We start from the raw sequence: 121,514 nt of genomic DNA on the forward strand, positions 1-121,514 counted from the left end.
GAGCAGAATATTCTACTTATTTGGAATTGTTCTTTGCTTCACAATTTTTCTAGTGTTCATAACTAGAAAGCATTATTCACTCACACTCACCACGGGCAAAGATAACTTGCTTGGTGTAGTTACACAGGCTTGGTCAAAATACTTTTTCTGAAAGTGCTATGAGGATAGCAAGACCACTGGTGGCATATGAAAAGTGAACTTTACTTTTTAGTCTAAATGCTTAATGGTAATTCCTTCATAGCAAAAATGTATTCACAAATCACTTGCAGAATCTATACACAGGAATATGTTTTTAAAGTTTCTCCTGTATTAGTTATTTATTTATTGGCTCTCATATTAATAAAACATTTGCCACATTTCTATAGTTTTTGTTCTCTCTTCAGTTTTCAATTGTCCAATTAGATAATCTCAATGGGAGATATACTAAATTAATTAAAATTAATAGTCTAAAAAATATCTTATTCCCCATGCTATGCCACACATTGTCCAGTTTCAGAATTCAACTGCTAGCTTCTGGTCTTCTTGGGATTGGGATAGGACTCTAATTACACCAAGAAACATGCATGTATATATCGCAGATAAATCTGCAGCCCTAGGAGTGTTTTTACATTTCTATCCAAAGACACTTCCTTCTTAAGTGGGAGTAAAAACTAATTTACATTTCATCACTTGTGTTGCAGTGTTGGTAAAAACTTGAGTTAAATAGCACTGAATCTCTGATTAATTCCAGTAATATTTTAGTGCCTCCATGAATTGAGGCCTGGGGGCAGCTGAGTCTGCCCTTAGTCTGGTCCTCACTTTGTAACCATGCTCATGTCACTGAAACTCTCTAAAACTCAGTTTTCGCATCTGTAAAATGTGGATATTAATATCTACAGAATCTACTTCATAGGGCCACTCAAAGCTCAAATGAAATAATGAATGTGAAAACATTTTTGCAAAGAGGACGATGTTGGACATGTGTAGGCTATTATTTCACTAGTGAAGGAGAATATGAGATTATTAAAGAAATATTGCAATGAGAATCCTGTCTTACAAGACTCCTTGACTTCTTGTCAAACAACTCTCTTAAATCCATGGTTCATAATATATGAGGGAGTGGGGTGTTATTGGAGAGAGCAATGGGTTGCCAATGTGTGACACTAGGTCAAGTCTCCAGCACTGTACTAAACTGAAATGCATGAACTTGGGTAAATCACTTAACCTCTTCAATTCCTTCATTTGTAAAATTAGATGTTTGGATTAAAACCCTTATGTATTCTAGAAGTATGGATAGCATGCTTTTCAGATTGAGATACTTAGGATTTCCTGAAATATGCATACTGCAAGCCCAAGCACCTGTCTTCTTCTTCTTCACTGATGTATCCTACAGTGTCATACACTAGGCCTGATATATAGCAGTGCTCAGTAAAAATATATGTTGAATATAAGAATGACGGTTCAATCACTGTATCAACTGATTTATTGGTAATTTTATATAATTTAATGTACTTTTATTTCTTTCAACAAAGGTGAATGGTTAAATATCAAACTCCATGGAATTAATAAGAGCTACTTTTCTGAGACTTATTACCTAAGTAAGTCCACAAGTCCAAAAAATGATTCTGATTTTGGTTTGAAGAAAAAGACCGGCATGCCTTAAAAGGGATGTAATATTTAAATTCAGGATTTTCTGGAACTTGGCTCTATTGCCTTGTCTATGCAATTTCTTCCAGCAGTAAAATGTTAAGATCTAAAACAGCCAACTTTATTTTTACTCCTTCCCACCCTCACCCTCACCACCTCATCCTGGACCCATTCTGGCCTTCCAAAATGCTCTGTAGCTCTTCTGAGTGACAAGTTGTTTCTAGGCTCAGGATCTTTACACTTCAGATTCCTTTGACCCCAAATCACTTCCCTCCTTCCTCTGTACCTGGCCAACTCCTCCCCATTCCAGGCTCAGCTATAAACTTTGTCACAAAATGTTTTCTCACCCGTAAGACTATATGGTAGGTGCCAGTAGCACTCTGGACATTTTTCTAAGGTAATGTGTCTATATCAGGTCATTTATCACATTAGATTGTCATTAAGCAATTAATGTGAAGAAGGTCAGAGCACAGACACTGGAACTACACTGTTTGGGTTCTGAGCCAACTAGAAGATGAAATGGGGAAGGAAGGTAAATTGGGTGAGGGTGATAACAATAGTACCTTCCTCATAAGGTTGTCAAGAGTGTTGAATGACTAAAGGGTTCATATACAAAGCATATTGAACAAGGTTTAGCACACAGTATCAGAATCAGCAAGTACTAGAATATCTGAGATTCTGATTCTTGCACTAAATAATATTATTACCTGTTCGGTCAACTCGAGTCTATAAGCTCTTCGAGAGTAGAAACCATATTTTATTCACTGTTGTATTCCTAGCACTGTAAATGCTCCATAAATATGTATTGAATAAATAGATTTATCTTTTCTCCTTCACTGAAGCCATATCCCCTTAGTTGATCAGAAACAATAAACCTGGTGATGAAGCCACAATGCTCCCAGAGAAAAAACTACTAGGTGGGGAGTACTAGTCAAGTCAGTTAGATGCCAAAGCAGTTTTATTCAGAATAGGAGAAAGTTTTGGTGACACCACTTAAAAAGCTGAGACTGGTGGTACGTTATAAGAAAATTAGCATGCCAATGGAAGTGAAACTGAGACTACTGAGTGTAGACACAGTAAAAGAAAACAAAGCAGTTTACTGCCTCATTCAGCCTACAGGGACGGAGTCATTTACTTTTAGTCTGTCTACTGGTATAGTGAGGCGTATGTCATTACTGTAATACTGTGTCCACTGTCCACACTCCTAAGCATGGCTCACAATGGCATTCTGGGTCCGTTCCTACTTCTCCAGTGTCAGGCAATGTCCTTCATTTCAGCTGCCCTGTCCCACCTTTCACAGCATTGCAGGTCTTTGCCCTTACCTGAAGCGCTTAGCTCCTCCCTCAGAAAACCTACCTCTATGCTTAAGACTTGGCTCAGGTGTCACCACTGGGGAAGCAATTTCTGACACCCCCAATTTCTTCAGCACCCATTATCTGCTATGCAAGCTCAGTGATAACAGCTCTGTCTCCTTCCGTGATTATCATTCTTTCACTGGATTGCACTCATGGCTTGAGTCTTCATTTTGGTGTCCCTCGCGCTGAGCACTGTGCAGGGAAGAGAGCAGGTGCAAATTAACACAGTACATTTTCTACTATTGAATGAATAAATGGATGGAACCATATTTTGTTCACTGTTGAAGGGATAGATGGATGGGGCTTCCTGGCTTTCCCTTTCACACTCTCACTCTGAATGTTCCCATTTTTTCTTCTTGTCACGTGGACTTAAATTCAGCCTCTGAATCCGACTGCCAAACGATCTTGGGTAAATACAGCCTCTCAGAGCCTTATTTTCCTTATTTGTGAAATACAGATTATGTAAATATTAAACAAATTAGATGGTTCCTGGTTTATAACAAATTTCATGTAAATGATCAGACCATCTGCAAATAACAGTTTTGTTTCTTCATTTCTAATCTTTATACATTTAACTGTCTTTTCTTGTTGGGTTGGAATAGATTTCCAGCACCAAGTGAAAGAGTAGCAGTGATATTGAGCATCCTTTTCCTGTATCTAATCTGAGAGACAGAGAGCATCAAAAACTTCTCCATTAAATCAGATACAGATTTGTTTTCAAAGCTTAGTAAACGAAATATCTTTCTAGTTTTTGGAGTATGGAGGTGAGTAAAATCTACACCTTGACCTATATTATCTGCTTTTCCTGCAACTCACAATTGATTTTCCTTCTCTTCCCAACCTTGATGGATTAGAGGTTCCAGGCTATATGAAGTCCAGCAAAGAAACAGTGTCCTGGCCTTTAGCTAGGAGAAACATTTGTAGAAGGCAGGCTGTTTTAGAGCCAGTCTTCAGCCCAGCTAATCCCAGTGATAACATCCCGTCCTCCCCTCCACTTCCTTTGGGAAATACTTTCACTTTCCCCTTCCCTAAATTCTCCTCTATGGAATAAGATATACTTCAAAATCTGAACATGTTAATGAAATATGCACTCTTATATATATATTGTGTTTCAATAAAAATTTACTTTGAAAAAGTATATCCGTGAGAAATTGTCCACAAATGAACAGTGATGTTCCTCACAGCTGCTTTAAAAACATTCATTAAGTGTATTCAGCAAATTTCTTATGAGTTCCTACTGTAAAAGCTGAGCACAGTGTTGGACTCTTGGGACAAAATTAGGAATGATACAGACATGGAGATCCCTACTCTTGTGGAGTTTCCAGCTAGTTTCAAGAGCGAAAACAAACAAACAAACAGGTAAACAGAATTTAAAGTGTTTTGAATAGAAGAAAACAAAGGACTAGCAGAAAATAAAGGGGGCTACTTTGGATAGAGTGGCCAGAGAAAATTGCTATAAAGAGGTGACGTTTAGGTTTAAGATGAGAAGGAGCTACCCACAGAAAGGCTGGTGCTGGAGGTGGAGTGTTGACTCCAGGCATAAATGGGGGAAAGGCCCTGATCTGGGTGGGAGTACAATGCAAGTCTTAGGACTTAAGATGAAGCAGCTAAATGCCACCAGGACACAAAGCAAAACATAAGATTAGAAAACCAAGCTGTATGTTACCTACTAATAAACCAACCTGGCTAAACAATCACTTTAAGGATTGAATTTGTTTGTTTGTTTGTTTTTGCTAGAGACCAAGTCTCACTTTGTCATCCAGGCTATAGTGCAGTGGCATGATTAGAGCTCACTGTAGCCTTGACCTCCGGGGCTAAAGCAATCCTTCTGCCCCAGCCTCCCAAGTAGCTGGGACTACAAGAATGCACTACCATGTCCAGCTAAATTTTTTATTATTATTTTTTTTGCAGAGATGGGGTCTCATTATGTTGCCTAGGCTGGTCTCAAACTCCTGGGCTCAGGGGATCCTCCTACCTTGGTGCCCCAAAGTGCTGGGATTATAGGTATGAGCCACCATGCCCAGCCTTTTTTTTTTTTTTTTTTTTTTTCCCGAAAGAACCAATACAAGAATGAAAACATTGCTGAGTTCTCCCAATAGGCACTGACTGATCCATATGTCCCCACCATTTATGTGCTAGAAAGTGGTCAGTTTACCACACATAGTCCTAATTCTCCAGCCTGGATTATGGAGTTAGAGAGCTAGCAGTGGGAACCACAGTGTCTCTAATAAGGAAAAGAACATTTCATTGGAAGCTATTTTTCATGTGAACCTACCCCTTTTCCTCTGTCTTCTTCTCACATCCCTCTTTCCTGAGTAACTTCACCATGAAAAATTCCAAAAAACATTAAAATTCTGAGTTTGCTCAGAACTATTTCTGTTGAACTAGGCAAAAATCCAATTCAAATCAGATAAATAAAATGGTGGGGGAGGAGAATTTAGTGGTTCCCAGAACTAAAAAGTGCAAGGATAGATTTCGAAATGCTTGGAATGAAGAGCTCAAGTCAATTTCTCTTTTTCTGTGTCTCCCTGTCTCAGCTCCTCCACTCTCTGTATTGACTCCACATTCAGGCTATACATTCCAGCACATTCAGCTTAAAGTTATTTTTTCAACTAGCAATTCCAACAGAGAAAGAAGCCTTCTTTGATTTTATCTTCTGGGTCATATGCCCGTCTCTGACACAATTACTGGTCTGTGAACTATGGGAGGCACTGATTGGCCAGGCCTGGGTTATAGATCCAGCCTCAGAACTGGGCAATGAAGTGGTAGAGGTAGGGAAAGATAGACCCTCTTCCAGACAAGACTAAAGTTGAAGGAGGGGTGGTTCCTCAGAAGGAAAATTAGAGTGCTGTTACAAGAAAGTGGGAATGAATGCTGAGCCATCAAAAAAACAGTAGCCACACTCTACAGTCCATCTCTTGGCTTCCCTTTTTCCATACAGTTTTTAAAATGCCCCCACTTAATAGCACGCAATTATTCTACATATGCATGAAAATGCATTCGCCCACAGTCCAAAAGGTAAGTGCATTTTCACATGTCTAACTCGTTTCATTTGTCTTGTTTTTTCTTTGTGTCTAGCTCCTAGTCCATTACCGTTAAGTGATTTTCATTCTCTCTTTCTGACAACATATGATGAAACTACAAATCTGATACTCCCTACATAGTCAGTATAAAACAGTAGAGGGTAAAATTGAGTAACTCCTACAGGAAAGCAAGGAAAGGGTAAATAATCAGTACGGAGACTGTACCATAGGATGTATTACATTCTGCTGATTCGAAATAGCAAGAATTATCTGCCTCACAGGAACTGAGTTCTTTGGCCAATTTAGCTACCTTCAGCTTTACTCTCAGAAACGATTCCTGTTGACTATTTTCCTCCATGATCACAACTGTAAAGGGAATTGAGGAGGATTCCCGTTCTTGGGACTGAATTGTTTTAGCCACCCCCCACCTTCTCTTGTATTTCAGAGGTATGGAGTCTATCTATGCTCTAGACCCTGTCCTGGGAAGTTTCTGTCTTTTAAGGAAAAGCCTTAGAGATGACTCATTTTAACAGTCTTCAGTTTAACAGCCACCATCTTGGCCTCTGCGTAGGGCAACTTGAAATAACTATCTTCAGGTGAGGAGGACTAATGGAGTGGCCTTTTGATGCAAGGTGGTGTCCTGGTGGATAGCTCTTTAATTAGGGTGACCTGCTTTAGAGCTGCCATCTAGGTGTAATTATTAATAGCACCCATACTCACACTCAGAATTGTCCCATTTTGATAAGAAATTATATGGTCACCCAATTAAAATGGGGTTAATTCTTCCCTTCCTCTGGCAGGAACAGCACAGCAGGAGGAGTTTGATGTAGACTCAGGAGACAGTCTTTCTATTATCGGTTTTTTACCGTATGCCTTTGCTGTCACTGTGCAAGAGGCAGAGGATTTTAGTTTTCCAACGTGGCGTGGCTCAATATATCTGACTCCGGACCATTTGGGTTTGCTGGCTACTGGTAGAAAGAGAATCTTTTAATCACACTGTAATTTTTTCCTCTCTGCTACTACATAGGCCAGTTTCAACATTAGCATGGCTTTTTCTTTGGAACATTTATAAAAACTATAAGTAGACCAAACTCTCTAAAACCCTGACATTTGTCAGTCAAGACCTCTCAAACTCCACCCTGGAAATGCTGGGGTCTGAGACCTCTCACTCAGTTTCCTGGCTACCATATCACAAGAATTTCCAGTTCTCTAGCGTGGCACAGAGGGATACTTCCTACTTTCACCATTCCTCAACTCAGCCAGTTTTACATTTAAGGATCTGCACTACAGCATCCCACTTCCAGCTATATAGAACTCTTTTGGCTGCAAGAGATAGAACTTAACTCAAAATAGCTTAAGCCCAAAAGGGAATGTTTTGGCTCATGTAACTAAAAAGTCTAAGGGTAACTTGGCTTCAGGCATGATCAAACAAGTCATAAAAATTTGCTTATGCATACATCCCTTCCCACACCCCTTTTCTCAACTTTGCTTCCTTTAATAGCTTATCCCTCATACAACACTGAATTGGCTAATTGGCAGGTCTTGATCACTACCTGCCAATGAAGTGGAGGTGAAGATGGGCTCTGCCCTTCTCTAAACCACAAGACCTAAGGGTGGAAATGTGTCTTTTTCCCAAAGGTGCTGTTACCAAAAAAAGGGAAAGGGATGCTTGCTAGGTTAAGAAAAACAGCAGAGGTCCATCCATTTTATACTTGAAAGCTTAAAAAAATGTAAGCAAATCTGTCCAGGCTCAACTCTCTGTTTGAAAGATGAGGATGAGAATCATTATTTACTTTGCCTCAAAGTGGAGAAAGAAGAAGAAGAAGAAGAAGAAGAAGAAAGAAGAAGAAGAAGAAGAGGAAGAGGAAGAGGAAGAGGAAGACGAAGAGGAAGAGGAAGACGAAGAGGAAGAGGAAGAGGAAGAGGAAGAAGAAGAAGAAGAAAAGGGCAAGGGCAAATTTTTTTTTAGTTTAAAAATGAAATGAAAATCCACAGGCTTGAAAGTTTAGACTTTCTTGAAGTTGCGGTGTGCCTTTCCAACCTATTGTCAACTTGGAAAAGACTTAATCTTCAACAGTGGAGGAAGCCTCCATTCTCTCCTTTCATTCACTTGTCTGTCACCTTCCCCTGAGGGCCTCAAGGGCAGGAGAGAGCATATGACAAGCAGGAAAGAAATGCCATTTCCTTCTGGTTTCAGACTCTGCGTATCTTAGCTGGGAATGTGCAGTTTGTTCATTTCAATCTCAACATTTTCAACACTAAGTTGCAGGAATTAGTTAATTCAACAAGTATTTGTTGAATAAGAATCCTTTATCCTCTTTCTTTCCTCATTGTTACCCTTTGCTTCTCTCCAAGACTTTTCTCATCAGCATTTAAACATCCTCAAGGCTCTCTCATCTTAAAAACCAAACAAATAAAACCCCCACAAACAGAAGAATGTCCTTTGATCCCACTTCCTTCTCAGCTACCACCCTGTTCACAACCAAATTTCACACACTACGTGTCTTCTTTACCGTCTGTATTTCCTCCCTCCCAAGCCTTCCTCCGACCACTCCTGTCCACTCCTGCCACTCACTGGAACAGAAGACTTACGGAAAGAGCCCCACTTTTACAGAACATGAACCCCAGTATAAGGCAGCATTATAGCCCTTAAACACTGTGAAGTAATTGTGTGACATCTGTCTTTTCAACTGGAGTGTGGGCTTCTTGGGGGTAAAGACACAGCTGGTAGTTCCTCAGTAAAATATCTTACTGTTGAATGTTACATGTCTACTCCAAACATGGAGACTAGCATGAATAAGTGTTAAACAAAACTTTGTTGAAGTAATGAAATAACTGGGATTGGAGACAAAAGGAAGGGACAGGTTTGGAATGGCGTGAAATAATGAGTTAAAGTTCAATTATTCTGAGCTTAATTTAGAAGTGTAGGAGAAGGAGGAGAGTGTGTTGTATTAAAAGCAAGGCAAAAAATAGCTTCGATGGGCAATGTTACATGTTAAATGCTACAAGCAAGTATATCATGTTTTTCAGATTGAACGCTATTAGAGGCTACTTGATTTGCAAAACAATAATCAATTCTTTGGGGTGGAGATGGGGAGATTAGTTTCACTGGAACGTTACCAGGTTGAGAATGTGAAGGAGCAGTAATTTGTAGGGTCCAGAAAATGCAATGATCACAGCACAATTAATTTAGGTGGACAGTCAACAGAGTGGGCATACAACAGGACCTTTAGGGTGGGCATACAACAGGAACTTTTGGGAGGTGGACAGTCCTATCTGCAAGCTTCTCATCAATTCTACATTTTAATCCAGCCCATCTTATCCCTGTGGTTAAGGATCTCTAGAAAAAGAGAACTCTAGCATAAACTTTACTTAAATGTAAGCTAAACCCTTCACCCAAATGTTTTAATCATATGGATTTAAAATGTGAAATGACAAGTGGAGGTGACACGTAATTATAACCTTATTTTTTGAAACAGTCTCAATCTGTCACCCAGGCTGGAGTGCAATCACAGTTCACTGCAGCCTCAAACTCCCAGTCTCAAACGACCCTTCCACTTAAACGACCGAGTAGCTGGGACTACAGGTACGCGCCACCACACCCGCTATTTATTTTATTTTACTTTTCGTAGAAACAGGGTCTCACTATGTTGCCCAGGCTGGTCTTGAACTCCTGGGCTCAAGTGACCCTCCCACCTCGGCCTCCCAAAGTGCTGTGATTACAGGCATGAGCCACCAAGCCCAGAGACTTTTCTTTCTTTTTTTTTTTGAGACGGAGTCTCACTTTGTCGCCCAGGCTGGAGTGCAGTGACATGATCTCAGCTCACTGCAAGGTCTGCCTCCCAGGTTCACGCCATTCTCCTGCCTCAGCCTCCCGAGTAGCTGGGACTACAGGTGCCCGCCACCACGCCCGGCTAATTTTTGGTGTTTTTTTTTTTTTTTTTTAGTAGAGACGGGGTTTCACCTTGTTAGCCAGGATGGTCTCCATCTCCTGACCTCGTGATCCGCCTGCCTCGGCGTCCCAAAGTGCTGGGATTACAGGCGTAAGCCACCGCGCCCGGCCTCCCACAGACTTTTCTATCTGATTACTTTTCAAACACATTCTAGAGCATCCTAGAACTTGTCCTTTCCTAATTCAGTTTATTACATTCTGCTCATGCTCCTGGAGAGAATACGGCTTTTAGTCATTTAGTCTCTATGTGGTCCTTCCTTGATTTTCTAAGGGTCCTGAGTCTGTGGTCCCAGAAATAGACAAAAACCTGTGCAGGGCATCATAGACTCTTGCTAGGCTGGAAGTAGAGTTCCTCTCTTGTAGCCAATGTCCTCTTCTCCTCAACCTTCCACTTCCCGAAATACACACACTCAATATACAGTAGCCAGCACATCTGTTTTATAGGACCAAGAAGCTGAATCCTAAAGGTTAATGAAGGAAAGATACGCAGAAAGTCCAGCACTTTCCTAATTCAGCAGCACACAGGTTTTCACGTCTAATATTTAATTTACATAATTTATTTTCAATCCCAATTTAATTGCTTTTCTTGAAAAGATGTTTGGGACAAGGCCAACAATGGAGGGAGGAATGTCACCGGGTCGGGATCTGGAATCAATCAGCTCTGTATGGTTTTAAAGATGAAGCGCCAAGATCTTAAGGAACCTGAATTCCTGGTGAGCAATCAAGTTCTTTAATCGGCCCCCAGCAGTATGTCAACGGCGTAAAAGTCAAAAAGAAAATCTATTTTAAAAGATAGATTTCGTGTTTTTAGATTAATTTTTAAAAAGCGAACCCATCGCAAACTTCCTGGTTTTTAAAGAAAAGGCCTCTCCCACCGCAGAGCCCTCCCGCACCATGGGACAGCTCAGCGGCAGCGTCCCACCGGCTGCCCGCAACCGGTGCCGCGAGCTCAGAGTGCGGCGCTGGGATCTCGCGTCCTCCCGGGCAGCAGGCTCCTCGAGCGCCGCGGGGCGGGGCGTGGGGCAAGACCCGCCGGCTGCTCCCTTCCCCACAGCGCTTAGGGAAGCAGCGAGCGCCTTTCCTCCTGTCCCAGTGTCCTAGCCTGGCCGGAGATACCTCCAGGGCGCCCGCTGCTGCGGTGGCAGGAAGTCCCCGGGAACTACAAATCGAGGCATGCTGGGAACATTCTCCCGCTCCTCCCAGGAAATGTCCTTTGTCCAGCCCTACAGGAAGCCCCAGTGAGGAGTCAGCCTGGCAGCCAGCCAGCGAGCCAGCCAGCCAGCCAGCCAGCCAACCAGCCAGCCAGCGGGCCACCCAGCGGCCGCTGCAGCCGCCGCCGCACAAGGGCAGACGCGCTGCGGTGCGGGGCTCGGGCCGGGGCGCTCGGTGCCCTAGCTCCTCGCCGCGCCAGCCGCCGCGCAGGTAGGAGCGTGGCTGTGGCTGGGCTCAACCGCCTCCCGGGGATGGGGCTGATCGGGACCAGACCCGACCGCTGCGGGGATGGGGTGTGTGTTCGAGTGCGGTGGCGGAACGGCTGGGCGAAGTTGTGCCTCTTAAAGTGGACCGTTGTCCGCTCCCCTGGGGCGCAGGGCCCCGGGCTTATGGGGTGCTCTCGAGCCCCCAAAGCCGGGACTGAGCTCCCTCAGGGGTATGTGGCGAGGGGCGGGGAGGAGGAGGCTGAGACATGAGGGAGGAGACAGCGATGCAAGAAGGAATAGGACCGTCCCGCCGACCACCGAAGGGGGCATCAGAGACCCTCGGAGAAACCAAGCCCAGGGAGGAGCTTGGAAGGCAAGGAGAAGGTGAAGGGCTTTGTGTGCAGCTGTGGACCTTGACGGACTGCGCTCTCCTTGCCTTGTCTGTCCGTGCCCCCAGCCCCGCTAGGGCTAAGGGAGGGTGGGGGGCTCCGAGAAGGGCAGGAGAGAGGCGGCAGGTCATCTTGGGTCCTAGTGAATGAAATGTGTGCCTCCCTTTTCCTCTCTTCTCCATTCTAGCCCACTCAGATGAGCGGCTTTGGGGCTGCCATCAGATCGAGCAAATGACACAATAAGGACGGGTGGGTGGAGAGATGGGCAGCAGCTCGCAGCCCAAGAGGGGTGGCCGTCTAGCCCCGGGAGGCATTCCAACCACACATGTCCATGTAGGTAGGTGGTGGGGTGGTGGGCAAAGCTGGAACCTGCACCTCGTGGGGATGCCGAGGCTCAGGATTGTGCATGGAGGCACGCGTGAGGCGCGTGTTGGGAGGAGTGGGTGAGTAAAAGGTTGAGGGGGAGCAGCGACACAGAGGCGCTGAGTGTACCTTACGGCCAATGTACATTATGGCCGTGCATCGGGAACCGACTACCACTTCCTCTGGGACTTTCCACGATTTTCCTTTTTCTTAACCGCCCCCTCCCCCCCGCCACTGCCCTGCCTCCCCCACAGGAGTGAATCACCCACCCCTTGCTACATGAACCCTGGGCTGAATTGAAGTTGGTGATGTATCCCTGTCCTTGTAGCGGGCATGTTTGTCCTTAACCTGTAGGATGACACCGATACTCCGCATCCCCTACTGCGTTACCCTCCTCCCTCAAGACTGAGCGTCTGGTAAATGCGGTTGGATAATGGCTAGCGAGTTAAATATCTTTGAGTAGCTGTGGTGGATGAGTGGGCAACTTTGAACACAGTCGAAGTGTGACTGTTGTAACTGAACTCAGCATGCCTAAGGGGCCACACTCACTATCTCTCCTTTCTCCCCTCACCTGATTTTTTGTTGATGCCCCCAACTGTTTACCTTCTTCTCTCAACAAGCCAACATGTGGATATTATTTAATGTGGAATACGTTTGAGGAACCAAATGAACCTTTAAGAATGTCACTTATATGGCCAGGCAGGAGTATGCAAGACTCATGGTCGAAAGCATGATGCTGTAGGGCATGGAGAGAGCCCTGAGCCTGATATAAATGGCTTTCGAGGTGAAACAAAACATTTCTTCCCTAGCTTCTTTGGGAGAGATGAGGCATTTGAACTGAGATAAAGAATGGAATCGAGAAAAAAAAAACCCAGTTGTTTAGGATGAGGGCATGAGGATAATGAAGTGGAGGGAGGAGACTCTGTGAATTTAGATGATTTCTAGTTAGACCATATTGGCCGTGTGTGTGTGTGTGTGTGTGCGTGTGTGTGTGTGTGTGTGTGCGCGTTGGAAGTGGGGGTTGTTGTTAAGGGAAAGTTGATGCCAAAAGTTCAGCCATGCCCAACAGAGAATAAGATGGCATCCTATTGAACAAGATCATAAATATGAAGTCAGGCTGCCCTTTACATTACACAAAGGAACACATAGATGGCTTTTCAGAACTACTGGGATAGAGGGGTAAATGGATGCTAGTCAGACAGAAGAACCGGCTGGATTGATGCGGCTGGATTGAAGTGGTAAATAGTGACCTCACATCAGCAGCATGACTGAGGCTCATGGAGTTGCATCACATTTCCTCTCCCTCCCCCACCAAAACTCTGAATTTCCTCAGAATCTACATTTTTTGCCTAATTACTAGTGTCCTGTGAAGGGAAGGAGAAAGGGTAAAGGTTGGTTGCAAGGATGATAAACTAAGGCAAGAAGGAGCTTGTCTGCTTATGTAGAAAGAAAAAAATAGCTGCAGTGTCAGTAAGAGGCCTGGAGCTTGAACCTATGTCAGTACCATATGGGCTTTTCTTTGTATCTAAGATCCTACTTCTTTTTTCTTTTCTTTCACCTGCCCCTTAACAGGTTTCTCAGTACTACACACTATGTAGAGTTAATATAATCAACAAAAGTAACTCCTTACTTTGGGATTTAAAATTCTTCACAATTCAGTGCCTACCTACCTCTCTCCTTTACTGGACCTGTGCCACCCCAATTTACCTACCCATCCTTGGAGCAAATAGCTCCCCAGTCCTTGAAGATGCAACAGACATTCTTGTACCTCTGTGACTGTCAGGTTGAACCCCATGCTTGCTGGACATCCCTGTACCTGTCCCTAATTATTTTTGTACATATCCTGGCCCAGCTGATTAGCTCCCTTACAGAACTCTTCCCAAACTTTGCAGTCAAAATTCATCTTACCCCTTGGTAATTTGTATTATTTCAATGACACCTGCTTTAGGTGTTAATACCTAACAAGTGCCCAAAGGATATTTGATTTGAAAACATGAATAAATCAAAGAACGAGTGAAAGGATAAAAAAAATCTTAATTATCTTGCCTTTTCTTTAGAAAATGGGATGGAGCCTTTCTCATAGACCTGTGATGATTCATTGCAATTGTGAAAATAAAGCACCTAGGACATGCCAGACTGAGGCTTTTCCTTTTGCTCCTGGGTTAAGAGACCCTAAAAGTACCCATCATAGTGTCTAGTACAAGGACATTCACAAAAAGTTTGTTGAATAAGTTCTTTGCCAGCCTACATTTTAAACTCTCAGGCAGAATATGGAGTGGATTAATCCCAAGCAAATAATCAACAATTTTTGTCATTGTCCTAGACTGAAGTAGGTAACTGTTTCCATTCAATTATGAAGGTGCAAAGTGCTCATTAGAAAAGCAGCACTACGAAGACTGTCCTGCTATTTGCAAGTAAGCCAGACATTTGCCATGCCATTTTTATTTTTATAGCCCAAGCAATCTATGAGGATTAAAATGTAGCATATAGAAATAGAAAACAAATCAGACTTTCAAATTTTCCCCAAAGACACTACAATTTAGTAGTCCCTCACTTATCTCGAACTGGGCAATTTTTCATGCTTCTTTTTATGTGATTACAATAATAGTCTCCACTTACTGAACATCTGTATATCAGCTACTAAACTAGGTGATTTACATGTTTAATCTGGTGACTTATTTAATCTGATGATTTACATATTGTTATCTCCATTCTAAAAATGAGGAAACTAGGGCTTGGAGAGAAGGTAAGAAACTTGCCTGGAGTTCCAGATTCTGAACTGAATGTAGATTGGAATTTAGGTCTGCTGACTGCCAAGCCTGTTCAGAATTTGCTTTCCATGGGAGAAAACTGACAGTTCTTTATTCCTTCTTCTCCTGAAGTCCTCCACTTCCCAGATTTCCTACCAGTAACATTGTTGTGCTTCTAAAATCATCCTAATGGATCTTATTCTGAGAAGTACTGTTTTTTTCATAGATCTGTTATTTTTATGTCCTTAAACTCTCATGACCATCAGTTGGAAAGGCCAGGTTCAGAACCCCTAATAAGACCTTTGGGTAAAGAACTGTGTGTGTTTGGAATTCTTTTCTTTTTTCTCGCAGTCTGTCTGAATTCCTCTTGCCAGGCCAAGTCTCACTTCTTTTGGGTAGCCTTTTTCGACTACACCAGGCCACCCTCAGCCTCTCCCCTAATCTCTTGCATTGTTTGAAATTCTGCAGTTCAATGTTTTCTTAATGAAAGTAGACTTGAGTGGCTTCCCACATGTGACAGGGACTTTATGTCCAGAACACAACCTGGCATATGGTAGACTTTCAGAAACTGAGTTAATGATGAATTGGTAATGACTAAAATGCAGAAATGGAGGCACGAAATATTATTTGCATGTTGATAGTTTGCTTATATTGTAGAAGAGGGATAGAAAGAGAGGATAATTATTTTCTTAGTTAATTTTCACCCTTTTCATGTAACTTCCAAAAGAGGAAAGTACCTTCTGGAAATATGCCAGAGCAGACCACTGTAAGCTGAGTTTTCTGAGCTTGACTAACACTGGCACTGAATGAATATAGTGTTTAATGATTTTGGGTAGCGGGGTGGAGCATTGTTTAGTACCTTTCCCTTTGCTGTCATGCCAAATCTCTCAGATGTCATGCACATCTGAGAAAATCAGAGGGGTTTCACTGGCTGCACTTACTGGGGGAAAAGAAGGCTGGGGAGAGGAAGGAAGATAATTCATTCTGTTTTCATCAGAGCAGCAAGATTTGTGTGGGGTATAGATTTGGCATTCATTACATCATGTATTGATAAGGGATGGTTAAAAGATCAGTAGCTTCTCGTCTTTGGGTGGAGGAGAGTTTCATCTATCACTAGATTGAACCCATTTCCTTAGGTTGACTAAACCTTCTTTTTCTCTGACCTCAAGGGTGCAGAGAACTTTGAAAGCCCTGGTATAAACACAGCGTGCTATGGGTTGTTATAAGCACATTAGTCATGTTAAAGGAGAATAGGAGAGTTCTTGGGATCACTGAATCTATTCAGCAAGTCATGTTCTGTGCATCCATAGGCCAGCAACAGTGTTCTAGCAGGTGTGTGAGAGGGTCACATGTGATACTTCAGATTTCTTCTTTCTGTGGAGGCTAAATTTGCTATGGGTAGTTAAAGGGAAAGGGCCTACTTTTTATTCAGAGAGTTACTTCAGATATACATGGTCTTCTGAGAAGTTTATCAGGATCTTTCCATAATTATAAAACAGGAATAAACTTTCTGGGTTTTATTTGCTAAGAAATGTTTTGCTTTGGCTCATCATCTCAGAGCTATTTCATGTGCTTAGCACATCTTTGATGCTTGAAGTTTGCAGGGCACTATAGGAAGACTTTTCCAGTTGTTAAAATTTTTTGTCCCCCATAGCTGGAAGCCTTTGTGAATTTCAAAGAATCACTTTATTTTTGTTTTGCTAGTTTTGAAAATAATCCTTCAGGCAGGTATTGACAATGATTTTTGATAATAGAAGGTGGTTTAGAAAGTAGAGGTGGTTTAGAAATGGAAGGTAGAATAGAAATTTCATTAGAATGTAATTTTTACAACAGAGAATCTAGAATAATGGGTAGTGCATGGTAACGGTTTGATAAATATTTGTTGAATGAATGTGTTTTTTTTTAAATTTCATTTTAATTTGTTCCTAAAATGATGGCACAGGCAATTTTTTACAATGAGGTGTAGGTAAGGTTGTATACTTATAAATTATATAAGCTGTGGAAGATAGCTTACATATATGTAGATTATGTACATATATATATAATTTCAAAAATATTTTAGAGCAGTTTTAGGTTCACAGCAAAATTGAGAAAGTAGAGTTCCTGTCTGCCTCCGGCCCTCACACATGTACAGCCTCCCCCACTCTCAGCATCCTGCTCCAGAGTGATACATTTGGTACAACTTATGAACCTATATTGATACATCATTATCACCCAAAATCCATAATTTACTTTAGGGTTCACTCTTGGTGTACATTCTATGGTTTTGACAAATGTATAATGACAGTTATCTACCATTATAGTATAATGCAGAATAGTTTCACTCTCCTAGACATCTTCTGTACTCCACTTATTTATCTTTCCCTTCCCCTAACTTCTGGCGACCACTGATCTTTTTACTGTCTCCATAGTTTGCCTTTCACAGAATGTCATATGGTTGGAATCATACAGTATATGACCTTTTCATATTGGCTTCTATCATTTAGTAGTATACGTTTTAAGGTTTCTCCATGTTTTTTCACGCCTTGATAGCTCATTTGGTGTTGTCGTGTTTTGAATTTTGGCCATTCTAATGAGCGAGTAGTGGCATCTTGTTTTAACCTGAAATTCTCAAATGACATTGATGTTTGTATTAGTTCATTCTCATGCTGCTATGAAGAAATACCCAAAACAGGGTAATTTATAAGGAAAAGAAGTTTAATTGACTCACAGTTCTGCATGGCTGGGGAGGCCTTGGGAAACTTACAATCATGGCAGAAGGTGAAGCAAACATGTCCTTCTTCACATGGCAGCAAAAGAGAGAAGTGCCGAGCAAAGGGGGAAAAGCTCCTTATAAAACCATCAGATCTTCTGAGAACTCTCACTATCATGAGAACAGCCTGAGGGTAACTGCCCCCATGATTCAATTACCTCCCACCTGGTCCCTTCCATGACACGAGGGGATTATGGGAACTACAATTCAAGATGAGATTTGGGTGGGGACTCAGCCAAACCATATCAATGTTAAAAATCTTTTCATGTGCCTATTTGCCATCTGCATATTTTATTTGGTGAGGTGTCTGTTCAGATCTTTTGCCCATTTTTAATTGGGTTTTAAGAGTTCTTTCTATATCTTGGTTAACAGCCTTTTATCATATATATTTTTTTGCAAACATTTTCTCCCTACCTGTGACTCTTTTTCTTGTTTTTTTTTAGTATATGAGCTTTCCCCATCTTTTCCTTTTTTGGGGGGGAATGTGTGCCAGATTTAATTTAATATAAAACTAGTTTACTCCAGAACTGAGAAACCAAAATGTGAAATTAACTTGAAGACACACTCCCCTTTTACCACCCCCCTTATAACAATAAGCATCAGTTGAATTTAACCAGACTGCAGCCACAGCCTACACTAGTCTGGGGGGCAGCTGTCACAGGACATCCTTTGTTTCTGTTTCTCTACTTCCTAATATGTGCTTGTGTTTATTGATTGAATTGGTGGTGTGGTAAGTATTCCTGGTCAACACTTCCTGTATGGCATGTAATCTTTACTAACTTTCTTAAGAGCCTTCATTTGTTTCCCAGCCTAATTCTGGACCTTTAGGGAAAGGGTTTTCTAGGCTGATGATTCTATGTAGGTGAGAAGAGAAATCAAGAAATCCATGCCTTTCTTGTTGTAGTAAGAAAAACAAAACAAAACATGAAACTCTTGAAAACTGCCAGAGAATAAAACTTCAGTCTGAATAGCCTCTCTTAATGTTAAATGCAAATCTCCCTGGTATTTGAATGCACTCCCTGCCCTGCCTCACCCAGCAACTTCTTTAGTCTCATAATTACTTTGAAGGTTAAATGTTGGTCTTTCTTCATTCGTCATTTAATTTCTGTGACTGCTAGTCCCAATTTTCCTTGGGTGGGAGAGAAGTAGTTGTCCTGTCATAGTGGGACAGTCTGGTAGCATTCCCCACAATGAACATAAACAGCACTGTGCCACCTCTGTTTGCACAGCTGAATCAAGGGTTAAACCCTTGGAGTGGAGGGAGGACCCACACAGGGGCATTTGATACAAACAAAGCGTGCTGGCATTTGGGCCAAGAGATGTACAATTCTTTTTTGAGAATGGTCTGCTTAACTTTAGAGGCTAATTGCCATTTCCTGTCATGGCTACCTATTTAGCAGGGTAATTAAGCATGTTTGGCTCCTGGTGCTAACAGGTTATTGGATTCAGTTAGGAGAGTTAGGTTGTCTCTATGACTACCTTACCTGATGTGATTTTGCCAAATCACTAGATTTCCTAGTCTTTTTAGGTCTTCCTTTTGAGACTGAGGGGAAGAAATAATTACTCCTGATTTTATCCATTTCAAGAACTATTTGAAGGTCCATTGTGTGAGGGAATTATCAAAGTGAATAAAATGTTTGTTCCCATAAGGAACTTATAGTTGGGAGGTGGTAGGAGAAAAAGGAGAGCCAAAAATAAGATATGAATTATTGTAAGTATGAGTCTATTTAAAAAACTAATATTAGACAGAATAAGAAAAAGTTTCTTACGTCATACAAAGTGAAAAAATAATAATAATTCTTTCTGAGCACTTACTATCCCTATAAGGTAGGTTCAGTTGTTCTCCCCATTTTATAGATAAAGAAAACTAAGGCTAAAAGAGGTTGAACAATTTGCTTAAGGCTAACAGCTAGACTGGATTCACACAGGTCGTATGGCTCCAGAATCTTGTTTGGTTTTTGTTTTTTTTGAGACAGGATCTCGCTCTGTCACCCAGGCTGAAGTCCAGTGGTGTGAATACCTTCTGGGCACAAGCAATCGTCCCACCTCAGCCCTCCAAGTGGCTGGGATTACATGTGTATGCTACCACTTCTGGCTTTTTTTTTTTTTTTTTTTTGGAGAGACAGGGTTTTGCCCTGTTGCCCAGGCTGATCTTGAACTCCCGAGCTCAAGCGATCCACTGGCTTCGGCCCCCAAAAGTGCTGGGATTACAGGCGTGAGCCACTATGCCTGGCCAGAATCTGAGCTTTTAACCATTACAGGTGCTGCTGCCTCTGGAAAAGGACAGACTGTAACCCATGCTTTGAGGAGGAAAAGCATCTGAGGAAGGGAAAACAGGGTGCCTTCTGGGGGATTTAAAGCAACCCTTTTGGGCTGGGGTTAGGGGACAGAGGTTAAGATGAGGTAAGAGAGCCTTGGGCTACATTGTTAATGACTTGGAGTCTGTGCTTATATGACAAAGTCACTTAGGGGTTTCTGAGCAGAATAATAAAGTGACAACGTTTTAAGATTGATGCAGTAGTGACTTGTAGGTGCATGTAACTAGTAAGAGTGTGTACTGCAGAGATAGTGGCAACTGAAAAAAAGAGAAAAGTGAAAAGAATATGGCAACTGATTTTATCGAAAGGGGTGAGGGACGGGTCAAAGTTGAGTCCATGGTTTTGAGCTTCTGAGTTAAGAACAAAGACGGCTTTAACAGAAATGGACACTGCCAGGAGGAGCTGATTTGTAGCAAAGATTCAAGAAAGGAACTAATACTTGTTTTTAAATCTGACATGGGCCAGATACAATACAAATGGAAATTCATTGAGTCTTTATAGCATCCTTTCAAGGTAGCTTGTTTTCCCCTATTGTGTAGATGATTAAACTAAGACTCAAAGAGGTGAAATAGCTGTCCCGGGGCACACCATGTGTCAGTGGCAGACTTCTACTTGAACCCGTGCTGTTGACTCCTTCGCATGTGCTTTTCCTGTTTCTGCTGCCTCCTGTCCCTTGTCACATGGGACATGCGGGACAGCACCTCAGGACTGGAAGGGACATTCAGGCTCCTCAGTTGTAACGCTTGGGGTATCATGAGAAAAGTGGATCTGGAGTACAGGTCAGTGGATTTGGGTGAGAGGTTCAAATTTGTGAGGTCTTTGGATAGAAGAGCTGTATAAAGCTACAGGAAGAGGCAAAACAGTTGAGGGAGAGGGAGAAGAAATGTAAAAAAGACCCTTGAAGGCTGACCTATTTTAGGAGTTAAGAAGAGGAGACAGGGTGGTCAGTGAAGTATGAGGAGGACTAGGATAGTGCAATATTGTGGGTGCTAAGCAAAGAGAATTTCCAAGGAGAGTGTCTCAACAAGATTTCAGGGCCATTTACTGAACTCTTATTAAATGCCAAGCACTTTACAGTGTTGGTGGTGAGATCGAAGCAGAAGAGGAGACCACTGAATGTGGAAGGTAGAAATACATAGGTGATAATTGATGTGGGTCTGGATCACTAACTAAATGTTAGCAATTAACACTGTCTGCTGAGGTTGTCCCATCTGGAAGCCCGAGTTCACTGAGAAACTGTGAGAGTGTGGTGGTGCTGTTAAGTTTTAACTGGGGCTCACTAGCACTTATTCCTCCTTTTCCCAATAGCCTGCAAGGCCAAAAAATGGCATTGCAGGAGAAAATATAATATAGTTTGATAATTGGTTTTAGTAATTTAAAAATGATACTGCAGAATGAGGCAGTCTCCCCTTTTAATGAGTTTCATAGTTCGAATAGAAAAATGTCTTTAAAGATTTTTTTAAATGGCATAACCAGTACTATTGAGGCTTCATGGTCTTCCCCTCTCCTTTCTCTCTCTCTTTCCTCTCTCTCTCTCTGTCTCTTTCTCTCTCTCTCTCACACATACACACACACAGACGATGACTTTTTTCAAATACTATACAAAGGACTCAGTATTATTCAGTGTCTACTCTAACACTCCATTAAGTCAATGCTAATTCAAACAACTGCTTTTTTTTTCTAGCCAACAAGATGTTCTGTTTTTCTCTAGTAAAAACAGCAGAGAATCCAAAACCTGTTAAGTCAGAGATCACTTCTGAGGATCACATGAAGTTAAGTTTGAAGAACATTTTCTGTGTTTTTTCTAGAGGAAAAATAACTGAAACTACAATAGGAAAAAAATTATCAGGAGTCCGGAAGAAAACAAGAAAAATGAAGTCAGTGAAATGCTGTCACTAAAGCCAGAGCACTAAACTCATGAATATGACAGAGCGGGTTGGGAGAATCTGGTGCAAGGGAGATTGTACCTAAAAGGAATCCAGTAATCTGAAGGGTGGCCCCATCCTCTACCAACTTGACACCTTTGTGAATTCAAGTTGTGAGATTTGCTCATTATCTGTGGATACATTCTCTACAGCAAAATGTACTTGGAGTGGTGCTGTCCTTGCCACCGGGCACACATCTATATACATCTTCCCATATGGGGATTGCAAAGCTGTTAAAGCACAGGGTGGAGCTGAGAAACTGTATTTGTAGTAATGGGTCACGTTGGATGAACTGAGTCCTTGATCCCATGGTGCAGTTAAATGTGAACTAGGCCTCCCTATGTTGCAGTTTTGTGTAACTCCCAGAATGCCCTTCGTTATCTGGGTATTTGCATGTTATTGTTTGCAGGCAAGATGACTTTGCTAACACTTTGAAGATTTGTTAGGAAAGAGTTGGTGACTTTGTCTAGATTTTAATTCTTTTTCCTTTGAGAGGAGAAGGATTAACTAACAAAGCATTTTGTGTACTGGGTAGGTTATGGCTTGATTAATGTGATTTTACTCACTGCCCAAGTAAGCAGCTGATAGGAGCCATAAACCTGAGGTCAAGCTTATAAATTAGATATGTCCAAGAGAGGCAGGGTGTTACAGTCTTGAGGAACAACTTCCCTCCCTCTTAGTGCACCTGTCACATAATGTGAGTGACTAGGAAGTGAAGAGCAGGTGAACTAATGATGCTGGGAGACCCAAATCACAAGTGTGAATTAGCCAAGCATCATAGGTTATGTTGGATTGAGTAGCAAGGGGAGATTGAAACAAAGGTTAATATGCCAGTGATTTAGGCTCGTGTCTGCCCGTAACTGGTGTGTTCATGGGCAATTTGCCTAACCTTTCTTGGTCTTCATTGCCTGACTCATCTGTAAAATAGGGTGTTAGGTGAGATCACCAAACTGGATAAGGCAGGTTCCATTTGCTAGGTACCTCGCTCTCCATAGGTGTTTGAAATTTACTGATATTTTTGTCTGTGCTACTGCCTGCTTTTGGACTTCCTGCCATTATCTTCTCTTTTCCACCAGCACACCAAAAGATCTTGTGGCATATAGTGGTGAAATTGCTCTTATCCCCCTTACCCAAAACCACTCTGTATCATTTTTGAATTGTTACGATAAGGAAATGTATCATGAGTCCTTTGTAATAGTGGTTTATAACAGGGTTTTTGTTTTTGTTCCATGGATCCTTTCAGAGTCCAAGAAAAAGCTATGGGCCTTCTCATCAGGAGAAAGTGTCTACAGACACATTTCCATAAGGTTGCAGGGAGTGAACGGATTCTGAAGGCCCTCAGGCTAAGAACTCATGCTCAAGAAAAATACCGTTATTCTATTTGCAAGTTTGTATAGTACTGTTGCTCTCTTTGGGAAATGCTAGGAACTAAAGGTAAGGAACCCAGACTGAACCTGATGAATGACTTAGTTACGTGATGTTCAAGTTATGAATGAGTCCCAGACACGCAAGCCTCCTTCTTGAGACAGATGCATCACTTCCTGGAGGAAAGCTGTGTCCTGTGACTGGGTGTGTGCATCCTAGATTTACTGTGCACCATTGGCTGAAACAGAAAATATCTGTGAGCTTTCAGTTCTCATGTAAAGTAGGAGCATAATATCTTCTAGTTGCTCTCTTTGTAGTGCGGTATGAAGCAATTTGACTGGCATCCTCAGAGTTTCTCTGAGCACTGTCTGATGACACTATCTAAATTTAAAAGTTCTCAGTTTGGGCTAGTAAAGTAGTTCTGTTCCTGTCAGAGTTCATCTCGTGGAGATCACATTTTCAAAAATCACTACTGTGTTATCTTCCTTTTCATCTGTACATTATCTTCCATTTTTCATCCCCTTAGAAGGTGATTCTAGGGAGGACCAATAATTGATGTACTTAATCTACTGGACACTCACATCCTTTCATTAGTTTGTCTGTCCTGGGGATAAAGCATTCCCCTCATAGAATTGTCACAACTAGGACCCCTAATCCAGTTTATTCCTTCTTGGTTTGGAGTGTAGCGTTGCTGCATTAATGGTGGAAATAAACAAGTTCTGGTGGGCAGGATCCTTTTTTTAGTTGTTTGGAAATATAAAAGTAGATGAAAATGGAAATAGAATCTGATTCTATTTTGAACATAACAGCTATTCCTTTATCTCATTTTTAAAAACAGCAAAAAGCATCAAACTTAAGTTTCTATTAGTATCTTTGCTCCACTGCCCCTTCTCCCAGTTCCCATGAGCTCTATTCAGTATCAAGCCTTGTAACCACTCTTGTTTTGGCATGATTTATAAAAGCAGGCTATTCCTTTTATGGAAATCACTGATATTTTATTATGTTCTGGCCAGAACTTAAATGAACATAAATAACCCAAAATTTCAGAAAAAAAATAATTATCCATTTCAAAACTTTTTATAAGCTTTCTAGTAAATATATAAAAGTAGATAGAGTAGTGTAATAAGCCTACATATACCACCATCCAGTTTCAACAGTGGTCAATATATGACCAATATTGTTTCATCTGTACCCCAGCCCATTCCCCTTTGCCCAGGAATAATGTTGAAGCAAATTCTAGACATATCATTTCACTTGTAAATATTTCATTATATATCTCTTAAAGATATAAGAACTCTTTGTACACTTAATCTCAGTACCAACACCTGACAAAATGAAGTTCCTTGATATCAAATATCTAATTAGTATTCACAGTTCCTCAGTTGTCTTAGAATTTGTTTCTGTAATTTGTAAGTTTGAGTTGGCATTCAAATAAGGTCAGTATATTGGGGTTGGTTGATATTGTTTATGTTTTTTGACCTACAGGTCTCTCTACTTTCCCCTTTCTTTGCCATTTTTGTCACTGTTGCATTGTTATTGAAGAAAGTGGATCATGTGTGTTACATACTTTCCTACAATCTGGTTTTTGCTGATAATCTGTTATTTTTAAGGCAATAAGAGTAACAAGTATGTAATTATTTAAAACCTGTTTTTAAGTGTATGCAAATGTTTTACTTCATGCTGAAAACTAGCTGTGGAGGTTAACACCTAATTAGGCAGGAAAATTCAGGCATCAGGTGACTTCTTTACATTTTTATTCCTGTTTTTTCTTTTTGGAAGATATCTTGGCAGATTATAGGGAGAGGTGTCACTTACCCACTGCTGAAATGCGCTGGGCTGGAACACGCCAGCCATTCTTCATCAACAACACCAAACAGTTATTTTGGGCAAAGAATTAGAAGAGCAGTTTTTTTGTTGTTGTTGAATCTACAGTGGGAAGCTGGGGTGATTGAATGTGTGCCTCAAGTCCTTTGGCCCCAACACCCCTCTCTCCTTATTTGCTATGATAAGCATTCTCTTGAGGGCTATTCATTACAGTGGAAATATGATCACAGAATCATCTGGGTTGGAAAAGACTTCCTGAGGTCACCTGGCCCCATCTGGCAACATTAATATGGGATTCCAGCATCAGCTTTCCCAGAACAAGGCTGTTTGTTAACAACTCACATAGCTCACATAAACCCCTGGTGCAGTCTTAGCCCGTTTTCTCTTTTGTCCTTCAGTGAAATAGATGATTAAATTGCATGTCTTTCTGCTGTAGGAGTGTTACACAACTAGGACCCCAATCCAGACAACAGACACATGTTGCTGTGTAGCTCTTTAAGATTAATCTTGATTTTTCCCTGCTGTCCTCTATAGCACATATACCCTGAGAATCTATTCAACTATCTGTATGTAGTAATGGTTTTCATGAAAAATGTTTAAATGGGTAAATATGATGCAATTACTGAAGACCACACCTTTAAGCTACAGTATGTATGATGGTTAATTTTATGTGTCAATTTGGCTGGGCCACAGAATGCCAAGATTTGTGGTCAAACATTATTCTGGGTGTTTTGTGAAGATGTTTTTTAGATGAGGATAACATATAAATCAGTGGACTCTGAGTAGATTGCCTACCATGATGTGGGTGGGCCTCATCCAATCAATTGAAACCTGAATAGAACAAACAGACTGATCTTCAGAGGAATCTTCTGCATCTGCTCTCCTGGGTCTCCAGCCTGTCAGTCGACCCTACAGATTTTGGACTTGCCAGATCCGATAATGGCATGAGCCAGTTCTTTATGATAAATCAATCTCTCTCTCTCTCTCTCTCTATATATATATATGCACACACACACACACACATCCTATTGGTTCTCTTTCTCAGGAGGACCCTCATTAATCAGTGTGCAAAAAAAAAAAAAAAAAAAAAAAAAAAAAAAAAAAGACAAGTGTATGTCCTCAATTTATCTGGCTATTTTTTGAAGATGTGTTTTATATTAAAGAGATGCAAAGATCACTGGAGACACCATCAGCAAAATTGAGAGTCTGGCCACAACTCTTCTAGTAAAACCTGACTTTCAGTCACTTTCCCTTTCTAGCCTTAGTTTCATCTCTGTAAAAGAAGGTTGAACGAAGGGATTTCCAAGGTCTGTGATTTCCTGAAATGCAAACATGGAACATTTGAGCCAGCTGCTGAGAAAGTGTCTAGAGATAATAATTCTGAGGGCTGCCCAAAGTTTCTCTTAGTAAATAAAACAACTGAGGGTGTAAAACAGTAGTGGTGGTGGAGCACAGGGAATAAAAAACCATCAACAGAAGGATTTCCTGTATATAAGGAAAATATACAGGAAAATGGATCACCCTGATTTATGTCACAGAAGATTCTAATCAGTTAAATGTAAAATATGGATAGTAAATGCCAACAGGAAAACCTTTAGCTTTTGTGACTTCTCAGCTGAGGGCAGATAGTCTAACTTTGAGGGCACTTAGGATCTGTGTCTGCATTGCATTAATTCTTATTTTGTTCAGGAGGAATAGGGTGGTGGTGGAGGATCGGCATTTGTGATAAGCTGAGGCCGTCAAGCCAAACTGAGGGGCCCTAGCCCAACCGATGGACAGGAAATGTCTGACCCCAAGGGCATTTGTGCTATTCCTGATCACAGAGATTGGAAGGAGCCTCAGACTGGTGCTGACCCATGGGGATGTAGGTTGATTTCTCTGCTGCCTTGGTTTTGAGCCTTCTTCTTTTTCCACCTTGGGCTTCCGTCTCCAGGTTAAAAAAGCAGTAACCACAAGGCAGAAACCGTATTATTTTAGCTCCTCTTGTCTGGAGAGTGGGCAACACTTAGGTGCAGTAATCTTTTGGCTGTCCCTGTCTGGAATTAATGTTCACTCTCACGCAGCAGTCTGCCACTTGGGTGGCTGGCATTTTGGGTTGGGCAGTCTGGGTTTGTGCCTGGCAAAGCCAGCTGAGGGGAAGTTCGCCTGCCACGTTTGGTTGTGGACACATTCTGTGTAAGGTGCTTACCCCTTGCTCAGTAGAGGCATCCCCTGCAAATATGGCGAGGTGGCTTTCTTTGCCCTTTGGGTTCCTTTTGACCATAAACTTACCAGTGAGGAGGCAGGACCTTGATGGTCATATCCCCTGAGAGGCTAGCTGACTTTTTACCCAGTTGATGCTGAAGATGGACAAATGATTAACCCCCTGGAATCTCTGGTTAGACCCCAGTTGTGGTCATGAGTTCAGCCTTTTGAACCGCAGGCTGAAATTGTTTTTCCAGCGCTCTACCCAATCGGGTGTCCCCGCCTGGACTCTGCTATGGAAGCTCTCCCTTGGGAAATAGTGGTGTGCAGGGGGGCGTGGGAAGAGGAGGGAGGAAGCCTCCAGCTGCTGCTGGCCGGCCCTGCGTCCCTCCGAGGAGGTAGGGAAGGGACCCTCGAGATGAGTGGGAGACAGGAAAGGAGCTGCAGTCTGGAGGCCCGAGTGGGAGCCGCTCCTGGCCCGCCGCCCGCCCGGCCGCTTCCTTCCCCTGACATGACAGCCCTGCCGGCCTGGCTCCCCGCCACCTGGCAGCGGCCGCCGCGGCACATGACTCCTCCGCCCTCTGCCCTGGGGGCTGGCGGGGCCCAGGCGGGGCCCAAGCGGGGGCTGGGAGTGATCTGCTCTGGAACTGGCCGTCCCTGCTGGTCGGGGCTGCCAGGTGCGGCCTGCGCTGCTTCGCTGGGAACTGGCCTTCCTCTTCCAGTCCTAACGCGCTGGCCATTTGTCCCTTCTAGGAGCCAGCGGAGGGGAACACCCGCTGCCTCTACCTGAGAGAGACACCGCCTGGGGTTCAGCTTCCCTGGCCTCAGTGTTCTTTACACGTCAAACGGGACACCTTGATTTACCTCTCAGTTACTGGAGTCAAAAGGAGATGGACCCGCTGCAGTGCATAGGAAGGTGCTTAGGTCCGCTCCAAGGCGACACCGCCTCCGCGGCACCATCCAGGCCAGGGGCCGCGTGACAGCTTGGGGTCCGCGCAGAAGGCTGCCTCAGCGAGGCGGCAGCTGCGCCCCTGCTTTATCTTTTAGAGGCTGGGAGACTTGGTGCTATTTCTGGCCTTGGTTTTATGTAAAATCCAGGATGGTGGGGGAGATGTGTACACTCCTCTGCCCTAACCTCTTCATTGGAAGTTAGGTTAAATCCACAGTGGTGGGGATCTTGTTCAATAGGGATAGATTTCACAGGTAGCCCCAAAGTTGGGGATTTGGAGAATGTGCCAATAAACTTGCTTTAAATTCTAATTCTGGCTCTGCTACTGGCTTCAGTTACCCTCCCCACCTCATTCCCTCCCTTCCTCTTTTTTATTGAGATGGGGTCTTGCTCTGTTTCTCAGGCTGGAGTGTGGGGGAAGGTGGGGGCAGTCTTGGCTCACTGCGGCCTGGAACTCCTGGGCTCAAGTTATCCTCCTGCCTCAGCCTCCCAAGTAGCTGGGACTAAAGATATGTGCCACCACACCCAGCTATTTTGTAAAAAGTTTTTGTAGAGAAGGGATCTTGCTCTGTTGCCCAGGCTGGAGTCTTTTTCTCTTTTTAGAGACACTTTATCACATTCACCTCTGCTCTGTAGCAGTGTCTTCAAAGTGATCTTTCTTTCAAGTGGGGTTGAGTTCATCTAGAAGGCTCTTGAGCATTTTCCTAGTGATAGGGTGATAGGCCTTACTTTTTTGAAATTGGGGTAGGGGAAAGAGACATGAAAATATCATAAGTTCTAGAAACCAGGATTTGAGCAGTCTTGTTGAAGTTGCTGAATCCCACCTTGAAGTGATCTGCAACCAAGAAAAAGGTTTTGTGATGGTGGTGGTGGAATGTTTGGGGATTAAGAGTTCGCTGTGTGGATTAACAAGCTGGAGCTGGAAATGTCTAATGAAACTGACAATGATGCCTCCCTGGATCAACTCAACTGTGTGTCATATGACAAGCTTGAAGAGGACTCAGGAACATTCAAACCCAACCTTCTCATGGAACGGAAGCCCGAAGGGGGCAAATGCTTAAAGTCACACAGCACAATGGTTGTGTTGGCCAAAAACCAGAATTGTCTCCCTCAGTGATTACAACTAGATGTAGAATTAGTTTTGTATGCCCACCACTCTATTGCTTTTCCCCCTTAAACTTCTATTCCTTCTTACTGGGGGAAGGAGAGCTCCCTTACAGATGGTGTACATTAGGGTTTACTGAACCAGGTACCCACACCCTATTTAGCTTTAGACCTATACTGTGTTTACAGGATGGGCAATCAGCAGCTGAAAACTAACTGAATGTGGAATTAAACCTTTCTCCCTCTACCTAGCTCCCTTAAGCAACTTGTCACTCCCTGGTTCTTATATCCACATGGTGAGTTGTTCATTAATAGAACCTTCAGCAGCAAGGCTGGGGGAAGTTGTTTGTACTTGCCAAAGGCCATTCTCCATGAATGTAGCTGGGAATAGGTGACCCCCAATTTAGAATGGGGGTGTGTATAATTTTCTTAAGAAGTTGGCTGAAGTTTCATCATAGTTATAACTACCATTTATTGTGTCTCTAACATGCCAGCAGCTTTTACAAACATTAATTTTTGTAGCTCAAGAAACAACCCTGCAAGGTAGGAGGCAGCATCCTTGTTCTTATGGATGCAGAATCTGAGATTCAGAAAGGCTAAGAAACTTGTAGAAGGTAAAGTGGCTGGCAAAGAGCAGAGGATTCAAACCCAGGTCCATCTGGCCACAAAGTGATCACACTGCCCTGCTGTCCACTGGATATCCAGCTCCAGCCTTGCCTAAGAAAACATGTTGCTAGTTTTTGAGACTGAATGGGAAAGGAGCTGGAACAAAATATGCCCGAATATCTGACACTTTATACCATGGTGTCTAGTGTTTTTGAATATTAAGTTTTCTAGATTGAGGTTATCACAACTCTTGCCCTTGTCTTCCTTTTTATTACTTCTAGAGTAATTGTAGGTTTAACATCTTCTATCATGTTAAAAACAGTTATTTTTCTGATTAAAAAATACCTGTTTATGTAGAAAATACAGATGTACAAAGAGGACAAGTCTCAAACTATATACCAGCTTCTGGTTAAGAATGTGTGTACGGGAGCTAGACTTGCAAGGGTATGTATCCCTGCTCTGCAATTTATAATTTGTATGACTTTGGACTAGTCACTTCTGTGCCCGTTTCCTATCTGTGAAGTTGGAAATATCCTACTTTATTAGGTTAACATCAAATGAGTTAAGAGCTGCAAAGCCCCCAAAGTGACTGAGATGTTTAGTATTTTAATAAACTTCTGGTCTTCCTCTCTGATCTGTGTATACACGTGTAAATATACATGTTAGTATGCATATAAGCCAAAATGAAATATTTTTCAAACCAGCTGCTTTTCGTATAATTATATCGTGATCATCTTTCCTAACCTCTAAATAACCTTCTCCATTACCTGACAACTGCCTAAAACCCCATGATGTGCTGGCGTGAATGGAACTGAATCCGTGTTACTGGGCATGCAGATTTCCAGTTTTGCACTAACATAATGCATTTTAAAACAAATTTGAGTAGTTGTTGTGCCATGAATGGTATCTGGGTGACAGGAACTTCAAGCTCTTTTCAGAGCACACCTAATCCTCCCTCCCCTAGTCTAAATGAAAATAAGGATCAGGAAGTGCTCCCTTCGGAGCTCAGAACCTGCCTTAATTCTGAGGCAGCACTGTGAACTTTTCATGTCAGCCCTAAGTGGGGAACTCACTCTGGCTCTCCCCTCTCCCTGCTTTCAAATCTAGAAAAACCATGTTTCCACGTTTAATATCTGATGTCTCGGTTCCCAATAAATCACAAATCAGAAAGTTCTGTTGTTCCATTATTGCTATGTCTGAGGTGCCCCCTAAGAAGCCTGTCCCTAAAAGGGCTTAGAGGTGAAGCTCTGCTCCCCGTTTCCCAGATTGGACTCCTAAATCCTGTCCTTCAGGATGGAGTGCTGCAGTCGCTTTTAAGCCATGCTGGGCACTGTACCTTTGCTATTTTACTTTTATGAGATTCTGATGACATGCTTATTTGACTTTATTGACACAGAACCCTCCTGCTGGTCTCAGATTGGTAGAAACCATTGATTAGTCCCCTCTTAACTCCCCCCGCCCCGCCAATGCCTGCACTGTTTTCCACTACTAGCAAATCAATAGGTCATGTTTGATGACGCTACTCTTTCCTATCCACTTTCAGGTGTATTATATATGCAGACTCAAGGGATGTACTTGTCCATTGCGTCTGAGCTCCAAAGAGGCAAGAGTGATGGGCAGAAGTGATTTGGGGTCAGTAGTCATGGAGTATACCTCTTAAAAGGTTTACAGCTTTAATGAGATTTTTCTTCTACTGTCTTAGACAAGAAATCTCCAAATGTTGGAAACTTGGTGCTTTAAACAGTATACATTCTAAAGGAATTCAACTGCATTTCAGGACCTGTTGACTGACCAACCTCAGACACAGCCATATCCTAAGACATTAAAGGAAAGGGCTTGATGTTCCAATTTAGGGAGCGTATCATCATCTCTCAGAAAGAGTCTAATATGGTGATGAGTCTGCCAAAATTACAGAGGGGCTAGCATGTCTTTAGGATGTGCTGGAATGGCATCAGGACTTAAGAGGAAAAATGTGTGTACTACACGCTTGTAAAACTCAAAGCATCAGTTACTCTCTGCAGTATTTTCTAAAGTGCTTTTTCATTAGTCTCCTTGTAACACCCTCCCTGTGAGAAAGGTTAAGTAGCCTTACCCTTCTTCCACTCATGAGGACACTGGAACAATGAGAGGTTAACTGACTTGCTTTGGGCTCTCTACAGTGAGGCTGACCCAGCTGGAATTTCCAACTTCCGCTGCCTGGAACTCCAGCTTACCATTCCAAAGGCTCTGTAGAACCAGGGCCACCTCAGAGAAGGCCTCCACAGAGGCAGGAAGAGCTCCCAGCCAAGGAAGGGGCATCTTGCTCAGCCATGTTCTTGCTGTTTGGGGACTGCTGAGGCAGAGAGCTAGTCTCTTCAAAGTTACAGTCCAAGATCCTCGACCTAGAAACTGTTTGGCTGCCTGGAGCTAAGCTGTAGGAGTGATGGATGGCAGAAATAAATTATTTTTGGCTCAACTGCTCAGTCTTGGCAGGGGGCCCTTTAAATTTGAAATGTTATCCTGACATCTACAAAAGGTTTAGGAATCTGATGTCATTTTTTCCCTATGATTCATTCACATGTTGGCCTTTTCTGTAGAGGGGTTACCAATTATCTCTGGTGTATGTTCCTGTTAAGGGTTCTCTACAATTCGGATACTGTAAAATATGTAATTAGGATGATAGAGATGGCTTCTAATATAGAGGGTCCCCTGTACCTCTTCTTCTTGGCCCCACCAGGCCTACTTGAATCATCTTGGCTCCCTCCTCCCTGCAAAGCAGATCCTTACTACAAAAGCCAGGTTGGTGGTGCTGTTGGTGACATGGTCTTAGACAAGAAGTTACTATACTTGATGCTTCCATTATTCTTGTGTCTTGATGTACTTTTCCTCTGGCTCCTTAAATTAGCCAAAATACTTGCATGATAACCAAAATACTTACAAGGTTGCTGTGGGCTGGAGGAGAGCAAGCTTAATAAGAGTATGAAAAGCATGCAACTTTGAGGCACCACAATTGCTTAATCCCCACTCTACTGCTTATAAGTTATGTAGCCTTGGGCTAGTGGCCTCTTCTTTTTGAGTTTCGAGTTTTCTCAGCTGTAAAAATGGGAAACTATAAAAGTTTAGCAGTTCACTGTTAAACTATAAAACCACACTAATAGACATCCATATCATAGCCAGAAGATCAAGATTTGGTCCAGTGAGAGTTGGCATCCAACCTCATAGTGAGGTTGTCACTGTTCTTCTGCCACCCAGTCCACCCTTCTTTGCACTCACTTGTTTACTTTAAAATGTGGAGTGAAGTGGAGGTTTGCCATCTGGGGCTTGCAACTCCATACATTTTATTAGACTTGGAAATTAAGGCTAGACGTGGTGAGGGGATGAGACCAGACTGACGTGACCTTTCTTTGTGTTTTTCTGGAGCAGGGATTCCTGGTCACCTCCCTTGCTCTTTTCTTCCTGGATGAAACAAGAAGATAATCAGGGTGTCTGTGCACACCAGGACTCAGAAGACAAAGGGATGGGTTCTGATTTTGAGGACTCTGAGGACAGGGAAGGGGACCCAGAAGGAAGAGAAATGGGCTCTAATCCACAGGACACAAACAAGAGAGAAGGCCAACTGGAGCCGGAAATGGGCTCCAACCCACAGGACTCAAGGCACAGGGAGGCAGTGCCCGACATCTGCAGAGGTGAGGAGAAAGCTGGGATTTCTATGCAAGTTGCCAAATTTACACTTACTTCTAGCTCCTCTAGAATCATAACTAGGGACAGCATTCTCTGTGAGGGAGTTCCGTAGAGGGGACCATTAAGCAGGATTCTGTACTGACTTGCCTTTCTTGTGTTAGCCTGAAGAGCATCCTTTTCTTCAGCTCAGTCTGAGGTGAGCTGTGAAGAGGCTCACTCACTGGCACAGTACTTTACAGTGTAGAGAATGCTGCTATAAATTAACCCCTGGAACAACACTACAGTAGAATTACCCAGCTAGTATTAGAATCTACCTCACAGGGTTATCGGGAGAGTTAAATGAGTTGCTGCATATAGAGTTACTAAGCACAGTACTGTGCAGATAGGAAGTATCCAGATGTTTACAGTTACGTCCTCATCTCCCTTTGCAGATAAGTCATCTCATTGGTAAGTGACCTGCCTAGGTTCATGTGGCTAATTCCCAAAGTGCCCATGGCCTCTGCTAAATGCCTTACTCTTACTGACCTGAAAGAGTGAATGCTGGGCCTCCATCCACCTCCTTGTTTCTGTCTTTGGGCATTCATTACTTTATCCTGCTCGGTGCATGCTCTGGGGACAGAAATGAGCTAAAATACTTTACGGCCAGGACTGTGAGAGGTTACATTCCTTCCCCTGTGACACAGTCCCAGACTCCCTGCTGCCCTCCTCCGCAGTGCACACAAGCATGTGGAGGAGGGCACATGTGAGGCCTTTCACATCTCAGCAACTTCCCTCTGCTTGGGGATCCGCAGCCAGAGACCAACAGGTGTGTGTCCTGGACCAGCCTCTAACCTGGGCTCACCAGCTCTAGGCTCTGTAATCTGTTTCTCTATTCCCCACTACTATCCCCCTCCCCCCACCCATAGCAAAGTCCTGAAGGTGAGTTCAGTTTTTTGTTGCATCATAAGCTGTTTCAGACCGACCGAAAGCACTTTAAAAATTAGTCCTGGGGGCTGGGCGCGGTGGCTCATGCCTGTTATCCCAGCACTTTGGGAGCCGAGGTGGACAGAAAACGAGGTCAGGAGATCGAGACCAGCCTGACCAACATGGTGAAACCCCATGTCTACTAAAAATACAAAAGTTAGCTGGGCGTGGTGGCATGAGCCTGTAATCCCAGCTACTCAGGAGGCTGAGGCAGGAGAATCGCTTGAACCCAGGAGGCGGAGGTTGCAGTGAGCCAAGATTGCACCACTGCACTCCAGCCTGGACGACAGAGCAAGACTCCATCTCAAAAATAAAAAAAAAAAAAGAAAAAACGAAAAAATTAGTCCAGGGCCTGGTTAGGCCAAGTGGTCTTTCTCAGGTTGGCAGACTGTTGTTGTCTTTTGAGACTAGAACCTTAAAAGGCATCGGTAGCTCTTGGAGTGAGTAAACCTTTTCTCCTGAGATCTTAGGGAGCGTCCCACCTGGCACAGACTTGAATATCCTGAACACAGGCTGTCAGGCCTTCAGATGGCTCTGCTAGGCAGTGCCTCGGGTCCAGCTAGTGGGGCCTGGGCCCAAGGAGGCTGCCTGAAGAACTGGTGGGCAGAGGGGGCAATGACTGCACTGTCCTTTAGGCCTTTCCCTGGAGGATCCAGTTGAGAGAGGCTAGACTCTCAGAGGGGCCTTGGAGAGGCAGGGATCCAGAGTGCCTGAGGGAGGGAATCACAGTTTTATTACTGAGGTTTCCTCTGGCTTATCTTTTGAATGCCAAGTATAGTAATCCCCCACTGCCACCTTTTTCTGTTGCAGAGGGGCAGGTGAGTGAGGAAGAAGGCGTTTCTGTCCGTGGGGAAGAGGATGACCAATCTGGTGTAGCTGACATAGCGATGTTCCCAGGACTGTCTGAGTCTGACAGCATATCCCGGAGCCTCCGGGAGGACGACGACGAGAGTGCTGGGGAGAACCGGCTGGAGGAGGAAGAGGAGCAGCCGGCCCCTCCCGTACTTCCCTGGAGGCGACATCTCTCCCTGGGGAGTCGGCACCGAGGTGACAAGCCCGCCCACCGCCGCTTCCACCGGCTCCACCACCCCATGGCCGTGGACCTCGGGGAGCTGGATAGCCTGGTGGCTAGCATCATGGACGCGCCCACCATCTGCCCCGACTGCGGAGAGAGCTTCAGTCCCGGCGCCGCCTTCCTGCAGCACCAGCGCATTCACCGCCTGGCTGAGGCCGCTGCCGCCGCCAGCCTGGAGCCCTTCGGCCTGGCGGGCGAGTGCGACGCGATGGTGGGCATGATGGGGGTGGGTGTGGCGGGGGGCTTCGGGGCCGGGCCCCCGCTGGCCCGTCCCCCGCGCGAAAAGCCCTTCCGCTGCGGGGAGTGCGGCAAGGGCTTCAGCCGCAACACCTACCTGACCAACCACCTGCGCCTGCACACAGGCGAGCGGCCCAACCTGTGCGCCGACTGCGGCAAGAGCTTCAGCTGGCGCGCCGACCTGCTCAAGCACCGGCGCCTGCACACGGGCGAGAAGCCCTACCCGTGCCCCGAGTGCGGGGAGGCCTTCAGCCTCAGCTCGCATCTGCTGAGCCACCGGCGCGCGCACGCGGCGGCCAGCGGCGCGGGGGCGGCGGCGCTGCGGCCTTTCGCCTGCGGGGAGTGCGGCAAGGGCTTCGTGCGCCGTTCGCACCTGGCCAACCACCAGCGCATCCACACGGGCGAGAAGCCGCACGGCTGTGGCGAGTGCGGCAAGCGCTTCAGCTGGCGCTCGGACTTGGTGAAGCACCAGCGCGTGCACACGGGCGAGAAGCCCTACATGTGCTCCGAGTGCGGCGAGACCTTCAGCGTCAGCTCGCACCTCTTCACGCACAAGCGCACGCACTCGGGTGAGCGGCCCTACGTGTGCCGCGAGTGCGGGAAGGGCTTCGGGCGTAACTCGCACTTGGTGAACCACCTGCGCGTGCACACCGGCGAGAAGCCCTTCCGCTGTGGCCAGTGCGAGAAGCGCTTCAGCGACTTCTCCACGCTCACGCAGCACCAGCGCACGCACACGGGCGAGAAGCCCTACACGTGCATCGAGTGCGGCAAGAGCTTTATCCAGAGCTCCCACCTGATCCGCCACCGCCGCATCCACACGGGCAACAAGCCGCACAAGTGTGCGGGCTGCGGCAAAGGCTTCCGCTACAAAACGCACCTCGCGCAGCACCAGAAGCTGCACCTGTGCTAGGGGCTGGGTCCGAGGGAGGCTGCCCTCTGGGGAGCCTGTGGGGGGTAGATATCCTGGGACTGACCCAGGGGAAGGAAGTGGGGAAGGGGCGGGAGGGACAATCTGAGAGTGACTGGGGAGCCTTTGGTGTTTGGGGTTTCCTGAAGCGGGAGGAGTGTTAAGTTGTTCTTTCCCGGTGCTATACTTGCCTCCTCTCCATGGAAGAATTGTTCAGGAGATGCGCTTGGGGTGATGACTTCCTTAAATACACGCTGTAGGGGGTGAAGAGCTTGGAGGACCAGGCGCTTTGAGGACCTTGAGGAAGGGCAGTTCGTGGGCTGGGGTGGGAACAGAATGGCGGGCAATAGACTAGGGTAGGCCGCGATGGCCTGTAGAAGTCTGCGGGGAGAGAGTTTAAATGAGGGTTATGGGGCGAAATAAAACCAAGTATAAGTGATTCTGTCTTGGTCCCACCGAGTTTGCCCGATCTCCACACATCACCTGTTGTCTCACAAAAAGTAGGGGAACCTTGTCAGTCACATAGGAAAGGATATTTAATGTACTTTTCCTTTCTTTGAGCCACAGTTAGCTGCTATTTTGAGGCATCCAAGGGAAAGTGGGCTGAAAAACGCCACACTCTTCATTTCAAGGGGCAATGTCTGGGGGTTAGAAATTCATTTATAACGGGTTCTCTGATGTGGGAAATCCTGATTCCGTCCCGGGTTCTTTGCTACTTCTTTGAAAATACTCTAGCTTTATGCTGGGTTAAGGTGGTTTACCTGGATGACCCCCCTCCCCCGCCCTCGCCCCATCCCAGGTGTGTGCCACACCCAGTATTTCTTTCAGGTCTCAACTGTGGTGTTTTAAGTACAGGGAAAAGGAACAATCACAGCTATGTGTGACTTTCCTTTTCCCACCTCACCTTGATGTAGGTGTTTCAAGTGAACTTTAGACCAACAGTTGCCCAGTGACCTGCTAAAAAGTCAACTAGCTCAGAGTTTTGCTGGCCTTTATGTGAGAAATCCAGGAAAGTATTCACTTTGTTGGGATGCAAGACTCCTTGGTCTCATTTGCCTTCACTTTGCATTTGTTAGTGACCTCCACTAACCCCCACTTCCATGCATATTGACGAGGGATCTAGTCTCAGTAACAATGTCTTTTTGCTGCAAGTGGAGGCACGGTAGAAATCTCAAGGCTTTACCCAGGAGAGCCCAGTCAGGGAGAGGTGTAAATGCAAAATTGCCAAATAGCACAAACAATGAATGTTTTCTGGTTGTTATATAGATGCCAAAATAGCACTTTGATATTTGCAAAGTGCTTTATGCTTTTTAATAATTGTTAGTTGTTTCTCACATCATTGTGAGTTAGATCAGTATTATGACCCCTGTCTTAGGGAAGGCCTGGAAACAGGAGTGTGCAGGCTGTCCTGAAGAGAGGCTGAGGACAGTGTGAATAATTGTAGCCTGACCTCTTGCATTCTCCAGCTCAGCTGCTAGGAAGACTTACTTGTCATGATTTATATAACAAAATAAGGACACTGAAAATTCTTATGCTTGATGAAAAACTTAAGGCTAGCCTAGAAGGGCCAAACGTGTCCTTATTGACAAAGCTGGTCTTTGTCGCCTAATTAGGGTATCCTAGCTATGTTCCATTTCTAGTAAGGGGCTGTAGTTAGATGACTCTTGTATAGATTTCAGTTACTTATGCTGAAGATCCCTGTGCTAGGTTAGCCTTTAGAAGTTAGAGTTGTGGAAAGCAGTATTGTTTTCTTCACTGGTGATTGTTACCCTACCCATTTCATGGAAGCATCTTCACAAAATATTGGACACAGTGGAAGGGGGAAAAAAAAGCTACGAGATTGTTTTTACACTTTTAGCAAAGTTTCTGTGGATGCTAGTAATTTATAGTTGATCAGTTGTATTCTAGTAAAGAACCTCTTTGGGGACTATAGGAAAGCATGTTTTTGTGGTTATAAAAACACTTAAAAATCTTGATAATTCTGGGCTTGTATAATGCCTGTTGATCTTGCCCTCTTAATCAGTTTATTGTTATTCACAAATGCAAATAGGTTTTCAAACTATAGACAGTTTTGAAAGACATTAATTCTTGTTTTCTTCTAGTCAGGAGTAATACAAGCAAACAAGTGTCCGTTTTGAATTCCGACTTGTAATCTGAATACTAAGCATATTAGACCCACCTGAAAATAATATAGCCAATTTCTAGGTAATCTTACTGCTTTGTGGGTTTCTTTCCATGTACATCTACCTCTTCCAGCTGTTTTAAGTTTTCTCAAGTCTGTGCCTATGAAATCTCATCCAACTTTTGATTATTCATGGATTGATTATCCGCTTTATTGTTTTTTGCTGCCATTGCTCTGCCTGGTCTCATCTGCATCAAATATACTACATATCAGCAACTTTAGAGAATGGGTTCAACAGGGAGTGGAGAGTGAAGCTAATGTAAAATAGTTTAGTGGCAGTGGGAATCTTTGGACTTTGTTTACCTCTCTCATTATTTCTATTACCATGGATAAGAGAGTCAGCTGCTACGTTGATATCCCTTCTATGAGCACATTCTTAGCAGAAGAAAACAATCCAACTACCAACACCCGACTCTATTGGTGCATTTAAAATGTGATTCCATTTTTTCTTACAATTCTTCAGGGAACTTACCTGCATTAAGTGAGGTTAAATGCATTCAGGAGGTTGTTTCTTGTATCTAGTTTTAGAATAATATTTCTTCGGCAAACCCTGTTAACTGCGGTTCACCCTTGAAAACGTTAATCTGAGGACTTTTTCCACCAACTCATTAATGATGGTGGAAGCAAGTGTATTATTTGTTTCCTGGAGAATTTGGTGAAGAGCAGTCTTCCTCTGCTGCCCTTTGCTAAGCAAAACCTGGAGCAGTTTAAATAGGCTAAATGGTTTTGATTAAATCTTGAGCTTCGAGTTGGAAGGAGAAAATGAGAAGTTAACCCCTTGAGCCATGTGGTCTCTTTACAATCAAGAGACTGTACATATGTGAAAAAATACAAATTAAGGACCTGTGTTCATAGACAATCTAAAACTGTGTTTCTGAAGTTTGTGCACATTTTTCTTCACTGTAATGTTATTTTACAGCTGTTTGTTAAAATAGTGAATAATTTAATGATCCTAAAAGTAACAGGTTTCGTGTGGGTGTGCTTGTATACGTGAGAATTGCCTTATTTTCAGGTTGTTTTATTTAATGATGGTTCCTTGGACAGCATTCTGGTGTTCAGCAACCAGTATGGAATATTTGTCATTAAATCCATATCAGTCTTTTACCATGTCATTCTTCTTTGCCACACATTAAATGTCACTCAGCTCTGTCTATGGAAGCTATGTTCTTGTAGAACAAGGGTTGACAAACTACTAAATCTGCCCTGCATATTTTTGTATATAAAGTTGCATTAGAATACAGTCATACCCAAACAGGCACATTTGCATATTATCTGTGCTACTTCACCCTGAATTTGCTGTGAGTGGGCCTCTGCCCACATTCCAATTAGAAAAACTGTACCTGGTCAACCTGGAATTCTTGAGGTTTGATTAGTTTAAGCTACAGAGTTTTTTAACCTTGGAGAGCTTTTTGGATTGTTTGCCTTTTAAATGAAGAGAGCAATTAATTGGAGTGAGGCCTCAGTTCCTGTAGTTTTATAGAAACTCCCCAGGCGATTTTAATGAGCAAACAGGGTTGAGAACTCTGTAGGACCAATTAGAGACCCCCCATTCTTTCTTGGGAATTACAGTAAGTATAATAATACATAAGGCTCAAATCCTCTCCTCCCCTGGGGGGTGTGGAGGCAAAGGGCAGTGCAAGGTGCAAACAGGCTTTGTCTGCTCCTGGTAGGCCACCTTTCACACAACTGCTCCAAATAGTGAAGATAATATCATAAGTAAGAGCCAGGAAAATTGCCTGTCTTGGCTGTCCGTCAGATGACAATGGAATAGGTGTGGAAGGCTGCTGCTGGCCTTCACCGTCTTCACCACTCACAGTCAGCCTTCCTCTGCTTCTCTCAGATCTTTATTCCCCCAACTCGGCTCACAACAAAGCAAAACCCCAGGCATGACTCCTTTTCTCAGCTGCCCTTGGCGTTCACATCATTTCCGTTCTCTCTGCCCCTGATGGGAGGGGAGAAGCACACCTGGCCAGTCTCCAGCATGAATTGCCTAGTGCTTGCTCCTCTGTCTCCCTATCACAGCCGCAAGTACCCTGTAGATTGTAGTTTTCTGCAGCTAGACTGGTTTCAAGGTCATCTCTGCTAACCCAAAGCACATTCCAATGGGTTTCAATTTCTTGCTGCTCCTGTGGGATCCAGAGCACTGTTCACAATGCTGTCTGCATCCAGCTGGCGCCCTGTCTCATTCCAGCAGCTGGGAATGCTCAGCTTTGGAAGCCAATGAGGTGGGTGGCAAGGTGTTCCATATACCATGTTGTCCCATGTTTTTAAGAAGGTTGAAAAAGGTGTTAGTGTACGTGCAATGTTTAAGTTGGCATTCCCACACATATATTTGAAGGATTTCCAACCTGAGTAAAAGAATTGCCAGACGCCAGTTCCTGGAGACCAGGGATTCACTGGAAGCAGTTCCATGCATTCTTTTTGTTCACTGAAGACACTCCACTGAGATGCTTTTCTGAAAGCATTAAGGGCTGAGGTAGGGAGTGTTTCTGCCTGGGTGTTCTGATACCATCTGTGTATGACTGGCCTTCCCCAGGCCCCAAGGCTGTGACTCATTAAGAGCAGAGCCCCTGAGAAGTTCACCCCTCAGCTGAGTGGGCAAGTGCCAGGCATAGTGCTCAATGCTAGAGAGACAGATATGAGAGAGGTAGAGATGCTTACACATTCCAACACCATTTAAAGGTGAAGGTGAAGGCCTATTTTGTTTCCTGCCTGCCCAGCCTGCTTGGGTGAATTATTTTGCCAACTATAAGTATGACTTTAAGGATTTGGCCCCTGGGGCTGCAGGGTGTGGGAGGTGGACGGGGGGAACTTCATGTCAAGGCTTCACATGTTATGCTAGGGCAAGATGGTACATTCAGCAAAGGCTCAGCATTAAGCAGATTCTCTGCCAAGGACTCTGCAACTATAAGTCAGAGTCCCCACCACTGCTGCAAATCAGGCAATGCCCACTTTAGCTGGCTTTGTTGGGTGAGGGAAGAGACAGTGTGTAACCTTGGAAAAGCTAGTTCACTTTGTCAAGGGGCTGGAAAAGGATCTGGCTAGACATTTCTCTTGTCAAGTATAGCATTAGCGAATGTCTGAAATGAAGGTCACTTCAAGGTTTTAGCTGAAGTAGCTCTGCCGATTTCTGTGTTGAAGTTAATAGAGTTGGTAGAAATCACAGACATGACTTCACAGCCTGAGATTCACTGGACTGACACAGCCACCGTTGAGTGTTGCTGCAGCCTAGACCAAGCCCTGTAGGTATTCTTGATCTTGCTCTCATCTGTGCAGTGGAAAGATGCAGGTATGAGGTGTGGGGAAATCAAACCAAATGACAAACATGAAGGCTCTTGTAAGATTCAGGGCCTTGTGTGAACGTTAGGAAGCAAGGTGGTTACAAGGCGGTTGTGCCCAGTGCTGCAGAGAAGGGGCTGCTGAGGGGCATCCTAAAGTCTTGTATCATAGCTCCTGGGATCCCAGAAGGAGGAGAGAGGCATTTGCTGTGCATATGGACTGTGTCTTCTGGGATTTCCAGCTCCTGGGGCAGGGTGATGAGGGAGTGAGAAGGCACGGCCTCCCTTTCCTGAGAACAGGAAGAAAGAAGGAACTAGTTCTGCTTCTCCTTGGAGGGTGTGCTGTGCGTGGAGTGTGCAGGGCAGAGCTTTGGTATTAACTGGCAGTGGACTTGAGCAAGGCATGACTTTTCTGGGTTTCTGATTCCTTTTCAGTAGGCACTGTCTCTATTGGTCCTGCCCACTTCAATTTCTAGTGATTGTCAAAGAATTTTAAAACCTTCTTGGGAAACATCTATAGCTTAATGCCAAAACAAAAGGCCGTATTTAAGTCAGCATTAAGTTCTGCAGTTCAGTGGCCATCAGATATCAGGGAGGGAGGGAATCGGTTCCTACTTGGCCCCACTTCTTGACCCTTCACAACCCTATGAGAGGTACGATGCCCCTTTCCCATTGAGGTGCCAGGTGCCACTAGAGCCAGGGAAGGGCTAGGAAACCACTTTCTCAAATAGCTTTGGCTTCACACAAACAAATAAGCACATGGAGGCTTGTGTTATTATGAAGTTTAACTGCAGAAGCATGCAGGTGCCAGAGGATGCAAATCATCTTACACTTTTACAGCCCAATGTCACTGGCAACAGACCTTAGAAATGAGCCATAGCCTTCATTTTGCAGGAAAGGAAACAGATGCAAGAAGATAAAAAGATTTGCTTAACTTCAATGGCAAAATTGAAATGAGAACCCAGGATTTTCACTCTTCACTCTAATTTGCAAAAATATTCTTCTTCTAAAACAAAAGAATACTCGCTTGTTTTTTGCCCTTCTTGACCCCTTTGCTTAGTTTCTCTCACCCTCAACTACTTTTATTTCTATACCATGAAGCACCTGCCTATCTCCATTTATGCAGCACCCACGTCCACAAGCTGATGTTCAGATGGGAGGTTGGGCTGTATGGGCCAGACAAATGGATTAGATAGCTGACTTCTGGTTAAACCTGCCCTCTGCCCTCTTTCTAAATGTCTCTCCTCCCAGACATTAGAAATGTCCCAGACATTTAGAAATGCCCCCCACCCCACGCTTTATGAATATGTTGTTAGGGCAAACTCCTAGTTCTATGCCTTCACCCCCCTTTTCATCTTAAAAGTAGCAAATCCTAGGTCACCATTACAGACGGTGGTCTAGGTGAACATTGAGAAAGCCATCTCACTTCCCAGGCCTCAGTTTCTTCATCGGTAAAATGAAAGCAGGAAAGGAGCCCACAGTTAAAGCTGGAATAAAGGTCCCTAGATCCTTCTTTAACTTCCATTTAATAAAAATTTTAGAGATGAGGTCTTGTCTGACGTTGAATTCCTGGATTCAAGTGATCTTCCCCCTCAGTCTACCAGTAGCTGGGAATACAGGTGTGCCCCACCATACCTGATGAAGCTTTCTTTGCTCTAAAATCTGAACTCCACAAAGACATTGATCTGCCCTGTAGGAGCCAGGGAGGTTTTTTCATTTACCCACGATAGGTCAGCAATAGGTGTTTTTCCCTGCTGCTGAAAGAAGTTCCCATAATCAGAATTCACTGCATATTTTACAGGGATCAGTGCAAAATGAAATGTGGGGTCCCATGGCAGCCCCTTAAGCCAAGCACAGGCCCTGGGTGACCTCACTGGCCTTGTGCCTAGAGAGCTGCTTTGCTCAGAGCTACACCAGGGATTTGACAGACTCCAGCTGGTGCAGGAGGGAGTTAGTGCCAGGCTCATGAGAAGGGTATTCCTACTTCAGTGGCCAGCATTCATGCTAAGATGACAATAGGCCCAGAGTCCATCTCACGCCCACCTCTCTGTCCCAGTACCTGTTTTGGAAGAAGGGCTGACTGCATCAGTGCTGGTTCTTCCATTTCTTGAGGAAAGATTGCGCTGTTCAATAAGGAGCTTCAGGTTTCCAGAACAGATTACTGACTGTTTTGGAGTCTGCAACTGACCTCAGTGCTCCCTGCCTTTGGGGACAGAGTGGCTAAGCCACTTTCTTTTCATCCAGCCTTCCCTCTCCACTTCCTCATAATGAACCTCTTTCATGCCTCAGATCACCGACTCCATTCCCTGCTCATTACCATTGGGTGGGATCTTGAGCCAAGATAAAGAAAAAGAATGCCCCTCAAATTTCCACCAGAGTCCCCTGATGTCTTAAGAAGCACATGTAGACAGAGAGTTTGCATGGTCCTCACTTGAGTCAACTAAGAGTGGGCGATTCTCTTCTGAATTCAATTTTCAAAAGCAGATTTTCCTTTTTTTGTAGTATAAAAATGCTCTGGGCCTTGCACCATTATAGGTTTTGGATCTAATTCCCAGTCCCTTTATAACCTTGGCAGCTGGGCTTCGCCTTCATCAGCCTTTCCCTTTCCCTGCTCATGGGCCTCTCATAACCCCCCTCTCTCTTTATATCACACAAATGAGTTCATTCTCAGCACCATACCCACTGTGTGGCTTGTCTCTCTCCCAGCTCTCATCATGATGATCCAGCTTCTTCAGGTTCATCAACACCATGAAAATTCATCTTTGAATTCTTTCTTGCTTTGTCATTCAAAGCATTCTGCTCCCTGACTCTCCATCCCTCCTGTCTCCATCCTAGCAGTTGAGTTTGCTTGTGTTTCATCCTTCCATCCATGAGCCCATGTGTCTATTTTATGTCAGTCAGTGGGGACAGAGAGATGACATGGTGAGTTACTGTCCTCAGGACATGGCAGTGTAGGGGTGGGGAATAGGATATATAAATGAAAAATTAATAGCAGTGGTACTATGCACAAAGCATGGAGGCTGTAAAAAGAGATGCTTTGGATGGTGAATAAGGAGCTAGGAAGGATGCACTGGCAGGAGAGCTGGGCACCCTCTAAGCAGAAGGAACGCAGTGCACTGGCCTGGGTAGATGTAAAAGCATGCTGCATGCAGAAAGCGCTGAGTTTGGAAAGTTGTTGAGGCACAAAGTAGGAGAATCTGGGGATAGGGCAGGGATTGATGAGAATTAGTCTGGGGTGTTAGGCAGGGCCCAGGTCTTCAGAGGCCCTCTATGTTATGCTAAGGCTCTCAGGCTCACCCTGACAGTCCTGGGGCTCCCCCTCGTGGTTGGTTTTAAGAAAGGGCGTGACATGGTGAGACTAGTTTGGAGAGAACTCTGGCAACACTGCTGAGGATAGGTTTCATGGGTGACTCTCCAAGACAAGGAGGCCTGTTGGGGGTACGAGTAGGAATGATGTTACCAGGGAGGAAGACGACACATTCAAGAGGTGTTGTGGAGGTAAAGTTGGTAGTGCTGAATGATAGGTGGGTGGAGTGGGGGGCTGCCATCCAGGTTTCTGGCTTGAGAAAGTGTGTGCTTGGGAATTCTGTGCCAACACCCAGTCCAGTGTAAACTAGCGGCCATTCTGTCTCAGGCCTGCCACAGTTGCCCCTGTATTCTGTTTTGTTACCAACACATAAATCAGGCCTTCATTTCTTACCTAGATTCTTGAAGTATCCTCTTCATCTCTTTCAGTCCATCCTACAACATGCTGCCAAGGTAATCTTCCAGGGACAGCTGAACAATTCCCATTGCAGAGTGAATGATGTCCCAGCTTTTAGCATCACCATCAATATTCGTAGCTAGAGGAGACATTCTTTTCCCGTAGAGTCCAGTTTTTGAGAGAACATGAGGCATGTTGTATGTGTGAAGTAATTGAATGTCAAGTTGTCTTTTTTTTGAGACAGTCTCACTGTGTCACCCAGGCTAGAGTACAATAGCGCAATCTCGGCTCACTGAAACCTCAGTCTGCTGGATTCAAGCAATTCTCTTGCCTCGGCGTCCCAAGTAGCTGGGATTACAGGCGCCAACACCTTGGCCAGCTAATTTTTTGTATTTTTAGTAGAGACGGGCTTTCACCATGTTGGCCAGGCTGGTCTCGAACTCCTGACCTCAGGTGATCCATCTGCCTCAGCCTCCCAAGGTGCTGGGATTACAGGCGTGAACCACTGTGCCTGGCCCAAGTCATCTTTAATGGGGACACAGAACTCCTACTCTGAGGTCAATGAAGGAAGGAGGCAGGGTGTCTCCAGGGGTGGCCCCGGGTGATCCTGTGTGTGCCCATCATGTCTTTCGAGGCGTATCTTCCATTTCTCCCTTGGCGTGGTGCTCTCTGGTCTGGTCTCATTGTTCCCTAAAAGTGACCCCTTTCCCACTTGGGTCTTTGCAGACTCCATTGTCTCCACCTGGAATACTTTCCCTCACATTCCTGTCTGTTGAAATCCTACCCATCTTCTGATATTTAGCCCAAATGCAAGGACCTCATGAATCCCCCATAGGAATGGATCTCCCGGAAGCATTTTCGTTTCTTATGGCACTCTTCACATTTACTGTGCACTGCACCTAACATGTCTCCTATTTTATCTCCCGCACTGGACCACTAGACTGGGAGCAGAAGTGGAAAATTGGAGGCCTTAATCCTGGGGCCAGCCTGTGAATGTGTTTTCTTAGTTTGCATATTTGATCCCCACCAAATTTAATTTATTAAAAAATTATAACCTATGTTAAACATACAGGAAAGCTGAGAATATGATATAATAATGTATATTTGGGACTTATCGCCAAGAATGAACAGATTTGCTGCTGACACCTCGCCACCCACTTTTTAAGATATAAATTATTGCACATACAGTTGGAACACTAGCCCACATATCCCTCTCCTGGAGCAGATCTTCACACTGCTTTTTCAAATTTAGAGTTAGTCACTAATATTTAGAAATCATGGGATTTTACATCATAAGAGTTGGTCTCTGGTCACTTTCCTGCCAGTTCTCACCAGTCCATCACATGCTCTGGCCCACCCTGGCCCTTGGCACCTGCCTGTCTAGTCTGTGGCACCTGAGTTCTCTCATCTGCCCTCTGTACATGCTTTCCAGAAGGCGAGGGGCCTCCTCATGTCCCCCCGTCCTCCTCTGCACCACTGCTCGGGCTGTGCCCACTGCCTGGACCGAGGAATTCAAGGCCTCATTCAAGCCCCACTGGCTCCTGTGGCTTTTCCCAGTGACTTCGGCTCAGCTCCATTCTCAGTACTCATATACACCTAGCCCTTAAGCCGGTGGTTGAGCACTTGCCTGTGCTTTTATTCAATCCTTTGTCAGGTACCATGCAAAGCCACCCACCCAGGTGGAGAAAAAGGACTCAAAAATCTCGGCCAAGTCAGGCCTCCTTGTTCTTCCCTCTTAGCCTTTGCTGCCCCCGTGTGGTGCATCATGTGAGGTGCAGTGGGGCTTGGTGCAGGAGCTTTACCTGCCTGGCACCCTCAGGTGTAAGAAGGGATGGCAAATGTTGTTGGCCACAACACTGCGAGGCCTTTGTGCTTGTTCAGTTGAGACTGTTGACTCATCCGGCCCCCTCGTCTCTTTCTTTGAACTCCCCTCGCTGCCCGTTGGAGATCTGTCATTTTCCTTCATTTCCCTGTGAAAATTGCCCTGGTGGTTTCATAAGTGTAGGGTTTCACTAGGCTGAAAAACCAGGGGAAGGGCTCTTGTCCCTGATTCCACCACCCTCTGTTGATTCCCATGGTACTTGGCATTAACATATGGATCGTGCACACACCTTACAAGAGCTGGAGAGATGCTGGCTCTTGCATTTTGTGCGGCGGCTGGGGAAGGAGGGGTGTTGCATTTTTCACCTTACCCCACTGCTTGGGGCCACTCCCCCCTGATGCTAGTGCTGATCATCTGTTCCTTGGGGTTTTGAAGGTGGTGGAAACCTGTTCATCTGGGCCAGAATGTGGTTCCCTTTTCTCTTCAGAATGAACACTGAAACTAACTCCATTGTGGTAATCAAATTCAACTGATTAATGATCTGTAAGTTTCCTGTGTAAGAAAGAAGTCATTTTGATGTTGGGCATGACTCTCATCATGGCTGTGATACACAAAGGTCCAGAGGGAGACAGCTTCCATCCCCACACTCTGGACCCATAGCAACCTCTTCACCTGCTTCAGTTCAACTCTGTCCCTGATGCCCCTGACAGTATTTCTTTTGACTGTGTTTTCATTGATTGGTTAATGACTATGTCATCACTGAAGTCCCCAAACTTGTCTTGATTGGCCTCCTCTCTTCAGGGAAATTGAGAAGAATGAGAGAGCCAGTGATTAAAGAGGAGATGGAGGGAAGAAAGAGCCTAAGGATATGGAAGAATAAAGGAAGAAAGTATGTGATTTAAAGAAGAGGAGAAAGGAGAGAGAGAGGCAGTTAAATCTGGGGATGTGGGATAGTAGACTTGTAATTTTGGGCTGAGTAGAAGGTATATTTTGGGAGAAGTTCACACTTGTTTTCTTTACTTGCCCAGGAACCTATGGTGTGGCTCATTGTGTGATTTGAAAGGGTGAAATGCAGGGTTATGTATGATCAGAATGGCCAACACACATATAGCCAGGAGTGTTCTAGAGAACTTCTAGGAAATTGGCACCGAAGCTGGTAGAGGCTGAATGCATTTTTGTTTCTCTCAGCCCTGCTCAGGACCATTAGGAAAGGCATGCAAACTCTTTCAGATGCCCCTCAGGGATTCTCCTGGGTTCTAGAGAATCCCCTGCATGCGACTGGGCAAGAAAGAGGTAACCCCAAAAAGCTGGGGCTCTCCCAAGTATCAGCACCCCATGCTCCAGTGCTCTGCTGTACCACTGACAAGACCCGTTCAGGCTGTGTGATTCCGTGGAAAGATAAGGACTTTCAAGGCCAACTCCCTTTTAGAAGGCCTAGCCATTAATCAGTTAGTGTGACTGTGAACAAGTTTCCTCACTGGTAAAATGGGAATAGTCACCCCCACGTGATGGGTTTCTGATGAGTATTCAGTGAGGGAATATATGTCATATGTAGGTCATGTTGTACATGCCTGAAACATAGTAGAGCTTATTCAGTCTTCATCGCTCTTCCTGACCCTCCCACTACTCTGCCCACCCCCCATCTCCAGCTCCATGCTACTCTCCTAGGTTAAAGATGGTGATACCTGGAAATGAAAAGGAACGAGGAAAGTATGTATTAACAGAAACCACGCCTCCCTCCAGGTTAGGCATTAAAACATTTATTGCTCTTTACATTGAACTGCGTGAAGAAATAGGAGATTTAAAAGAAAAGAAATGAAATCCTTTCTCATTTAAGAGGAGAAATGGAGCTCTAGTAGTTAAAAGCGACCCTCAAGTTAAAAGAGACCACAGGCCAGGCACGGTGGCTCACACCTGTAATCCCAGCACTTTGGGAGGCCGAGGCAGGTGGATCACAAGGTTAGGAGATTGAGACCATCCTGGCTAACACGGTGAAACCCCGTCTCTACTAAAAATACAAAAAATTAGCTGGGCGTGGTGGCGGGCACCTGTAGTCCCAACTGCTCAGGGGGCTGAGGCAGGAGAATGGTGTGAACCTGGGAGGCGGAGCTTGCAGTGAGCCGAGATCTTGCCACTGCACTCCAGCCTGGGCAACAGAGCCAGACTCTGTCTCAAAAAAAAAAAAAAAAAAAAAGAGACCACAATTGTTCAGAATGAGCCACTGAGATTTGGAAAAAGAAAATCACATTGTATTTCCTCTGGTATATGATTAGGACAGAAAGCTCCTGGTTGGGACAGGGAATGGGCAGGTTTTGATGACATGAGGAAGACAATAAGTTGGGCATTGTGTGAAAGGGAGACAACAGGACCTGGGCTTGTGCCGTTGTCACCTTCTGTATGAAGCCAGGAGGATGGAGCTTGATGACATCACCTAACAATACCCACATGCACATCTCTGTCATCCTTCAATCGCTGAGTCTTGGACTTCACGGTCTCCTTGTGCCAGTCCACAAAGGGAGCCAACCCACTCCACGGTTTTAACAGACTCGGGTACATTCTCCGTGGCTTCCTCCCAGCTGTAAAGTGGCTTATATGCCAGATCTTGCTGAGAACTTCTTCTAAGAGAAGGTGAACACGCTATTTGACAATGTCACTCTGTGGTGGTTGAAGGGTGTCAATAGGTGTAAATTGGCCTCAGCAGGAAGCTCACTATTTCCAGCAGGAAGCCAATCCAGTACATCAGGGATAAAGGAAGGCTTCATCTAGAATCAAGGCGGAGGCCGAACTCCTTGCTCAGGATGTAATTACGGTTATCATAGCTTTGGTGAGGCGTGTCATCTGAGATGTAGTAGAACTGTCCTTGGACACTTGGGGCCTTCTTGGGCTCCCACAGGGCCCTCAAGGCCAGAATGTGGGCCCAGGCCACGTTGCCAACATAGACTGGGTTGACTCTGGAGAACCTGCTGAAACTTGACAGGATCCCATTGTTGTTTAGGGCCTCATTTATACCGGCAGAAAGAATTGGGCTTCCTTCCCCATAGATAAACATTGGTCTTAAGACACAAGCGTACAAGGTGCCACCATTTTTCAGAGTCCACCCATTAGCCACCAGCACAGCCTTCTCAGCAAGCTTTTTGCTGTATGGGTATGGAGCGGACCATGTGTTTTCCAGAGGCTCTTCTTCGTGACTGTTGGATGATTTCCTTGTAGGAGTTGGGCCCAGCTACCTCTAGGGTACTGGTGTAGATGAAGACTGGCACAGTAGCTTGGACACAGGCCTCCAACAGAAGCTGGGTACCTACCAATGAAAAGCATTCTGTCAGTGTCAGGAAATATCCCTAAGGGGCCCCAACCGCATGCACATATCTCCACTCCCAAGTGCAGTGGTTATAACAGACTCGGGTACATTCTTCTGTGGCGCTGACTGAGACTGGGCCATGCTACAGCCATAGGAAAAACACCAAAATGAAAAGAAACTGACATATGGGTTCTGAAGAGCAAGAATTTCTAGACTTTTGGGTGTTTGGATGTGTGTGTGTGTGTGTGTGTGTGTGTGTGTGTGTGTGGCAAAGGACCTAGGGTTATCACTTTATATTTTGCCAAGTAAGGATGTTGAAAATTATAATGTGACATCAATACCATTAAAGGCAGATTAATGAAAAACTAAAAAATCAGGAAGATATACTCTGAGAATATGGACAGTCCCAGTCCTTTGGCAAAAAAGGGCAGTAGAAGAATTAACATTACACACACACACCCATATACAGTTGTATATAAGCCATATACACTCTTAAATATACTGTTGAATATACATGCAATTGCTGGTATATTTTTCTCATTTTGAGTGGACTGATAAAACTTTGTCACAAGGACCATTCCTGGAGTCATTGAGCAAACAGTGGCTTGTGGGGAGATGCTGGAAACCCACACTCTTTTCCTGATTGTGCATTCCCTGGGAAAGCTGCTTCCAATTCTGGCTGTGACTCTGTTTACCTGGTTATGTAAAGTCGGGGTGATAAACCTTCCTTTAAACCCTGCCCTGGCATTTCCTGTGGAGCCTGGTGGAGGACTGGGGAGAGGAGTGTGCCCTCTGCTGGTAACACCTGCACTGGGAGGACCTTGCAGCCTCCCCTGAGCTGTGTGGAAGCGAAGCTCTTGGAGGTGTTCAGAGTGCCTTCCCTTGAAGAAGGAAGGAATTTCCTAGGCAAGGGATTATTTTTTCTTTTCTTTTTTTTTATTCTTGGCCCTGTTTAAAGTCTCTGTGGAATTTGAGTTTCTGGAGAGACAGCCTCATGTTTTCAACAATTAATCTGTTAGCAGAGAAAATGTGGAAGTAGTTTACCTTCAAGGGGGAAATGACCAACATTGTGAAATATTTTCTAAGCCTTGGAGTGATAATGGTTTAGGAAACAGATGCCTCTAACACTTCCCCTGTCATTTCACATTTCTTGTTGTTGGGAGCTGTGGAGAGTTAATAATTCAAATGAGAAACTGGTTACTCTTAATACTCTCCTCGCACTGTAGAGGTGCTTAAAGGTATGCGTAAGTAGAAACTGGATAGGTTTTTTCTTTGAGATGGTGCTGGAGACCCAAAAGCAATTAGTTGCTTTAGAAAAGGTGTCAGAGTAGACTGAACGTGGAGGGCTAGGCCAGCGGTGGGGTACTGTGGTGCTGAAGAGACTGGGCTCTGGGAATCAGAGGGTGAGTCTGCATGACAAGATTCCTTAAGGGAATGTGTCTGAATTTAAAGTAGTTTGGAAAGCTGCAATTTGGAAAGACCACCAAAACTTTAAGGGATGAGGATTGAATGAAGGTGCACTTTGGGCACCTGGCTGGGAATGGCTCTGTAATAGCAGGCCCCGTGGTGAGCTGAAGAGATTGTGTATTCTGGACACTGGGAAACCCTTTTTGTTAAGAAAATATTGTGAGAAAGCATGTGCTGGATAATTCAGTCCTGACAGACTTCTGTGGACCAGCTTTGCTAGTTCTCTCAAGAGAACTTCTTTGAGGTGGGCAGGAGGGCTCTGAATGTTCTTGATATGGGAGTGCTGGGAAGGGAAGACCATGGTCCCTTTAAATGATATGGGACGGGGGAAGGGAAGTGCTGGGTGAAGAAGGGTGTGGTCCCTGGCTAGGGCTGTACTCCCGGGGACCTAGATGAGGACAAACATTTTCTGCCCAAATGTTGCATTTCCCAAGACCACCCTGGCCTGCCATGCCCCCATTCTCTGCCTATAAAACCCCAAGACCCTAGCAGGACACACACAAACTGCCTGACAATAAGAGGTGCAGATTGGCAGAAGAAGACAGAAGGGGCTGGATGTCAGGAGGGGCACATCAACGGAGGAACACATCAGCAGAGGAACACACGGGCAGCTGGACATAGGGAGGAACACCCCACCCAGCAGAATGATGTGGAGTTTCCCTGGGATGGGAGAAGAGTCGGGCAGTTGAACGGCCAATTCCGTGGGAAAACCCTCCCCTTCTGGCATCCCCCAGCTGCTGAGAGCTACCTCCACTCAACAAAACCTGGCACTCATTCTCCAAGCCCAGGTGTGATCTAATTTCTCTGGTAACCAAAGCAAGAACCCAGGATACAGAAAGCCCTCTGACCTTCCGACAAGTAGAGGGTCTAATTTAGCTGGTTAAAACAAGCAGCCTATAGATGTCAGAACTAAAAGAGCAAGACTAAAAGAGCACCATGTAACACACACCCACTGGGGCTTCAGGAGCTGTAAACATTCACCCCAGACACTGCCATAGTGTTGGAGTCCCACAGCCTGCCTGTCTGTGTGCTCCCACAGCAGTTTGAGCAGTGAGGCATTGAAGAAGCAAGCCACACCCCCATTGCATGCCTGGTGAGGGGGACGAGGGAATTTTTCCCATTTCATTATCATAAGCCTACACACAAGGTTTAAAATGATGACTATGGTGGCACCTGGAAGGTTTGATTCTGTCCCAAAGAGGCAAAGAGTGGCTGGATATCAAGAGTCTGAAGTCGGAATTTAGTTGACTTTTCATTGAAGCCACAATAGAAAGAATATCCACAGCCTTTGGAGTCACACAGGGGTGAGTTTAAAGTCTAACTCTCCTATTTACTTACTTACCTGGGGGTTCTTGGACAAGTTACTTGCCATCTGTAGCACTGGTTTCCTCATGTAAAAAACTGAAGATAGCAGCTTTGAACTCCCCCAGTTGGTAGTGATCAGCAAGGACACTTGGTCCAGAGCATAGCAGGTGTTCAGTGGAGGGACTTCTTTTCCCTTCCTGTCGTTCTTTGTGATCCTTAATTCCCCACCTTGCTTCATCTCCTCCCCAGGCTACTGTACCTTTCACATTGACATTCATGATGGACTCTCTGTGAGTGACACCGATGACATCTATGATAGAGGTGGTGTGGATGATGACCGACATGTCCTGGCAGGTTCTCTTCGGGCATGACTCATCCAGAATGTCTCCTTCCAGCACCGTCAGCTTGGTCTTGTTCTGGAGCTCTGTGTGAACACGGGTCAGGTTATCAGAACGGTTTCTGAAACGGTTTCTGAAACTGATAAAGATGATGTTACATAGGTGTTCGACGATGGCTAGAGTCAGGGTGTTGGAGTGGAGGGTGTACATTCCATGGAAGGAACAAGTAAACAGAGACACAGAAGTCAGAATGTGTAGCAATTTATTGGGAAAGAGCAAACATCTGTTTCTACCCCATCTCATTTCAGAAAAGTAATCTGAGCAATGAGCTGTCAGGTGTGCCTGGAATATAAGCATTTCTAGAGTCATGGGAAACTCACTAAAATATTTAAAGAGAGTAGGGTGATTGTGGAGAGTTGGGCATAAGAGGGAAAATTTGAATTTAATTCTTATACCCATTTAATTCTGCAGGTGATACGGGATCGTGATTTTGGGTCTCCAGCACCATGTCAAAGAAAATCCCTTATTTATATTTGGAATAAGTAGAGAAACAGACAGGGTATGGTGGCTCACACCTGTAATTCCAGTACTTTGGGAGGCTAAGGTGGGCAAATTGCTTGCACCCAGGAGGTCAAGATCAGCCTGGACAGCTTCGTGAAACCCCGTCTCTACTAAAAATACAAAAATTAGCCAGGCGTAGTGGTGCTTGCCTATAGTCCCAGCTGTTTGGGAGGCTGAGGAAGGAGGATGAATGGAGCCCAGGAGGTGAAGGTGGAAGTGAGCAGAGATCATGCCTCTGCACTCCAGCCTTGGTGGCACAGCCAAACCCTGTTAACAAAAAGAGAGACAGAGAAACAGAAGCAGAATTGTAATGTAGGAAGTCAACATTGGCTTGAGGATATAAAATGGACTGGTATAGGGGATATGAGAAAGTAAGGTAACTAAGAGATTAATCAGAGTATCTGTGCCAAAGTTTCGATGAGGACTGGAAGCAGGGTCCAGCAGTGGAAGCAGAGGAGGGGAGAGATAAAACAGGTTTGAATTTCAGACCTTACCTTGAAGGTCCTGATGCCTACTGGATCTGGGCTGAGAGAAAAAGAAGACAAAATCACCCCTATGGTTTCCTCCTTGGGCAATTGGGAGGAGAGTGGAGCCATTACTAGGGTATTGCTGATGGGCTTAAATGAGGAATTTCCATGAAAAACTCATCAGATTTGAAAAGCAGATAGCAATGCTGAAAGTTAGCGACCAATGAACTAATATTCCAGCTGTCTAGCCGAGGGCAGTGGTTACAACTTTAATGTCTTCACGCTCCTCTGAAATCCACAAGAAGTGATGCTGCCAGTAAAGTTGTCACCTGGAATGAGCCCACGCAATGAACACTGTGGTACATGAAGCTTGGATAAATACACTACACTTGTTTGTGCTTTATAATCTGCATATGACTCACAGCTTGCTTATTTCCTTTTACAGCGATCTCATGAGATAGGTTTTCTGAGTCCCACTTTACTGGTGAGGAAACTGAGGATCAGAGAGGTTAAGGGACAGATCAAATGTCGCGTTTCTAGTAGAGGCTCAAACTTGCCCATTCCGCCTCCAAGCCTCGTACCCTGCACACCACGTACAGGACTGGCTGTTTAGAATAAACTTTTCTGAGAAAGAGTAAGAATAAGCCAGTTCAACTGAAATTGGTAACAAAGGCCAAAGAATAGTGAGAGTAAAATTCAGAGCGAAAAATTCAAGACCGGAGTAATTCCTTCCTGGGATACAGGCAGGACCATTTCCTCTCCTAATGCCTCTGCCATGTTTTGTCTACTCCCAGCCCCTTCCTATTGCCAGGCAACTCCAAGAAGGCCAGGCTATATTGCCAGGCAACTCCAAGAAGGCCAGGCTATGGGGGAGGCAGGGAAGAGGCTGTTGGGGAGGACATGGGTGACAGCCTGAGAGTGGAATTTTCTCTGGTTGTATTTCCACCTCTGTACTTCCTGCTCCCTTCCTCTGCTTCCCCTTTGCTGCCAACTTCAGACAGACTGGCTCAAAGGAATTGCCATTTCAAAGCTGAAGAAGTCTAAAGCCAAGAGAAAAGGCTCTTCCTCAATGAGTTCACAAGGATCTAGAGACCAGGAAAGGGGACTTTGTTGATGGAGCCATAGCTCCCTCGTTCCCCAAGCTGCTAGACGAACTACTGCTTAAGAGCACATATGCTGCACTAGACCTCAAGGGTTCAAATCCAGCTTTGCCATATTCTAACTCTGAGACTTTCAATGAGTTAATTAACCTCTCTGTGTCTGTCTCCTAATCTGTGAGAAAGGAGGATAATAATATTAACAATCTCATAGGGTTGCTATGAGTAACAAATGAGTCAGCACATGCAAAACACGTGGCACAGTGCCTGGCACAGAAAGAACACTGAAAGCATTCTCTGTTTTCATCTTCATACAGGCCACTGCCCATCCATTATATCCCCTACCTTTTCACCATAGGAGAACTATTCCTCCAGGCTGAGCATTGCTTTTTTTCTGGTATTAGGTGTTAGATTGCAAATATTGGTGACACATAAGGATTACAAATATTTAATCTTGGTCTTGTGTTAGTATTTGTTTATGAAAGACACCATTAAAACAGAGGGTGGGGGAAATTGGAAGAGGTCAGAGAAGAGCAAAAGAAGAGCAGAATTTTGGGTGTGGTGGTCCCTGAGTGCTGTCAAGTAGGCGCTTCTCTGAGGGCAGGGCATGACTCTTTGCACAGCCAGAGCCCAGGTGTAGACACACAGTTCACCCATCCCCTGGGTTGGGGAGGAGGACGGGGAATTGGGCACCCAGGGATGCAAAGGGAGAGACTGAAGACCCACTTTGCCAAGTATCAGCTCCAGGGTAAAGTGATGATGCTTCTGGATGAAGCTCTGGTCTGAGGTCTGCTACACATTAACCAGATGGTCTTGGCAAGTTGCTTTATGTTTCTGGATCTTGATAGTTCATTGTCCAGTTGGATATGACTCCTTTTCTACTTTTCTCATGGGGTTATTTGCACAAGGAGTTGCTACAGCAAATTCTGCAATTTCTTGGGGGTACTGAGCAACAGAAGCAAATGGTTAAAAAATAAAGCCATAAATGGAAAATCGAAAAGAGGGATATCCGGCCTTATACTGCCTCTTACTCTGTCTCTGCTCTGTGCTGTGCCCTTGTGCATGCTCTCTCTCTCACTGATGCTGTCTCTTTCTCCTGTCCTCTCCCTCTCTCTCTCACTCTTTCTCATGCATACTTTCTCTTTCTCATTCTCTCTCTCTGACTTTCTCTCCCCCTCATTTTCTCTCTCTCCTTTGCTCTCTCTCTCACACACACACACACTTACACACTCATCTATACCTTCACTTCCTTTTATTTTGCCTTCACCAAAGGTGCCAAGGTTGCTACAAAACAAAGCAAAGCTCAGGGCAGTCTAGAGAGGCAGGGACCCACTGGTGAGGTCTCCAGGTAAATGGTGTCCTTTGTGAATGTTGCAAAGCAATTGCCGAGACAAAAAGCTTCAGAACATAAAATAGTTGCAGACAAGAAAAATAACTGATGTGGGATTTTCTAGATGAGAATAAAAGGGGCCTGGTGTCCAAAGTGGTTGCCTCTCAAGTTCTGGGTCAGGGAGAGAATCCAGTCTCTGGACAGCCCATCCAGAATCTTTCACACTATGCCATTTTATACTATTTTCTTTTCTTTTCTTTTTTTTTTTTTTTAAGACTATGGATGTGAGATTGGCTTAGATTTGACTACTGCTCTCTATAACTTGCTAGAAAAGGTCCACCTTCCTGCACCCATGCAGTGTTTAAAATGGAGCCATACACCCATGAATCAAGTTTACTTACCAGAAAATTCCTTCCTCAATTCTGGTCTGAAGGCCTTGTCCAAGGCCCTGATCTCCTTCAGCTCCTTCTCCTCCACCAAGAGGCGGATGATCCTCTAACCAAGAAACCCTCCTGCTCCTGTCACAAGGCAGCTCCAGCCTGTCATGGCCAATCCAAAGTAGCAGGCAACACACTCCAGAAAACAGAAGATGCTGGGGAGCAGATCTGATTCTAGGGTCACCCTGGAGAGGGCTAAAAAAAGAGGTCAAATGGTTATATACTCACACAGATGTCTTATTTTCCTCCATCCCATTTTTTGCAAAAATTCCATGTCTCCACCATTGCCAGGAGTAGCTGAAAGAAAATGAAGAAGCTCTTACTGTTAGTTAGATTGTTAAAGCTGGACAAGAGAGACAGGGTGCTGGTCACTTCATCCTCTAAGGGAGTCCTGGAGCTTTATGCTCCGTGGCTTCTGGCTTGCCCCTTATCCCCTTGAACTCCTGCCACATACTCATTTCTCCCTCCTCCTCCAGCATCCCTTTTCTCAGAATAGTGACCTTTAGTCTATATATCTAATTCTTCCCAAGAACAGGAAGAGAAGTCCAATTCTGAGGCCACAATGCAGTAAAGAGTCTTAGGTTTAGCCTTAACAGGACACTGGTCAGTTGACACCAGATATCGGGGATCCGCAATCTATGATCTTAAACTAGGCTGAGAGAAATCTCCAAGGGTAATGTGAACTTTGCCTTTGTGCAGTAAATATGTTTGGAAGGAAATCCACATTAGCTCGTTATCTCCTCTCTCCAAGTGTCATTTGAAATGTTGCTGCTGTCTTGCAAAGTTTAGAAATTTGCAACGGTGACAGCTCCAATCACTAAGTTTTACAGAGGTGATTTACTTTCCTATTCAATATATACAAAACCTCAATTGCAATTTTCCCCCGGAGAGCTCTGGGTTCCTAGATGAAGAACACCATTGAAGGAAAGCTATCTAGTGTTAACCATTTAATGATATGGCCTGTACCACAAGAGTGGGGATTTGTGGTTGTATGCCCCAATGACTCTTATCATAGATGTTTGAACTTTTCCCATATTTTTGGGTACAAAACCATTCTCAGCAAATTTCTGAAGATGCTGTGAATGCTCCTTGAGTGTATGCCTGAGAACTACCCAAATTTCACCACCATAAGCTCTCCAAGACACTTTCTTCTACTTAAAAAAATCGAGGCCAGGTGCAGTAGCTCATGCCTGTAATCCCTGCACTTTGGGAGGCTGAGGCAGGCAGATCATGAGGTCAGGAGATCGACACCATCCTGGCTAACACGGTGAAACCCCGTCTCTACTAAAAATACAAAAACTTAGCTGGGCGTGGTGGCGGGCGCCCGTAGTCCCAGCTACTCAGGAGGCTGAGGCAGGAGAATGGCGTGAACCCAGGAGGCAGAGCTTGCAGCGAGTTGAGATCACGCCACTGCACTCCAGCCTGGGCGACAGAGCGAGACTCCATCTCAAAAAAAAAAAAAAAAAAAATCGAGGTGTAATTTATATTCACTAAAATGCCCAGATCTCGTGTTCAGTTTGATGAACCTTGACAGTTATGTATGCCCATGTAAGTAGCACCCCAAAAATGTATTGGTCATTTCCTTCACTGCAGAAAGTTCTTTTCTGCCTGTTCTTAGTTAATTCCCTCCCCTGCCCCCAATTTATCTGGTAGGCAACTACTTTCTGATTTTTATTCCCACAGAATTCTCATTTTATTCCTATATTTTCTTAATTTATTCTTCTAAGATCTCTGTGGTTCTGGATATATATTTAAATATAAAATCATTCTGAACTGAAGTTTTGTTCATGGAGTACAGAAAGATTGACCATTGATTGTCTCTATTGTTTGTTTATTTTTCTATTTCATGATTTTCTTTATTTTTATTATTGGCTTATATTTATTAACTTTGGGATTGTTTTACTCTTTTTTTCAGGGTTCTTATTATAAAAGCATATATAATTGACTTTAGTCCTTTGCTCATTTCTACTACAGGCATTTAAAGTTGTAAATTTCTCTCTAAGCACTATGTCAGCTGTATCCAACATTTTGATGCATTGGATTATCATCACTCAGTTAATGATGTTTTGAATTTTTTCTTGTGAGTTCGTCTTTGACCCAAGTGACCGATACCAACAGAGTATGTAGCTTGTTTTCTGAAATTGGGAATCTTCTAGATATCTTATTGTTTTGAATTTCTAATTAAATACTATTGTGGCCATAGCATATACTCTGTATGATTTTGATCCTTGCATATATATTGAGACTTGTTTTATGGTGCAGCATATGGTCTGTGTTGGTGAACATCCCATAAACACTCGAAAAGAATGCTTTCTGCAGTTGTTGGAAGTAATATTCTACAAATGATTTGCTTTGAAACCCCACTCTAGGCCTTGCCTTCCTCCCGTGTTGAAAACATTCAACAGCTACTTGGGACCTGACTACCAATGCTTCAAACCCACTTGCCTGGAAAAGGTTGGCCCTGTGCTGCAAGATGTAGCAGCTTGTTCTCTGATAGCTACAGGCCCTGGGTCTTGCTGAGACATGTGGAGCGCTATCTGAACCACCCAGGCGCATCACACACCTTTGCCTGCTGTAGCACATGCTAGAGCGCACCTTACAGATCCCCCATCACCTTTCGGATGGGGCCAGACATTCCCTATACTGTTGAGAGTTCTGGAGGCTGATAGATTTCAGCCAGTGTGTCTTGGAGTGTCTGAGTGGAACCAACAAATAAAAGCCCTAAAGAAAGTGAGAAATTAAACAAATGGCAAGACTGGTGGGAGCCACACTACTAAATTTCTTTTGTTTTTAAACAGCTTTACTGAGGTATAATTGACATAACATTCGCTTGTTTTAAGTGTGCAGTTAAATTATTTTCAGTAAAATTTTAGACTTGTGTGACCATCACTATGATCCTGTTTTGCAACATTTCTATCATTCCTAAGAAATCCCCTATGCTCATCAGTCACCACCACTTTTTCCCAGTCCCCAGCTCCAGGCAACTCCTAATTGACTTACTGACTCTACAGATTTGCCTTTTCTGGAGACCATATAAATGAAATCATGCAATATGTGGTCTTTTGTATCTGTCTTCTTTCATTTACTTTAATATACTTTTATGGTTCATGTATGTGGCAGCACATATCAATATTTTAATCCTTTTAGGTGCCAAATCCTATTAAATTGTATGGATAGCTCCCATTAGTTTATTTATTTATCAGTTGATAGATATTTGAGTGTTTCCACTTTATGGACTATTATGGATAAAGCTGCTATGAATATTCACATTCATGTGTTGTGTGGACACAGGTTTTCTTCTGGGTAGATAGCTAGGAGTGATAGTGCTGGGTCATATGGTAAATGTATCTTCAACATTTTAAGATACTGCTAAACTGGTTTCCAACATGGCTGCATGTCCCATCAACAATGTGTGAGTATTTTAGTTTTTCCACATCATTATTTCACTTCCTCCAGGTGTTACTGTCCTTTTTTATTGTAGCATTCTAGTGGGTAAGAAGTGGTGTCTCATTGTAGTTTTGATTTGCATGTCCCTGCTGACTGATGATGCTGACCATCTTTTCATGTACTTTATTGTCTATTCCTACACCTTTTTGATGAAATGGTTATTCAAGTATTTTGCCTATTTTAAAATTGGGTTATTTATCTTTTTGTTGCTTATTTGTAAGTGTATTTCATATTCTGGATATGAGTTCTGTATTAAATATATGATTTGAATTTTTTTTCTCAGTCTCTGGTTTATCTCTTCATTTTCTTATTGGTGGCTTTTAAATGCCAACATTTTTAGTTTTGATCCTTTTCATTTTTCAACTATTTTTTAACCAGGAAAAGTTGGGTTTTTTCCTAATTCAAGATCCTGAATATAATAATCTATGTTTTCTTCGACGAGGTGTATAGTTTAGCCCTTAAATTTAGGCCTTTATTTTATTTTAAGGGAATTTTTGCCTATGTGTGAGTTAATGGCCTAAATTCATATGGCCAATTGATTTTGACAATAGTAAATTCAATAGGGAAAAAGATTGTCTTTTAAACAGGTGACACTGAGACAACTGAATTGCCCACATGCTCAGGGAATGTCAGCCTGCTATGTCAAGTGATGCCCACCCGAGTCACCACCTATTGACATCAGAGTGTGTGAAGAATTCCTCAATATGATAACTATGGGTTAAATAATATGCTGTAGCTTTCTGCTTCTCCCATTTGACAGGCAGCCGCATCTTCTTGTGCAGTGCCAGCCACATCCCTGAGACACCATGGTAAAGGTGAAGGCCAGAGTCAATGGATTTGGCCCTATTGGGTGCCTGGTTACCAAGGCTACTTATAACACTGGTAAAGTGGATATTGTCACCATCGATGACCCCTTCATAGTCTACATATTCCATACTACATGGTCTACATATTCCAGTATGAGTCCACCTGTGGCAAATTCCATGACACTGTAAAGGGTGAGAACAGGAAGCTTGTCATCAATGGAAATCCCACCACCATCTTCCAAAAGCTAAATCCCACCAAAATCAAATAGGGCGATGCTGGCACTAAGTACATCATAGACTCCAGTGGTGTCTTCACTACCATGGAGAAGTGTGCAGCTCATTTACAGGGGCCAGTTAAATGGATCATCATCTCTAACCCCTCAGCTGACAGCCCCATGTTTGTGATGGGTATGAACCATGAGAAATATGACAACAGCCTCAAGATCATAAACAGTGTTTCTTGTACCACCAACTGCTTAGCATCTCTGGCCAAGATCATCCATGACAACTTTGATTTAGTGGAAGGACTCATGACCACAGTCAATGCTATGATTGCCACCCAGAAGACTGTGGACAGCCCCTCTGTGAAACTGTGGCGTGACAGCTGCAGGGCTCAAAGGAACATCATCCTTGCATCTACTGGCACTCTCAAGGCTGTGGGCAAATATATCAATGAGCTGCATGGGAAGATCACTAGCGTGGCATTCGAGGTCCCCACCATGAACGTGTTGGTCATGAACCTGACCTGCCTTCAGGAAAAGCATGCCAAATATGATAACATCAAGCAGGTGTTGAAGCAGCATCAGAAGGCCCCCATAAGGGCATTCTGTGCTACACCGAGAACCAGGTTGCCTCCTCCAGCTTAACCATTGACACCCCCTCTTCCACCTTCAATCCTGGGACTGGCATTGCCCTCAGTGACCACTTTGTTAAGCTCATTTTCTCATATGATAATGAATTTGGCTACAGCAACAAGATGGTGAACCTCATGGCTCACATAGCCTCCAAGGAGTAAGACCTCTGGACCACCAGCCCCAGCGAGAGAATGAGAGGAAAAGAGAGGCCCTCAGCTGCTGGGGAGTCCCTGCCACACTCAGTCCCCCACCACACTGAGAATCTCCCCTCCATGCAGTTTCCATGCAGACCCCCTGAAGAGGGAGGGGCCACCTTGTCGTGTACCACCAATAAAGTCCCCTGTCTGTGCTCAGAAAAAAAAAAAAAGCGGTATTAGGAAAGCTCACAAAGATTACTGATCAGCAAAAAAAATAGACAGCATGATTTCTCCATGCTCCTATTTAATACTGATGCATAAATGGTCGGGAAATGCTGGGCTCACAATGGGAGTCCGCATTCCAGTGTGGGAACAATACCGTCCCTTGTTATAATTTTTTATCGTGTGAGCACAAGGATGCAGCTTTATCAATGGAGGAACACACAGGCTGTTGGTGTGAAACAGTCTAGATTTAGGTGCCAGATGTTTGCAAGATTGTCTGGAAAAATCACCTGCCTAGCACCTAGAGTCTTTGGGGCTCATGCAAAGGGTTTCCCTTTTCTTAGGGGAGAAAGCCACCCATTTTGCAGGGAGCTGTACTAGGCACAGTCTCTCATGCTGGGAAAAGGAAAATCCCTCTTCTTGGCTAGCTTACTAAACTCCCAGCTTATTTTAGGATAATTACACCCCTTGTGCTTGAGTCCTAGAGAGGTCATGAGTAGCATAGAATAAGTTTTAAAGGCACAGGACTAGATGAAATAAGTTATAAGAATATTCATGGATAACAGGGAAAGTTTCTGGACTGAATCCTGGAATGCACATATCAATATTTACAAGTTGAACAGAGAAGGAGGGGCCAGCTAAATATGCTGAGTAGGAGTTGGTGGCAGGAGGGAGAAAAATTACAAGGAGATGGCCTTGTAAAAGTCAAGTTGAAGAAAGTGTTTCAAGAAGAGTTTGGTTCACTATGTTGGATGCTGCTGACACATCAAATGCAATAGGAAAGTAATTGATTATTGATTTTGGCAACATTGTAAGTAATTTGGTAAGAGCTATTTCCAAAAATAGTTGGGTTGAAAGTTCAACTGGAAAGTCCAACACACAATTCATTTGTGTGTTGAGGAATAGAAGAAAAATGTGAAGAGAGCGACTCTTAAAAACAACACCTGTTCAAGAAGTTGTACCATGAAGATCTCAGTAAAAAGGTGTTACAGCCAGTGGAGTGAAGAGTTTGTTTTTGTTGTGTTGTCTTAAACTGGACTACTCCTTTATTGATCCTTAGCACCTTATACAGAGCAAATGTTCAAACATTATTGAGTGTTTGACTAAATAAAATGTCTATGTCTCATACATCTTTTTATTACCATAAGAATTTGCACAACATCTGACACATCATAGGAACTTAATATATGCTTATTGAATAAAGAAATGGAAGGATGAGTGAACAATCAAGACTCCAGAATGTCTTAGTGCTTTTGAAAGTTAGTGCTTATGGGCTAATACAAAGAAGGAAATAGAAGAGAACAGTGACCACAAAAATGAAAATACTAGAAAGTTTCCCATCCTAATGAGAGGCTGGAATCATTGCCCAGGCCAAAGCTATTTGCCAAGGAGAAGCAATTTTCTTCTCATCTATAGCACAGATATGAGTAGGATCCTAGGTATTTGAAGTGTACTTGAAGGGCCAGTTTTCAGAAGTAAAGAACAGTGGGCCATCCCCTCCACCATACAGGGAGAACTAGGGCCAGAGCTTTTGGGTTATATGAGCTCAACTTGGCTGTCTTTCCAGGTAAGACCTTCAAAGTGAGAAAGGAGGAGGCTTTAGCAAAATGTCTTTTTTATTTCTTACTGAATTCCCTGTTTGTCAGTTATTTTTAGGGGAGATCACATAGATGTCACTCAACCATTTCCTCCGGAGTCTGACAATGATGGTATGGTAGCCAACCTCTAAGTTGAGTCCAGTGATCTTTGCTTGCTGGTATTCATTCCCTTGTGTGTGGGCTAAACCTAGTAACTTGCTTTTAATCAGTATAATCGGACAAAAATGATGGAATGTTACTTCCATGATTAGGTTAGAAAAGATCGTGACTTCCATCTTGTTTTACACTTCCTCTTTCTCATTGGGCTGGATGAAGCAAGCTGCCATGCTGTAGAGGACAATATAGTAATGAACTGAGGGCAGTCAACAGTCAAAGGGGAACTGAGGTTCCCAGTCCAATAAGCTTCGAGGAAGTGAATTTTCCAACAACTATGAAAGTGAGATTGAAAGTAGATATTTCCCCAGTTGAGTCTTCTGATGAAACTGGAACTTTGTGCCAGTCAAGTCAAGAGCTCTTGGAACTCCAACGTTTAAGAAGAAAATAGGTAGACTGACATATTTTTAACAAGCTGCTTTCTTTTCTTGGGGATTTATCTTGCATTACAAAGAACATTAGCCCTGCATTAAACTCAGTTTGAAAACCACAAGTGGTTTAGCAAATATTAGATTCACTGAAGTTACTAAGTGTTGGTGAAGATGTGGGGAGACAGGTGTGTTATCCATGGAAGTGTAAGTTTATGCAAATTTCTGGTGAGTATCTGACAAAATATTTTAAATTTTCACACACTTGACCCATCCATATGAGTCCACTCCAGATATTTATTTTAAGGAATAATCAGTTGAAATCAGACCAAGATGTCATATGGGACATCTCCTTGCACACAGAAAGCTCTACATATGAGCTCTAACATATTAATTGAGCCCTTTACTATGTATCAGGTGCTTTACGTATATTATCTCATTTAGTTTTTAAAATGGACTTTATTTTCTATGATAGTTTTAGCTTCACAACAAAATTGAGGGCAAGTGCAGAGAGTTCTCATATACTCCCACTCCCACACATACACAGACTCCCCAACTATCACCATCCTGCACCACATGGTACATTTATTACAATCATTGATCTGCACTGACACATCTTTATCACTCAAAGTTCACAGTTTACTCTTGGTCTTGCACATTCTTAGTTTTGACCAATGTATTCTGATATATAACCACCATTTTAGTGTCATCTGCCCTAAAAATCTGCTTCTGTCTATCAATCCCTCTGTGCACCCTGACTCTGACAGCTATTAATCTTTTTACTGTCTTCAAGGTTTTGCCTTTTCCAGAATATCATATAGTTGGAATCACACTGTATGTAGCCTGTTCATTTCGACTTCTTGCATTTAGTAATATACATTTAAGCTTCCTCCATGTCTTTTCATGGCTTGATAGCACTTTTTTTTTCTTTTAGCACTGAATAATATTTCATTATCCATTGAACTATTGAAGGACAAATTGGCTGCTTCCAGGTTTTGATAATCATGAATAAAACTGCTATAAAGATCTAACCTAGAAGTAGGTTTTTGTGTGGATTTAAGTTTCCAATTTATTTGTGTAAATACAGTGAAGCATAATTGCTGGATTATATGGTAAGAATATGTTTAGTTTTATAAGAAACTGTCAAACTGCCTTACAAAGTGTCTGTACCATTTTGCATCCCCACCAGCAATGGATGAGCATTCCTGATGCTCCACATTCTTGCTAGCATTAGTTGTTGTCAGTGTTAAGGATTTTCACCATTCTAATGGGTGTACAGTGGTATCTCATTTTTGTTTTAGGTTGCAATTCTCTAATGACATATGATGTTGAGTATCTTTTCATATGCTTTCTTGTAATTTATATACCTTCTTTGGTGGGTGTGTGTTCATGTCTGTTGCCTATATTTGTATCAGATTGCATTCCACATGTAAGACATTTTTAGGAGTTAAGAGATACCTTCTGAGATTTCGTATGCATCTCTTCAGTTTACTGTGGACTTCCTTTTCCCATATTTCTAAGCAATGGAGAACAGCCTTTTGATATTATCTTGATAAGATTCTTGCTCATTTCCCTTGGAATTTTTGATGTAGCCCTCTGAGCCAGATGCAACTTAAAAAATTACACACATTTATGTCCAGGAGCACAGTTATCACCAGGTAGATGCATACAAAGAGAGCTTCTATTACATTTTCTTGTAAAGTAAGCTAATGTTATTGTCTGTATACCACATTGCTTTAATACCATATGCTCATGTGATTTGTTTTACTGTTACCCCAAACCAATCTCTATTGACTCCCACAAGTCTTCAGCTGGTGATTTCAGGGTTGAAGAGATGACCTTAAGCTGGCCACTATGCTTGCATTGAAGTGCCTGTAATAAAGGCCACTTTGGGAAATTTTGCAACTTGATCACTAGCCAGCATAAAAGCATGAAAAAAAATTGATTTACAAGACTGTGATTGGGTGTTTGGATCTTATGTTTTCTCTGATTTCAAGTCTTATCTTCAAGGATTTATTTATTTATTTGTTTACTTATCCACAAGGAACAATTTAGCACTAAAATGTTCTTATCTTTTTCTGATGTGAGGAGAATCATGAGACTACAATTATAAACTTAACACAAATAGAAGGGGGCTGAGAAAGGTGGTATCTACAAAACAGTTCTATGATCTAGAAGTGAAATTTCAGAGAGTATACTTCAAGAAAGCATACCAAGCCCCACTGTCCATGAGGCTGACTCTTGATGGATGACAGGGCTATTAGGGTTGGGGAACAGGCCAGAGGAGAGAAAAGTCTGCTTAGGTTTGGTCATTTGCTGTGAGACATGCCTCGTGGGACAGCTGTCTCATGAGTCTGCCCACTGTCTGAGGCCGTGTTCTTGAAGACTCCTGAGTAAGAGACGATTTCTTAGACATTAATCACTGTCATTCATTTAGCTCTGTAGTACTTTATTGAGAAAGTCTCCAAGTATCTACTAAAACTATCCAATATGACCAAAATAAAGATGTCTCCTTTCTCATTTACTGGTGAAGAACTGGGCTAGTTAATATTAACTTGTTTCCAGGGTCCCTGAAACTCTTATCTGAAAACTCTCTTTCTGCTACTTTACTTGGAGGTCAGTGAATTGCACAGAATAGACATCAGTCTGTGTGCCATAAAATCTTGTGACATCCTAGGTCATGACAATGAATACTTTAGGCTTTCCTTTGCTCCTCTGTTCTTTCTTGTGTCTGGTTTTTGCCCTCTGACTCAAAGTAAAAAATATTCCCAAAGTCCCTTGCAGCAGTGCATGAGTTAGGCTATACCAAATTCACCTTTGTCCCATATTCCTTCTTGATCTTGTGAAATTGTATGTTCTCAATGTGTTCCTTCCAGATTCATATGTTGAAACTTAGTTGCCAATGTGATAGTGTTTAGAGTTGGGGCCTTTAGGAAGTGATTGGTATATGAGGACAGAGCCCTTGTGAATGGGATTAGTGACCTCATAAAAGGGCTTGAGGAAACTAGCTGACCCTTTCCATTCTTGTGCCACATGAGGACACAGGAAATGCAGCAACGAGATGCTGTCTTGGAAGGAGACACTGAGCTCCCACCAGACATGGAACCTGCAGACACATTGATCATGCACTTCCTGGCATCTGGAACATGAGAAATAAGTTTCTGTTATTTGTACATTTTCTAATCTGATATATTTTGTTGTACTAGCACAAATAGACTAAAGCATGACACTTCCATTTTTTACAAGTCACTCAAATCAGGGTGTTGAAAGTAATCTTCAAGGCCTGTGGTCATCTAGGCATCCTGTTCCACAATGCAACTGTGACTGCTGTGTCAGCCAGACAGTCACCCCTAGACATGTGCTTTCTTAGTATTTCCCTAAACTTTCAGCACAAGCACTCCATCCTTGCTGCTGGATTAAAGACCCCTCCTTGGCTTCAAATTATCAGCCCACCAGTGCAGCAGCCAATTTGACACCTAAATAAAAAGTTAAGGCCTCACTCTGGGAGCATGGTCAATTTCCCTTTTCTTTTTACCAACCCAATAAAAATTTCATCCAATTTAACCTTCTGTGCTTCTTTTCAATGACCACGATTCTCCAAAGTATCCACTACTCTTCCAAGTATTCTAATGACAAGTGGTTTTTTTCCTTTCAACTGATTTAACTTTGCTGCACTGTTTCATAGATAGAGAGTATGATTTCTGTTGGGAAATTTTTATAGGTATAGCTCTTCTGTCCAGAGTGCAAAGTTCCATAGTTTTGGTCAGTATGTGCAAAAAATTATAATCCACTGGCTGTTTCAGTCGTTACTGATCTGCCCTATTAAGATCTTTTGCTCTGAGAAGAATCAGTGGGAATTCTTGGAGTCATACAATTAACGAACAATTTTTATTTTATTTTATTTTATTATTATTTTTTTTGAGACTGAGTCTCGCTCTGTCACCTGGGCTGGAGTGCAGTGGCGCAATCTCAGCTCACTGCAAGCTCCGCCTCCTGGGTTCACGCCATTCTCCCACCTTAGTCTCCCGAGTAGCTGGGACTACAGGCGCCCGCCACCACGCCTGACTAATTTTTTGTATTTTTAGTAGAGACGGGGTTTCACCATTCACAGGATGGTCTCGATCTCCTGACCTTGTGATCCGCCCGCCTCGGCCTCCCAAAGTGCTGGGATTACAGGAGTGAGCCACCGTGCCCGGCCTGAACTATTTTTTTTAAAGGGACTGCTGTTTTGAAAGTTTGGGTGTTCACTTCTTTTTAATTTTGGGATCTGAATTGCAGTTATAGGCAAGCAGAGCTATATGACGATACTTCATTTTCCCTTTCTAAATATTTGGGTGGTGAAGGCACTATATGTATATTTTGGTTAAGCAAATAGGTCTTAGAAGTTATTACCACGGAGACTGCTATGGGACTGTTTCTCTTTTGGCGTTTTCTGTGCAAATTTTTCCTTGACCCAGCCCTTGACTCTGTGGGTTAATCTGGGCAAAAGTGGACCTGCACTATGGCATGGGTTCATGCAGGAAAGTGTCCAGTCAAGGAATGATGGAAGACTTTTCAGGTCTGTTGGTTTAGGTGGTGACCCATTCTGCTGTGTTCCATCCTAACTCACTGTTTTCCTCCTCTGACTGCTATAATTCTCCAGATGTGATGATGTATTTTGATCCAGCTTTGCCTTCGTGGATTAATTTATTTAATAAATATTTATGGGGCCCTCTATGACATTGGACATGATTCTAGGCTCTTGGGAATGTAGCAGGAAGCAAGATGGTCTAAGGTCTCTATGCAGGTACAGATAAACAATAAAATAGACAACTGATAAGTTAGTTGCAGGTTGTGGTAACAGCTAGGAGGGGAGAAACAGTGTGATGTGATGAGTGAAGCAGAGCCTATTTGGGAGAGGATGGTCTGGGATGTTTCAACTCATTAGGGTGATGACAATTCAGCTGAGATCTACATGTCAATAGAGAGCCAACCATTAGAAGATGAGGAACATCATTTTATGTAAACGGAATGATAAATGTGAAGATCCAGAGGCAAGAATGTCTTGCGTGTTTATGGAATTGAAGGGAGGCCAATCTGGCTGGGACACTGAGTAAAAGAGAGAGTGATGAGGACACGAGTTGGAAGGATAAGCAGATCATGTGGTGCCCGGGAGAGCTGGAGATCAGTTTAGAGTCTATAGTAAGTGGAATGGGAAGCCCCAGAAAGGTTTTATACAGGTGAGACATAGGATTTGAGTTTACTTTAAAAAATCTCTCAGGCTGTTATATGGAGAACACAGTTTGGTAAGCAGCAAGAGAGACATTGGAAAAGCCAGTGCTGAGGCTATTCATTTAGAGAGAGACTTTTTTTTCTCTGACCTTCTTTTTTTGTTTGTTTTTATGAGGCAGGGTCTTGCTCTGTTACCCAGAGTACTGTTGTGCAGTGGTACGATCTTCAACTTCCCAGCCCAAGAGATTCTCGTACCTCAGTCTCAGGAGTGTCTAGGACTACAGGTATGCACCACCATGCCTGGCTAGACTTTTAACAAATTTTTAATTCTGTAGAGATGGGTTCTCCCTATGTTGCCCAGGGTGGTCTTCAAATCCTAGGCTCAAGTGATCCTCCTGCTCGGCCACCCAGAGTGCTGAGACTATAGTCATGAACCTTTGTGCCCAACTATCTCTATCTTTGATGTGAGTGAGCCTCTGCCCACATTCCAATTAAAGAAACTCTACCTGATTGCCATGGAATTTTTGAGGTTTGATTAGTTTAAGCTACAGATTTTCTTAACCTTGGAGAGCTTTTCTGTTTGTCTTTTAAATGTAGAGAGCAATTAGTTGAAATGAGGCCTAAGTACCTGTAATTTTGTAGAAACCCCCTGGGTGATTTTAATGGGCAAAGAGGGTGAGAACTCTTTAGGACCAATTAGGGACCCCCTTTCTTTCTTGGGGATTATAGTAAGTATAATACATAAGGCTCAAATCCTCTCTTCCCCCAGAATTATGGAGGCAAAGGGCAGTGAAAGGTGCATCAGGCTTTGTTTGCTCCTGGTAGGCCACATTTCACACAACTGTTCCAAATAGTGAAGACAATATCATAAGTAAGAGCCAGGAAAAGTGCCTGTCTTGGCTGTCCATCAGATGACAATGGAATAGGTGTGGAAGACTGCTGCTGGCCTTCACCATCTTCACCACTCACAGTCAGCCTTCTTCCGCTTCTTTCACATCTTTATTCCCCCAACTCAGCTCTCTTAACAAAGCAAAACCCCAGGCATGACTTGTTTTCTCAGCTGCCCTTGGCAATCACATAATTTCCATCCTCTCTGCCCCTGGTGGGAGTGGAGGAGCACACCTGGCTAGTCTCCAGCATGAATTGTCTAGTCTTTGCTCCTCTGTCTCATCGTCACAGCTGCAAGTACCCTGCAGTCTTCTGCTGCCAGACTGTGGTTTCAAGGTCATGTTCACTAACCCAAAGCACATTCCAATGGGTTTCAATTTCCAGCTGCTGCCATGAGATCCAGGCCATTTTCTCAGTGCTCTCTGCATCCAGTGGGTGCCCTACCTCAATCCGGCAGCCGGGATTGTTCAGCTTTGGAAGCCAGTGAGATGGGTGGCAAGTTGTTCCATATACCATGTTTCCCTCTGTTTAAGAAGTTTGAATAAGGCGTCAGTGTTTGTGTGGTGTTCAAGCTGGCATTCCCACACATATATTTGAAAGATATTCAACACAAGTGAAAGAATTGACAGGCTCCTGTTCCTAGAGACTAGGGATTCACTGGAAGCAGTTCCATGCATTCTTTTTATTCACTGAAGACACTCCACTGAGTTGCTTTTCTGAAAGCATCAAGGGCTGAAGTAGGGAGTGGTTCTGCCTGGTTGTTCTGATACCATCTGTGTATGGCCAGCCTTCCCCAGACCCCAAGGCTGTGACTCATTAAGAGCAGAGACCCTGAGAAGTTCACCCCTCAGCTGAGTGGACATGTTCCAGACATAGTGCTCAATGCTGGGGAGACAGATATGAGAGAGGTAGAGATGCTTATACATTCCAACACCATTTAAGGGTGAAGGTGAAGGCTGATTTTGTTTCCTGCCTGCCCAACCTGCTTGGGGTAAATTATTTTGCCAACTATAAGTATGACTTTAAGGATTTGGCCCCTGGGGCTGCAGGGTGTGGGAGGTGGACAGGGGGGAACTTCATGTCAAGGCTTTACATGTTATGCTAGGGCAAGATGGTACATTCAACAAAGGCTCAGAGTTAAGCAGATTCTCTGCCAAGGACTTTGCAACTATAAGTCAGGGTTTCCACCACTGCTGCAAATCAGGCAATGTCCACTGTACCTGGCTTTGTTGGGTGAGGGAAGGGACAGTGTGTGACCTTGGAAAAGCTAGTTCCTTTGTCAAGGGGCTGGAAAAGTATCTGGCTAGACATTCTCTTGTCGGGGGTAGCATTAGTGAATGTCTGAAATGAGGGTCACGTCAAGGTTTCACCCGAAGTAGCTCTACTGCTTTCTGTGTTGAAGTTAATAGAGTTGGTAGAAATCACAGACATGACTTCACAGCCTGAGATTCACTGGACTGACACAGCCAATGTTCAGCGCTGCTGCAGCCTAGACCAAGCCCTATAGGTATTCTTGATCTTGCTCTCATCTGTGCAGTGGAAAGATGCAGATAATGAGGTGTGGGGAAATCAAACCAAATGACAAACATGAAGGCTCTTGTAAGATTCAGGGCCTTGTGTGAACGTTAGGAAGCAAGGTGGTTACAAGGTGGTCGTGCTCAGTGCTGCAGAGAAGGGGCTGCTGAGGGGCATCCTAAAGTCTTGTATCATAGCTCTTGGGATCCCAGAAGGAGGAGAGAGGCAGTTGCAGTGCATATGGACTCTGTCCTCTGGGATTTCCAGCTCCTGGGGCAGGGTGATGAGGGAGTGAGAAGGCATGGCCTCCCTTTCCTGAGAACAGGAAGAAAGAAGGAACTAGTTCTGCTTCTCCTTGGAGGGTGTGCTGTGTGTGGAGTGTGCAGGGCAGAGCTTTGGCATTAACTGGCAGTGGACTTGAGCAAGGCATGACTTTTCTGGGTTTCTGATTCCTTTTCAGTAGGCACTGTCTCTATTGGTCCTGCCCATTTTAATTTCTAGTGATTGTCTAAGAGTTTTAAAATCTTCTTGGGAAACATCTATAGCTTAATGCCAAAACAAAAGGCCGTATTTAAGTCAGCATTAAGTTCTGCAGTTCAGTGGTCATCAGATATCAGGGAAGGAGGGAATCGGTTCCTACTTGGCCCACTTCTTGGTCCTTTACAACCCTATGAGAGGTATGATGCCCCTTTTCCAGTGAGGTGCCATGTGCCACTAGAGCCAGGAATGACTGGGAAACCACTTTCTCAAATAGCTTTGGCTTCACACAAACAAATAAGCAATGGAGGCTTATGTTATTACAAAGTTTAGGGGCAGAAGTGTGCAGGTGCCAGAGGATGCAAATCATCTTACACTTTTAAAGCCCAATGTCACTGGCAACAGACCTTAGAAATGAGCCATAACCTTCATTTTGCAGGAAAGAAAACAGACCCAGGAAGGTGAAGAGATTTGCTTAACTTCGATGACAAAATTGAAATCAGAACCCAGGATTTTCACTCTTCACTCTTATTTGCAAAAATATTCTTCTTCTAAAACAAAAGAATACTCACTTGTTTTTTGCCTTCCTTGACCCCTTTCCTTAGTCCCTCTCACCCCCAACTACTTTCATTTCTTTACCATGAAGCACCTGCCTGTCTCCATTTATGCAGCATCCACGTCCACAAGCTGATGTTCAGATGAGAGGTTGGGTTATATAGGCAAGATAGATGGTTTAGACAGCAGACTTCTCGTTAAACCTACCCTCTGCCCTCTTTCCAAATGTCTCTCATCCCAGTTTTTTTTCCCCTTAATAAATATTTTACCTTAAAGGTAGCAAATCGTAGGTCACCATTACAGACAGTGGTCTAGGTGAACCTTGGAAAAGTCATCTCACCTCCCAGGCCTCAGATTTCTTGTCAGTAAAATGAAAGCAGGAAAGGAGCCCACAGTTAAAAGCTGGAGTAAAGGTCTCTAGATCCCTCTTTAACTTCAATTTCATAAAAATTTTAGAGATGAAGTCTTGTCTGGCATTGAATTCCTGGATTCAAGTGATCTTCCCCCTCAGCCTCCCAGTAGCTGGGAATACAGGTGTGCCCCACCATACCTGATGAAGCTTTCTTTGCTCTAAAATCTGAACTCCACAAAGACATTGATCTGCCCTGTAGGAGTCAGGAAGCCTTTTCTATTTAACCATGCTAGGTCAGTAATAGGTGTTTTGCCTGCTGCTGGAAGAAGTTCAAAATCAGGACTGCCTGTGTATTTTACAGGGATCAGTGCAAAGTGAAATGTGGGGTCCCATGGCAGCCCCTTAAGCCAAGCACAGATCCTGGGTGACCTCACCGGCCTTGTGCCCAGAGAGCTGCTCTGCTCAGAGCTACACCAGGGATTTGACAGACTCCAGCTGGTGCGGGAGGGAGTTAGTGCCAGGCTCATGAGAAAGGTATTCCTACTTTAGTGGCCAGGGTTTATGCTAAGATGACAATAGGCCCAGAGTCCATCTCACGCCCACCTCTCTGTCCCAGTACCTGTTTTGGAAGAAGGGCTGACTGCATCAGTGCTGGTTCTTCCATTTCTTGAGGAAAGATTGCGCTGTTCAATAAGGAACTTCAGGTTTCCAGAACAGATTACTGACTGTTTTGGAGTCTGCAACTGACCTCAGTGCTCCCTGCCTTTGGGGACAGAGTGGCTAAGCCACTTTCTTTTCATCCAGCCTTCCCTCTCCACTTCCTCATAACGAACCTCTTTCATGCCTCAGATCACCGACTCCATTCCCTGCTCATTACCATTGGGTGGGATCTTGGGCCAAGATAAAGAAAAAGAATGCCCCTCAAATTTCCACCAGAGTCCCCTGATGTCTTAAGAAGCACACGTAGACAGAGAGGTTGCGTGATCCTCACTTGAGTCAACTAAGAGTGGGCGATTCTCTTCTGAATTCAATTTTCAAAAGCAGATTTTCCTTTTTTTGTAGTATAAAAATGCTCCAGGCCTTGTACCATTATAGGTTTTGGATCTAATTCCCAGTCCCTTTATAACCTTGGCAGCTGGGCTTCGCCTTCATCAGCCTTTCCCTTTCCCTGCTCATGGGCCTCTCATAACCCCCCTCTCTCTTTATATCACACAAATGAGTTCATTCTCAGCACCATACCCACTGTGTGGCTTATCTCTTTCCCAGCTCTCATCATGATGATCCAGCTTCTTCAGGTTCATTGACACCCTGAAAATTTGTCTTTGAATTCTTTCTTGCTTTGTCAGTCAAAGCGTTCTGCTCCCTGACTCCCCATCCCCTCCTCTCTCCGTCCTAGCATTTGAGTTTGTTGGTGTTTCATCTTTCCATCCGTGCATCCATCTATCTCTCCATCAGCCCATGTGTCTATTTTGTGTCAGTCAGTGGGGACAGAGAGATGACATGGTGAGTTACTGTCCTCAGGACATGACAGTGTAAGGGTGGGGAACAGGATATATAAATAAAAAATTAATGGCAGTGCAACTAGATATGCACAAAGCACAGAGGCTGTAAAAGAGATGCTTTGGATGGTGAATAAGGAGCTGGGAAGGATGTGCTGGCAGGAGAGCTGGGCACCCTCTAAGCAGAAGGAATGCCATGCACTGGCCCGAGTAGATGTAAAAGCATGCTGCAGGCAGGAAGCCCTGAGTTTTTGAAAATTGTTGAGGCACAAAGTAGGAGAATCTGGGGACAGGACAGGGATTGGTGAGAATTAGTCTGGGGTGTTAGGTAGGGCCCAGGGCTTCAGAGGCCCTCTATGTTATGCCAGGGCTCTCAGGCTCATCCTGACAGTCCTGGGTCTCCACCCAGTGGTTGGTTTTAAGTAAGGGCATGACGTGGTGAGACTAGTTTGGAGAGACAACTCTGGCAACACTGCTGAGGATAGGTTTCATGAGTGACTTTCCAAGACAGGGAGGCCTGTGGCAGGTACAAGTAGGAATGTTGTTACCAGGGAGGAAGAGGACACGTTCAAGAGGTGTTGTGGAGGTAAAGTTGGTAGCACTGAATGATAGGTGGGAAGAGTGGGGGGCTGTTGTCCAGATTTCTTTCTTGAAAAAGTGGGTGCATGAGAGTTCTGTGCCCACACCCAGTCCTGTCAAAACTAGTGGCCATTCTGCCTCGGGCCTGCCTCATTTGTCCCTGTATTCCATTTTGTTACCAACACATAAATCAGGCCTTCATTTCTTACCTAGATCTTGAAGTATCCTCTTCATCTCTTTCAGTCCATCCTACAACATGCTGCCAAGGTAATCTTCCAGGGACAGCTGAACAATTCCCATTGCAGAGTGAGTGATGTCCCAGCTTTTAGCATCGCCATCAATATTCATTGCTGGAGGAGACATTCTTTTCCCATAGAGTCCGATTTTTGAGAGAACATGAGGCATGTTGTATGTGTGAAGTAATTGAATGTCAAGTTGGTTTTTTTTTGTTGGTTTTTTTGTTTGTTTCTTTGTTTTATTTATTTATTTACTTATTTATTTTATTTTTTTGAGACAGAGTCCTGCTGTGTCTCCCAGGCTGGAGTACAATGGTGTGATCCCAGCTCACTGCAACCTCTGCCTCCCGAGTTCAAACAATTCTCTTGCCTCAGCCTCCCAAGTAGCTGGGATTACAGGCACCAACATCATGCCCACTAACTTTTTTGTATTTTTAGTGGAGACGGGCTTTCGCCATGTTGGCCAGGCTGGTCTCGAACTCCTGACCTCAGGTGATCCATCTGCCTCAGCATTGCAAACTGCTAGGATTACAGGCGTAAGCCACCGTGCCCAGCCCAAGTCGTCTTTAATGGGGACACAGAACTCCTACTCTGAGGTCAATGAAGGAAGGAGGCAGGGTGTCTCTGGGGTGGCCCTGGGTGATCCTGTGTGTGCCCATCATGTCTTTCCAGGCGTATCTTCCATTTCTCCCTTGGCGTGGTGCTCTCTGGTCTGGTCTCATTGTTCCCTAAAAGTGACCCCTTTCCCACTTGGGTCTTTGCAGACTCCATTGTCTCCACCTGGAATACTTTCCCTCACATTCCTGTATTTTGAAATCCTACCCATCTTCTGATATTTAGCCCAAATGCAAGGACCCCATGAATCCCCTATGGGAATGGATCTCCCGGAAGCATTTTCGTTTCTTATGGCACTCTTCACATTTACTGTGCACTGCACCTAACATGTCTCCTATTTTATCTCCCGCACTGGACCACTAGACTGGGAGCAGAAGTGGAAAATCAGAGACCTTAATCCTGGGTCCAGCCTGTGAATGTGTTTTCTTAGTTGCATATTTGATCCCCACCAAATTTAATTTATTAAAAAATTATAATCTATGTTAAACATACAGGAAAGCTGAGAATATGATATAATAATGTATATTTGGGACTTATCGCCAAGAATGAACAGATTTGCTGCTGACACCTTGCCACCCACTTTTTAAGATATAAATTATTGCACATACAGTTGGAACACTAGCCCACACATCCCTCTCCTGGAGCAGATCTTCACACTGCTTTTTCAAATTTAGAGTTAGTCACTAATATTTAGAAATCACGGGATTTCACATCATAAGAGTTGGTCTCTGGTCACTTTCCTGCCAGTTCTCACCAGTCCATCACAGGCTCTGGGGCACACCTTGGCCCTTGGAATCTGCCTATCTAGTCTGTGGCTTAGTCTGGCACCCGAGCGCTCTCATCTGCCCTCTGTACATGCTTTCCAGAAGGCAGGGGTCCTCCTCATGCCCCCCTATCCTCCTCTGCACCACTGCTCGGGCTGTGCCCATTGCTTGGACTGAGGAATTCAAGGCCTCATTCAAGCCCCACTGGCTCCTGTGGCTTTTCCCAGTGACTTCAGCTCAGCTTCATTCTCTGTACTCATATACACCTAGCCCTTAAACCGGTGGCTGAGCACTTGCCTGTGCTTTCATTCATTCCTTTGTCAGGTACCCTGCAGAGCCACCCAGGTGGAGAAAAAGGACCCAAAAGTACCTTCCAGGTCAGGTTTCCTTGTTTTTCCCTCCGAGCCTTTCTGCCCCCGTATGGTGCATCCTGTGAGGTGCATCAGAGCTTGGTGCAGGAGCTCTGCCTGGCACCCTCAATTGTAAGAAGGAATGGCACATTTTGTTGGCCACAATACTCTGAGGCCTTTGTATCTCTTTACTGAGACAGCTGACTGATCGGGCCTCTTCGCCTCTTTTGCTGATCACCCTTCACTGCCTGTTGGAGATATGTCCTCTTCCTTCCTTTACTTGTGAAAACTGCCCTGGTGGTTTCATAAGTGTAGGATTTCACCAGGCTGAAAAACCAGGGGAAGGAGTCTTGTCTCTGATTCCACCACCTTCCTTCGTTTCCTATGGTATTTGGCATTAACATATGGATATTGTGCTTGCCTTACAAGAGCTGGAGCGATGCTGGCTCTTGCATTTTGTGCAGTGGCTGGGGAGGGAGGGGTGTTGCATTTTTCTTTTTTCTTTTTTTTAATTAGTTATTTTTTTATTATACTTTAAGTTCTAGAATACATGTGCACAACATGCAGGTTTGATACATAGGTATACATGTGCCACGTTGGTTCGCTGCACCCATCAACTTGTCATTTACATTAGGTATTTCTCCTAATGCTGTCTGTCCCCCAGGCCCTCACCCCTGACAGGCCCCGGTGTGTGGTGTTCCCTGCCCTGTGTCCATGTGTTCTCGTTGTTCGATTCCCACCTATGAGTGAGAACATGCAGTGTTTGGTTTTCTGTCCTTGTGATAGTTTGCTTAAAATGTTGGTTTCCAGCTTCATCCATGTCCCTGTAAAAAGACATGAACTCATCCTTTTTTATGGCTGCATAGTGTTCCATGGTGTATATGCACCACGTTTTCTTAATCCAGTCTATCATTAACGGACATTTGGGTTGGTTCCAAATCTTTGCTATTGTGAATAGTGCCTTAATAAACATACATCTGCATGTGTCTTTATACTAGCATGATTTATAATCCTTTGGGTGTATACCCAGTAATGGGATTGCTGGGTCAAATGGTATTTCTAGTTCTAGATCCTTGGGGAATTGCCACACTGTCTTCCACAATGGTTGAACTAATTTACACTCCCACCAACAGTGTAAAAGTGTTCCTATTTCTCCACATCCTCTCCAGCATCTGTTGTTTCCTGACATTTTAATGATTGCCACTCTAACTGGCATGAGTGGTATCTCATTGTGGTTTGGATTTGCATTTCTCTGATGACCAGTGATGATGAGCATTTTTTCATATGTCTGTTGGCTGCATAAATGTCTTCTTTTGAGACGTGTCTGTTCATATCCTTTGTCTACTTTTACATGGGGTGATTTGTTGTTTTCTTGTAAATTTGTTTAAGTTCTTTGTAGACTCTGGATATTAGCCCTTTGTGAGATGGGTAGATTGCAAAGATTTTCTCCCATTCTGTAGTTTGCCTGTTCACTCTGATAATAGTTTCTTTTGCTGTGCAGAAGCTCTTTAGTTTAATTAGATCTCGTTTGTCAATTTTGGCTTTTGCTGCATTGCTTTTAGTGTTTTAGTCATGAAGTCTTTGCCCGTGCCTATGTCCTGAATGGTATTGCCTAGGTTTTCTTCTAGGGTTTTTATGGTGTTAGGTCTTACATTTAAGTCTTTAATCCATCTTGAGTTATTTTTTGTATATGGTGTAAGGAAAGGATCCAGTTTCAGCTTTCTGCTTATGGCTAGCCAGTTTTCCCAGCACCATTTATTAAATAGGGAATCCTTTCCCCATTGCTTGTTTTTGTTAGGTTTGTCAAAGATCAGATGGTTGTAGATGTGTGGTGTTATTTCTGAGGCCTCTGTTCTGTTCCATTGGTCTGCATGTCTGTTTTGGTACCAGTACCATGCTGTTTTGGTTACTGTAGCCTTGTAGTATAGTTTGAAGTCAGATAGCGTGATGCCTCCAGCTTTGTTCTTTTTGCTTAGGATTGTCTTGGCTATGTTGGCTCTTTTTTGGTTCCATATGAATTTTAAAGTATTTTTTTCCCAATTCTTTGAAGAAAGTCAGTGGTAGTTTGATGGGGATAGTATTGAATCTATAAATTACCTTGGGCAGTATGGCCATTTTCATGATATTGATTCTTCCTATCCATGAGCATGGAACATTCTTCCATTTGTTTGTGTCCTCTTTTGTTTTGTTGAGCAGTGGTTTGTAGTTTTCCTTGAAGAGGTCCGTCACATCCCTTGTAAGTTGAATTCCTAGGTATTTTTTTCTCTTTGAAACAATTGTGAATGGGAGTTCACTCATGATTTGGCTCTCTGTTTGTCTGTTATTGATGTATAGGAATGCTTGTGATTTTTACACATTGATTTTGTATCCTAAGACTTTGCTGAAGTTGCTTATCAGCTTAAGGAGATTTGGGGCTGAGAGGATGGGGTTTTCTAAATATACAATTACGTCATCTGCAAACAGAAACAATTTGACTTCCTCTTTTCTTAATTGAATATGCTTTATTTCTTTCTCTTGCCTGATTGACCTAGCCAGAACTTCCAACACTATGTTGAATAGGAGTAGTGAGGGAGGGCATCCTTGTCTCATGCCGGTTTTCAAAGGGAATGCTTATTTTGAGATATGTTCCATCAATACCTAGTTTATTGAGAGTTTTTAGCATGAAGCGCTGTTGAATTTTGTCATAGGCCTTTTTTGCATCTATTGAGATAATCATGTGGTTTTTGTTGTTGGTTCTGTTTATGTGATGGATTACGATTATTGATTTGCATATGTTGAACCAGCCTTGCATCCCAGGGATGAAGCCTACTTGATCGTGGTGGATAAGCTTTTTAATGTGCTGCTGCATTCGGTTTGCCAGTATTTTATTGAGGATTTTCACATTGATGTTCATCAGGGATATTGGTCTAAAATTCTGTTTTTTTGTTGTGTCTCTACCAGGCTTTGGTATCAGGATGATGCTAGCCTCATAAAATGAGTTAGGGAGGATTCCCTCTTTTTCTTTTGATTGAAATAGTTTCAGAAGGAATGGTACCAGCTCCTCCTTGTACCTCTGGTAGAATTTGGCTGTGAATCCGTCTGGTCCTGGACTTCTTTTGGTTGGTAAGCTATTAATTATTGCCTCAATTTCAGAACCTGTTACTGGTCTATTCTGAGATTCAACTTCTTCCTGGTTTCGTCTTGGGAGGGTGTATGTGTCTAGGAATTTATCCATTTCTTCTAGATTTTCTAGTTTATTTGCATAGAAGTGTTTATAATATTCTCTGATGGTAGTTTGTATTTCTGTGGGATTGGTCGTGATATCCCCTTTATCATTTTTTATTGCATCTATTTGATTCTTCTCAGTTTTCTTCTTTATTAGTCTTGCTAGCAGTCTATCCTTTTTGTTGATCTTTTCAAAAAAACAGCTCCTGGATTCATTGATTTTTTTGAAAGTTTTTTTGTGTCTCTGTCTTCTTCAGTTCTGCTCTGATCTTAGTTATTTCTTGTCTTCTGCTAGATTTTGAATTTGTTTGCTCTTGCTTCTCTAGTTCTTTTAATTGTGATGTTAGGGTGTTGATTTAAGATATTTTCTGCTTTCTCTTGTGGGCATTTAGTGCTATAAATTTCCCTCTACACACTGCTTTGAATGTGTCCCAGAGATTCTGGTACATTGTATACATTTGTTTTCATTGGTTTCAAAGAACGTTTTTATTTCTGCCTTCATATCATTATTTACCCAGTAGTCATTCAGGAGCAGGTTGTTCAGTTTCCATGTAGTTGTGCAGTTTTGAGTGAGTTTCTTAATCCTGAGTTCTAATTTGATTGCACTGCGGTCTGAGAGACAGTTTGTTGTGATTTCTGTTCTTTTACATTTGCTGAGGAGTGTTTTACTTCCAATTATGTGGTCAATTTTAGAATAAGTGTGATGTGGTGCTGAGGAGAATGTATATTCTGTTGATTTGGAGTGTAGAGTTCTATAGATGTCTATTAGGTCTGCTTGGTGCAGAGCTGAGTTCAAGTCCTGGATACCCTTGTTAACCTTCTGTCTCACTGATCTGTCTAATATTGACAGTGGGGTATTAAAATCTCCCATTATTATTGTGTGGGAATCTAAGTCTGTTTTGTAGGTCTCTGAGGACTTGCTTTATGAATCTGGGTGCTCCTGTATTGGGTGCATATTTATTTAGGATAGTTAGCTCTTCTTGGTGAACTGATCCTTTACCATTATGTAGTGGCCTTCTTTGTCTTTTTTGATTTTTGTTGGTTTAAAGTCTGTTTTATCAGAGACTAGGATTGCATTCCCTGCTTTTTTTTTTTTTGCTTTCCATTTGCTTGGTAGATCTTCCTCCATCCCTTTATTTTGAGCCTATGTGTGTCTTTGCATATGAGATGGGTCTCCTGAATACAGCACACTGATGGGTCTTGAGTCTTTATCCAATTTGCCAGTCTGTGTCTTTTAACTGGGGCATTTAGCCCATTTACATTTAAGGTTATTATTATGTTTGAATTTGATCCTGTCATTATGATGTTAGCTGATTATTTTGCCCATTAATTGATGCAGTTTCTTCACAGCGTTGATGGTCTTTACCATTTGGCATGTTTTTGCAGTGGCTGGTTTTGCAGTGGTTGTTCCTTTCCATGTTTAGTGCTTCCTTCAGTGATGACAAAATCTCTCAGCGTTTGTTTGTCTCTAAAGGATTTTATTTCTCCTTCACTTATGAAGCTTAGTTTGGCTGAATATGAGTTTCTGGGTTGAAAATTCTTTTCTTTAAGAATGTTGAATATTGGCCCCCACTCTCTTCTGGCTTGCAGGGTTTCTGCCGAGAGATCTGCTGTTAGTCTGATGGTCTTCCCTTTGTGGGTAACTCAACCTTTCTCTCTGGCTGCCTTTAACATTTTTTCCTTCATTTCAACCTTGGTGAATCTGACAATTATGTGTCTTGGGGTTGCCTTCTTGAGGAGTGTCTTTGTGGTGTTCTCTGTATTTCCTGAATTTGAATGTTTTCCTGCCTTGCCAGGTTGGGGAAGTTCTCCTGAATAATATCCTCAAGAGTGTTTTCTAACTTGGTTCCATTCTCCCTGTCGTTTTCAGGTGCACCAGTCAAATGTAGATTTGGTCTTTGCATATAGTGACATATTTCTTGGAGGCTTTGTTCATTTCTTTTCACTCTTTTTTTTCTAATCTTGTCTTCTCACTTTATTTCATTAGTTTGATCTTCAATCACTGATACCCTTTCTTCCACTTGATTGAATCTGCTATTGAATCTTGTGCATGCGTCACAAAGTTCTCGTGCTGTGGTTTTGAGCTCCATCAGGTCATTTAGTGTCTTCTCTACACTGTTTATTCTAATTAGCAATTCATCTAACCTTTTTTCAAGGCTTTTAGCTTCCTTGCAATGGGTTAGAACATGCTCCTTTAGCGCGGAGAAGTTTGTTATTACCGAAGTTCTGACGCCTACTTCTGTTAACTCTTCAAAGTCATTCTCCATCCAGTTTTGTTCCCTTGCTGGTGAGGAGCTGTGATCCTTTGGAGGAGAAGAGGCACTCGTTTTTTGGAACTTTCTGCTTTTCTGCTCTGGTTTCTCCCCATCTTTGTGATTTTATCTACCTTTGGTCTTTGGTGTTGGTGACCGTGACCTATGGATGGGGTTTTCGTGTGGATGTACTTTTTGTTGATGTTGATGTTATTCCTTTCTGTTTGTTAGTTTTCTAACAGTCAGACCCCTCAGCTGCAGGTCTGTTGGAGTTTGCTGGATGTCCACTCCAGACCCTGTTTGCCTGGGTATCAATAGTGGAGGCTGCAGAGCAGCAAGTATTGCTACCTGATCCTTCTTCTGGAAGCTTTGTCCCAGAGGGGCACCCACCTGTTTAAGGTGTCTGTCAGCCCCTACTGGGAGGTGTTTTCCAGTCAGGCTACATGGGAGTCAGGAACCTGCTAGAAGAGGCAGTTTGTCTGTTCTCGGATCTGGAATGCTGTGCTGAGAGAACCACTGCTCTCTTCAGAGCCGTCAGACAGGGACATTTATGTCTGCAGAAGCTGTCTGCTGCCTTTTATTCTACTATGTCCTTCCCTCAGAGGTGGAAACTATAGAGGCAGTAGGCCTTGCTAAGCTGCAGTGGGTTCTGCCTAGTTCATGCTTCCCAGCCTCTTTCTTTACACTGTGAGCTACTCAAGCCTCAGCAATGGCAGACGCCCCTCCCCCCGATCAAGCTACAGCATTGCCAGTCTATCTCAGACTGCTGCAGTAGCAGTGAGCAAGCCTCCCTGGGTGTGGGACCCACTGAGCCAGGCACAGGAGGGTATCTCGTGGTCTGCTGGTTGCTAAGACTGTGGAAAAAGCACAGTATTTGGTCAGGAGTGTACCTTTTCTCCAGGCAAGTCTGTCACAGCTTTCCTTGGTAGGAAAGGGAAATCCCCCAAGCCTTTGTGCTTCCTGGATGAGGCAATGCCCCACCCTGCTTCAGCTCACCCTCTGTGGGCTGCACCCACTGTCCAACCAGTCCCAATGAGATGAACCAGGTACCTCAGTTGGAAATGCAGAAATCACCCATCTTCTGCATCAATCTCGCTGAGAGCTGCAGATTGGAGCTGTTCCTATTCAGCCATCTTGGGAGTGACCACTGGATGTTGCATTTTTCACCTTACCCCACTGCCTGGGGCCACTCCCCACTGACACTGGTGATGATCATCTGTTCCTTGGGCTTTTGAAGATGGTGGTAACCTGTTCATCTGGGCCAGAATGTGGTTCCCTTTTCTCTTCAGAATGAACACTGAAACTAACTCTACTGTGGTAATCAAATTCAACTGAGTAATGATCTATTAATTTCCTGTGTAAGAAAAAAGCCACCTTGATGTTGGATGTGACTCTCATCATGGCTGTGATACACAAAGGTCCAGAGGGAGACAGCTTCCATCCCCACACTCTGGACCCATAGCAACCTCCTCACCTGCTTCAGTTCAACTCTGTCCCTGATGCCCCTGACAGTGTTTCTTTTGACTGTGTTTTCATTGATTGGTTAATGACTATGTCATCACTGAAGTCCCCAAACTTGTCTTGATTGGCCTCCTCTCTTCAGGGAAATTGAGAAGAATGAGAGAACCAGTGATTAAAGAGGAGATGGAGGGAAGAAAGAGGCTAAGGATATGGAAGAATAAAGGAAGAAAGGATATGATTTAGAGAAGAGAAGGAGAAAGAAGAGAGAGACAGTTAAATCTGGGGATGTGGGATAGTAGACTTGTAATTTTGGGCTGAGTAGAAGGTATATTTTGGGAGAAGTTCACACGTGTTTTTTTTACTTGCCCAGGAACCCATGGTGTGCTTCATTGTGTGATTTGAAAGGGTGAAATGCAGAGTTATGTATGATCAGAATGGCCAACACACATATAGCCAGGAGTGTTCTAGAGACCTTCAAAGAAATTGACAGTGAAGCGGGTGGAGGCCTGCTGCATTTTTGTTTCTCTCTGCCCTGCTAAGAGCCATTAGGAAAGGCATGCAAACTCTTTCAGATGCCCCTCAGGGATTCTCCTTGGTTCTAGAGATTCCCCTGTACCAGATTGGGCAAGAAAGAGGTAACCCCAAAAAGGTGGGGCTCTCCCAAGTATCAGCACCCCATGTTCCAGTGCTCTGCTGTACCACTGACAAGACCAGTTCAGGCTGCATGATTCCATGGAAAGATAAGGACTTTCAAGACCAACTTCCTGGTAGCAGGCCTAGCCACTAATCATTAGTGAGAAGGTGAATAAGTTTCCTTAATGGTAAAATGGGAATAGTCACCCCCACGTGATAGGTTTCTGATAAGCATTGAGTGGGGTAATATATGTCACATGTAGGTCATGTTGTAGATGCCTGAAACATAGTAGAGCTTACTCAGTCTTCATCGCCCTTCCTGACCCTCCCAATGCTCTGCCCACCCCAAAACCCTGGCTTCATGCTACTCTCCTAAGTTAAAGATGGTGATACCTGGAAATGAAAAGAAAAGAAGGGAACTAGGTATTTACAGAAACTACACCTCCCTCCAAGTTAAGCATTAAAACATTTATTGCTCTTTACATTGAACTGTGTGAAGAAATAGGAGATTTAAAAGAAAAGAAATCCTTTCTCATTTAAGAGTAGAAATGGAGCTCTAGTAGTTAAAAATGACCTCAAGTTAGAAGAGACCACAATTGTTCAGAATGAGCCACTGAGATTTGGAAAAAGCAAATCACATTGTATTTCCTCTGGTATATGATTAGGACAGAAAGCTTCTGGTTGGGCCAGGGACTGGGCAGGTTTTGATGACATGAGGAAGACAATAAGTTGGCTATTATGTGAAAGGGAGGCAGCAGGACCTGGGCTTTTGCCCTTTTCACCTGTATGAAGCCAGGAGGATGGAGCTTGATGACATCTCCTAACAATACCCACATGCACATCTCTGTCATCCTTAAATTGCTGAGTCTTAGACTTCACGGTCTCCTTGTGCCAGTCCACAAGGGAACCAACCCACTCCATGGTTTTCTGCTTGGCTTCCTCCCAGCTGTAAAGTGGCTTATACGCCAGATCTTGCTGAGCCTTCTTGTAAGAGAAGGTGAAGACACTATTTGACAATGTCACTCTGTGGTGGTTGAAGGGTGGTCGACAGGTGTAAATTGGCCTCAGCAGGAAGCTCACTATTTCCAGCAGGAAGCCAATCCAGTACGTCAGGGATAAAGGAAGGCTCCAACTGGAATCAAGGCAGAGGCTGAACTCTTTGCTCAGGGTGTAACTAAGGTTATCATAGTTTTGGTGAGGTGTGTCATCTGAGATATAGTAGAACTGTCCTTGGGCACTTGGGGCCTTCTTGGGCTCCCACAGGGCCCTCAAGGCCAGAATGTGAGCCTAGGCCACATTGCCAACATAGACTGGGTTGACGCTGGAGAACTTGCTGAAACTTGACAGGATCCCATTGTTGTTTAGGGCCTCATTTATACTGGCAGAAAGGATTGGGCTTCCTTCCCCATAGATAAACATTGGTCTTAAGGCACAAGTGTGCATTGTGCCACCATTTTTCAGAGTCCACCCATTAGCCACCAGCACAGCCTTCTCAACAAGCTTTTTGCTGTATGGGTATGTAGCAGAGCGTATGTTTTCCAGAGGCTGTTTTCATGGCCGTTCTGAATGATTTCCTTGTAGGAATTGGGCCTGGCTACCTCTAGGGTACTGGTGTAGATGAAGATTGGCACAGTAGCTTGGACACAGGCTTCCAACAGAAGCTGGGTACCTACCAATGAAAAGCATTCTGTCAGTCTCAGAAAATATAACTAAGGGCCCCAACAACGTGCATAGATATTCATTCCCAAGTGCAGTGGTTATAACAGACTCGGGGTATATTTTTATGTGACTCTGACTGAGACTGGGCCATGCTACAGCCATAGGAAAAACACCAAAATGAAAAGAAACTGACATGTGGGTTCTGGAGAGCAAGAATTTCTAGACTTTTGGGTGTATGGATGTGTGTGTCTGTGTGTGTGTGTGTATATACTGTAATTTTGGCAAAGGACCTAGAGTTATCAGTTTATATTCTGTCAAGTAATGATGTTGAAAAATTACAATGTGACATCAATACCATTAATGGCAGATTATTGAAAAACTAAAAAATCAGGAAGATATACTCTGAGAATATGGACAGTCCCAGTCCTTAGGCAGAAAAGGGCACTGGAAGAATTTATGTCACACACACACCCATACACAGTTGTATATAAGCAATATACAGTCTGAAATGTACTCTTAAATATACATGCAATTGCTGGTATTCTTCTCATTTTGAGCACACTAATAAAATTTTGTCACAAGGACCATTCCTGGAGTCATTGAGCAAACAGTGGCTTGTGGGGAGATGCTGGAAACCCACACTCTTTTCCTGATTGTGCATTCCCTGGGAAAGCTGCTTCCAATTCTGGCTGTGACTCTGTTTACCTGGTTATGTAAAGTCGGGGTGATAAACCTTCCTTTAAACCCTGCCCTGGCATTTCCTGTGGAGCCTGGTGGAGGACTGGGGAGAGGAGTGTGCCCTCTGCTGGTAACACCTGCACTGGGAGGACCTTGCAGCCTCCCCTGAGCTGTGTGGAAGCGAAGCTCATGGAGGTGTTCAGAGTGCCTTCCCTTGAAGAAGGAAGGAATTTCCTAGGCAAAGGATTATTATTTTTTCTTATTTTTTTATTCTTGGCCCTGTTTAAAGTCTCTGTGGAATTTGAGTTTCTGGAGAGACAGCCTCATGTTTTCAACAATTAATCTGTTGGCAGAGAAAATGTGGAAGTAGTTTACCTTCAAGGGGGAAATGACCAACATTGTGAAATATTATCTAAGCCTTGGAGTGATAATGGTTTAGGAAACAGATGCCTCTAACACTTCCTCTGTCATTTCACATTTCTTGTTGTTGGGAGCTGTGGAGAGTTAACAATTCAAATGAAAAACTGGTTACTCTTAATACCCTCCTTGCACTGTAGGGGTACTGAAAGACATGAGTGAATAGAAACTGGAAAAGTTTTTTTCTTTCTCTTTCTGTCTTTCCCTTTCTTTCTTTCTTTCTTTCTTTCTTTCTTTCTTTCTTTCTTTCTTTCTTTCTTTCTTTCTTTCTCCTTTCTTTCTTCTTTCTTTCTTTCTTTCTTTCTTTCTTTCTTTCTTTCTTTCTTTCTTTCTTTCTTCCTTTCTTCTCTTTTTTTTTTGGTGCTGGAGACTCAAAAGCTATTAGTTGCATGAGAAATGGCGTCCGAGTAGACTGAATGTGGAGGGCCAGGCCTGTGGTTGGGTGCTGTGGTGCTGAAGCGACTGGACTCTGGGAATCAGAGGGTGAGACTGCATGGCAAGTTTCCTTAAGGGAATGTGTCTGAATTTAAAGTAGTTTGGGAAGCTGCAATTTGGAAAGACCACCAAGCTTTTAAGGGATGAGGATTGAATGAAGGTGCACTTTGAGTACCTAGTTTGAAATGGCTCTGTAATAGCAGGCCTTGTGGTGAGCTGAAGAGATCATATTCTGCATACTGGGAAACTCTTTTTGTTAAGAAAATATTGTGAGAAAGCATGTGCTGGATAATTCTGTCCTGACAGACCTCTGTGAACCAGCTTTGCTAGTTCTCTCAAGAGAACTTCTTTGAGGTGGGCAGGAGGGCTCTGAATGTTCTTGATATGGGAGTGCTGGGAAGGGAAGAGTGTGGTCCCTTTAAATGATATGGGAGTGGGGAAGGGAAGTGCTGGGTGAAGGAGGGTGTGGTCTCTGGCTAGGCCTGCACCCACAGGGACCTAGATGAGGACAAGCATTTTCTGCCCAAATGTTTCATTTCCCAAGAACACCCTGGCCTGCCATGCCCCCATTCTCTGCCTATAAAACACCCCAGTACCCTAGCAGGCACATGCACAAGCTGCTGGACATTGAGAGGAACAGATTGGCAGAAGCAGACAGAAGGGGCTGGATGTCAGGAAGGGCACATCAGTGGAGGCACACATCAGCGGAGGAACACATCAGCAGAGGAATACACGGGCAGCTGGACTTTGGGAGGAACACATCCACGGGCAAAATGATGTGGAGTTTGCCTGGGGTGGTTGGAGAAGAGTTGGGTCATTGAGCAACCGACTCCAGGGGAAAACCCTCCCCTTCTGGCATCCCCCAGCTGCTGAGAGCTACCTCCACTCAAAAAAACCTTGTACTCATTCTCCAAGCCCAGGTGTGATCCAATTCTTCCGGTAACGAAAGCAAGAACCCAGGATACAGAAAGCCCTCTGACCTTCCGACAAGGTAGAGGATCTAATTTAGCTGGTTAAAACAAGCCGCCTGTAGATGTCAAAACTAAAAGAGCAAGACTAAAAGAGCACCATGTAACACACACCCACTGGGGCTTCAGGAGCTGTAAACATTCACCCCAGACACTACCATGGTGTCGGAGTCCCACAGCCTGCCTGCCTGTATGCTCCCATACAGGTTTCAGCAGTGAGGCACTGAAGGAGCAAGCCACACCCTCATTGCATGCCTGGTGAGGGGGATGAGGGAATTTTTCCCATTTCATTATCATAGGCCTACACACAAGGTTTAAAATGATGACTATGGTGGCACCTGGAAGGTTTGATTCTGTCCCAAAGAGGCAAAGAGTGGCTGAATATCAAGAGTCTGAAGTCGGAGTTTAGCTGACTTTTGACTGGAGCCATAATAGAGTGTCCACAGCCTTTGGAGTCACACAGGGGTGAGTTTAAAGTCTAATTCTCCTACTTACTTACTTACCTGGGGAGTCTTGGACTAGTTACTTGCTATCTGTAGCACTGGTTTCCTCATGTAAAAAACTGAAGATAGCAGCTTTGAACTTCCCCAGTTGGTAGTGATCAGCAAAGACACTTGGCCAAAAGCCCAGCAGATGTTCAGTGGAGGGACTTCTCTTCCTTTGTTGTTTGTCTTTCTGATCCTTAATTCCCCACCTTGCTTCATCTCCTCTCCAGGCTACTGTACCTTTCACATTGACATTCATGATGGACTCTCTGTGAGTGACACCGATGACATCTATGATAGAGGTGGTGTGGATGATGACCGACATGTCCTGGCAGGTTCTCTTCAGGAATGGCTCATCCAGAATGTCTCCTTCCAGCACCATCAGCTTGGTCTTGTTCTGGAGCTCTGTGTGAACACGGGACAGGTTATCTGAATGGTTTCTGAAACTGGCTTGGAGGTTTCCTGATAAAGATGATGTTACATAGGTGTTCGAGGATGGCTAGAGTCAGGGTGTTGGGGTGGAGGGTGTACATTCCATGGAAGGAACAAGTAAACAGAGACACAGAAGTCAGAATGTGTAGCAATTTATTGGAAAAGAGCAAACATCTGTTTCCACCCCATCTCATTTCAGAAATGTAATCTGAGCAATGAACTGTCAGGTGTGCTTGGAATATAAGCATTTCTAGGGTCAGGGAAAGCTCACCAAAATTTTTAGAGTAGGGTGATTGTGGAGAGTTGGGTATAAGAGGGAAAATTTGAATTTAATTCTGCAGGTGATGAGGGATCATGATTTTAGGTCTCCAGCACCATGTCAGAGAAACCCCTTATTTATATTTGGAATAAGTAGAGAAACAGGCAGGGTGTGGTGGCTCACACCTGTAATTCCATCATTTTGGGAGGCTGAGGTGGGCAGATTGCTTGCACCCAGGAGTTCAAGATCAGCCTGGACAACCTCATGAAACCCCGTCTCTACTAAAAATACAAAAATTAGCCAGGCGCAGTGGTGCATGCCCATAGTCCTAGCTGCTTGGAAGGCTGAAGCAGGAGGATGAATGGGGCCCAGGAGGTGAAGGTGGCAGTGAGCAGAGATCATGCCTCTGCATGCCAGCCTTGGTGACACAGCCAAACCCTGTTCCAAAAAAAAGAGATAGAGAGAAACAGAAGCAGAATTGTGATGTAGGAAGTCAACATTGGCTTGAGGATATAAAAAGGACTGGTATAGGGGATATGAGAAGGTAAGGTAATTAAGAGATTAATCAGAGTATCTGTGTCAAAGTTTCGATGAGGACTGGAAGCAGGGTCCAGCAGTGGAAGCAGAGGAGGGGAGAGATACAACAGGTTTGAATTTTGGACCTTACCTTGAAGGTCCTGGTACCTATTGGATCTGGGCTGAGAGAAAAAGAAGACAAAATCACCCCTATGGTTTCCTGCTTGGGCAACTGGGAGGAGAGTGGAGCCATTACTAGGGAATTGTGGATGGGCTTAAATGAGGAATGTCCATGAAAAACTCTTATCAGATATAAAAAGCAGATAGCAATGCTGAAAGTTAGTGACCAATGAACTAATATTCCAGCTGTCTAGCCGAGGGCAGTGGTTACAACTTTAATGTCTTCAGGCTCCTTTGAAATCCACAAGATGTTATGCTGCCAGTAAAGTTGTCACCTGGAATTAGCCCATGCAATGAACGCTGTGGTACCTGGAGCTTGGATAAATACTCTATGCTTGTTTGTGCTTTATAATCTGCATATGACTCACAGCTTGCTTATTTCATTTTACAACAATCTCATGAGACAGGTTTTCTGAGTCCCACTTTATTGTGAGGAAACTGAGGATCAGAGAGGTTAAGGGACAGATCTAAGGTCACGTTTCTAATGGAGACTCAAACTTGCCCACCCCACCTCTAAGCCTTGTACTCTGTACACCAGGTACAGGCCTAGCCATTTAGAATAAACTTTTCTGAGAAAGAGTAAGAATAAACCAGGTCAACTGAAATTGGCAACAAAGGCCAAAGAACAATGAGAGTAAAATTCAGAGTGAAAAATTCAAGACTGGAGTAATTCCCTCCAGGGGTTCAGACAGGACCATTTACTCTCCTAATGCCTTTGCCATGTTTTGTCTACTCCCAGCCCCTTCCTATTGCCAGGTAACTCCAAGGAGGCCCTGTAGTTTGGGGAGGCAGGGAAGAGGCTGCTGGGGAGGATGTGGGTAACAGCCTGAGAGTTGAATTTTCTCTGGTTGTATTTCCACCTCTGCATTTCCTGCTCCCTTCCTCTGCTTCCCCTTTGCTGCCAACTTCAGACAGACTGGCTCATAGGAATTGCCATTTCAAAGCAGAAGTCTAAAGCCAAGAGAAAAGGCTTTTCCTCAATGAGTTCACAGGGATCTAGAGAGACTAGGAAAAGAGACTTTGTGTTGGAGCCATAGTTCCCTCCTTCCTCAAGCTGCTAGATGAACTACTGCTTGAGAGCACAGATGCTGCACTAGCCTGTCTGGGTTCAAATCCAGCTTTGCCATATTCTAACTCTGGGACCTTCGGTGAGTTAATTAACCTCTCTGTGTCTGTCTCCTAATCTGTAAGAAAGGAGGATAATAATATTAACAATCTTATAGGGTTGATATGAGTAACAAATGAGTCAGCACATGCAAAACATGTAGCACAGTGCCTGGCACAGAAAGAACACTGAAAGGATTCTTTGTTTTTATCTTCATACAGGCCACTGCCCATCCATTATATCCCCTGCCATTTCACCATAAGGAGCAATTCCTCTAGGCTGAGCATTGCTTTTTTCTGGTATTACGTGTTAGATTGTAAATACTGGTGACACATAAAGATTACAAACATTTAATCTTGTTTTGTGTTAATATTTGTTTATGAAAGACACCGTTAAAACAGAGGGTGGAGGAAATCGGAAGAGGTCAGAGAAGAGCAAAAGAGGAACAGCGTGTTGGGTGTGGTCCCTGAGTGCTGTCAAGTAGTGGCTTCTCTGAGGGCAGGTCATGACTCTCTGCACAGCCAGAGCCCACATGTAGATGCACAGTCCTCCCAGTACCCTGGGTTGGGAAGGAGGACAGGGAATTGGGCACCCAGGGAGGCAAAGGGAGAGACTGAAGACCCACTTTGCCAAGCATCAGCTCCGGAGTCAAGTGAGGAAGCCTCTGGAGGAAGCTCTGGTCTGAGCTGTGCTACACATTAATTAGATGGTCTCAGCAAGTTGCTTTATGTTTCTCGACCTTGTTGGTTCATTGTTCAGTTGGATGCAACCCCTTTTCTACCTTCCTCATGGGGTTATTTGCACAAGGATCTGCTACACCAAATTCTGCAATTTCTTGGTGATTGAGCAACAGAGACAAATGGTTAAAAAATAAAGCCATATATGAAAAATCAAAATGAGGCATATCTGGCCTCATACTGCCTCTTGCCATCTCTGCTCTGTGCTGTGCGCTTGTGCATGGGCTCTCTCTATCACTGATGCTCTCTATCTCTCTTATCCTCTCTCTCACTCTTTCTCATGCATTCTCTGTCTTTCTCATTCTCTCTCTCTGATTTTCTCTCCCCCCTCATTTTCTCTCTCTCTTTCACTTTCTGGCACACACACACACACACACACACTTACTCACCTATACATTCACTTCCTTTTGTTTTGCCTTCACTAAAGATGCCAAGGATGCTACAAAACAAAACAAAGCTCAGGGCAGTCTAGAGAGGCAGGGACCCACTGGTGAGGTCTCCAGGTAAATGGTGTCCTTTGTGAATGTTGCAAAGGAATTGCCAAGACAAAAAGCTTCAGAACATAAAAAAGTCATAGACAAGAAAAATAACTGATGTGGGATTTTCTAGATGAGAATAAAAGGGGCCTGGTGTCCAAAGTGGCTACCTTTCAAGTTCTGGGTCAGGGCCAGAATCCAGTCTCTGGACATCCCGTCCAGTATCTTTCACATGATGCCTTTTTATACTATTTAATATTCTTTTTATGATGATTGTGGATGTGGGATTGGCTTAGATTTGACTACAACTTTCTGTAACTTGCTAGAAAAGGTTCACTTTCCTGCACCCATGCAGGGTTTAAAATGGAGCCACACACCCATGAATCAAGTTTACTTACCAGAAAATTCCTGCCTCAGTTTTGGTCTGAAGGCCTTGTCCAAGGCCCTGATCTCCTTCAGCTCCTTCTCCTCCACCAACAGGTGGGTGATCCTCTGACCCAGAAACCCTCCTGCTCCTGTCACAAGGCAGCTCCAGCCTGTCATTGCCAATCCAAGATTGCAGGAAACACTTGCCAGGAAACAGAAGATGCTGGGGAGCAGATCGGATTCTAGGCTGACCCTGGAGAGGGCTAAAGATGAGCCCTCTCTTTGTATGGTTATATACTCATACAAATGCTTTATTTTCCTCCACCCCATTTTTTTTTTTTTTTTGCAAAAATTCCATGTCTTCACCATTGCCAGGAGTAGCTGAAAGAAAATAAAGAAACTCTAACTGTTAGATTGTTAAAAAACTGGACAGAAGTGTCAGGGTGCTGGTCACTTCATCCCCTAAGGTAGCCCTGGAGCTCTATGCTTTGTGGCTCCTGGCTTTCCCCTTACCACTTTGAACTCCTGCCACATACTCATTGCTCCTGTCTCTTCCAGTATCCCTTTTCTCAGAAGAAAAGTGACCTTTAATGTATATCTCTAATTCTTCCCAGGAACAGGAAGAGAAGTCCAATTGTAAGGCTGCAGTGTGGCAAAGAGTCTTAGGTTTAGCCTTAACAGGACACTAGTAGGTTGATACCAGTTGTCTGGGATCCACAATCTGTGATCTTAAACTAGACTGAGAGAAATCTCCAAGTGTAATGTGAACTTTGCCTTTGTGCAGTAAATATGTTTGGAGAGAAATCCACGAGCCCATTCTTTCCTCTCTCAGAGTGTCATTTGAAATGCTGCTGTAGTCTTGCAAAGTTTAGAAATTTGTAATGGTGACAGCTCCAATTACTAAGATTTATGGAGGTGACTTTCTTTACCACTCAATATATCCAAAACCTCAGTTGCCATTTTACCCTGGAGAGCTCTGGGTTCCTAGATGAAGAACATCATTAAAGGAAGGCTATCTAATGATAGCCACTTAATTATATGGCCTGTACTTTTGCTGTTGGTTACTACAGCATGAACGAAGGGGGTCAATTGTAGAAATGAAGACAAAGACAAAAGGATATGTTTTAAAACAAGGGGTCAGGGGACTCCTTGCTTCTAGTGAGTAAAGGCAGCTCTGAGCTTCTACAGCCCTTTGTATTTATTAGGTAGAAAGAGCAGGTAGGGAGAGGTAATGGTTGGTCAGCTGCTTGATTTATCACAGGTACACATAATTGTTTTCTTTATACAACAGCTTCAGATGTTCCTATAGATAATCACAAGGAACACTGCACTGGGGGTGTGACTGCCCTCAGCACCCCTTCTGGCAGCAGACGTAGTTTGTCAGTTTTCCAACATCCTGCTTTCATGAGAACAGTTTTCTGTTTGCTTAAATAGCCTCCAGTGGTATCCTGAGTTGGTCACGATCCTCATTCTTTTTGGCCTGTAACATGTCCCCCTTTTTGTTTCTGCATTAATTGAATAAAGGTATTTGCAGGTGGTGCAGCTCTCAATTGCCATTTGGTGGTCCAGCTGATATTGCAGACTATGAACAAAAAACAGAAACATAATAACATTAATACAATAGTATAAAAAAGACATTGAGGTGCTGTTTGAAGTAGGTCCAAGGGTAAAGGCTTTCTAAACCTTATTGGAATTCTGCTCAAGCTTTTAAAGAGGGCTGAAACGCTCGAGTCTGCTTATTCCAGTTAAGGATTTTACTTTGTAAATCATTAATATCAAAAGTATCATTGGATGTGAAAGCTCCCTGTAAATGGGCCTTTACAAGGTCCCATGGATATTCACTTTTGTTATATTCCAAATTGGTCACACAAATATGAGTATGGTTAAAATGACAACACAATTCCTGCTGCAACTGCAGACTTTGTACTTGTTCTCCTAGCCACAGAACAGTAGTCTTTAACATTGCCACTTCTGTTTGTATCTCGGTGTAAATTTTATTTTGAAGCATCCATGCCTGGTCAGCTGTGTATGTCCAGTTTTCTACATATTGAGCTGTTTGAATGGAGCTGTGCATTGATACTGAGGACACCACAACAGAGGTTATTAATGTAACTAAGGAGACTATAGCAAAAATTATCATGCCTAAGGCTCTATGAGCATGATGAATAAGCTGGGTAAAAAAGAGTTTTATGAGATGTAAAGTGGGAGTGGCCACCCAAGGCTCAGACATATTTGCAGGAACCCATAATCTGGGAATGTGACTTAGAATTATTAGGGTGGATATACTCTGTGTGTTTGTATTGTGCTATGATTAAAGCAGTGATACAGTTGACAGGAATCACAAGTCAATTGGGCATTGTCCATCTGGAGTTGGTCCTCTTGCTGCTAGAAAAACATAAGGATTAAAAACACAAATTATAAATTGAGTGGTAATATTTTCTACAAGGGTAACATTAAAACTGCATTTAGCACTGTTACTATTATTGAATAGTGTTCTGACCCAAATGCTGCCATTCATAAATGGGAGTGCTGCTTTCCATATCGACTCCTGAATTGGACCTCTCTTTCTTTGATAATGCCATTGAGGCAAAAGTGGGCTAAATCCTGAGTGGTGCCAAGCAATTTGCACAAGAGATTGGGATCGAATCCCAATATGATGTAGTGAAGAGATGTTAAAGTTTCGCCACCAGTGCCAGCAAAGTTCATGCCATGAAGTCTGATGCTCATCTCTCCCAACAAAATGACCATGGGGACCCCGGTCGATAATGTCTCCCATTAGCATGGACTGTTGTCTAACTAGGGGGGCCAAGACACTGGGTCCAAGGAGAGGGGTTAGAATTATCAAAGGGAGCCCATTCTGTATAATTAATACAATTTGGGCAATTGGGCCAGGAGTGATTAGTAGTTACACCAGTAATATTAATAGAGCTAAGGCCTAATAGATACATATATTTTCCATGGTAATTCAACCATGCCTGGGATTGAATTGTAAGGCAACTGTGGTTGAGCGATGTATCCTGGGTGATGCATAAAGGAAGTCCCTGCAATGAAACAGTATAATTGATACCATTGTTCTGAGAGTCTAATTGCTCTATGTCAGGGAGAATTAGGGGTCCTGGTGCCCATGCTCCTTGATCATGACATATCTCTGGAGGAGTGTCACTCCAGAGTACAGGTCATACTACTGGAGGTTTGGAAACCTATGCCCAATATGCCTTTGCCTTTACACAGGGAAAACATACTGCACAGGATATTACAGCTAGCATGGCCATAAACATGGAGTCAGGGGTTTTTGCCTGATCCTGATGCTCCAGCAGTTTCTCAGCTTCCTGTGTGGTTTTATTGATCTGTTCTCATGTTATGGGGGTTGATGTCTGTGTGACTCTGATTGGTCCTTGCTCTGTCTTTGCATTCAGATTCAACTGGCTCATGGCTCGTACTGGGGGAACCAGATCCATAGTTGGGGTCCATGGGTCCCTCCAGTCTCTCATTCCATGATTGCACACACCTTGAGGGCACCCACATGGTTTGTCCATCTCCTGTAAAAACACAAGCATACCCTCATCCCCATGTCAGTAAATCCACTGGGCCTTTCCATTTTCCTTTTTCCAGGGATTTCCATAATACCTTTGGGTAAACTTTCCTTTTTCCCTCTAATATTTGCCAGTGTTGTTCTGCTGGAGTCTTATTATTGTACCAGGAGTCAAAAAATTTAAAGTAAATAAGACTAAATGTAATTTTGTTTGAGGTGGTAGCTGGTCTACTACTCCCATTTTTGGCTTTTCAACATACATTGTAATGTTTGATGTGCCCACTCTATAATGCCTTGTCCTTGGGGATTGTAAGGAATTCCTGTTTTAAGAGTGATTGCCCATAACTATAAACTATTTTGAAAAGCATGACTAACATAAGAAGGTCCATTGTCAGTTTTTATTTGTTTAGGCGCCCCCGTATGGGCAAATGATGACAAACAATGTGTTTGGACATGGCCAGCTGTTTCCCCTGTTTGACATGTGGCATGTAGCATATGAGAGTAAGTATCTATAGTCACAAGAATATAGCTAAGTTTGCCAAAGGCTGCTATATGTGTAATATTCATTTGAAGCTAAGTCTTGTGGGTTACATCCTTCTACAGGTGTATCACCAGGGACAGGCTGACAAGTGGGGAAGGCTTGCAGAATACCTTGAGACTGGCTGTGAGGCAGATGAAACATATAAGTAAGGGCAAAAGTGTTTTGATGCAGTAATGCATGAGAAGCTTGAGCTTGTTGAAATACAGAACCAATCAGTTTACCTGCTCTATCATTACCTAGAGATAGTGGTCCAGGAAGTTGTGTGTGAGAATGAATATGAGAAATATGAAAAGGAGCAGCATGAAAGTGAATAGCTTGCTGAAGTCTTAGAAACAAGTTAAACAGCTCTGGGTCTAGGTGCTTTTAATAGTGGCGGTCTCAATGCAACTGGCTACATTTACAACATAGGCTGACTCACAGACAGTAGGAGTTGAAGCAGTGAGCTGTAAAACCCGAATAACTGCTATTAATTCTGATCATTGAGCTGAAACTCCAGGGGTTTTTATTGAGTATGCTTAGGTCCATAAATAGCTGCAGGACTTTTGGAAGAGCCATCAGTAAAATAAGTCTGGCCTCCTGAAATAGGCTTGTGATGAGTAATCACAGAGAGGATAAAAAGATGAAGTCTATAAAATTGCTAAATTTTATCTGATGAATAGTGGTTGTCTATTATTCCCATAAAATCTACAAGAGAAACTTGCCATGCAGTCAACATTTCCCATGCTGCAACCTGTTGTTGGGAATCTAAGGGAACAATAATTTTGTCTGGATCATATCCCATAAGCATTTTTGATCTATGCCTACCAATGGTTATAAGTTGAGTAATTAAAGAAAGATAAACCTGTAAAGATTTTACTGTCTGATTGGATAAAAAGAGCCACTCTATTACCATTATTGACTTGTCTATGAACTGGCCCAAAAGTCCTGTTGGAGAACGGGGGGGTAGGAAGAATAAACAAGCAAAAGCTTTTGCAGCTGTAGCTGGGAGGCATGTCTCTGCTGAAGCATTTGTTCTATAAGCTGTAATTCAGCTTCTGCCTCCTTAGTAAGATGCTGAGGAGAATCTAATGAAGAATCTCCTTGGAGGGTCTAATAAAGGTGTTTGAGTTAATAAGTAGTGATACCTAGCATTGGGCACAGCCAATTAATATCCCCTAACAATTGTTGGAAATTGTTCAAGGTTTCCAACCTGTCCTTATGGAGAACTACTTTCTGAGGTCGAACACTTCTTTTAGTAACAATAGTGCCTAAGTACTGCTATGGGGAAGTTGTTTGCACCTTTTCTGGAGCTATTTTGAGATTCCATTTAATCAAAGCCTGTTTTGTTTCTCTGAACAATTGGTGTAATAACTGTTCCGTAGGAGTGGCCAAAAGAATGTCATCCATATAACGAATGACGTAAGCAGTAGGAAACATATTTCAAGGCTCCTTTCATGCCTGCCCTACAAAATGCGGACATAGAGTAGGGCTGTTAAGCATGCCTTGGGGTAAAACTCTCCTTTGATAACAAGAGACAGGCTCCCTTTGATTAATAGAAGGCACAGAGAAGGCAAATTGAGGCTTATCCTTCTCATGTAAGGGTGTAATAAAGAAACAATCTATAAGATCTATAACTATGAGAGGCCAGTCCCTTGGAATGGCTGCTGAGGGTGGCAGATCTTGTTGTAATGCACCCATTGGTTTAATCTGTGCATTAATAGCTCTTAAATCATGTAGCAATTGCCATTTTCCTGACTTTTTTTGGAATTACAAATACTGGTTAATTCCAGGGGCTAACTGACTCTTCAATATGTCCTGCATCCAGTTGCTCTTTTACTAGCTGATGGAGTTGAGTTAGTTTCTCCTGAGATAGGGGCCATCGGTCCACCCACACAGGTTTGTCAGTCAGCCTCTCTAGTGGCCAAGTAGTGGGTAGAGGAGAAATATCAATGACCACTGTCAGAAATCCTGACAACCTAGCCCTTTTCTATCTGGTTGTCCAGTTATAGATATAGGATCAAGGTTTCCCTGTAGGGACTTTCCTAAGCCCTTTAAACTCTGATATCCCATTTTCTTTAACATTTTAAATCCTGGATTGTCAATAGTTTTATTTGTAAATCTCATATCCCATGCTGTAAGTAAATCTCAACTCCATAGATTAACAGTTATATTTGCAACATAAGGTTGAAAAGTACATGACTGTCCATCTGGTTCAAGACAGGGTAAAATCTCAGCACTCTGTTGAGCACTTTGAGCTGTTCCTACTCCCACTAGGGATGTAGAAGTTAATTGTAAGGGCCAGGATGGGGGCCAATTATTTTTAGATATTACTGACACATCTGTTCTCATATCCATAAGCCCATAAAACTTCTTTCTTTCAATTTGCACTGTACAGGTGGGTCTATTAGATGCTATAGGTTGTGATAGACAAATTTCCCTCCTAGCTGTACTCCCAAATCCTTGATTTTCTTTCTTTTCCTTTTGTGGGGAGGGTGCAATTTGCAGGGAATAAGCAATATCTGAGCAATATATTCTCCCAGTTCAAAAACCCTAAGATCCTGTGACATTACTACTACTTGAATTTTTCCTTAATAATCAGAGTCAGCAACTCCTGGGACTACAGTAATTCCCTGTAAGTTAAGACAGCTTTTGCCCAAAATTAATCCCATATGTCCTGTTGGCGAATGTCCCCAAATACCAGTGGGAATCTTGGTGGGTTTGTCTCCTCCAACTAACATAACCCTCTCTCTGACTGGGAGATTGAACCCTGCATTTCTGAGTGTTTCTGGGAAGAGGGAATCAATGTTCCTCCAGAAATCCATCCCTGAAATGGGGTTGTGGCCTGGACTGGGAATGCCCTCATTGTTTGTGGCACCTGGGTCTGGGCCCCCTTCTCATTTCCCGACAGGGGGGTGCCATTCTGATGAAATTTTGAGCAGCATTGACTAGCCCAATGATTTTCTTTATTGCAATGAGGGCAAAGTCCTGGTGTTTTTTTCTGTTGGGGGTGGGGTAGCTGCATTATAAGATCCCTTCTGCCCAGAGATCTGACAGTATTCTTTTCCGAAATGTCTGATTTTTTCCACAATTATAACATTTTCCCATTTTAGGATTTGCCCCTTGGCCTTTTTTAGATTTGTCCATCACTAAATTAGCCATTGCTTGAGCCATCATTATAGAGTGATGAAGCTCAATTCCCACATCTTGACAAGCTTTGAAAAAATTTCCCGTTTTTTGTACATCTCACAGGTGCCAGTGCATCTTTACAATCTGTGTTTGCATTCTCAAAAGCTAGAGTTAAGGTTAGCACTTCTGCAGCCATGGTATGAGAAACCTGACACTTCACTGCCTCTTGTAATCTTGCAAGAAAATGTGCATAGGGCTCCTGTGATCCTTGCATGATATGTAAAAAAGATTGTACTGGGACCCCTTCCTCTGGAATTGTGGCCCAGGCATGTTTAGCAGCCAAGGCACACTGCTTATAAGCAGCATCTGGGAGTGCCATTTGATGTTCTAGGTCTGAAAAAGGGTTATTACCCAACACATATCCTCTGTAATATTTCCATGTCCAGCAGCACAATTTTGTCCAGCCTGGTCTGCACACTGTTCTTGCCAATTTAAATTCCATGCCAGATATGCACTTGCAGACAAACAAGTGTGAGCCAAATGCTTTACATCAAATGGTGGAAGGCTTATGGCACCAAATATAGATTCTAGCAATCCTAAAATAAATGGGCTCTGTACTCTGTTATTAACTACAATAGCTTTCAACTCCTTCAGCAACTTAAACTCTAGTGGAGTATGTTCATGAATAAACTGCTATGGATTATTTGGATCAGGCCTTATAGAAATGGGAAAAATGCAAGGTCCTAAGGGCTCTCCAGCTATAGCAGCAGAGCATAAATTTCTTTGTATTGGGGTCTCTATTTCTGCCACTAAAGAGGCAGTACAGTGTTTCTGCTAGTGGAGTGGGTGGTATATGCCAATTTTTATCCTTCCCCTACTGTTTTTTATTTTCAATTGATGCTGTGGGTGGGGGACAAAAGATTCTTTCAAACTTTTAGACTCAGAACATGACTCCTGCTGTCTAGCAGAATAAGAAAGAAATAATGGCAGGAGGACAGTACGGACTAAACTCCAAGTGGAGAAAACAGAAGGATCAACTTTAAGACCTTTTTGATGAGCCCATTTTAATCCTTCTCCTGCTCTGTCCCAATTTTCCACATCAAGAGTGCCTGTCTGTGGAAACCATGGGTTATGCTTAATAACGTCCTGCAGCATCTTACTGTTTGAGAACTAACCTGAGCACCAGATTGCTTAAGTAAAACTTTAAGCAACTGCACATAATGTTGCTCCTCAATAGATGAATTCTGCCCCATGTTACCCTGATTCATAAAACATCCTGCTCCCAGTACCTCTTTAGGGCACTGACCTTATATCCCAGTACCTCTTTAAGGTACTGACCTTATATCTGCCAGCAGAATCTTCCCAGGGTTTCTCGTTCATCTTGTCAGTTTCACTTTCTCTGCTCCAGCAGACCTTCTTTGCTCATGTTCCTGTCCCAGGCACCACTTGTCATTGTCAGTTGCTATGGGGTGAACAAGGGGGGACGAATGCAGTTGAAGACAAAGACAAAAGGATATGTTCTAAAACAAGGGGTCGGGGGCTCCTTGCTTCTAGTGAGCAAAGGCAGCCCTGAGCTTCTACAGCCCTTCGTATTTATTAGGTAGAAAAACAGGGAGGGAGAAGTAATGGCTGGTCAGCTCCTTGATTTATCCCAGATACACATAATTGCTTTCTTTGTACAACAGGTTTCAGATGTTTCTACAGATAATCACAAGGAACACTGCACTAGGGGCATGACTGCCCTCAGCACCCCTTCTGGTGGCAGACATAGTTTGTCAGTTTTCCAATATCCTGCTTGCATGAGAACAGTTTCCTGTTTGCTCATATAGCCTCCAGTGGTATACTGAGTTGGTCATGACCCTCATCCTTTTTGGCCTGTAACAGTGTACCACAAGAGTGGGGATTTGTGGTTGTATGCCCCAATGACTCTTATCATAGATGTTTGAACTTTTCCCATATTTTTGGGTACAAAACCATTCTCAGCAAATTTCTGAACTGAAGATGCTATGAATGCTCCTTGAACCTATGCCAGAGAACTGCCCAAATTTCACCACCATAAGCTCTCCAAGACACTTTCCTCTACCTAAAAAAACGAGGTGTAACTTATATTCATTAAAACACCCAGATCTCAAGTGTTCAGTTCAGTGAACACTGACAGTTATGTATGTCCATGTAAGTAGCACCCCCAAAAATGTATAGGTCATTTTCTTCACTGCAGAAAGTTCTTTTCTGTCAGTTATTAGCTAATCCCCTGCCCTACCTCCAATCTACCTGATAGGCAACCACTTTCTGATTTTTATTCCCACAGAATTCTCATTTTATCCCTATGTTTTCTTATTTATTCTTCTAAGATCTCTGTGCTTCTGGATATATATTTAAATGTAAAATCATTCTGAAATGAATTTTTGTGCATGGAGCACAGAAGGATTGACCACTGATTGTCTCTATTGTTTGTTCATTTTTCTATTTCATGATTTTCTTTATTTTTATTATCAGTTTATGTTTATTAACTTTGGGGTTGTTTTACTCTTGTTTTTTCAGGGTTCTTATTATAAAAGCATATATAATTGACTTTAGTCCTTTGTTTATTTCAACTAAAGGCATTTAAAGTTGTAAATTTCTCTCTAAGCACTATGTCAGCTGTATCTAACATTTTGATGCATTGGGTTATCATCATTCAGTTACTGATGTTTTGAATTTTTTCTTGTAAGTTTGCCTTTGACCCAAGTAAGCCATACCAACAGAATACATTGGTTGTTTTCTAAAATTGGGAATTTTCTAGATATCTTATTGTTTTGAATTTCTAATTAAATACTATTGTGGCCATAGCATACACTTTGTATGATTTTGATCCTTGCATATATATTGAGACTTGTTTTATGGTGCAGCATATGGCCTGTGTTGGTGAACATCCCATAAACACTCGAAAAGAATGCTTTCTGCAGTTGTTGGAAGTAATATTCTACAAATGATTTGCTTTGAAACCCCACTCTAGGTCTTGCCTTCCTCCCATGTTGTAGACATTCAACTGCTACTTGGGACCTGACTACCAATGCTTCAAACCCACTTGCCTGGAAAAGGTTGGCCCTGTGCTGCAAGATGTAGCAGCTTGTTCTCTGATAGCTACAGGCCCTGGGTCTTGCTGAGACATGTGGATTGCTATCTGAAACCACCCAGGTGCATCACACAACTTTGTCTTCTGTAGCACATGCTAGAGCACACGCTAGAGCACACCTTACAGATTCCCCATCACCTTCAGGATGGACCTGCACATTCCCTTGGCTGTTGAGAGTTCTGGAGGCTGACAGATTTCAGCCAGTGTCTCTTGGAGTGTCTGAGTGGAACCAACAAATAAAAGCCCTAAAGAAAGTGAGAAATTAAACAAAGGGCAAGACTGATGGGGGCCACACTACTAAATTTCTTTTATTTTTAAACAGCTTTACTGAAGTATAATTGACATAACATTTGCTTGTTTTAAGTGTGCAGTTAAATTATTTTCAGTAAAATTTTAGACTTGTATCACCATCACCATGATCCTGTTTTGCAATATTTTTATTTTTCCTAAGAAATCCCTCACGCTCATCAATCACAACTACTTTTTCCCAGTCCCCAGCTCCAGGCAACCCCTAATTGACTTACTGACTCCACAGATTTGCCTTTTCTGGAGACCATATAAATGGAATCATGTAATATGTGGTCTTTTGTACCTGTCTTATTTCATTAAGCCTAATTTACTTTTATGGTTCATGTATGTGGCAGCACATATGAATATTTAATTCCTTTTATGTGCCAAATCCTATTAAATTGTATGGATAGCTCCCATTAGTTTATTCATTTATCAGTTGATAGATATTTGATGTGTTTCCACTTTATGGACTATTATGGATAAAGCTGCTATGAATATTCACATTCATTTGTTGTGTGGACACAGGTTTTTTTTCTTCTGGGTAGATAGCTAGGAGTGAAAGTGCTAGGTCATATGGTAAATGTATCTTCAATATTTTAAGAAACTGCCAAACTGGTTTCCAACATGGCTGCATGTCCATCAATGATGCATGAGTATTTCAATTTTTCCATATCATTGTTATTTCACTTCCTCCAGGTATTACTGTCCTTTTTTATTATAGCAGTCTAGTGGGTAAGAAGTGGTGTCACACTGTAGTTTTGATTCACATTTCCCTGCTGACTGACGATACTGACCATCTTTTCATGTACTTTATTGGCCATTCCTACATCTTTTTGATGAAATGGTTATATAAATATTTTGCCTATTTTAAAGTTGGGTTATTTATCTTTTCATTGCTTAGTTGTCAGTATATTTTATATTCTGGATACAAGTCCTTTATTACATATATGATTTGAAATTATTTTTCTCAGTCTATGGTTTATTTTTTTATTTTCTTATTGATGGCTTTTAAATGCCAACATTTTTAGTTTTGATTATGTTTCATTTTTCAACTATTTTTTACCAGGAAAAGTTGGGTTTTTGCCAATTCAAGATCCTGAATATGTTAATCTATGTTTTCTTCTAAGAAGTGTATAGTTTAGCCCTTAAATTTAGGCCTATAATTTATTTTGAGGGAATTTTTGCCTATGTGTGAGTTATGACCTAAATTCATATGGCCAATTGATTTTGACAATAGTAAATTCAATACGGAAAAAGATTGTCTTTTAAACAAGTGACACTGAGACAACTGAATTGTCCACATGCTCAGGGAATGTCAGCCTGCTATGTCAAGTGATGCCTACCCGAGTCACCACCTATTGACATCAGAGTGTGTGAAGAATTCCTCAATATGATAACTATGGGTTAAATAATATGCTGTAGCTTTCTGCTTCTCCCATTCGACAGACTACTGCATCTTCTTATGCAGCCCTAGCCACATCCCTGAGACACCATGGTAAAGGTGAAGGCCAGAGTCAATGGATTTGGCCTGTTGGGTACCTGGTCACCAGGGGTACTTATAACACTGGTAAAGTGGATATTGTCACCATCAATTACCCCTTCATTGAGCTCATCTACATGGTCTACATGTTCCAGTATGATTCCACATATGACAAATTCCATGGCACCATCAAGGCTGAGAACAGGAATCTTTTCATAAATAGAAATCCCACCACCATCTTCCAATAGCTAGATCCCACCAAAATCAATTAGGGCAAGGCTGGCACTAAGTATGTCATGGAGCACACTGGCATCTTCGTTACCATGGAGAAGGCTGTGGCTCACCTGTAGTGGAGAGCTAAAAGGGTCATTATCTCTGGCTTTTCTGCGCATACCCCCATGTTCGTGATGGGTGCAAACCATGAGAAATATGACAACAGCCTCATGATCATCAGCAATGCTTCCTGATGATGTTAAAACATGCTTCCCAAATGCTTAGCAACTCTGACCAAGATCATCCATGACAACTCTGATATGGTGGAAGGACTCATGACCACAGTCAGTGCTATGATTACCACCCAGAAGACTGTGGATGACCCCTCTGTGAAAATGTGGCAAGAAAACTACAGGGCTCAAAGGAACATCATCTTTGCATCTCCTGGCACTATCAAGGCTGTAAGCAAGTATATCAATAAGCTGCATGGGAAACAGTGGCGTGGCATTCCATGTACCCACCACCATCATGTTGGTCATGGACCTGACCTACCTTCTGGAAAAACCTGCCAAATATGATAACATCAAGAAGGTGATGAAGCAGGCATCAGAGGGTCCCCATAAGGGCATCCTTTGCTACACTGAGAACCAGGTTGTCTCCAGCTTAACCATTGACACCCTCTTCTACCTTGGATCCTGGAACTGGCATTGCCCTCAATGACCATTTGTTAAGCTCATTTTCTGATATGAAAATGAATTTGGCTACAGCAACAGGGTGGTGAACCTCATGGCTCACATGGCCTCCAAGGAGTAAGACCTCTGGACCACCAGCCCCAGCGAGAGCATGAGAGGAAAAGAGAGGCCCTCAGCTGCTGGGGAGTCCCTGCCACAGTCAGTCACCCACCACACTGAGAATCTCCCCTCCTCACAGTTTCCATGCAGACCCTCTGAAGAGGGAGGGGTCTAGGGAACTCCATCTTGTCATGTACCGTCAATAAAGTCCCTTGTCTGTGCTCAGAAAAAAAAGATGCTGTATTAGGAAAGCTCACAAAGATTACTGATTAGAAAAAGAATAGACAGCATAATTTCTCCATGCTCTTATTTAATACTGATGCATAAATGGTCAGGAAATGCTGGGCTCACAATGGGATTCTGCATTCCAGCGTGGGAGAATTAATCTCCGTTGTTATAATTTTTTATCATTTTAAGCACAAGGACGCAGCTTTATCAATGGAGGAGCACACAGGCTTTTGGTGTGAAACAGTCTAGATTTGGGTGCCAGCTGTTCACAAGATCATCTGGAAAAATCAACTACCCAGCACCTGAAGTCCTTGGGGCTAATGCAAAGGGCTTCCCTTTTCTTAGGGGAGAAAGCCACCCATTCTACAAGGAGCTGTACTAGGCACAGCCCCCCCATGCTGGGAAAAGGAAAATTCCTCTCCTTGGCCAGCTTATTAAACTCCTGGGTTACTTTAGGATACTTACATCCTTTGTGCTTGAGTCCTAGAGAGGTCAATTTGGACCTGAGTAGCATAGAATAAGTTTTAAAGGCACAGGAGTAGTTTAAATAAGCTAGGGTAAGAATATTCATGGATAACAGGGAAAGTTTCTGGACTGAATCCTGGAATACACATATCAAAATTTGGAAGTTGAACACAGAAGGAGGGGCCAGCTAAATATGCTGAGTAGGAGTTGGTGGCAGGAAGGAGAAAAATTACGAGGAGATGGCCTTGTAAAAGTCAAGTGAAGAAAGTGTTTCAAGAAGAGTTTGGTCCACTATGTTGGATGCTGCTGACACATCAAATGCAATAGTAAAATAATTGATTACTAGTTTTGGCAAAATTGTAAGTAATTTGTAAGAGCAATTTCCACAGATAGTTGGGTTGAAAGTTCAACTGGAAAGTCCAACACACAATTCATCTGCTTGTTGAGGAACAGAAGAAGAATGTGAAGAGAGTGACTATTAAAAACAACACCTGTTCAAGAAGTTGTACCGTGAAGATCTCAGTAAAAAGGTGTTACAGCCAGTGGAGTGAAGAGTTTGTTTTTGTTGTGTTGTCTTAAACTGGACTACTCCTTTATTGATCCTTAGCACCTTATACAGAGCAAATGTTCAAACATTGTTGAGTGTTTGACTAAATAAAGTGTCTATGTCGCATACATCTTTGTATTACCATAAGAATTTGCACATATGACATAATAGGAACTTAACACATGTTTATTGAATAAAGGAATGGAAGGATGAGTGAACAATCAGGGACTCTAGAATGTCTCAGTGCTTTTGAAAGTTAGTGCTTGTGGACTAACACAAAGAAGGAAATAAGAGAACAGTGACCACAAAAATGAAAATACTAGAAAGTTTCCCATACTAATGAGAGGCTGGAATCATTACCCAGGCCAAAGCTGTTTGCCAAGGAGAAGCAATTTTCTTCTCTTCTATAGCACGGATATGAGTAGGATCCCAGGTATTTGAAGTGTACTTGAAGAGCCAGTTTTCAGAAGTAAGGAACAGTGGGCCATCCCCTCCACCATACAGGGAGAACTAGGGCCAGAGCTTTTGGGTTATATGAGCTCAACATGGCTGTATTTCCAGGTAAGACCTTCAAAGTGAGAAAGGAGAAGGCTTTAGCAAAATCTCTTTTTTATTTCTTACTGAACCCTCTGTTTGTCAATTATTTTTTGAGGGGGGTCAGATAGATGTCGCTCAACCATTAGCCTCCGGAGTCTGACAATGATGGTACAGTAGCCAGCCTCTAAGTTGAGTCTAGTGATCTCTGCTTCCTGGTATTCATTCCCTTGTGTGTGGGCTGAACCTAGTAACTTGCTTTTAATCAGTATAGTTGGACAAAAATGAATGGAATGTTACTTCCATGATTAGGTTAGAAAAGATCGTGAGGAGGAGCCAAGATGGCCGAATAGGAACAGCTCCGGTCTACAGCTCCCAGTGCGAGTGACGCAGAAGACGGGTGATTTCTGCATTTCCATCTGAGGTACCGTGTTCATCTCACTAGGGAGTGACAGACAGTGGGTGCAGGTCAGTGGGTGAGTGCACCGTGCGCCAGCCGAAGCAGGGGCGAGGCATTGCCTCACTCGGGAAGCGCAAGGGGTCAGGGAGTTCCCCTTCCAGGGGTGACAGACGGCACCTGGAAAGTCGGGCCACTCCCACCCGAATACTGTGCTTTTCCGATGGGCTTAGGAAACGGTGCCCCAGGAGAGTATAGCCTGCACCTGGCTCAGAGGGTCCTATGCCCATGGAGTCTCGCTGATTGCTAGCACAGCAGTCTGAGATCAAACAGCAAGTCGGCAGCGAGGCTGGGGGAGGGGCGCCCACCATTGCCCAGGCTCACTTAGGTAAACAAAGCAGCCTGGAAGCTTGAACTGGGTGGAGCCCACCACAGCTCAAGGAGGCCTGCCTGCCTCTGTAGGCTCCACCTCTGGGGGCAGGGCACAGACAAACAAAAAGACAGCAGTAACCTCTGCAGACTTAAATGTCCTTGTCTGACAGCTGTGAGGAGAGCAGTGGTTCTCCCAGCACACAGCTGGAGATCTGAGAACGAGCTGACAGCCTCCTCAAGTGGGTCCCTGACCCCTGACCCCCGAGCAGCCTAACTGGGAGGCACCCCCCAGCAGGGGCAGACTGACACCTCACACGGCCGGCCAGGTACTCCAACAGACCTGCAGCTGAGGGTTCTGTCTGTTAGAAGGAAAACTAACAGAAAGGACATCCACACCAAAAACCCATCTGTACATCATCATCATCAAAGACCAAAAGTAGATAAAACCACAAAGATGGGGAAAAAACAGAGCAGAAAAACTGGAAACTCTAAAAAGCAGAGTACCTCTCCTCCTCCAAAGGAACGCAGTTCCTCACCAGCAATGGAAAAAAGCTGGACGGAGAAAGACTTTGACGAGCTGAGAGAAGAAGGCTTCAGACGATCAAATTACTCCGAGCTACGGGAGGATATTCAAACCAAAGGCAAAGAAGTTGAAAACTTCGAAAAAAATTTAGAAGAATGTATAACTAGAATAACCAATACAGAGAAGTGCTTAAAGGAGCTGATGGAGCTGAAAACCAAGGCTAGAGAACTACGCGAAGAATGCAGAAGCCTCAGGAGCCGATGCGATCAAATGGAAGAAAGGGTATCAGCCCTGGAAGATGAAATGAATGAAATGAAGCAAGAAGGGAAGTTTAGAGAAAAAAGAATAAAAAGAAATGAGCAAAGCCTCCAAGAAATGTGGGACTATGTGAAAAGACCAAATCTACGTCTGATTGGTGTACCTGAAAGTGATGGGGAGAATGGAAACAAGTTGGAAAACACTCTGCAGGATATTATCCAGGAGAACTTCCCCAATCTAGCAAGGCAGGCCAACATTCAGATTCAGGAAATACAGAGAACGCCACAAAGATACTCCTCGAGAAGAGCAACTCCAAGACACATAATTGTCAGATTCACCAAAGTTGAAATGAAGGAAAAAACATTAAGGGCAGCCAGAGAGAAAGGTCGGGTTACCATCAAAGGGAAGCCCATCAGACTAACAGCGAGTCTCTCAGCAGAAACCCTACAAGCCAGAAGAGAGTGGGGGCCAATATTCAACATTCTTAAAGAAAAGAATTTTCAACCCAGAATTTCATATCCTGCCAAACTAAGCTTCATAAGTGAAGGAGAAATAAAATACTTTACAGACAAGTAAATGCTGAGAGATTTTGTCACCACCAGGCCTGCCCTAAAAGAGCTCCTGAAGGAAGCGCTAAACATGGAAAGGCACAACCGGTACCAGCCACTGCAAAATCATACCAAAATGTAAAGACCATCGAGACTAGGAAGAGACTGCATCAACTAACGAGCAAAATATCCAGCTAACATCATAATGACAGGATCAAATTCACACATAACAATATTAACTTTAAATGTAAATGGACTAAATGCTCCAATTAAAAGACACAGACTGGCAAATTGGATAAAGACTCAAGACCCATCAGTGTGCTGTATTCAGGAAACCCATCTCACGTGCAGAGACACACATAGGCTCAAAATAAAAGGATGGAGGAAGATCTACCAAGCAAATGGAAAACAAAAAAAGGCAGGGGTTGCAATCCTAGTGTCTGATAAAGCAGACTTTAAACCAACAAAGATCAAAAGAGACAAAGAAGGCCATTACATAATGGTAAAGGGATTAATTCAACAAGAAGAGCTAACTATCCTAAATATATATGCACCCAATACAGGAGCACCCAGATTCATAAAGCAAGTCCTGAGTGACCCACAAAGAGACTTAGACTCCCACACATTAATAATGGGAGACTTTAACACCCCACTGTCAACATTAGACAGATCAACGAGACAGAAAGTCAACAAGGATACCCAGGAATTGAACTCAGCTCTGCACCAAGCGGACCTAATAGACATCTACAGAACTCTCCACCCCAAATCAACAGAATATACATTTTTTTCAGCACCACACCACACCTATTCCAAAATTGACCATATACTTGGAAGTAAAGCTCTCCTCAATAAATGTAAAAGAACAGAAATTGTAACAAACTGTCTCTCAGATCACAATGCAATCAAGCTAGAACTCAGGATTAAGAATCTCACTCAAAACCGCTCAACTACGTGGAAACTGAACAACCTGCTCCTGAATGACTACTGGGTACATAACGAAATGAAGGCAGAAATAAAGATGTTCTTTGAAACCAAAGAGAACCAAGACACAACATACCAGAATCTCTGGGATGCATTCAAAGCAGTGTGTAGAGGGAAATTTATAGCACTAAATGCCCACAAGAGAAAGCAGGAAAGATCCAGAATTGACACCCTAACATCACAATTAAAAGAACTAGAAAAGCAAGAGCAAACACATTCGAAAGCTAGCAGAAGGCAAGAAATAACTAAAATCAGAGCAGAACTGAAGGAAATAGAGACACAAAAAACCCTTCAAAAAATAAATGAATCCAGGAGCTGGTTTTTTGAAAGGATCAACAAAATTGATAGACCGCTAGCAAGATTAATAAAGAAAAAGAGAGAGAAGAATCAAATAGATGCAATAAAAAATGATAAAGGGGATATCACCACCAATCCCACAGAAATACAAACTACCATCAGAGAATATGACAAACACCTCTATGCAAATAAACTAGAAAATCTAGAAGAAATGGATAAATTCCTCAACACATACACCCTCCCAAGACTAAACCAGGAAGAAGTTGAATCTCTGAATAGACCAATAACAGGAGCTGAAATTGTGGCAATAATCAATAGCTTACCAACCAAAAAAAGTCCAGGACCAGATGGGTTCACAGCCGAATTCTACCAGAGGTACAAGGAGGAACTGGTACCATTCCTTCTGAAACTATTCCAATCAATAGAAAAAGAGGGAATCCTCCCTAACTCATTTTATGAGGCCAGCATCATCCTGATACCAAAGCCTGGCAGAGACACAACAAAAAAAGAGAATTTTAGACCAATATCCTTGATGAACATTGATGCAAAAATCCTCAATAAAATACTGGCAAACGGAATCCAGCAGCACATCAAAAAGCTTATCCACCATGATCAAGTGGGCTTCATCCCTGGGATGCAAGGCTGGTTCAATACACGCAAATCAATAAATGTAATCCAGCATATAAACAGAACCAAAGACAAAAACCACATGATTATCTCAATAGATGCAGAAAAGGCCTTTGACAAAATTCAACAACCCTTCATGCTAAAAACTCTCAATAAATTAGGAATTGATGGGACGTATCTCAAAATAATAAGAGCTATTTATGACAAACCCACAGCCAATATCATACTGAATGGGCAAAAACCGGAAGCATTCCCTTTGAAAACTGGCACAAGACAGGGATGCCCTCTCTCACCACTTCTATTCAACGTAGTGTTTGAATTTCTGGCCAGGGCAATTAGGCAGGAGAAGGAAATCAAGGGTATTCAATTAGGAAAAGAGGAAGTCAAATTGTCCCTGTTTGCAGATGACATGATAGTATATCTAGAAAACCCCATTGTCTCAGCCCAAAATCTCCTTAAGCTGATAAGCAACTTCAGCAAAGTCTCAGGATACAAAATCAATGTACAAAAATCACAAGCATTCTTATACATCAATAACAGACAGACAGAGAGCCAAATCATGAGTGAACTCCCATTCACAATTGCTTCAAAGAGAATAAAATACCTAGGAATCCAACTTACAAGGGATGTGAAAGACCTCTTCAAGGAGAACTACAAACCACTGCTCAATGAAATAAAAGAGGATACAAACAAATGGAAGAACATTCCATGCTCATGGGTAGGAAGAATCAATATCATGAAAATGGCCATCCTTCCCAAGGTAATTTACAGATTCAATGCCATCCCCATCAAGCTACCAATGACTTTCTTCACAGAATTGGAAAAAACTACTTTAAAGTTCATATGGAACCAAAAAAGAGCCCGCATCACCAAGTCAATCCTAAGCCAAAAGAACAAAGCTGGAGGCATCACGCTACCTGACTTCAAACTATACTACAAGGCTACAGTAACCAAAACAGCATGGTACTGGTACCAAAACAGAGATATAGATCAATGGAACAGAACAGAGCCGCCAGAAATAATGCCACATATCTACAAGTATCTGATCTTTGACAAACCTGACAAAAACAAGAAATGGGGAAAGGATTCCCTATTTAATAAATGGTGCTGGGAAAACTGGCTAGCCATATGTAGAAAGCTGAAACTGGATCCCTTCCTTACACCTTATACAAAAATTAATTCAAGATGGATTAAACACTTAATTGTTAGACCTAAAACCATAAAAACCCTAGAAGAAAACCTAGGCATTACCATTCAGGACATAGGCATGGGCAAGGACTTCATGTCTAAAACACCAAAAGCAATGGCAACAAAAGCCAAAATTGACAAATAGGATCTAATTAAACTCAAGAGCTTCTGCACAGCAAAAGAAACTACCATCAGAGTGAACAGGCAACCTACAAAATGGGAGAAAATTTTCACAACCTACTCATCTGACAAAGGGCTAATATCCAGAATCTACAATGAACTCCAACAAATTTACAAGAAAAAAACAAACAACCCCATCAAAAAGTGGGCAAAGGACATGAACAGACACTTCTCAAAAGAAGACATTTATGCAGCCAAAAAACACATGAAAAAATGCTCACCATCACTGGCCATCAGAGAAATGCAAATCAAAACCACAATGAGATACCATCTCACACCAGTTAGAATGGCAATCATTAAAAAGTCAGGAAACAACAGGTACTGGAGAGGATGTGGAGAAATAGGAACACTTTTACACTGTTGGTGGGACTGTAAACTAGTTCAACCCTTGTGGAAGTCAGTGTGGCGATTCCTCAGGGATCTAGAACTAGAAATTCCATTCGACCCAGCCATCCCATTACTGGGTATATACCCAAAGGATTATAAATCATGCTGCTATAAAGACACATGCACATGTCTATTTATTGCCGCATTATTCACAATAGCAAAGACTTGGAACCAACCCAAATGTCCAACAATGATAGACTGGATTAAGAAAATGTGGCACATATACACCATGGAATACTATGCAGCCTTAAAAAATGATGAGTTCATGTCCTTTGTAGGGACATGGATGAAATTGGAAATCATCATTCTCAGTAAACTATCGCAAGAACAAAAAACCAAACACTGCATATTCTCACTCATAGTTGGGAATTGAACAATGAGAACACATGGACACAGGAAGGGGAACATCATACTTCGGGGACTGTTGTGGGGTGGGGGGAGGGGGGAGGGATAGCATTGAGAGATATACCTAATGCTAGATGACGAGTTGGTGGGTGCAGCGCACCAGCATGGCACATGTATACATATGTAACTTACCTGCACATTGCGTACATGTACCATAAAACCTAAAGTATAATAATAATAATGATAATAATAAAAGAAAAAAAAAAGAAAAGATCGTGACTTCCATCTTGTTTTACACTTCCTCTTTCTCATTGGGCTGGATGAAGCAAGCTGCCATGCTGTAGAGGACAATATAGTAATGAACTGAGGGCAGCCAGCAGTCAAGTGGGAACTGAGGCTCTCAGTCCAATAATCTTCGAGGAAGTAAATTTTCCAACACCTATGTAAGTGAGCTTGAAAGTAGATATTTCCCCAGTTGAGTCTTCTGATGAAATTGGAACTTTGTGCCAACCAAGAGCTCTTGGTACTCCAACGTTTAAGAAGAAAAAAGGTAAACTGACATACTTTTAACAAGCTGCCTTCTTTTCTTGGGGATTTCTCTTGCATTACAAAGAACATTATCCTTTCATTAAACTCAGTTTGAAAACTACGAGTGGTTTAGCTAATATTAGATTCACTGAAGTTACTAAGTGTTGGTGAAGATGTGGGGAGACAGGCATGTTATTCGTGGAAGTGTAATTTAACACAAACATCTGGTGAGTATGCGGCAAGATATTTTAAACTTTCACACACTTGACCCAGCAAGTTCACCCAGATATTTATTTTAAGGAATAATCAGTTGAGATCAGACCAAGAAGTTATATGGGACATCTCCTTGCACATAGAAAGCTCTACATATGAGATCTAACATATTAATCAAGCCCTTTACTATGTATCAGGTGCTTTACATATATTACCTCATTTAGTTTTTAAAATGGACTTTATTTTCTATGATAGTTTTAACGGCTAGGAGGAGAGAAACAGTGTGATGTGATGAGTGAATCAGAGCCTATTTGGGAGAGGATGGTCAGGGACATCTCACCTCATTAGGGTGGTGACAGTTCAGCTGAGATCTACATGTCAACAGAAAGCCAACCATGAGAAGATGGGGAACATCATTTTATGTAAAGGGAATGATAAATGTGAAGATCCAGGGCAAGAAAATATTGCGTGTTTACAGAATTGAAGGAAGGCCAATCTGGCTGGGACACCATGAGTAAAAGAGAGAGTGATGAGGACACGAGTTGGAAGGATGAGCAGATCATGCGGTGCCCAGGAGAGCTGGAGATCAGTTTAGAGTCTATAGTAAATGGGATGGGAAGCCCCAGAAAGGTTTTATAAAGGTGAGACATAGGATTTGAGTTTACTTAAAACATCTCTTAGGCTGTTGTATGGAGAACAGAATGTGGCAAGCAGCAAGAGAGACATTGGAAAAGCCAGTGCTCAGGGTGTTCATTTAGAGAGAGATTTTTTTTCTCTAACCTTCTTTTGTTTTTTGTTTTTTAGAGACAGGGTCTTGCTCTGTCACCCAGAGCACTGGTGTGCAGTGGCACGATCCTCAACTTCCCAGACCAAGAGATTCTCCTACCCCAGTCTCAGGAGTGTCTAGGACTACAGGTATGCACCACCATGCCTGGCTAGACTTTTAACAAATTTTTAATTCTGTAGAGATGGGTTCTCCCTATGTTGCCCAGGGTGGCCTTGAAATCTTAGACCCAAGTGATCCTCCTGCCTCGGCCTCCCAGAGTTCTCGGTTTATAGACACGAGATTTTGTGCCCAGCTATCTCTAACTTTGATGTGTGTGAGCCTCTGCCCACATTCCAATTAAAGAAACTGTACCTGGTCACCGTGGAATTCTTGAGGTTTGATTAGTTTAAGCGACAGATTTTCTTAACCTTGGAGAACTTTTCTGTTTGTCTTTTAAATGTAGAGAGCAATTAGTTGAAGTGAAGCCTAAGTACCTGTAATTTTGTAGAAACTCCCTGGGTGATTTTAATGGGCAAAGAGGGTGAGAACTCTTTAGGACCAATTAGGGACCCCCTTTCTTTCTTGGGGATTATAGTAAGTATAATACATAAGGCTCAAATCCTCTCCTCCCCCAGAATAATGGAGGCAAAGGGCAGTGCAAGGTGCATCAGGCTTTGTTTGCTCCTGGTAGGCCACCTTTCACACAACTACTCCAAATAGTGAAGATAATATCATAAGTAAGAGCCAGGAAAAGTGCCTGTCTTGGCTGTCCATCAGATGACAATGGAATAGGTGTGGAAGGCTGCTGCTGGCCTTCACCATCTTCACCACTCACAGTCAGCCTTCTTCTGCTTCTCTCAGGTCTTTATTCCCCCAACTCAGCTCACTTAACAAAGCAAAACCACAGGAATGACTTGTTTTCTCAGCTGCCCTTGGCAATCACATAATTTCCATCCTCTGTGCCCCTGGTGGGAGGGGAGGAGCACACCTGGCCAGTCTCCAGCATGAATTGCCTAGTGCTTGCTCCTCTGTCTCCCTATCACAGCTGCAAGTACCCTGTAGATAGCAGTTTTCTGCTGCCAGACTGTGGTTTTAAGGTCATTTCTGCTAACCCAAAGCACATTCCAATGGGTTTCAATTTCCCGCTGCTCCTGTGAGATCCAAGCCACTTTTCACAGTGCTGTCTGCATCCAGCCAGTGCCCTGCCTCACTCTAGCAGCCAGGAATGTTCAGCTTTGGAAGCCAGTGAGGTGGGTGGCAAGTTGTTCCATATACCACGTTTCCCTCTGTTTTTGAAGTTTGAAAATGGTATCAGTGTATGTGCAGTGTTCAAGCTGGCATTCTCACAAACATATTTGAAGTATGTTCAACACAAGTAAAACAATTGACAGACTCCTGTTCATGGAGACTAGGGATTCACTGGAAGCAGTTCCATGCATTCTTTTTATTCACTGAAGACACTCCACTGAGATGCTTTCCTAAAAGCATCAAGGGCTGAAGTAGAGAGTGGTTCTGCCTGGTTGTTCTGATACCATCTGTGTGTGACTGGCTTTCCACAGGCCCCAAGGCTGTGACTCATTAAGAGCAGAGACCCTGGGAAGTTCACCCCTCACCTGAGTGGGCATGTTCCAGGCATAGTGCTCAATGCTAGAGAGACAGATATGAGAGAGGTAGAGATACTTAGACATTCCAACACCATTTAAGGGTGAAGGTGAAGGCTGATTTTGTTTCCTGCCTGCCCAACCTGCTTGGGGTGAATTATTTTGCCAACTGTAAGTATGACTTTAAGGATTTGGCCCCTGGGGCTGCAGGTGGTGGGAGGTGGACAGGGGGAACTTCATGTCAAGGCTCCATATGTTATGCTAGGGCAAGACGGTACATTCAACAAAGGCTCAGTGTTAAGCAGATTCTCTGTCAATGACTTTGCAACTATAAGTCAGGGATCCCACCATTGCTGCAAATCAGGCAATGTCCACTGTACCTGGCTTTGTTGGGTGAGGGAAGGAACAGTGTGCAACCTTGGAAAAGCTAATTCACTTTGTCAAGGGGCTGGAAAAGTATCTGGCTAGACATGTCTCTTGTCAAGGGCAGCATTAGTGAATGTCTGAAATGAGGATCACCTCAAGGTTTCACCTGAAGCAGCTCTACTGCTTTCTGTGTTGAAGTTAATAGAGTTGGTAGAAATCACAGACACAACTTCACAGCCTGAGATTCACTGGACTGACACAGCCATTGTTCAATGCTGCAGCCTAGACCAAGCACTATAGGTATTACTGATCTTGCTTTAATCTGTGCAGTGGAAAGATGCAGGTATGAGGTGTGGGGAAATCAAACCAAATGACAAACACGAAGGCTCTTGTAAGATTCAGGGGCTTGTGTGAATGTTAGGAAGCAAGGTGGTTACTGGGTGGTTGCGCTCAGTGCTGCAGAGAAGGGGCTGCTGAAGGGCATCCTAAAGTCTTGTGTCATAGCTCCTGGGAGCCTAGAAGGAGGAGAGGCAGTTGCTGTGCATGTGGCCTGTGTCCTCTGGGATTTCCAGCTCCTGGGGCAGGGTGATGAGGGAGTGAGAAGGCATGGCCTCCCTTTCCTGAGAACAGGAAGAAAGAAGGAACTAGTTCTGCTTCTACTTTGAGGGTGTGCCATGCGTGGAGTGTGCAGGGCAGAGCTTTGGCATTAACTGGCAGTGGACTTGAGCAAGGCATGACTTTTCTGGGTTTCTGTTTCCTCTTCAGTAGGCACTGTCTCTATTGGCTCTGCCCACTTTTATGTCTAGTGATTGTCTAAGAATTTTAAAACCTACTTGGGAAACATCCACATATTAATGTAAAGACAAAAGTCCTTATTTAAGTCATCACTAAGTTCTGCAGTTCAGTGGTCAGCAGATATCAGGGAGGCAGGGCATCGGCCACACTTCTTGGCCCCACTTCTTCATCCTTCACAACCCTATGAGAGGTATGATGCCCCTTTCCCAGTGAGGTGCTAGGTGCCACTAGAGCCAGGGAAGGGCTGGGAAGCCACTTTCTCAAACGGCTTCGGCTTCACACAAACAAATAAGCACATTGAGGCTTGTGTTATTATGAAGTTTAGCTGCAGAAGTGTGCAGGTGCCGGAGGATGAAAATCATCTTACACTTTTACAGCCCAATGTCACTGGCAACAGACCTTAGAAATGAGCCATAACCTTAATTTTGCAGGAAGGGAAATAGACCCAGGAAGGTGAAGAGATTTGCTTAACTTCGATGGCAAAATTGAAATGAGAACTCAAGATTTGCACCCCTCACTCTCATTTGTAGAAATATTCTGTTTCGAAAATGAAAGAATACTTGTTTCCTTTTGCCCTCCTCTCCCCCTTTCCTTAGTCCCTCTCACAGCCAGCTACTTTTATTTCTGTACCATGAAGCACCTGCCTGTCTCCATTCATGCAGCTCCCACGTTCCTTAAGCTGTTGTTCCCATGGGAGGTTGGGCTGTATGGGCCAGACAAATGGCTTAGATAGCTGACTTCTGGTTAAACCTACCCTCTGCCCTCTTTTCAAAACTCTCCCATCCCAGTTTTTTTTAATTCCTCATAAATATGTTGGTAGGGCAACCTCCTAGTTCTATGCCTTCACCTCCCTTTTCATCTTAATGGTAGCAAATCCTAGGTCACTGTTACAGATGGTGGTCTAGGCGAACATTGGGAAAGTCACCTCACTTCCCAGGACTCAGTTTCCTCATTGGTAAAATGAAAGAAGGAAAGGAGCCCACAGTTAAAAGCTGGAGTAAATGTCTCTAGATCCTTCTTTAACTTCAATTTAATAAAAACTTTAGAGATGAGGTCTTGTTTGGCATTGAACTCTTGGATTCAAGTGATCCTCCTGCCTCAGTCTCCTAGTAGCTGGGGCTACAGGTGTGCCCCTTCATGCCTGAAGAAGCTTTCTTTAGCTCTAAACTCTGAACTCCACAAAGACATTGATCTGCCCTGGAAGAACCAGGGAGTCTTTTCCATTTACCCACCATAGGTCAGGCAACAGGTGTTTTGCCTGCTGCTGAAAGAAGTTCTCATAATCAAGACTGCCTGTGTGTTTTACAGGGATCAGTGCAAAATGAAATGTGGGGTTCCATGGCAGCCCCTTAAGCCAAGCACAGGGCCTGGGTGATGACAG

At 43.4% G+C, this 121,514-nt stretch overlaps 1 protein-coding gene and 4 pseudogenes across 4 annotated transcripts; 3 read left to right on the forward strand and 2 right to left on the reverse strand.

Annotated features, from left to right (window-relative positions):
* The first annotated feature begins 11,164 nt into the window (after window positions 1–11,164).
* ZNF697 (zinc finger protein 697) lies at window positions 11,165–40,031 on the forward strand. Of its 3 annotated transcripts, XM_063727930.1 has the most exons (4): window positions 11,165–11,378; window positions 31,447–31,535; window positions 33,306–33,568; window positions 35,337–40,031. In XM_063727930.1, the coding sequence occupies exons 2-4, from the start codon at window positions 31,516–31,518 to the stop codon at window positions 36,746–36,748; spliced, it is 1,695 nt and encodes a 564-aa protein (XP_063584000.1). In that variant the 5' UTR covers window positions 11,165–11,378; window positions 31,447–31,515; the 3' UTR covers window positions 36,749–40,031. The 3 variants fall into 3 exon arrangements, with proteins under 3 accessions (XP_063584000.1, XP_009243857.1, XP_054384671.1); XM_009245582.4 differs by lacking the exon at window positions 31,447–31,535 and having other exon boundaries at window positions 11,168–11,378; XM_054528696.2 differs by lacking the exons at window positions 11,165–11,378; window positions 31,447–31,535 and adding an exon at window positions 11,439–11,461.
* Window positions 40,032–49,942: 9,911 nt separating this feature from the next.
* Window positions 49,943–58,139, reverse strand: LOC100450165 (3 beta-hydroxysteroid dehydrogenase/Delta 5-->4-isomerase type 1-like; annotated as a pseudogene).
* LOC129049435 (glyceraldehyde-3-phosphate dehydrogenase-like) lies at window positions 50,619–69,400 on the forward strand (annotated as a pseudogene). Its single transcript, XR_008512505.2, has one exon. The product of XR_008512505.2 is annotated as a glyceraldehyde-3-phosphate dehydrogenase-like (transcript).
* Window positions 69,401–71,999: 2,599 nt separating this feature from the next.
* On the reverse strand, window positions 72,000–95,096 carry LOC100450898 (3 beta-hydroxysteroid dehydrogenase/Delta 5-->4-isomerase type 1-like; annotated as a pseudogene).
* Window positions 95,097–106,602: 11,506 nt separating this feature from the next.
* On the forward strand, window positions 106,603–109,353 carry LOC134762091 (glyceraldehyde-3-phosphate dehydrogenase-like; annotated as a pseudogene).
* The last annotated feature ends 12,161 nt before the right edge of the window (window positions 109,354–121,514 follow it).

Source organism: Pongo abelii, chromosome 1 (genome assembly GCF_028885655.2).
Source record: "Pongo abelii isolate AG06213 chromosome 1, NHGRI_mPonAbe1-v2.0_pri, whole genome shotgun sequence".
NCBI lineage: Eukaryota > Metazoa > Chordata > Mammalia > Primates > Hominidae > Pongo > Pongo abelii.

Excerpts from the sequence above, each read along its gene's own strand:
- ZNF697 (XM_063727930.1), top strand. The coding sequence starts at position 31,516 with ATGGGCAGAAGTGATTTGGG. Across the intron at positions 31,536-33,305 it reads ATGGGCAGAAGTGATTTGGG|GGATTCCTGGTCACCTCCCT; the intron begins GTCAGTAGTCAT and ends TTTCTGGAGCAG. Across the intron at positions 33,569-35,336 it reads AGTGCCCGACATCTGCAGAG|AGGGGCAGGTGAGTGAGGAA; the intron begins GTGAGGAGAAAG and ends TTTCTGTTGCAG.